The sequence below is a fragment of the Ipomoea nil genome, unplaced genomic scaffold, assembly GCF_001879475.1.
Source record: "Ipomoea nil cultivar Tokyo-kokei standard unplaced genomic scaffold, Asagao_1.1 scaffold1026, whole genome shotgun sequence".
In the NCBI taxonomy this organism is placed as follows: Eukaryota; Viridiplantae; Streptophyta; class Magnoliopsida; order Solanales; family Convolvulaceae; genus Ipomoea; species Ipomoea nil.
The window spans coordinates 1,724,691-1,847,433 of record NW_017617454.1 but is presented as its reverse complement, the minus strand read 5'-3'; the positions used below and the strand labels follow the sequence as shown (position 1 = coordinate 1,847,433).

General features: G+C 35.7%; 13 protein-coding genes and 1 non-coding gene across 20 annotated transcripts; 4 read left to right on the top strand and 10 right to left on the bottom strand.

The window, feature by feature from the left end:
- Positions 1-4,677: 4,677 nt before the first annotated feature.
- LOC109180275 (STS14 protein-like) lies at positions 4,678-5,511 on the top strand. The gene has a single exon (XM_019329766.1). The coding sequence runs from the start codon at positions 4,740-4,742 to the stop codon at positions 5,280-5,282; it is 543 nt and encodes a 180-aa protein (XP_019185311.1). The 5' UTR covers positions 4,678-4,739; the 3' UTR covers positions 5,283-5,511.
- A 4,806-nt stretch (positions 5,512-10,317) lies between these two features.
- On the top strand, positions 10,318-11,179 carry LOC109180441 (STS14 protein-like). The gene has a single exon (XM_019330026.1). It carries the CDS (start codon positions 10,417-10,419, stop codon positions 10,954-10,956), a length of 540 nt encoding a protein of 179 aa, XP_019185571.1. The 5' UTR covers positions 10,318-10,416; the 3' UTR covers positions 10,957-11,179.
- A 129-nt stretch (positions 11,180-11,308) lies between these two features.
- LOC109180440 lies at positions 11,309-15,545 on the bottom strand. 3 transcript variants are annotated; one of them, XM_019330024.1, is made up of 12 exons: positions 15,077-15,545; positions 14,890-14,983; positions 14,594-14,648; positions 14,229-14,312; positions 14,036-14,152; positions 13,539-13,943; positions 12,889-13,292; positions 12,709-12,808; positions 12,543-12,602; positions 12,361-12,447; positions 11,852-11,980; positions 11,309-11,761 (listed from the first exon to the last, which is right to left on the bottom strand). In XM_019330024.1, exons 2-12 carry the CDS (start codon positions 14,964-14,966, stop codon positions 11,459-11,461), a joined length of 1,821 nt encoding a protein of 606 aa, XP_019185569.1. In that variant the 5' UTR covers positions 14,967-14,983; positions 15,077-15,545; the 3' UTR covers positions 11,309-11,458. The 3 variants fall into 3 exon arrangements, with proteins under 3 accessions (XP_019185569.1, XP_019185570.1, XP_019185568.1); XM_019330025.1 differs by having other exon boundaries at positions 14,890-14,984; positions 15,096-15,545; XM_019330023.1 differs by having other exon boundaries at positions 14,890-14,984; positions 15,087-15,544.
- Positions 15,546-25,506: 9,961 nt separating this feature from the next.
- On the top strand, positions 25,507-35,290 carry LOC109180438 (histone-lysine N-methyltransferase SUVR5). Of its 3 annotated transcripts, none has more exons than XM_019330017.1 (12): positions 25,507-25,877; positions 28,424-28,969; positions 29,217-29,519; positions 29,671-29,781; positions 29,913-30,023; positions 30,406-33,210; positions 33,406-33,567; positions 34,212-34,328; positions 34,411-34,514; positions 34,612-34,749; positions 34,843-34,930; positions 35,024-35,290. In XM_019330017.1, the coding sequence occupies exons 2-12, from the start codon at positions 28,484-28,486 to the stop codon at positions 35,129-35,131; spliced, it is 4,533 nt and encodes a 1,510-aa protein (XP_019185562.1). In that variant the 5' UTR covers positions 25,507-25,877; positions 28,424-28,483; the 3' UTR covers positions 35,132-35,290. The 3 variants fall into 3 exon arrangements, with proteins under 3 accessions (XP_019185562.1, XP_019185563.1, XP_019185561.1); XM_019330018.1 differs by having other exon boundaries at positions 28,391-28,969; positions 29,334-29,519; XM_019330016.1 differs by having other exon boundaries at positions 28,391-28,969.
- A 23-nt stretch (positions 35,291-35,313) lies between these two features.
- Positions 35,314-36,352, bottom strand: LOC109180442 (transmembrane protein 220). The gene is made up of 3 exons (XM_019330027.1): positions 35,932-36,352; positions 35,489-35,770; positions 35,314-35,409 (listed from the first exon to the last, which is right to left on the bottom strand). Exons 1-3 carry the CDS (start codon positions 36,020-36,022, stop codon positions 35,330-35,332), a joined length of 453 nt encoding a protein of 150 aa, XP_019185572.1. The 5' UTR covers positions 36,023-36,352; the 3' UTR covers positions 35,314-35,329.
- A 1,927-nt stretch (positions 36,353-38,279) lies between these two features.
- On the bottom strand, positions 38,280-44,497 carry LOC109180439 (BEL1-like homeodomain protein 2). Of its 3 annotated transcripts, XM_019330021.1 has the most exons (7): positions 44,450-44,497; positions 44,261-44,335; positions 43,923-44,111; positions 42,399-43,696; positions 41,202-41,584; positions 40,087-40,147; positions 38,280-39,082 (listed from the first exon to the last, which is right to left on the bottom strand). In XM_019330021.1, exons 4-7 carry the CDS (start codon positions 43,587-43,589, stop codon positions 38,537-38,539), a joined length of 2,181 nt encoding a protein of 726 aa, XP_019185566.1. In that variant the 5' UTR covers positions 43,590-43,696; positions 43,923-44,111; positions 44,261-44,335; positions 44,450-44,497; the 3' UTR covers positions 38,280-38,536. The 3 variants fall into 3 exon arrangements, with proteins under 3 accessions (XP_019185566.1, XP_019185567.1, XP_019185564.1); XM_019330022.1 differs by lacking the exon at positions 44,450-44,497 and having other exon boundaries at positions 44,197-44,263; XM_019330019.1 differs by lacking the exons at positions 44,261-44,335; positions 44,450-44,497 and having other exon boundaries at positions 43,923-44,190.
- A 17,109-nt stretch (positions 44,498-61,606) lies between these two features.
- On the bottom strand, positions 61,607-63,727 carry LOC109180188 (protein LYK5-like). Its single transcript, XM_019329676.1, has one exon. The coding sequence runs from the start codon at positions 63,535-63,537 to the stop codon at positions 61,753-61,755; it is 1,785 nt and encodes a 594-aa protein (XP_019185221.1). The 5' UTR covers positions 63,538-63,727; the 3' UTR covers positions 61,607-61,752.
- An 11,907-nt stretch (positions 63,728-75,634) lies between these two features.
- Positions 75,635-77,524, bottom strand: LOC109180169 (probable galacturonosyltransferase-like 1). Its single transcript, XM_019329652.1, has 2 exons — positions 76,348-77,524; positions 75,635-75,988 (listed from the first exon to the last, which is right to left on the bottom strand). The coding sequence occupies exon 1, from the start codon at positions 77,418-77,420 to the stop codon at positions 76,353-76,355; it is 1,068 nt and encodes a 355-aa protein (XP_019185197.1). The 5' UTR covers positions 77,421-77,524; the 3' UTR covers positions 75,635-75,988; positions 76,348-76,352.
- Positions 77,525-83,378: 5,854 nt separating this feature from the next.
- LOC109180606 (calcium uniporter protein 2, mitochondrial) lies at positions 83,379-102,192 on the bottom strand. The gene is made up of 3 exons (XM_019330281.1): positions 102,185-102,192; positions 84,904-85,504; positions 83,379-84,137 (listed from the first exon to the last, which is right to left on the bottom strand). The coding sequence occupies exons 2-3, from the start codon at positions 85,483-85,485 to the stop codon at positions 83,682-83,684; spliced, it is 1,038 nt and encodes a 345-aa protein (XP_019185826.1). The 5' UTR covers positions 85,486-85,504; positions 102,185-102,192; the 3' UTR covers positions 83,379-83,681.
- On the bottom strand, positions 92,718-94,384 carry LOC109180605 (UPF0496 protein 1-like). The gene has a single exon (XM_019330280.1). It carries the CDS (start codon positions 94,189-94,191, stop codon positions 92,998-93,000), a length of 1,194 nt encoding a protein of 397 aa, XP_019185825.1. The 5' UTR covers positions 94,192-94,384; the 3' UTR covers positions 92,718-92,997.
- Positions 94,466-94,537, top strand: TRNAD-GUC. Its single transcript has one exon. It is a non-coding gene; the product is annotated as a tRNA-Asp (tRNA).
- A 4,151-nt stretch (positions 102,193-106,343) lies between the features above and the next one.
- Positions 106,344-108,453, bottom strand: LOC109180492 (probable transmembrane ascorbate ferrireductase 2). The gene is made up of 4 exons (XM_019330112.1): positions 108,058-108,453; positions 107,735-107,783; positions 106,857-107,056; positions 106,344-106,765 (listed from the first exon to the last, which is right to left on the bottom strand). Exons 1-4 carry the CDS (start codon positions 108,199-108,201, stop codon positions 106,466-106,468), a joined length of 693 nt encoding a protein of 230 aa, XP_019185657.1. The 5' UTR covers positions 108,202-108,453; the 3' UTR covers positions 106,344-106,465.
- Positions 108,454-108,831: 378 nt separating this feature from the next.
- On the bottom strand, positions 108,832-114,259 carry LOC109180489. Its single transcript, XM_019330109.1, has 10 exons — positions 114,087-114,259; positions 111,924-112,368; positions 111,624-111,705; positions 111,377-111,452; positions 111,179-111,256; positions 110,811-110,947; positions 110,366-110,609; positions 110,167-110,230; positions 109,741-109,877; positions 108,832-109,707 (listed from the first exon to the last, which is right to left on the bottom strand). Exons 2-10 carry the CDS (start codon positions 112,315-112,317, stop codon positions 109,117-109,119), a joined length of 1,803 nt encoding a protein of 600 aa, XP_019185654.1. The 5' UTR covers positions 112,318-112,368; positions 114,087-114,259; the 3' UTR covers positions 108,832-109,116.
- A 3,073-nt stretch (positions 114,260-117,332) lies between these two features.
- Positions 117,333-120,666, bottom strand: LOC109180491. The gene is made up of 9 exons (XM_019330111.1): positions 120,374-120,666; positions 119,435-119,540; positions 119,201-119,301; positions 118,646-118,771; positions 118,415-118,535; positions 118,236-118,320; positions 117,974-118,087; positions 117,837-117,876; positions 117,333-117,733 (listed from the first exon to the last, which is right to left on the bottom strand). Exons 1-9 carry the CDS (start codon positions 120,545-120,547, stop codon positions 117,581-117,583), a joined length of 1,020 nt encoding a protein of 339 aa, XP_019185656.1. The 5' UTR covers positions 120,548-120,666; the 3' UTR covers positions 117,333-117,580.
- Positions 120,667-122,743: the final 2,077 nt, after the last annotated feature.

Sequence of the window (122,743 nt, the reverse complement as noted above, 5' to 3'; positions counted from 1 at the left end):
TTCAGTTATTTATATTGAAAAACTATAAAATAATACTAATAATGAATTTAAGATAATATTTTATATAACAAATTTAAATCTAAAATAGTAAATTTTACCTTGACAGTTGACACCACCAAAAAATATAAATGATTTCCACCTTACGATTTTTACGTAAAGAAAAAAAAATTCTCCAATTTATTTTGTGTTTAATACTTCCATATTTATATAGGCCTTCCAACCCCACAAAACCAACAATGTGAGATATTTGAAACTTCATTTTTGTAATTAAAATTTGAATATCATGCGGACCACACAGGTGAATAAAAGTAGCCTTAGAATTAATATTGATGAAAATTATACAAATTTAGCTGATAAATTGATCAAATTTTAGAAGAATTTGATAGTCATTGAGAAAAAAAAAAAAATCTAAGACTAAATTTAAAAATATATATACAATAATTGAGGACCAAATGTATAATATAACCTCGGACTAAAATTATATATATTTTTTAAAAAATAATGATGATGACGAGACTGATAAAATTCCAATCCCTATACCATGGTTAAGTGTTCATCTTGCATTCTGAACTCTGGTGTATGCGTATGTGTCTTATGTTGTGAGTTTTTATATCTTGTGTTACGAAATTATGTATGATGGGGTGCAGATCCAATGGCCTAGAATAGGGCTCAGATAGAAGAGAAGAAGGTTGGGCCCACAAGGGATCAGCCCCAACAAAGAAAAAAAAAAAAAGGAAGCGAGCATCACGGGCCAAAAGGAAGCCCAGAGATAGATACAGCCGAGTCCCAAGGGTCGGCGCGAGCAAGTGGTCGGCACGAGCAGAGGTCGGTCCAACAGATAGCTGTTGTCATTTAAGAGTTACCTTCAATGCTCGGTCAAACAGGCCATTGAGAGGCCCAGTAACAGTAGCCCAACAGCCCCTAGATTCAATAAGCCCCATAATGGCACTTCAATGTATGTATTTAAATTACCAAGAGTGACCAACTATAAAAAGGGGGCCGTTAGAGAGTGTAAAGGGACCCCAAGTGAAGGATTGGCGGAAAAAGTATAAGCAAAATACCAAGATTCATAGTCATTCTTTCTTAGAATTCATAGTCTTGTTTGAAACGTGAATTCACCAACCACGGTTGTGTTGGACTTCCCTGAATCCCTGGGTCCGAAAACCCTAAAACCAACACTGTACTTTAAGAGTATGAATTTTATACCTTAAATAAATTAGTAATTGTGTTTTATGTAATGAATTTCTGTGTCTTGTGTTATGGAATTCTGTGCCTATGAACATAAATTATTGACCTGAATTAGATTTGAAAAATAAGTAAATATATAACATGTGTATATGTCTTGTGTTATAAAATTCTTTACCTTATGAATATAAATTTTGTACTTCGTTGTTTTGATTCAGAGTTCATAATGCTATATGAACCCTGGTCCATGATATAAATTGCCACGAAATTAATAGATATTGGGTCAAAGCTTGGTATTTGTAATATTTTTCGTTTTGGACTGGGCGCAGTAACAGAAGTATAGCCGTTGGTCCAATCTTAAAAATAGCTTAGATCCCACAAAGCAGAAGTTTGTATACCAAAGTCCAAACCCACCAAAAGCAGCGACTATTTTTTTTTTATTTTTTTAACCAAAAGCATCGGAAATTTATATCCTACACCACGGCGCGCGTTGAAATGCAAAACGACGTCGTTTTAAACTTTTTTTTTTTTAAATTCTCCGCCCCAGTGAATGGCAGTAGTTTTTTCTTAAAAAAAAAAACCCGCTGTTCAAGAATGTACATAATGTTATACTAGAATACACATAATTGTATACATGAATGTACATAATTATATAACAAAATATACATACTCTTTTTAAAAGATAATACACATAATCTAACATAATACATAATAAACATAAACTTTTAACATAATACACATCAACTATTAACATAATACACACAAATTTTCCGATTCGGATGTACATAATTGTATAAAAAGAATGTACATAATTGTATAAAAAATGTACATAACTGTATGAACTAATACACATAACTGTATGAACTAATACACATAACTGTGTGAACAAATACACATAATCCCAGCAACTTCCTACCGCGCCTCCCAAAACGACGTCGTTTTGGGAGGCGCGCGGCGCACAGTACTATATGCGCCGTGGTGTAGGGTATAACGATTGAAAAGCATCGACTTTTAGAACCCAAAATTGGACCATAGCCGTCAATCCTTTGGAACTCGAATTTTACTTTGTACACAATACACGTTATAATTAGGGATGACAATGTGCCCCGTCCCCAATTGGGATCTCCGATCTCCGCCCCAACGGAGACGAGGATTTGAAAAATTTTTGGGAAATGGGGATGGGACGAAGAATGTATGTAATTTCCCGTTGGGGACTAGGATACCACTCCCCGCCCCGTCCCCGAATAAATATTATAATAAATAAATAAATAAATAAATTAGTGTGTGTATATATATATATATATATATGTGTGTGTGTGTGTGTGTGTGTGTGTGTGTGTGTGTGTGTAAAAACAATGTAATACACTGTACAGTGAAGGGCAATACGTTACATATATATTAGTCACTGTACAGGATATATATATATATATATATTAAATATTTTTACAATTAAGATGTAGATTTTAAATTTTTAAATTTAAAAGTTACACTAATTTAAGATTTTAACTAAAAATTAATGGGGGACGAGGATTCTCCGTCCCCGCCTAATTCCCCGCGAGGGCGGAGATGGAGATTATTTTCAACTCCCCGCCGGGTATATGGGGATGGGGACGGGGGCGGGATCGGGGTCGGGGACGGGTAGTATACTCCCCCCACCCACCCTGCCCTGTTGCCATCCCTAGTTATACCTGTTACCCAATCCTCATTGCAATGAGTTGATCTATATAAATAATATTTATCATGCACAATCATTATCTACATCTTTTGTGAAAAAACTGAGATAAATTGTTGTCAAAACGGACTTAACTCGATAGGTTAGTGTGTCCTGTCCCGCCATTTTGGCGCGCCAAATTTTAGATTTTATGACCTGTATTTAGGTGAGTTTTTTTAGCCCGCCACGATAAATTGTGGGCTTGGTGGGTCAACGAGGGGTCACTAAGTCCGCCTGGTATGTTATATGTATACATTATTAATATATATATATAATTTATTTATTTATATTGAAAAAATATATTAGTAACTAGTACATTGTATAAATTATTTGTTATTACCTTATAGATTCACATATTATGTATTTGATTCTTATATAGGTGAGTTATTAATATAGTACTTATTACTATATTAGTTATCATTGTGTTCAACAAATTACAAATGCATTAATATATGTTTAAACTATTCAAATTATTTTAGTATACACTTATAAACTTTTTCATATTAATTTTTATTTAAATTTAACATTTTAAATTTGGTGAACCCCCACAAAAGTCTACGGGACTAAGGCGAGCCAACCTATTTTAGGCCCGTATTTTGACAGACTTTTTAGTCCCTCGCACTATATAGCAGGCTTTGGCAGACCAGAACGGCCCTACCCCGGCAACCCTTTTCAACAACCCTATTATTTTTGTTTCTTTTTTAAGAAATTCAACAACCCTATTAAATCTCGAACATGATCAGGCAATCTTATTAACGTAAATGCAAGTTGTATCACCCATGGCATGGCAAAAATTTTCCCAAAAAAAGAAATAGCATGGCAACAAATAAAGTGGATTTCACGCAAAATGTATAGGTAAATAAAGGACAAAACACGTGTTGCATTGAGAAATACATTGAAGTGGAAAGAATTGTGAAGAGCCATGTCTCTTCTCTTTGAGAGAAGTTAGCATGTGATGTGATCTTCAATCATTTTTCTTTCTTCCTCCACCACCTCATCCTTTACATACCCATCTCCATTTCACTAAACCAAAAATATAATCTTGTTTGGTTAAAGGTTATTATATATATAAAATTATATATGATACCGTTATCTTATTTATTTATTTTAATTTTAAATTTATTAATATATAAAAAATTATATTAAGGGTATTAAAGTGTGTGTGTGTCTCTCTCTCTCTCTCTATATATATATATATATATATATATATATATATATATATATATATAAATTAGAATTAAAATGGCAAAATTTATAAATATTTAAGGTAAGGGAATTACATTCTCTTCAAAATCCTATGTGAAGGGTTATGTTCCCTAAAATAACATGAACTAAACATGAGAATGTATGCTTTGGAATTTCATATTTCCTTGGTTATGTTGTATAACTTGAACCAAACACCCCCTAAATGATATCCCGTTAAGGTAATCTGGTCAAGTTGGTCAGGTTGTTAATCTTAAAATTACAAGTATAACTCCCAGCGAGATCAATCTATTAACTTTCTTGGTTTTAGTTGATTAGCTATGGACAACTCATGTTAATTTACCTTTTTGTGGTAATTTGTAGTCCTTTGTTAAGTAAGATTAGAACACAGGATTAATCTAGTGCACACTATAGATCATATCAGAATCTTTTTAAAAATAAGGGAACTGAATTACTTAAATACGAGACTGAGTCACTGAGAGCTCAATGACACCTCGAACTCAGTGGGGACATCGATTATGTGTCCTTCATTAGGTTGCATGTATAAATTCACCTCTATTGTTTTTCCCAAATTCACCTCTACTGTTCATTGGCTACATTGCATAGACAATATAATATTGTTGTTACTTGAGAAGAAGAAATGGCCAAAACATTATCTTTATCAGTGATCATTGCACTAGCCATATGCCACGGTTGTGCGCAAGGAGTGCCACCAGCGCCACCGACGGTGGCCGCGACGGCGGCGGCTCTGCCGGGTTCCGCCCAGGAGTTCTTGGACGTGCACAACCAAGCACGGGCTGACGTGGGCGTCGACCCACTGACCTGGAGCCCGAAGCTGGCCACCGCCGCGGGCCTGAAGGTTCGTTACCAGCGGGACAATCAGAACTGCAGCTACGCCAGCTTAAGCGGCGGCGAGTACGGCAGCAACCAGATGTTGTCGGACGGAACGGCGGTGACGCCGCGGATGGCGGCGGAGAATTGGGTGCAGCAGAAGAGCTTCTACAACTACGCTAACAATATGTGCGTGGCAGGCCACCCCAGGTGCCGCTCGTACACCCAGGTTGTTTGGAAGAAATCGCTGGAACTGGGTTGCTCTCAGGCGACGTGTCCTAAAGGCCAGATTACCTTAACCATATGCTTCTACAATCCTCCCGGAAACACCGTCGGAGAGAAACCGTACTAATGCTTATCTTGTTCTTGTTAACCCAGTCAAGATTCAAGCTGTTCTTCGTATCTAGAGAAATAAGATTTAGGATTATTGATCAAATAATGGTACTAGCCTACTAGGTTGTACTACTGCTCGGTTGTTTGTCGGATTAAGTTTTCCTTTTGAAGGATTTATGCTTTAATTCCAGCTTTCTTGAATTCCTAACGCAGAAATCATTCATATAAACTAAACATCAGATTATGTACAAAACTCAGCGCACAATCTCTGGGTTTTTTTTTTTTTTTTTTTTTTTTTTTTTTTTTGTGTTTTTTTTGTTTTGTTTTTGTTTTGTTTTGCAGAAGTACAAAGAAAGAAAGATGGAGTAAGCTTCCTATGGTAAAAGACTGGAGGTAACCAGACAATCCAACCAAGTTTATGTGTTAATTTGGTAACCACAAAATTTCACTCTAAGCTGAAGTCACCTATTATCATTCTGGGGTTGAATTGGTCAATTCCTAGTCAATGGTTATATCGTACACTGTGACCCTGATTCAATATGCATAATTTGACTTCATAATGTACAGAATTATGTTTATAATACACATACACATAAACATGATATAATGAACATGAATTATGTGCATTATGAATGTGTATTATGTTAAGTGCTTATGTGTCTTCATTATTTTGTGTTTATGTGTATGTGTATTATGGATATAAATTCTGTACATTATAAAGTCAAATTATATGTATTAGACCAAGATTCACAATGCATTGTGGACCCTGATCCATGATATAAATTGTCATTTATAATCCTTTGTCCGCTAGTATCACGAAACAATTCAATCCAATACACAGTACACCACAAATAGTATCATCGAGTTTTCCTTGTCACTAAAAAAAAATAGAAGTAACAAGCGTTCATTATATTGTTAATCTCTAATGTATACTTTTAAGTAGTGACGTCTGGTTTTTATTGATTATTCGTGACTAAAAAAAGAATGGAGGTAAGAGACATTGACAAAACACAAATGGCAACCTATGCTTCATTCCATCGCTGACTTTCTATTCATTTATACATATGGGAAAGAATCAACACTCTTGCCACTGAAGAAACCGGCAAACCAAACTAGAATCAGCTTCACTACATGCCATGAAAGCAGTTACCTCACAAGCTCCTTGAATATAAGATATCGATCGAAAGGCGAAGTTATGAGGAATCCATTCAATGTTCTTGCAACCCTTTTTGTGTATTTATTCACGCGACCGACTGAAACATACATTTTTATAATTAATATAATGTACATTATTTTAAGGCATAATATACATTATTCTAACTCATAAAATATATTATCGTACTTTATAAGTTTCATTATTCTAACACATAATGTACATTATTCTAGCACATAAAATACACTATTCTAACACATAAAGTACATTATTCTAACTCATAAAATTCAACAATGTTGTTTTGTTTAGACTACGGTCCACGCAATAATTTGCCTGCATCAATTCTTATACCATGGACTAGGGTTCACAGTGCATTGTGGACCCTGGTGTATGTGTATGTGTGTTATGTTGTGAGTTTTTGTGTCTTGTGTTATGAAATTATGTACTTTAAGAGTGAATTTTGTACATGATGTAGTAAATATGGGCGATACTACGGAATACGGTGCTAGGGTCGGTTTCGGTTACGGTTCCTCTACTTAGTCTGCTTGTTGGTTTAAATTATGAAGAATACTTGACAGTGGGTCAGAGGTTCCCGAGCGAACAGTTAGCGTGTCAAAATAGCCAAGAAAAATCTCTCATATAGCAATTAATGTGGTATTTATAAGGAAGAAGAGGGAGCATGCTCCGGTCTCACGGCATGTACAACACGTGAAACCCATGTACAGGTTCAGGCCGCGTCCCAAGGTGGCTTGACCACGTGTACTAATATTCCTGAGTTTACTGGGTGTATCGCCCTTGCGTTCTGCCAGTAGAATCAGGTCGGTAGGTTGGGACAAGGTGATTACTACAACGACTATGTATGGCTGCCTATAACTGAGCTAAAGAAAGAAAGATGGTCGGGAAGGTATGCGTATCAAGTCGGTGCAGATTGGACTGAGCTTTATTCATATAGTGGGTCCATTACCGACCACCATGTATGTACGGTCAATAGGGAATAATCCACATCAGTACCTAGAACAAATTAGTAATTGTGTCATGTGTTGTGAAACTCTATGCCTATGAACACAAATTATGTACTTAAATTATATTTGAAAAATAAGTAAATATATAACATGTGTATGTGTCTTGTTTTTTGATTTTTTGTGTCTTGTGTTATAAAATTCTATACCTCGTCGTTTCAATCTAGTGTCCATAATGCTATGTAGACCTTGGTTCATGATATAAATGACCACAAAATTCATAGTGCAATCGTTATATCGTGCACCAGGGTGCACAATGCATTGTGCTCCCCGTCATTTCAAAACGACATTGTTTTGTTAAGTTGTGTGGAGAGTTGATACGGCGGAGTGTATGTGTATTCTATTATACAATTATGTACATTCTATTATACAATTATGTATATTCAAAACATGAGAAATTTTTTTTATTAAAGAAGTTAACATCAGACACGAAAAACAAAAATTTTTTTAAAAAATACAAAATGATATCGTTTAGATTAAGGCACACAATGCATTGTGCGTCCTGATATACGATATAATTTGCCTTCATAGTGATATGGGGTCCAAGCTTGGTATTTGTAATATTTTTCGTATTGGACAGGGCGCACTAACAGAGTATTGCCGTTGGTCCAATCTTTAAAATAGCTTAGAGCCCACAAAGCAGAAGTTTGTATACCAAAGTCCAAACTCACCAAAAGCATCCACTTTTAGAACCCAAAATTGAACCATAACCGGTTAGAATCATTATTGTGTGGATCATATTTTGTATATGATAAAATAATATACATTCAATACAAAAATAATGTATATTGTGTTAGTTTTAAGGTTTTTGGGTCCAAAAAGATCCAACACAACCGTAGTTGGTGGATTCACCGGAAATTAAAATAGATAGCTAAATAGAAAATAATAGCCAAAAAGTCTCACTATATTTGCTTGTAATTTGTACATCTTTGTGTTTGTTGTCGTGTGTCTATTTTGTACATAGAAATATTGTGTAGGGAAAGAGCTATACTTTGTATATAGAGAGGGAGTCTTCCTCTTGATCTTCTTGTTGGGAGAATGGTAGAGTCTTCTCTTGCGGTAAAATGGAGTTTTCTTGAGTGAGAGTGGAAGAATGCTATCTTCTAGTATGAGGAAGAGTGATGGAGTGTTCTTTTGGAAGAGTGAGAGTGGTTGTGGGAGAGTGTCATATCTTGTGAGGAAGTCTTCTAGTATGAAGAACAATCTCCCCGTATGAGGAAGAGTGATGGAGTCTTCTTGTTTGGAAGAGTGGAGAGTTGTCTTCTCTTGTGGTAAAGAAATGTGTCCTCTCATGTAATGATGAATAAGATCCCCATTGAAGTGTGGGGAGCCCTTAGGGTTGGGGTTCAACCTTTTGAAAGAAGAATGAGATCCCCATTGCTCTTCACTTTTCACACTTCAAAGAATCAACATGGATATTACCGTTAGGGAATTTATGGATGTTTTAATTGGGTAGTAAATAGGAGTTTATGTGGGGGTTATGTGTATTAAGTTGGGTGGTAAATAGGAAATTGATTGGTGGTTTAGTGGGCATTTATGCTAGATCTTTATTGATGATAAAGGGGAATTTAATGGGTAATGAAGGGGAATAATTAGGATATTTTGATCGGGTTTGTGTAATTCAATTGGGACTAGGTGGTCTAACCGGGCCCAAATATTGAGTATCAATCATATTGTATTTAGGGGACGTACATTATTTTTGTATTGAGTATACATTATATTGTATAATATAATGTACATTCAGTACAAAAATATTGCGCATTTAGTATATTAAAAATGTACTTTTTATTATGGTCCACATAACACTGTGTGGACCATGGTTCACACAATAATTTGTCAATATTTATCTATCCTATAAATCCTTTGGGACTCGAATTTCACTCAATTCACTTTATACACAACACACGTTATACCCATTACCCATTTCTCATTGCAATGAGTTGATCTATTGAAGTAATATTTATCATGCACAATCATTATCTGTATCTTTCATGAAAAAATTTATATAAATCCTCAAACATGATCAGGCAATCTTCTTCTAAAGGTTGAATCCCCAAGTCAAAAGTCTTTCACTCTCCAACTCGACAGAGCATTTGAGAGGATGTAAATTACGGTGACTCAATGAGTAAGTAGAAAATCTTATTAAAGTAAATGCAAGTTGTATCACCCATGGCATGGCAACAAATGAAGTGGATTTCACGCAAATGTATAGGTAAATAAAGGACAAAACACATGTGATGCATTGAGAAGTGAGAAATGCATTGAAGTGGAAAGAATTGTGAAGAGCCATGTCTCTTCTCTTTGACAGAAGTCAGCATGTGACGTGATCTTCAATCATTTTTCTTTCTTCCTCCACCACCTCATCCTTTACATACCCATCTCCATTTCACTAAACCAAAAATATCTTGTACACCTAGTTGCTCCCATGTAACCACTACACTCTCACGTGGACTATGATTCTAAATGATATCCCGTTAAGACAATTTGATCAAGTTAGTCAAGTTGTTATTTTGGTAATCTTAATATTACAAGTTTAATTTTCAACAAGAGTACTCTATTAGCTTTCTTGATTTTAACTGATTGGTTATTGACAACTTATACTGATTTACCTCTTTGTGGTCGTTTGTAGTCCTTTCTTAAGTAAGATTACAATGTCGGATTTACCTAGTGCACACTCTAGATCATGTCAGAATCAATTAACTATTTAAAGAATAAGGAAACTAGTTGCTTAAATATGAGATGAGAGCTCAATGGTACCTCGAATCCCAGTGGAGACATGGACTATTTGTGTTTCAATAGATCGAGAAAGTATGTATGAACAGATGAGTCCATATCTATAACCATGTTCTTTGGAAGATTGTGATCCATGTGGCATGACATTAGGATCATGTCTTTTGGGTTTCTTATTATAAATTCACCTCTATTGTTCATTGGCTACATTGCATAGACAATCTAGCATTGTTGTTATTTGAGAAGAAGAAATGGTGAAAATATTATCTTTATCAGTGATAATTGCACTAGCCATATGCCACGGTTGTGCGCAAGGAGTGCCAGCAGCACCACCGACGGGGGCCGCGACGCCGGCGCCTCTGCCGCGCTCCGCCCAGGAGTATCTGGATGTGCACAACCAAGCAAGGGCGGAAGTGGGCGTCGCCCCGCTGACCTGGAGCCCGATGCTGGCCACCGCCGCGAGCCTGCAGGTTCGTTACCAGCGGGACAAGCAGAACTGCAGCTTCGCCGACATAAGCAGCGGCAAGTACGGCGGCAACCAGCTGCTGGCGGGCGGAATGGCGGTGACGCCGCGGATGGCGGTGGAGCATTGGGTGGAGGAGAAGAGCTTCTACGACTACGCTAACAATTCTTGCGCCGCCGACCACAAGTGCGGCGTGTACACCCAGGTTGTTTGGAAGAAATCGCTGGAACTGGGTTGCTCTCAGGCGACGTGTCCTAAAGGCCAGATTACCTTAACCATATGCTTCTACAATCCTCCCGGAAACATCATCGGAGAGAGACCGTACTAATGCTTATCTTGTTCTTGTTAACCCAGTCAAGATTCAAGATGTTCTTCGTTTCCAGAGAAATAAGATTTAGGATTATTGGTCAAATAATGGCACTTGTTGTACTAATGCTTGGTTGTTTGTCGGATTAGGTTTTCCTTGTGAAGAATTTGTGCTTTTATCCATTTATAGTCTTTGATCAACTCAACTAGAGTAATGAACACCAGGATTCGATTTGAATTCATGACATTTGGTCTAGCTCTGGCTCTGGCTCTGATATCAAAAGCCTAAACTGATAGTTAGATTGCACATTTATGTTTATGTTATATTATATACTCACACACTCTCATTAAGAAAAGAAAGGAGGTAAGAGACATTGACAAAACACAAATAACAACCTATGCTTCATTCCAACTCCGACATTCTATTCATTTATACAGATGGAAAAGAATCAACACTCTTAATTGCCACTAAAGAAACCGGCAAACCAAACCAGAATCACCTCAAATACATGCCATGAAAACAGTTACCTCACCAGCTCCTTGAATATAAGATACCGGAAGGCGAAGTTATGAGGAATCCATTCAATGTTCTTGCGACCCTTTCCCTGCTGGCACTTCTTGATGCTCTTCCTCAGGGAGTCGGGCAAGGACTGCTGCACCATCTCGGTCACGCTGGCAGGACACATGCCTGAATCCTTGGCGAAGGACTCGACAACCTTTGACAAGAGGATTTTGTGATCCTTTGACACTCCAAAGGTTGCTCTGATATATTCTTCTTTTGCTGATTCCAGCTCCTGAAGTATTCTTTTGGGCGTGTAGAGTCGAACCTGTGAAAAAAATGGTGAAGTGTTCAACCCCATAACTCCATGAGGTACGAAGCATTCGTTGTGCAAAAAGAGAAGGTTGTGAATAAGTACCGCGGGATCTGAATGATTGCCAGAGCAGAGTGCGAAATGCAGGAGAGATTCGGGGTGTTCAATCACAAATGCTTGTCGTTCATCCCCAGTTTTGAATTTTCCCCTCGAGGAAAGTAGTAGGCGAATCCACTGCACATAGAAAGTAGCCTTTATCAGTACTGAATGTATTAACTATCAAGCATTCAAGCCAATAAATCCATCGAGGAAGATGGACAATAGTGAAAACGAGAGTGCAGGAATCTCGAGCCAAAACTGCATAGCAAGAACTCGGTGCAGACAATTGAAGCATGTGCTCCATCTCAACTAAAATAGTTGGATTGCACATTAATGGTTATATGCTCAACACGCCCCTCACGTGTGCGAGCCAATTACCTTTATTCGAACCCATGACCTTTGGTCTGGCTCTAATACCAAACTGAAGCATGTTATTCTTGCCCCATCTCAACTAAAAGCCTAAGCTGATAGTTGGATTGCATATTAATGGTTATATGTTCAACACAGACCATTACCTGCCCAGGTCGAGACATTCTGCATCCCAGAATCGATGTCTGTATTAAATCTGCACTTATGACGTGACCCCCAACGTTATAGGCAGCCTGGATTGGGAGAAATGAAGTGCAGAAGCATAAGCAAAAACAAGCATTGCCAATCGAGAGGAATTTAAGGAAAAAAACTAGTCTTTTTTGCTAACCTTCAAGAGAAGGAATGCTCTCTTCATGCTGTTTTGCGGGATTCCATAAGCCAAAAATGCCTATTGGGAACAAGATATCGTAACCATTAGCAAATGCTGCAAATGGGATTGTTCGAGATGTGCAAAAACGTAAACATGCATATTTTGGCAGAGGGAATTGAATTACATGCATCACCAATGCATTGTGGACGTTAATCCAGAATGCTAGCTTCTCCTCATGAGTCAACTTCCGAGGATCGGTTTCTTCTAATCGAGAAATAAGTGACCTAAAACATAACATCTCAATCAGTACTGCACACTATAAAGTACGATATCAATCATGTCATCAGAAGTTAAACGCCATTACCTGTAATTTTGTAACAAGGGCTCAACATCACCGAGTTTCTGGTTATCTCTATATATACATTGCACTTCAATCATCGTGCTGTAAGGTCCACTGAAATCCTTCAGCCCTTCAACATGGAAAGGATTGTCCAACCGCACATCAAACGACGAATCATTTCTAAACCCTGGGCTCCATATGTCGCCTTGATATTTCGGAGAAAATGCACTTATTGATGAGAACGATGAGGTAGGAGATGAAACTCCGGGATTTGTCAGCGGTGGATCAGCAAGCTTGCAGTATATGGTGCACATGCACTTTATCATTTCCTCGGAGAGCTTGTTTGGTGTCTCTAGAGCATGATCACCAATACGGGTTCCTAGATGCTCCGCCAAACTGATTATGTTTGATGAAGTATTCTGAGCATACTGTAAAGTAGCCACGATTGTTGAGCATATAACCATTAATGTGTAATCCAACTATCAGCTTAGGCTTTTAGTTGAGATGGGACACATGCTTCAATTATGATAAATCAAACTTGCCATTTTTAGTTCATGTTTATGTCACACGCAAATCCCGGGGTTCAAGGGGCTTAGAATTAGTCTGACATAAGCTGGAAACGTAATGTATCGAAACGGAAATTAATAAAAGTTCGCTTATGAGATGAAGCTTACCTCCATCATAGATAAAGGCTGAGAATGACAAGCACGAACTGCTTTGCCCAACGGATCCTCCGGGGGAGAAGTTCTGTTCGACAGAGCTGAACGCTGAGATAGCGAGGAATGGCTTCGTTGAACACCAGAATCAAAACATTTGTCTTCTGCTATGCCATTCGATACCGACTGTCCATTAACTTGAGGTGTTGAGGTTTCCTTCCTCGATGACACATCCGATTTCGAAAAGTCTAGCCTCCTTCTCGGGGTAACTACGGGTGACTTCAATCTATCGTCTTTCGTGGGAGGAGATACGGATGGGAGTTGTTGATCAAAAGCTTGCCTGTACAGCGAAAGGAGATACTGTTCCAAATGCCCAACTTCAAACTCCAGCACCGCTATTTCTCTAATAAGTTCTGTTGCGGGCTGCAATGAATCGAATCGAATCGATTATTTTTTAACATACTAAGGGTATATAAAGATCCAATAACAAGAATCAAAGCAGCAAAAGGAGGTACCTTGGGCATTAAGGTTTCAGCTGTGATCTTGTGCGAGGAAGACCCATAACCCAACGCTTTCTCTAGAGCACATCGAACAGCAACTTGGTCCTGCAATCTTTTCTCGAGCTGCAGTATCTGAGTGTAGGAACAAGATTAGTTTTTTATCAAATGACAACATGAATATAGCCATTAGTCCTATGTTTGAGTGTACCTCTTGCCTCAATGAATTTTGGACCTCATCATTAGACGACGGTTTCTTCTTGCTCTTGACACAATCATCCGAGTGCCCCGTATCCTAGCAGAAAGAACTCATCAAATTATAAACTTTATTGAACCAGAACCTTCAATTTCTTTCATTTTATTCATTTAAAATGTAGAGACAACTCTTCATTACAGCAATGTGTGTTTCATTTGTAAGGAAAAACCGAGTTAAATGACTAGAACATGATCACATAGAGCCTCTCCCCATCTTTAAAAGAACAGCCTTTTTTACTATTCTATGTTTTCAGTCTCACTCAACTAGAAGGCCACAAGAATCTCCTAAATAGAGGAGCAGAAAGAAGGAAGTTTCCTTACCAACTTCAGTCTATTAGAAGCTTCAGGGTCTTCAATTCCTGTTCTAACTGGGAAACTGCCATAGTAAAAGCCAGAAAACAAGATTGGGAAATCAGAATATACAGAAAAGTAGAAACTTGCAATTCCATTTTAGAGCTATGCAAGATAATCTGGGCAGAACACAAAAAAGATGGCTAGATTCACACAATTCACAATCTCTCTTACTATTCTCCTTCCCCATTCTAACCTCTACACTTTTTCAAGATTCCTGCAACCCAAAAGCTAAGAAAAATGGCACAAGAAGTTTCAACAGTTACCTCTTGGAACGCTTGTGTTTGCAGGCTGTCACTCTGTCTCCCAGCATTTCACCACTGCTAACCTCTTCAAAACCCATCTCTGAAACCAGCTTAAGCTATAAAAATGGTTTTTTTTTTTTATTATCAGAAATCACCAAAAGCAACAGGAAACTCAATAATGCAAGGTGAACAAGAAAGTGATTGAAGAAAGAACTCACCACCCCCACCTTAAGCAAACAATGGGCGATCAAGATTGGATTTTTTTCAGAGCTACAACATACCCAGAAACCTCAAACTCCCCAAATGGGTCCTCAAAAACCCATATAGCTCTCTTGCATTGCCGCAGGTTTCCAAGTATTAACCACCGGTTTTACCTTGTACAGTTCTTCTACACACAAAAATAGCTGGGAGCCCTTTTGACCCGGGAAAGATTTTCTTTTCCCTTTCCTCTTTTTCTTTACGGAGATCCTCTTGCTCCAAAATCTGTTACTCGCATAGTCCCAATATACTACACCGTGGTAGCTTTTGGGCAAAGAAGTGGAAGGCGAAGAGAGGGTCTTTCCGTCTTAAAAGTACTCACAAAAGTCCTATACTATAAATAAAAACCGAAAATGTCAAAGGTTGTCTAAAAGTAGATGCTGAACCCAAGACACGACTATAGAGAAGTCTATGACAGATGAGATGATGAAGAAAAGTTGGTCCAAAACTGGGATTAAACTAAGCTAATTACGGTCCAAATATTCCTAAGAAAAGTATTGACAACACAGTTAGCCCACATCCCTTTCATTTGTAGGTGTGTTAGTGGGGTTTGTTGACCGTCACCTCACCCCCCTTTGTCTCTTATCCACACCCCACATCTTCAGATTCATAGATTACTATTCATGTTTAATGTAATTATTGAATATAGAACAGGATTATAGTAAAAATTTGTTCTTTTTGTGAAATTTCCTGAGAGAGCTAGCTGGTTTCCTGGACTGTCAAAAATCACTGTTTTTTTTTTTTCTTTCTTTTTGCCTTTCCGTAAAGGTGAACCAGATGGGTTCATCCAAGTGTGACAAAACGAGGGACATAATCGAAATGGAGCGTGTGTACATGTGTATACAACAATAGTATACGAGATTTAAGGGCGGAGGAAAAGGCCTCACTCGCCTAAAAAGGGATGAAGAAAAGTGAGGGGTTAAAGGGAACATTGGATGCTTGAAAGGAAATGAAGTTTTGTGGGTTCCTCTTTGTCGTCTCCTCTAATCACCTTTTGAAATTGAGGAAAGAGATTAGGAGCCAGCAACCGGTAGATACCCACATTGTCTTTCACTACTTAGCTTACTAACGTTTGTCACAGAATCCTTAACTTTAAAAAATTGTTTTATTGGGAGGGGGGGGGGGGGGTCTGATGCTTGATGACACTTTTCCAAGAAATATACAAAAGCTAAACATATATATATAGAGTAAATACCTAAAATGGTCCCTCGACTATAGCTAAATTCACAAATTGGTCCTCGACTTTTAATTTTAACCAATTAAGTCCTTAACTTTGTAATTTTGACACGATTAAGTCCTTAACTTTGTAATTTTGACACGATTTGGTCCTCCATCTATTTGACCATTTGTTGACCGTGATCGACGATCTCCAGAAGAACCTTCATCTCCGTCGGAGCATGTGGAGGCCTCCAGGATGACGTTGCACCGGTTCGGAAACACGTCGTCTTCTTCGCTCTGGTACGAACTCAACTACATTGAATCCAAAGGGATGATGAAGAAAGGCGATCGGATTTGGTAGATTGCTTTCGGCAGTGGATTCAAATGTAACTGGAAATGCAACCGGAACCTTAAAAACCCGAAGATGGACCATGAAATTACATATATATCCTCAAAAATCAGTCACCAAACGGTCAAATAGACAGAGGACCAAATTGTGTTAAAATTACAAAGTTAAGGACTTAATTGGTTGAAATTGAAAATTGAGGACCAATTTGTGAATTTAGCTATAGTCGAGGGACCATTTTGAGTATTTACTCATTCATATATATATATATATATATATATATATATATATATATATATATATATATATATATATATATATATATATATATATATATATAGGGTCAGGTTCATGTAAGAACAGGTCTTCTCGTGCGGTCAGTGTCGCATACACCATTAGGTATGCATAAATGCACCACAGTGTTCAAAAATACACCATTATGTGGTGATTTTTTTGCATTTCATTCTGGTGTATTCTCGAACACTGTATGGTGCATTTATGCATACCTAATGGTGTATGACGCACTGACTGCACGGGAAGACATGATCTCGTAGGAATTAAAAATATATATATATATATATATATATATATATATATATATATATATATATATATATATATATATATATATATATATATATATATATAGCTTATTGGGTAATTCGGCCAAATTAATTAGATTGTTGATTTGATAACATAAACTTTAACTTTCAACGGGAGCAAATTATTGGTCTTATCGTTTGAGCCTAGGTTAATTAACTTTCTTGTAGTCCATTACTAGCTAAGGCCGACCCAGGGTACCCAAGTTATAATGATTAATCTCCTCGCTAAATTATATGCACCTCTTTTGGGTGGGACACAACTAGCATAGAGATTTAAGGTTGCTCCATATCCAAAATCAAGGATTGAATCCTTAATTTTGATTAAAGATAAATAAGTCTCGTCTACTCAACCATACCCCCAAGTCATATGTATTTAGTTTATGTACATCCATATTGGAGAGGTGATCTCATTGGAACATCACCCAAAACAATGAAACATACAATTTCTTATTGGAAGAGACGAGTTATTTCTGGAATGCATATGGTTAAACTAGCTTAATCTTCGGCGGAAACTAACATACAATCTGGGCAAAAATTTCCCCAGACAAATCATTGCGGTTTTTTACAAATACAAAACCATGTCTCCTGACCCTTACTGAGAATTGCAGAAAAAAACAAAACTTTACAGCAAATTATTTGTACAAGAGCTGAATTAGATGATGGGTGATTTTCTTGAACTCTGGGTGCATGATGCTTGTTTCTTAGCTTTTTTCTTCTTCAATCAATTCTTGATTTGTCTTGCTCATCACTCATCACTTATTGACCTTCTTAGTTTAAATCAGTCAGCTATAAACAAATTTAAGCTAATTTAATTTTGAAACAATGTGATAACGGTCTATATTCTATAAGTAAGAAAATAAGTTAAACCTTCGCTACTAGCTATATAACTTTTGGTGTGAGGGGTAAGCGCTTAATCCTAACCGTTATCTTAGGTGTAAATGGATCAGGAGGTAATCTTTGGCAGGTGATTAGCAGATGAATAAACATCAGTTTTGGACTAATATGATGGCTTAAAGTCCACCCTAATGGTAGTTTATAGTCCATTATCATCAGACAATGGATATCTTGGGGGTCCTTTGACTAAACCAGATAAAAGCTAAGAATACTGAAACTTCTATTTTATCTTATTATCCATTTTATATGAAGTGAATCTGAGAGCATCTTCTGAGTTCTGATGTCTTACCAGAAATAAGTTTCTTTTTTTATCATTTGTTATTCATATAAACAATTTTAAATTATTGGAGTAAGTGAAACATCAATTGTTAATGAGTCTGACAGACATCCTCCATGAGTAATCGAGCTGTGCTCATTTTGAATTATAACAAAAAATTTATCTTACGATTTGCGAGGCACACATAGTTCGAGGCTGCTGAGGTTATTTTTCTTGAAAATTTACTGATATAATAATGGGAATATTTGGTTTGTATAATACAACATTGAAGAACAATAATCTTGATAGTTCCTACTTTGTTTTTTTGTCTTTTCAGTGGTGGAAGTGGTGCGATGAGTTGAACAGCTCTATGAGGGACTGTCTCAATTCAGCTGCAGTGTTGCAGAACTGTATCAGAATCAGAAACTGGGAATCGATCATATGTTCTTGGATTTTTCTGCTTTGATAGGGGATGATGATGATAGCTTTATTTGTGATGGATCGTGATCAAAGTCTGTGCTTTTTGCTGGGACCTGGCAGACATGCATCTACACAACATTGTTTCAGTCCAAAAACAACATATATTGCACTTCTTCATAGGCAAATAAGTGGACAGATCCCTCGTATACACCGACATTTTGTTATGTCTATTGAACCGTGATTTACATCATCCCAAATGTTCTATCAAATTGGAATGTGAGGGGCCCTTAAGGTTGGGAATTCAATCTTTTTGTGAGAAGAAGAAGGTTTATTTATATGAAAAAAAAAAAAAAAAAAAAAAACAAGTTGGTTTGTTTTTTATGTTTTAAACAATTTGTTTGGGAGTGGGATGAGGGTTTTGGGAAAGGTGTTAGAATCCCAACAAATAGACACAAAAAGTAGAAGTCTACAAAGGCATTTGGACAAATAAGTCAATGCCAATCATATATGGCTACTTAAAAGCATCCTTCCCTCGCTTGCATATCACCAACTCCCCACTACTTCACATTTTAAATCCCATTTTCAAATGTTTAATCCATACACCCCATGTAAGCGTGCACGCTATTCACCTAATTGTCACAACTAACATCATGTGAATTCATTAATTAGTTTGTGTTGTGTATATATATTATATGTTGTGTATATATTATATGTTTCTGAAAGATGACATGTGATAGACTATAACGGAACACAGCACAATAAGCGAGAGATGTACCGTAACTTAGAGTTACAAACAAGTCATTGAACTAGTAGCAATAGTACAATTAAATTATTAAACTTAAAAAAAAAAATTAAAATTCTAAGTCAGTGGCTAAACCGGAGTGATTTTAGGCATAAGCGACTTTTAGTTGGTTAGCCGACTAGTCGGTCGATTATGCGCCCTAGGCGCTGAGTTGGGCACCTAACTCCGCCTACTTGGTGCCCAACTAGACTGATTCGACGTCCAACTCACCCAAGTGTATTTTTTGCCTTCTCGATTGCTCACCTTCTATATTCCTCAAACCATGTACTCAATTAACCATTTAACATATATAGTTGATTAGTTTATGAAATTATAATAGTCTAACAACTCACAGCTCTAAATAAAAAAAAAAAAAAAAAAAAGTGGAGACAATATACTCGAATTACTCAACCGGCTAGGAAGCGGTGCAGGGCGCTTTAGGCGCTAGGCACCCCAGGGCGCTCGACTAGCGCCTTCTGCAACATTGGTTGCACTATTACTACTAGTTCGATGATTATTTGGTTTTTTCTTTTCCTTTTCTTTTTAACGTATATGAATCCCATCTCTAACTCTTTAAACGCTATTCTTGTATTCTTAGTCTCTAGTTAACAAATGATCACAATTAAGTAAATTTATTTAGACTGACCTTCAAACGAACCACAAAATGATAAATCAGTCTAAATTATCAAATATTGTGATTATCAATCTAATGGTTTAACTAACTTAATTTGGTTACTCCGAAACTATTATACGTACTCTTGCATCACCATAACACAAGGATAGAAAGTGAAAGAGTAAGATGACTGTAAAAATAAATAAAATAAAGTAAAAACTTTTTATCTGTTAAAATTTAAAAATCATTACATACGCACTTACTTTGTAGTGCTAGAGAATAAAAAATTATAAAGAAAAAAAAAATGGTCATAAACAGAATTTTGTTATGTATACTCATAGCAATATCTGAGATTCAACTCCGTGATTGGTGCGACTTCGAGGGCCCCACTGGGATAGATTTCGACAGCTAAAAGTAGTGCGCCGGACTTTTCACCGCTTATGATTTGTTGATTGAATGTTGCTGGGCTTCATACGAAAACCGCGTACGGGTTTCGGCCCAATTTATTGGGCTTTGTCTAACATGCCATAGTGGGCTTTAGTGACTAGCGAGGAATGTCCAGTTGGGCTTGATAGTAAGATGAAAGCCCAATATAGAAGGGTAACTCTTTTCCTTAAGGGGGCGTTTGGTTCACGGAATCTTGGATTACCCCAAGTAATAGGATTACCTTCTGGAAGGTAATGTGAGATTTTGGGAATTTAAGATTACCATGTGTGTTTAGTTTGGATGGTGTAATATAATATTATCTTGTTTGCTTCAGAGTTTTATTTTAGGTTATATGGATCAATTTATAATAATACCCTCAATAATATATATATATATATATATATATATATATATATATATATATATATATGTGTGTGTGTGTGTGTGTGTGTGTGTGTGTGTGTGTGTGTGTGTGTTTATTTATATATCAAAGCTTAAATATTAAAAAAAAAAACTAAATACATAATACACATATGTATATTTGATTATATAAACATATATTAATTTCATTATTATTATTATTATATAAGGATTAGTTAACACCAATAGAATCAAATGATTAGTTAACAAGGGCAAAGTTGGAATAATTGAAGGTAATCTAAGATTACCTAAAAAATTGGGGGTAATCACATTACCTTGAAACATTACTGCCACATCAGCTTTCAGGTAATATAACATTACCTGGTAATCTCATAACTTGAACCAAACAAGGTAATATAACATTACCAGACTCAGATTACCTAGGTAATCTAAGATGACCTGAACCAAACATCCCCTAAATGAATTAAATCCTGTGCTCGGGAAATGGAGGATTTTTTTTTAAATGTAAAAAAAAAAAAAAAAAAACGAATGAAATTACTTGAAATGCGGATGCCTAAGAGCGTCCTTATCAGTGCATATTTAATAATTTTTTACCAAGTTTTTGCATAGTCAAAATCCAACCTTCAAGTTCTAAGCTAATGTAGCCTCTAGTTTAATCTAAAATTTTCTTCCTGCAAAAAAAATGATTTTGCAGGTTTTGTAGAAGATTAAAAAAAAAAAAAAAAAACGTGATGTGCGCAAGTGGAGCGCACTTCACGCCTCAAACGGGCGCGTCAGAGTGGCCGCCAGCTCGCGGCCACTATGACTAAAAAACCTTTTTTTTTGTTTTTTTTTTTTAATTGTCAGATTGTGTTATTTTCCTTTTTTTCTTCTACATTTTTTTTTTCTCTTTCCTAATCAAATTTACAAAAACTTCTTAAATACCACATTTTATGGATGTTCAAAGAGCATCAATAGTAATAGTTTTTATTTTTTGTTATTTTTTTATTTTGATGTGCCAACTAGGAGAGAGAAGATGGAGAAAACAATGGAAAGAAGAAAAAGTAATCTAAAGAAAATAATTTATTTTAAAAAAACATCACATTACGCGCCCGCGAGTGCATTACTGGGCGCGAATTTTATGCCAGACGCGTCTCTACTTCGATGCTTTTCCCCTTTTCTCTCACAAAGAGGGGCCCACAAAAAAAATCAACTTAACAGGATAAAAAATACATCTAAAAATCAATCACCACATTTGTTAAAAACATGGTTGTAGTAGGCGCTAGGCGCTAGTCGGGCGGCCGGATAGCGCCTAGGCGCTAGTCGGGCACCAAAAAAAAAAAAAAAAAATAGTGACAGACTTGTAGTTTGACAATTGTAATGAGGTTGTTTTCAACATTCAATCAAATAACACATCTAAATAAATGAAATAATGATAATTTATAAGTCATAACGTCATAATAATATTAAAATCAATAATTAATGAAAGACGACATCGGTCAAAATCGAACAAAATCAGACAAAATCGGTCAAAATCAGACGAAATCAGTCAAAAACGGTCAAAATCGAACGAAATCGGTCGACTCGGCCGAGTTTGGCCGCCTTTAGGCCTAAATGGCAAGTCTCGGTGCTGCCTAGCGTCTAAGCGGCCGAGTTTTGCAACCTTGGTTAAAAACCAAACAACTAGTTTTTACTATTCTAAAATCCATATAAAAATCACTATTAGAGATGCCCTAATGGTGTGAAGTTTTAGGGTTAGAATAACAAATTTTTAGTCTTTTAAAAAGTAAGCTCGATTAGTCAATTTGATAAGCCTCACGATCCCAGCATATTTGTTCAATTTACATAATTAGATGCAAATATTAACAATTACATGTCATGGTACTTGACATAGTGTACCATTTTTAGTAACTCATGACATATTAGTTTCTTATTAAAAAATAAAAAGAAAAACAAATACAATGAATATGAACCATAAAACCACATGCCACAACCCATATTGTAATATATTCAGTGTAACTGGCCACTTTTATTGTTATATAAAAGGATTGAGTTGAATTTGATATATTTGATTTTTGATTTGTTTTTATATATAAATGTAAATTCGATACGTTAATTAATAAAGTATTAAAATTATTTGAATTTGATTTTGATAAATTTAATGGTGTAGTTGAGTTTGGTATGCGTTTGAATCATTTTTAGGTACAGATGAAAGGTAAGGCAATTAAAATTGAGACATCACGCACATATAATGCATGAAAGCTCTAAAAGGGTGGTGTTTCTTTGTTTTATAAACATTTTCTTTGAAATTCACGAAATCTCATTTAGAAACTTTTTATGAGATTGTCTAATTTTCAATAAAATTGTTGTCATTTTGTAAGTAATAACAAGTTTGGAAATGTTTTTTCAGGGCTATGACCACTTTTTTTTTTTTTTTTTTTTCAATGTTACTGACTCTATTACATTGTAGTATCTATTCAGATATACTTTCTTAACATAATGACATACTTAAGCACAACTAGTCAACAATCTAATGAAGCACAAAGAATCAACAACACCTCTATTACATTGTAGGCTCGATATCATGACCTCCCACGTGGGAGAGGTCACTACATGCAATCTGAGTACAAGGTGCTTGACGTACCACATATTTTTTTTACCATAAACTTAGATTCTCTACCTCGATCCAGCCATGCAACTTAGTGGCAAGTTATAAATATCACGACACGTGGCGTCACTGCACCGCCACCGAGCTCGTTGACTGCATGCATAACACGTATCAACCATGCCGAGAGCTCGACATGTGTCTTCTCCCATCATTTATAAATAGTGCATTAAATACTTGAAGGGAGGATTTTTTTAGCATTTTCTCTCTAAAACCCTTATAAGCTCAGGACCCTCCGACCATCTATCATAACCACCCAAGTTGCTGTGCTATAATTTATACTCGTATTAGTATACCTGAGAGTATATACTATGTCAAGTGCTATACTTAAAAGAAAAAAAAAACAACAACTAGTAATATATAATTAATATTTATACATATTTTTACAGAAATATTTATTAATGTTACCCTTATATTTTAATATTTCAACACAATATTTGCCTTTTTTTCGAAAGGCCAGGAGCAATGCATGCATTTATTTATTTCGGAATGAACACTTCGGACAATAGTTGACCAGAAAATTAGATGACAGGACCAACTGTGATTCGCGTATAATAGTCATGGGATCAAAAATAAAATTTATTATACCAAAAACAAAGATATACCCTAAATAGTCCATATAATTTATAAAACAATTTGAAATAATATATTGAGTCCAACTTAATTAATGATGATAAAATTAAGGAAAAATTACACTTTTTCCCCCTGTGTTATATGTTTATAGCACTTTTTTCCCCTGAGTTATTCATGCATTCACATTTGCCCCCTCAATTATTATAAAAGTAGCAGTTTTTCCCCCTGATAATATTAAATGGACGTTTCTACCCTTAAAACAAATATTTTATTTATTTCTCTTCTTCCACAAATTATTGCTTATACGTAGGGATGACCACGGTTCGGTTCGAACTGAACCAAACACTATAGCAATCAAATTAAAAAATTTTGGTTATGATTCATAACATAACCCAATATTTGGGTTTCCGTTTATTAAAATCGTGAACTGGAAAAAAATGGATTCTGAACCGTGAATCGGAGGTTCAAATCGGAACAACTACTAGCAATAGCTTAAATTAGAATTATAATATTTGCAAATAGTGTATATTTTTCCCCACATTTATATTGACTCTCACATATAAGTATATATAATCGCGGTTTGAGTTTTATTTTGAACCGTCGGTTCACGATTTTGGATCCAATTTGAACGATTGATTCAAACTTTCTTTTAAAATTTTATTTTTTATTTTTAAAATATTCTAAATTCAATACTTAATGTATTTTATTTTTTCAAATCATGGTTATAATTTGTTGGAGAAGAAAAATAAATAAAATATTTATTTTAAGGGTAAATATGTCCATTTAATATATCAGGGAAAAAACTGCCACTTAAATAATTTAGGGGAAAAAAATTTTATAAGTATATAACAAAGGGAGAAAAAGTGCCATTTTCTCTAAAATTAAAATACAAGATGATTTTTTTATAGAATAAAATAAAATTGAACTACATATTTAATGAGATTTGTCGACTCTTATTTTTATCGACATTATTAATGTTGGTCAATTAGATATTCAAGATTTTTTTAATACCGTTTTCTTTCTAATTCCATATATATGATATGATTATTTGTTTACCAAATTATTAGCCCTTTTTTTTTTTGTGACGTGAAAAATTACGTCTATTATTTGAATGTGTGCATTGCGTAAAATCTAATTACTATAATCAGTTTCAATCAAACCCTTAAAATCTTTGCACTCAAACCCACGTTACGGAATTGCAAAGGGCATATGAAAATTGGGTTCTTTTATTAATATATATATATATATATATATATATTATTTATTTACGATAGTTTAAGGAGGCCACTTTCTTCGTACCCCCTGCCACTCGCCCCGTATTCTTCTCCACCATCTCTCTACCTTTCTTTTTCGTTTGATTTTTATTTAATTTTTGCCCTATTCTATTCTCTATCACTTTGATTTTCCCTTTCGTTTACAGTACACAATAAATTGTTGGTTGCTAGGCAGGGCAGGGGGACGTGCCCACTGACACCTTTCTTCCATAGCCTAAAACCTGGTGGTATTGGTAACTCGCACCCCATTTATATACACACACACATATATATATCACCTCACCTGCAACAATTCCTTTTGGTCAAACCAAATAATTGTGCTCTAATTTGACACAAAATCAACACTCACTGCAAATTTTTTTAAGGCTTTCTCCGATGCTAAGGTACATTACCCTTACCCTACTCTCAACCCTTTCTCCATGGCTGTAATTTCTATTCATTTTTTATTTTTATTTTTTTTGCAATTACGTGTGTGGGTGTATATGCACACACTAGTTATGTTGTGCACAGGGTATATAGATACATGAATGTGTATGTATATGTGTAACATTTTGTGGGCAGCCATGGTCTTGGACCCTATTGCTCTTCATTGCTGCCACTAAAGGACAAAAGGGATGCTGATTAGTGATTAGTGATTGTTCCGTGTATATTTTTTTATTTTTCTAAAGTGTTGGTCTAGAGATTCTTAGGACATGCACGATTGAGGGAAGTTTTGATTTTGGGGGAGTTAAAGTATTCATCTTTTGCATTTTTTCGATTTGGACCCACCTCTGAAATTTGTGTCTAGGCGTGGGTTGTGGGTTGATTTGTGATCTGGGGAATAAAAAACCAGTCTTGATTCAGTTAGGGTTTTTGTCACTGCTACTGCTAAGTGCTAATCAGCGCAATGCAGAGTAAGTAACTAGTCAGTTTACTGGATTTGAGGGGTTTTTCATCAAGCAATTAACGTCCCAAAGTGTGTGTAAGTTGCAGTTTTGATTAGAGACTGTGAACCCATGCGCTTTATGGTCCTTTTGAGCAGTTACTACAATCTCTATAAGATATATGTATGTATCTCTGCATGTTTGATATGTGATGTTAATGTGGGTGTTATCTATATCTAATTATACAGAGTATTTTACAAATGCATAATTGATTCAGAGCTAAAATCTGGGCACATAAGATTATCCAGTTATATTATAATTGCACTTCTGGCTTCTTTACTATAGTGAAAGTTCCACATTTGCTTTCCAACTATCAATTTAACCAAATTTAATGTTTTCTATTAAATAAACTATTTTTAGTCCAAAATGTTCAAAGTAATCCCTCTTATAGAGTTGCAGAAGGGTAGAGTTTGGTGAAGGTGAGAGTATTTCGGAAATGTTAGAGAAAAGAGTGGTCAGTTTGGGAATGTTGAGTTCTAAATTTGGTCAATTTGATAATTGAGGATTACCTGTGAAAATTCTACTTTAGGTGAGCGATTAAGTTAATACTGACTTGGAAACTAATTTCGAGTACTCAAAATTGTACTTTAGGTGGGAGATTATAAGTTAGGTGAGCGATTATAAGTTAATACTGATTTGGAAACTAATTTTGAGCACGTAAGGTTGCATTTAATTTAACGCGTTTTTTATTTATTGTACCTTGGACCTTTTGACTTTAACGCACAGCTGAGCGAATTGTGAGATAAACACTGAATCATTTAATACCACAAACCAGGTATAATATGATGATATTGATTGATTGAATCAGGAGCATAGTTGTTTCTTTGATCGCAATTTAGTTTGAGTTAGCAATATGGTTTTTGTTTTTCCATGAAATTATGCTTAGTTGTAACCCCTTAAGCAAACATGTATTTTAAGAACTTATTTTGATCCCCAGCCATGGAAAGTATATCGAAGTAAGTTTTTGTCCACTCCTCTTTACTCCATTTCCTTCTGTGTTGCCATATTACTACACTTTCTAACCGGAGCTTCCATATACCTACGTCATTTGTCAGTCATGCTTTAACCATCGTAGAGCTTGTTTGGCTAACTTATGTACTTGTACACTGTGGGATCAATTGGTTTGAGGGGTTATTGTTAATAATAACATCATTATTATTATTATTATTGTTATTATTATTATGCGTCCGACTAATAACCCCCCTAGTCCACCGATTGGGTCAACTAGAGAGTTGTGAGATTCAGATTGAAAACAAACATAGATTGAAATAGATTATGAACTTGTTTTGCCTAACTTGAGCTTCTTTTAAAAGAGATTTCAAATAAAAGCCTCGCCTTTGGGGTTTCTTGAAAAAGAGGCGTTTTTCTTACCTTACAAGCCTTTTTATATTTTTAGGGGTCAATTAGTTGAAAGGAGGATTTAATCCCTTTCACTATTGGTGAAGGGACGGGATTAGCATCCCTTACCCTCACTTTCCTTTATCAAAAACGTTTTGTTGGATTAGGTGGGCTGATCTTATTTTTTACGTATTCAATTCTAATATGACCATTTCTGTTCTTTTTCGTTCATCGTAACATTCTCATATGACCAGTTGTTGCATGATGATCAAGAATAAATTTCTTCCTTTTTCACTTTTTAGTATAATATATTCTCCTTTCCTTCATGTCTCTTTTCTTGGCAAAAGATAAGCCTTGTTATGCAGACGAGATTTCTAATGCTTCTAATTTGGAAGTGTAGTGAGTAATTTCAAATACTTTTTTAGTCCAACAGGTCTATTTCCATTTCTTAAGCTGTTTACATTTTCACTTATGCTTAATTTGCCATTGACTTTGGGAAAAAATTTCTTGACTTGCTATACTATAATTTTTGTTTTTGTCAGAATGCATGACTTCATTTTACTTTTGCATAATGTCATGTAGATTACTTTACATTTTTCAACAAGATTTTATTCGTGCTATTGCTCTTTAACCAGTGTCATCATTGGAACATGGATCATATTCTACAGATTGTGCACTTGTAAAAGTGGATAGGTGTTGTGTAGTAGTGAAGATTCTGGTCTGGAACTATGGAAGTGCTTTCCCACTCTGGTGTACATTATGTTGGAGAATCTGATTGCGCTCAAGAGGATGTGGGAGCGAGTCTCGTGCATGGTGAAGAACCAAATTGTGTGAAACTCACAGCAGAAGTTCAAACCGCAGATCTGAAAGTTGATGGCATGGTAATTAATGTGGAAGGGACTCAGAAGGAAACACGAGATGGAGTTCAATGGACCGTTGAGGCCATGCAGACTTCTGAAGAGCAATTTACTGCGAATGCATATCATGAATTTGAGGAGGATGGCCCAAAGTTGTCCTCTGATTCCCATGATTCCGAAGATGAAAACATAGAGATACAGGCTCATGCTGCTGGTCCTGGGCTGGCCGTGGAAAGCTCTAAGCCATTTCTAAATGCAAATGAAAGTGGGAACCCGAATGATAACCAAGAAGGGGAAACCAAGCTATGTGAACCTCCATTGCTAGAAAGAGATGAACCTCTAGCAGTATGGGTAAAGGTACAAATTACTTTTGTTCATTATATTTGTACCTCTTGCAACTTCTGTATAACCTTTATATATGAAAACAGTGTTGAAATTGTACTTTATCGTAAAACTCAAGTTCTTTTTGTGTCTTAAAACCTATTTGAGAGGAAAACATAATTTCCTCAAACTTTAATTGTTCATTCACACACAAAGACACACATATGTATGTTGCCCTCTTAAAGATATTTGTATTAACTCTTCTGCATATAATTTTGCACAGTGGAGGGGTAAGTGGCAAGCAGGAATCAAATGTGCGAGAGCAGACTGGCCATTGTCAACTGTGAGAGCAAAACCAACCCATGACAGGAAAAAGTATCTTGTGATATTCTTTCCTCGGACCCGGAATTTTTCATGGGCAGATGTGCTTCTTGTTTGCCCGATTAATGAATTTCCACAGCCCATTGCATATAAGACACATAAGGTTGGAGTTAAGATGGTTAATGACCTGACTCTTTCTCATCGTTTTATCATGCAAAAGCTTGCTGTAGGCATACTGAATATCTTCGATCAATTACACAGAGAGGTTTGCTTTCAAAGCTTTATTTTTATTTATATATATGGTTTGCTTATATATTCCATACTGCTTTTCTATTCCTATCATTTATAATTATAATTATAATTATATTTTATTTATTTAATTTTTAAACTTGTGATGTTTCTCTCTACTCATTTAGGCTCTAGTGGAGACTGCTCGCAATGTGATGGTCTGGAAGGAATTTGCAATGGAGGCTTCCCGATGTAAAGACTATCCTGATATTGGAAGGATGCTTTTGAAATTTCAAGATGTAAAATCTCCCTCTGTGAATGAAATATATATATATATATATATATATATATATATATATATATATATATAGTCCTGTTTTGCTTCCTTAGAATTTTCTTCTGCCTAGATAATAATTCCCTTCCTCTGCAGATGATACTGCCACATTACAAAACTTCACATTGGCGGGAAAACTCACTGCAGTCTTGGGTTCAACAGTGTCAGAATGCAAACAATGCTGAAGCCGCTGAAATACTGAAGGAAGTAAGTTTCTGGCACGTGACTTTTTTCCTTGCACCTCACCTTGTCAATATATTTTTGTACTTACTATTTGAAAATCTCCATATACTTATTAATGGAAGAATTGCCTATTTATATTTGTATGTGTGCATATCTTAATTCTTATATTATGCATTAAGGCATTGTTTCTCTTTTAGCTGGACCATTTGTATAGATCTTGCTTTTGAGGTGAATACACTTTGTTTTTATCGTGTCTCATGTACACTGGTAGTTTAACTAGTCTTGCTTTATTAGTTTCTCTCAACACAGAAACTGTATGAAATTTGAACAGCTGACTGCAATCATTTGTGAAAAAATGGAGTTTTGATCAAATTGAATGTTATTTACTAACATGATTACCTTCTAGGAATTGGTTGATGCTATTCTTTGGAATGACATAAATTTACTTCCGAGTGATTCTGCACATCTTGAACTTAGCATTGAATGGAAGACTTGCAAACATGAGGTTATGAAATGGTTTTCGGTTTCACATCCTGTATCCACTAGTGGAGACCTGCAAAAATCAACTTCTGATAGCCCATTGTCGGTGGGTCTACAGCAGAGCAAGAAAAGGCCCAAGCTTGAAGTTCGGCGTGCTGATACAAATACTTCACAAGTGGATTCTCAGGGGCATGAAGCTATAACTCTGATTGCTTCTGGTTTCTTTAATGGCCGTGATACTGTGGATAATACTGCATCATTTGATTCTGAGCATACTAAAGGTGATACTTCTCTTGGGGAAGCTCCTCCTACTGGATCTCCTGGTAGTCTTAATGATAGATGGGGTGATATCATTGTTGAACCCGAAAATTCTGAGGTCATTCATACGAAAGATGTTGAATTGACTCCTATTGATGGGATTGTTACTACTAAATCTTTTGATCACAGCAATAAGAATCGCCAATGCATAGCATTCATTGAGGCTAAGGGAAGGCAATGTGTGAGATGGGCAAATGATGGTGATGTTTATTGTTGTGTTCATTTGGCTTCCCGTTTTGCAAGTAACTCTTCAAAGACTGAAGCAACGCCACCTGTTGAAGCAGGAATGTGTGAAGGTACAACTGTACTTGGGACTAAATGCAAGCATCGGTCTCTTCATGGTTCTTCTTTCTGTAAGAAGCATAGGCCCAAGGGTGATACAAATTTGTCCTTTAGTTCACCCGAGAATAAACTTAAGAGAAAACATGATGACAGCATTGATGTGTCACAGACTTCAAATTGCAAAGACATTGTCGTAGCTGGTGGATATGAACTTCCACTTGATGTGGATCCCATCTCAGTTATGGGCGGGGATTCCTTCAAAGGAAACAGCTTAATTCGAATGCCTGAGTATCATCTGAATGAGTATAACGATACTGAATTTCTGTGCATAGGTTCGTGGCCCCAAGATGGTGAACCTTGTTTAGAAAGTGCAAAGCGGCATTCACTATACTGTGACAAACATCTGCCAAGCTGGCTCAAGCGTGCAAGGGATGGTAAGAGTAGGATAATCTCAAAGGAGGTGTTCATAGAGATCCTTAAGAGTTGTCATTCAAGGGAGCAAAAGTTGTACTTACATCAAGCTTGTGAGCTGTTCTATCGGCTATTCAAAAGTGTTCTGTCCAGGAGAAATCCAGTGCCAAAAGAAGTCCAATTTCAGTGGGCCATATCTGAAGCTTCTAAAGACACGAGAGTAAGGGAATTCTTAGTGAAATTGGTTTACAGTGAGAAAGAAAGGCTCAAAAGGCTCTGGGGCTTTGCCTTTAGTGAAAATATGCAAGATTTCTCCTCTAACACAGGATCAGTTCCTATCTCAGTTTCTAATGATAACAATGAGGATGATGAGAATGTCATTAGGTGCAAAATTTGCTCGGGAACATTTTTGAATGACCAAGCACTTGGTAGACACTGGATGGATAATCATACTAAGGAAGCTCAATGGCTATTCAGGGGTTATGTTTGTGCAATATGCCTTGATTCGTTTACTAACAAAAAGGTTTTGGAATCTCATGTGCAGGAGAGGCACCATGTGGAATTTGTTGAGCAGTGCATGCTTTTCCAGTGCATTCCTTGTAGTAGCCATTTTGGTAACCAAGAGCAGTTATGGTCTCATGTGCTTTCTGTACATCCTGCAAACTTCAGGTCGTCAAATGCTCCTCAACATCATAATTTTTCTGGAAGTGAAGATTTCAATGTTGAGCAGGGCAGGTCAGTGCCTGTAGAAAATATCAACTCTGAGGATCAGTCAAGTGTTCGAAAATTCATCTGTAAATTTTGTGGCCTGAAGTTTGATTTGTTACCTGATCTTGGTCGTCATCACCAAGCTGCTCATATGGGCCCAACATCTGTCAGTTCTCGTCTCTCAAAGAGAGGCATCCGTTTTTATGCTTATAAATTGAAATCTGGGAGGCTTACCCGTCCAAAATTTAAGAAAAGTCTAGCTTCTGCAGCATCATATCGAATTAGGAGCAGGAGTGCACAGAATATGAAAAAACGCATCCAGTCATCAAATTTAGTTGGTACTGGGGAACTCGGAGCTCGTTCTAGTGTACTTGAGGCATCTACTCCTGACAAGTTGGTAGATAATCAGTGCTTAGCTATTGCAAAGATATTATTTACCGAGACCAAGAAAACAAAGCCACGCCCGAATAATTCGGATATCTTATCAGTGGCTCGATCAGTTTGCTGCAGAGTAAGCCTCAAAGCTTCATTAGAGGCAAAGTATGGATCCTTGCCAGAACGCATATATCTGAAGGCAGCCAAACTTTGCAGTGAGCAAAATATCCTAGTAAATTGGCACCTAGATGGATTTATTTGCCCGAATGGATGTGGACCATTTGTTGATCCACACATGCCCGCTTTGGTTCCCCTCCCCAATTGCTTGAATAGACCGAGGTATTCAACGCCTAATGCTGTCGTAAGTGAATGGAAATTGGATGAGTCTCACTATGTCATTGACTCCGAACAGATCAGGCATGAGCCCTCAGATAGAACAATCATTTTGTGTGATGACATTAGTTTCGGACAGGAATCAGTTCCAATTACTTGTGTGATGGAGGACAACCTTCTCGGCTCCCTCCATATCCTTCCAGATGATTCTGATGGTCAAATTACAGCAAATTCTCTGCCTTGGGACAGCTTTAGTTACATAACAAAGCCTCTTCTAGATCAATCACTGCAACTTGATATTGATGTAAGTTTATCTGACTTTTTATTATTATTTAATTTTGAAACAAACAAAAATTTATCTGGAAATATGGTGCATTTCATTGTTGCTGGCTTGCTGACATGATATAAACAACAAGCAGTTGAGTTGTTAAGTCCATCGCTCTTTCACTTTCTCACACTTGCTGTCTCTCTCTCTCTCATTTCTTTCGTTCCGAAGCAGAGTTCACAATTAGGGTGTTCTTGTCCCAGTTCTATGTGCTCTTCTCAAACCTGTGATCATGTTTATCTTTTTGACAACGACTACGAGGATGCAAAAGACATTTATGGCCAGCCAATGCATGGAAGGTTCCCCTATGATGAGAGAGGACGAGTCATTTTGGAGGTAAACGTTATATTCTTCTCTATGTAATATCTAATTATTGTTTAATTGTATGTGCTGTTCTAATCGTACTGAACATCAGTAGTAGAAAAGTTAACGTTGCTGACTTGTTTTATTGTTTTATATTTGTGAAGTCTGGATTCTTGGTCTACTATTTTCAATTTTATTTATCTTGATAAGCCTAGATTCTTTGTCTATCTTCATTCATTTTCTGCTCAATAGTCCAGTTAATGAAGAACTTCTTTATAATTGCTTGTGGATCTATATACTATAGGTTCTGCGATTCTTGCTTGAGTAAATAGTTTCCCCCACGTAATGTTTGCATTAAGTGTAATATGGTCATTTTAATTTAAAATTTACAGTTTCATTACTGATGTTAAATTTCAATATTTGGGATTCTATTTCACTGAAGTTGACTGTCAAAGAATAGAAAGGGGAATACAGTTTCATTACCTTGAAAATGGGCGTGACGATTTAAAAACGAAAGAAACATTAACTCTTGAAAATGTTGATGACCATATTGTAACTTAACCCAAACATTGAGTATCAAAACAATTTACCCGGCTTTCCTTGATGGCTATAAAAGCTTCATTCTGTTAGTTATCAATAAATTTGTGCCATAACCTCACTTTTCATCGAATTTGCAGGAGGGATACCTAGTTTATGAGTGCAACCAGTGGTGTTGCTGTGATAAATCTTGTAAGAACAGGGTTTTGCAGAATGGTGTTCAAGTGAAGCTTGAGATATTCAAAACTGATACAAAGGTAACAATTCCCTTTTATCTGAAATTCTGAATGAATTCAAAAATTTAACCTTTTTATTTATTTCAATCACATTGGTTAATAGGGTTGGGCAGTGAGGGCAAGAGAAGCAATCCTGCGTGGTACATTTGTGTGTGAGTTTATTGGTGAGGTAATCGATGAGCAGGAGGCAAATAGGAGACGTAGTAGGTTTGTATGTCGTCCAATCTACTTTCCTTTTTTCTTTACGATAATTTGGTATTATTTGCCTTTTTGCCTTTGATTCTTACTTGCGCTCGACAAATAGGTATGGCAGAGAAGGTTGTGCGTATTTATTGGAGATTGATACACACATTAATGATATGAGCAGACTGGTTGAGGGGCAGTCTCCGTATGTAATTGATGCCACTAATTATGGTAATGTTTCCCGTTACATCAATCACAGGTGAGGAGCCTTTATCTCGACAACTGATTTTGGTTTAGACAGCTTTCATATTCACGTGTACTGAACCTTTTACGTTATCATTGGTGCTTCTAGCTGCTCGCCAAATCTTGTGAATCACCAAGTTCTTGTGGAAAGCATGGATTATCAACTTGCACATATTGGTCTTTATGCTGGTCGAGATGTAAGTGTCGGTCTTTTTCTCTTTTTTGATGGTCTAAATTTGCAAAATCATTTTACCGAGACTATATACTTGGGTTGTCACCCTTGTTTGCAGATACTCGCGGGTGAAGAGCTGACATTTGATTATCGCTACAAACCATTGGCTGGGGAAGGGATTCCGTGCCTCTGTGGATCTTCAAATTGCAGGGGTCGTCTTTACTAAGTTAAATCGTTTTTAACTTAACGAGCTGTACATACCTATCGACTAGAAACGAGATTTTTAGACTAGGATGGAAGATTTCTTGAAACATCTGAAGAGTTGGAACCCTTTTCCATACATGATGATTAGCTTTAATTATGAATGCAAAATTTTACAAAATTTACATGTGATGATGAACACAGGAAAGATCTGCAGGTAGTATCAGAACTTCATCTCCTGCCTGTGGACCACAAAGAAAGCAGAACATAGCCCATAGCTCACCACCACCAAGGTTAGCATTCCTGCAATTCGAAAACCAGACTGTTAGCTTGGCTTAAGTGAAAACCGGGTTTTAAATTTTAATCGAGCAATTGAACATACCATAGTCGAGATGTTTTGGAGTTGAGTTTCTTAGGTGTAAACACATAGAGCTGATAACCAGTCCACTTCCCAGCTTCTCTCTCACAGCCCTCTCCCTCATATCCATTGACCATAGCCCAACTATCCCATTATTCTGATCAAGAATGCTTAGTTTGATGAACAGTATAATCCCCAGCCAAAATGTACATTTTGCTAGTTTTCTGACTGCCATCAGGTTGCTCGCCCCATTGACCGAGTTCACAATGGTTGCACTCGAGTATAGAGGGATCCACAGGTACCGATCTAGTACAGTAGACAGATCATTTATAACATCATAAAAAACATACTAGTAAGGATTGATTCGGGTCTCTACCTGTCCCTGTCCTAGAATCTCGATGAAAGACATCATCGAAAACATAATAGGACGAATAGGATGTAGATGGGTTTGGGTTTGAATAACTTACCAGGATCATTCAACTGGAAAGATGCAGACATTGCAAAAAGGAAAGCCATTAGGATTGAACACACCCTGAAGACTGATAACCCTCCAACCATTTTCTCAAACACACATGTTTGGTTTGGGATTCTTGAAGTTATATAATCCCATATGTTAATTTTTTATTGTCCAATCCAAAACCCAGACAGGAAATTCTGGGTTCAAATCAAGATTCAAACATATGCAGTTTGGAAAGTCAAAGGTTGCATTTTTATTTTTTATTTTTTACTGTGTTCAACCAAGAAGATTAGATGGTAAATGGGTGGATCTACTTGACTGTTCAGTCTGGGTTTGGTCATAGGGCTGTCAAGTGTCAAGTGGTCCTAAGAAATTCAATCTTGGATGCACTATTCACTGTCTGGAGATGAATGCCAACAAGGTGGTCCTCATCACAAAAGTTGTGCCATCAATACCCAAAAAAAAAAAATCGTAAATAAAAAACACAAGTCATGATTACACCTATACGACACCTGTTCGAGATTAAAGTTCAGCTATACATAATTTCCGATCATAGATAACACGCTCAAACCGAGAAATAGCTCTATGTTATAGGTACCCAAGGGCAATCAAGTGAAAAAAAAAATATAGTATGTTATTTTAAGTGAATAAAATTAAAAAATTAAAAAAAAAATAAAAAGGGAAAGAAATTATAAGGGTATTTGTGTGAGAAATTTGGGTTGAAATTATAAAAAGCCCAACAGGACCATCTTTTGGATTCCATAATTGGGGCCCGCAAACAGGGTGCCATTGTTTGATGTTTCCCACTGTCATTCTCAGCGTGCCCAAACAGCACAGGGCCGGATTCAAACCTCGAGGACTTGTCGTCAAAAGATTGATTCAAAGATCATTCTCGTCCATTAAATTCTGGTTTTGGGGTGGAGAGAAATTAGAATGTTGGATACTGGTTAGAGGAAATTAATAAAGCAAGAGATTCCTAATATAATGTTGTCGTAAGAATATTCTCTATCCCATTGTTTAAAGGTGTTGGATATATAGTTTTTCATTAGTGTAGATAGAGCGATTTAACATGAGAAATTATATTGAAATTGATGAAAAAAAGAGAGTTTAATGGGTTAATTAAACAACAAAAATATTTTTGATAGAGACAGAGTAGGTCATAAATTTAATGGGTTGCCTGTACTGCCCTTGGCATCAATTTCTTGTCTAAATTATGGGGCCAAGCAAGACAAAAAAAGTATTACAAGTACTGAGGATAAGCCAATTCATGACACAGGCATATCATATCCTCTGATATTAGGTCCAGTCCCGGTCTTAATCCTTGCCCTTTCACCCAGGGACAACCACATAAAAAATGTTGAACATTAATATTTAATGTGGTAATAACTATTCACCACTTGTAACATAACCTTATACCACGTTTTTCAATATGTAATAGGTTTTTTTTTTTTAAAGATAAAGTTTGTAGTTGCTATTCGAACGTATTGAGTTTGTCTCATATATAAGGATTACGAATATGAGTTTATCCCATATCAGGAATATGAGTGAAACGGGTAGACTAATTGTACATGATTATATTAGATGTCTATAATATATTGGTTGTATTACCACTATCACCATCACTATGAATAAAAGAATAGTTTTACTTCGGTGAAGGTAGGCACATTGTCCTATCCTACCTAAAGAGGTAAACCAACATAGATTGTCCATAGCTGATCGGTTCAAACCAAGAAGGCCATCCAATAGGAATTTCTCATGGGAAGTTGAACTTGGAACTTTATGGTTATCAAGCTAAACATAACACTAGTATAGGCTTGGCAACATCATCAAGTGTGAATATATCGCTGTCGGGAGTTGTGTGAAGTTAGCAGGTATCCATCATGTGGATTCTATGTTTCAAAAACAAGACATTATATTATCTGATCTGATGAGAGTAAACATTGGGAAAGCATCTAGGTAGACATTAGGTGAAGGGTAATTGTTGCTTTGGAGACAATAATTGTTTTGAATTGTATTCCAAGTACTCTAATTATGGCATGTGTTGTCATAATAGGTAACAACAACAAACTCACCATATTCATATTACAAGCAAAAGAGGTTTCATGGGACAACGACCACCTCTTTTCAGTGGTTGTTTTCCTTCGTTTTCAGTACCTTATTCAAACCTTTAATTTAATAATCCGATTTCTCGACTTTGCTATACTATATCTTGAACCCAGTAATGTACTCGAGCCAAAATTCATAAACAAGCTAAGATAAAATAAATGTATACGGTAAAAATAATGAGTAGACGACCAAAAAAATGTACTGCTACTACTACAACTATACAATTACAGTTACAGTAAATGTCATTCATAGTTATATGCTATCCTTTGTTATTAATTATATGTATTTGTCTAGATGAATATATATATGATTGACACAAGAAGCAATAACTACGAAGAATAATATATGCGGGTTTTTCTCTTCGCCCCAAAAAAAAAAAAGAAGAATAATATAATTTAATTGTCCAAATTTTTAAGATTTATGTGGATGGTTTTTTCAATCTGTATAAATTAATCCGCATGCAGCAGCCATGCATGCATGCATGCATGCGCAGAACTACGGCCATGCATCTAGTCGAAAAAATGTGTCTTCTCCGGCAAGTTTCCGTCGTGGCGCAACCCCAGGGTGAGCGACACATCGCCGGCGGCTGCTGCGGCGGCAGCACTAGTCCCGAACCTGATGAGCGTGGAGGGCCCAATGTCAGAAGGGGCGCCAAAACTGGCGCTGAGAACGGCGGGGAAAGACTGGGCGGCCGGAAGCGCGGCCGAGGAGGATTTGGATTGGGTTTGGGAGAAGCAGCGTTGGGTGTTGATTGCGAGGAGTGAAGGGTCGCTTTCACGGTCATTGAATTCGGATCTTTTGCCTGTTGGGGCTGTCGTTGTGGGCGTAATTGACGCGGTTGTGACAGCGGCAGCGGCAGCGGGTGGTGGGAGTGGGGGTGGGGGAGAATTGCTACTATTAGGCGGTGACATTTGTGCAGTATTATTATTTCCACTGTTGGGACTGTCCTGAATTTTCTCCCCATCTTCATCTTCTTCCTGGGCTTCTTGCTGGTACATCTCTTCTACCATGGGTTTCCACAACCGCACCCTGGCATTAATGAACCAGTTCGACACCTGAAATACAATCCAAACTTTATTATAACCTACTTTGTTACACCACATTAATTACTACATGCTACCTTTTAAGGTTTAGGACATTGTAGCACGCACGACCTTAACTCAATGGTTCAGTAGGCAGTATTTGAAAAAAGAGCGACAGCAGGGGATTGTGCCCAAAGTGAACAGTGGGCAGATCCCTTGTGCGCATCAGCATTTGGCTCTGGGTGCGTTGAGCCCTGACGGCGACAGTGTTGGGAATTGGGATTATGTCCATAGTGGACAGATCCCGGACACATGAAAGTAAATTAGTGTAAGGATTACAAGGTGGTAAACCAGCCTAGCTTGCCCTTGACTCAAACTAACTATAGGTTGCTCTGCTGAGAGTTAACTTGTAACTTGTGGTTACTAAGTTAACAACCTGACTAACTTAGTTAGGATTATGAATGTGCATGTATCTTTTTATACTGCACTGATATTAGGTCACGGTAAAAAGTTTCATACACTGATATAATTACAGTGGGTGCATACTCTAGCTAGCTAGCTGCCTGCTGCTCAATAAATAGTACTACTTACATGCAGCAAATGATATATATAATATTTATGGCATTCATATTTATGTTCACGTACAGTCTTAAATGCAGGGTTTGGCAACGTGTGATCAGACACGATTCATGGGGCATTCAAATTCAATTCAATTAAAGCGCTAGCTATAGACTATAGTCATGATGTCTCATCTCAAAAAAAAAAAAGTACTAATTGCTCAGACTCACACTATTCCTAAACAGACTACTGCTGTTCATCTCTCCCAGAATGCATGTTTTATAGGAATCCAAACACATGACATGAAACAAACCCAAACAGTCCCTGAGGTTGCCTTTTTTCTTTCCGGAGGACAAGAAACTGGAGAAGTAAAACACTACAACCTAAGTTTGTACGATGAATAATAATATAACGATATACCCACCGTATTATAGTCCCGTTGTCACACTATTAGTTGAGCCGGAATATATGTAGCATACCTGGTTACGGGAGAGACCGGTCTGTCGAGCCAATAGGTGTTTATCTGCATCGCTTGGGTACCTGGGAAAAAGACCGCCAGGAAATGACATCAGATCCCTACCTAAACAATTTTTTTTTTTTTTTTTTTTTTTTTTTAACTCCAATTACATTGGTCTGACTATTAAGTTGGTAATTACAAAGTTACAAATTCTACTCCCTATTGAACTTCTTGATTTGAACTGTTGTTACGAGTAATTTAGTCTGGTTTACCTCAAGGGTTTTCTAGTTATTTAAAAAAAAAAAATTATTTTGGCTGTGCATGAAGGGGCGTGAGAATCTAAGACCATAAGCAATGTGGTCTCAGGACAGCAGATCAGAGATATAGCAGAAGTAAAGAGGACAGGATGACAACTGATGCATGCCCTCTGATCTCTATTTTTTTTTTTTTTTTTTCATTATTAACAACAACATTATATATAGATTCTCGTACTACTATGTATGAATTAAAACAAATGGTTTTTCATGGGGGCAATCATTTTAATTTTCTGTGAAACCATTTTGAATGTTTGACTTATTCATAGGATTAAGGCTAGCTATATATATGATTATGTATAATAATTAGTGGTTAGGTTAATAGGGCTTCTTTTTTTCCTTTGTTCAAATGCATGCAAAGGTCAGAGTGACTTGTAGTGGGGTATCTGATCCCAAGAGAGAAGGGGAGAAAAAGAATAAAGTGGTGATAAACAAGTGAAAGGCATAAACTTTTTCAGCTTTTTAAATTTAATTTAATTATTTTTGATTATTTTAGTGTGGAGACAACATAAAAACTGCTCGAAATTGCAGCTGCTTTAATCACTGTCCGGTTCTAGAAATGATAAAAAAATGGTGACAAGAAGGAAATTCACAACGACTATTTAAGAATCTGTACTGAATAAATTTTATTTTATGATAAAAGATTAATAGGCTGTTTTTATTGAAAGTCAAAATCGTCTGACCAATTTGACTAGGTTGTCTTTATACTCAATCCTAGCTCATTACTCTAATAATTATGTAATAATTTTCTTCAATTCCTCTACAATTTTACCAATGACCCAGAAACACGTAAAATACTTTTTAACGAAAATATAATACTTACGGGTGGAGAAAGTGCTCGAAGAGCCAAGCCCGTAAGATGTTGACGGAGCGTTCGGGCAGGCCTCGTTGAGGTCGCCAAGCTTCTTGTTCCATCATCCCCATTTGATGGAACGCACGTTGTTGTCTCAGGCTTTGTTCCAGCATCCTAAGCCGAGGAGTCTCGCCTTTAGTGATGCCGGAGGTGCCGGCGTCTTTCTCCCCCAGGAGCTCGCAGCTGTGCTTCAGCTGGGCGGCGATGGCGTCTTTCAGACACCGGAAGTGCCGGGACATCGCCCTCTGAGCCAGCGATGTGTACGGCACCGCCGCCCCGAACCCCATCACCAAATCGAACGAATTCACCACCATTTGCATTTGCTCGCAGTAATGGCTGTACCTTCTGTCCACCTGAACCAATTAAAACCATGATACTAAATTAGTTAAATACTAAATTAATCTAATCCATTAACGTAAGACTATTTTTTTTTAAAAAAAAAATGGGAAACAGATATGGTATCTCATTGATTTGAGGTTTCAACCGCCAAATGTTATATTTAACTAAAAAAAAAACTATGTATAGTAACCAAAAACTTTATTCCTATGAACAGCCAATATAATCTCCCCAGGCCATGTTCTTTGCCTGCCTGTCTGCTGGTGTGTTCCCACTCAATACAGCCAAAAACTCACAGTAAATATACACAAAAAGAAAAAGGAAAAAGTGATAATAAAAAAAGACGTAATTTTGAAGTATAAACACTATGTGACACTGTAATAATTTAGTAGCAAGTTCTTTGATTTACTAAAATATTAATTAATTTGAAAGAAAATAAGAAAATAATATCATCAATTTCTGTGATTGTAAGTACCAATGTGTCCGGTCCTATAATAGTTAATAACTCAATGATTAGTCTCGTGCCTTACCAAATGAACAAAAATTGTAATTAATACTCCACCAATGGGATTATTAATTATAAAATTGAGAGATAATCAGACACGACCAAGACCAACTCAATCCGAAGAAACTAACGTGTGTCACCAGCCGGCCGGCATTCTTGTATTGTCTGGTCTTTAAAATTATTATTATTATTATATATTCTTCAATTCCCGAAACTCGCCGGAATATGTATATGAAGTTAGTAAACAAGAAAGCAATGATTGGGTGGGAATAATAAAGTGGGTATGGTAGATTATTTGCAGAAATTATGAATGATAGCAGGCGTACCTCGTCAAGCATGGATAGGAGTTTGACTTTCCGGCGTTGATGTTCGAGGCGATCTGAGGGGGATAAGGGAGGAGGATCCTTTGAGGAAGAAGGGGAGGTGGAGGTGTTGGGATTGGAATTAGGGTTTTGGGTGGCGGCGGCGTTGATGAGTTTTCCGGTCTTCTGGTTCTTGAGTTGACCTCTACCGACGCTGCAGAATTCTTCTAACAATTCTTGGGCGGGTTTGGCGTACTTGGAGTTTCTCAGTGCATTCACGATTCCTAGAGAAGACCCGAAGTGGACTTGGTGGTTTTGGCCTACTAGGCCGCCGCCGGGGAGATTATGCAGCGTTTGGAGAAATTGGTGTCCTCCGGCGGCGGCGCCACCGCCGCTAGTGAGATTTAGAGTTTTGTTGTATGGGTATTGAGCGGAGGCGGATCCGGGTGCAGCTTGACTGAAGAATAGCATTCCGCCGTCTTCGCCCATCCGGAGCTCCTCGGCTTTAGCGGCTTCCAGGTGTTGTAAGGAAGACGACAGGGATAACGACAGGCCTTGAGCTTCGACAACGTTGACGCCGCCGATTTCCGCGGTGTTTGCGGGTCCTCCGCCGTTGCTGCTATCCGGAATCCACGTGAATTGACCGAAAGGACCTCCCGGTTGGGTGTGAAACCCTTGGAGAGTGGAGGTGGGCGAGGGATTAGGAAGTAACATGTGCAACGTGGACGGCGGCTGGTGGGGGTGAGACGGCGACGGCGACGGCGACCTCGGCTGTGGATTCATGAGGAAAAGCTGCATGTCCGCCACCGCCGCCGCCGCATTAATCCCCGACATATTTTGTTGTTGCTGATGACTAGGATTCTTCCCATACCACTCGCTCCCTATTCCCGGCGGCCGAGGATTCGCGTTCCGATAACTCTGAGATATCTGATTCTCCAGCAACTCCGTCGCCGTCCCCGCCTGAAAATTAAACATCTCAGACAACATTCCAGCGGTCTCGTATACCTGAAGCCCACCGGCCTGTTCTTCCTCTATCCCAACCAAAGGCGGCGGCGGCGGCTCAAACCCTTGCACCCTCATCTTCTCCCTGCGAATATGCTGAGCTACATGTTGCTGCTGCTGCTGCTGTTCCGCCGGCGATCTCTCGAACCCATTCGAGAAACTGAAGATTCCTGTTGGATGAGTATGAGGATGATGATGATAATCTCCAGACATAGAATAACAATCGGAATTTCGCCTTTTCTGGGCAAGAATAACAAGAATTCTCAAGCTTTCTTCTTCATCTTCTTAAGAACGTAACCCTTTTTCCCAGGTCTAATCAGCTGAAGAATTAATTAAGCAAGGATCGGTCACAAAAAAATTATCATAAAAATACAGGAAAGAGATCACAACAAGAGCTTCTAAATGAGAGTGGAGCAAGAAGGGGAAGAGGGGAAGAGAAATCATGAAATTAAATTATAAAAAAAAAAGGGCAATTGTTCTTTTTATTTCAAAAAAATTTCTTATCATTTGCAGAGAAATGAAATTCAGCTTTATTCAAGTACGCACTTAGAGTTGCAGTAAAAGGGTTACAAAGGCTCTCAGGTATCGTTTTCTTCCGCTTCTCCTCAAAACAATTCTTCTTTTCTCTCTCTCTATCTCTGTCGTCGTCTGTCGTTCCTGAGGCTGTCGTTTCGCTCGCTCTATCCCTTTCTCTCTCTCTCTTTGTTGCTCTTTGCCCTCATCACTGCTTTCTTTCTGCAACCCAGAAAGAATATTATAAAAGTAAACAAGAAAATTGCAATTAATTATATTATATATATACACACAAAATAGATAAGACCTTGAGATATAGAGAGAGAGAGGGAGAAAGAGAGAGGGGGGAGTATTTAGAAGAAAATTTGCACCTGAAAGAAAGGAGAGGGCGGAGTAGAGGACTGAGCAGAAATTAAGAAAGAGAGAAGAGATTGAAGAGAAACAACCTTAAAAAAAACAAAATTTTAGTCCAAAGGAGGAAATTAAAATTAAAATTAAAATAAATTAAACCTGGTAATAATTAATTAATTATTAATTAATTAATGGGTGAGATTTTTTACACAATCACCAAAGTAACCTCCGTATTCACACAGCACATTGATGACTGATGACTGTGTTCACCAAACCTCCAATGGCTCCGGATATAAAGAAAAAGACACAACACAGGCTACCAAATGGTCGAGAGTTTTTGTCTTCTAATTAACAATTAATAATGTTTTTTTATGTGAAAAGTAAAATCCGTAAGGCTTAAACCACTATTTGATAAACTTTATTTTTAAGTGATAGTCCGTAAATCACATAGCAGAAGAAAATCGCATGACTTGACCAAGAATTATTGGGGAATTTGGTAAATAGTTGTTAGCTGGTTGAGTTAATGAGTTTAATTAATTGATAATATTAGCTCATTGTAGAAAAATGTTTGGTAAATTAGCTGTTAGCTAATAGCTTATTACGATCCTGTGTGGTAAAACAGTTAGCTTTATCATCAAATTTTGGCTTATTTGAGTACATTGTCTAACTCAGTTAATTAGTTTTTTTGTAACTCCAAAATGGTAAAATTCAAAAAGCTGCTCAAAATAACTTTTTTTCAATTAGTTTTTTGATAAAAGAAATTATATCAAACAACTAACAACTAATTTTCCAAACACCTTTCTACAATCAGCTAATGTTATCAACTAGTTATACCCTCTAATTAATCCAATCAGGTAACAGCTAACAACTATCAGCTATCAACTAATAGGCATTTACCAAACAGGGTACATGCAAATTGCTTTCTCAAAAAGCTGATCGAAAAAACAGCTTTGAGCAGCTTTTTGAATTTCAGCATTTAATTTTAACATTTTGGAGCAATAAATTGTTACAAAAAAAAAAAAAATCAAACACTCATATTGATTAATTAATCAAGTCAAACATTTAATATTGGTCAAATAAACCAAAATTGATTGATAAGCTAATTATGTTACCAAACAAGTTTTATATGCACTAATTTTTATTTTTATTTTGCTAATATTACTTATGAGCTTACTTATGATATCATCAATTTAACTAATGGCATTTAATAATTAGTATGTGCCAATATTTTAATATAAGACAAAACTATATATTTGACAAAGTATTACATTTACTTTAAATATTAATGATTAAATGCTTACCACTGTACTATACCAACCGTGTAACTAATAGGGATTGACAACATAAACTAATATCTACTAATTCACCTGATAAATATTAGAAAAATATTGTTATACTTGATTTAGTCAAGTGAATATGATTTAATGAACCGGATTTGGTGTATATAATATTTTTTTAAAAAATAAAATAAAGTGATGTGTACAATAATATATGAATATATGCTACAGTATTTATTATTATATAAGTATAAATGGGGGTGGGGACCCATAATTCGTGACCAAATGGCATTTGAATTAAGTCCATGTGGTTCACTACGAATCAATAACTCACCCATATTATAAAGATCGAACCATATAAAATCAGCTTAAAAGATGTGATTGAGTAGGTGAAACATGATTCTTATATCATAAGCTTATAAGTTTAGGTTTTGCCAACTTTTTATAATAAAATTGTACCTTAATTACTAGCTAGTTATATATATATATATATATATATATATATATATATATATATATATATATATATATATATATATATATATATAGTTTAATGATAAACGCATAATCTAATTGTTGGTATCATATCACTAGTTATAACTCTTTATTTTATTTTGTATATAGCATCTAGTATCCCATTATTGTGAGAATAATCCAGATTCAAATTGAGTTGTGTTTGTAGAATTTGACTCTTACTCAAACATCGAACCTTGTAATTGCATTAGTAATCTGCTTACTATTTTCTTAAAATTACTAGGTTACTAGTTACTCCGTATAACTCCCGCTTTTGTGTAGTAGCCGACAAATTAAAATACACAAAAGAGTTAAATTACATTAGAAAAATTATATGTGATTGGTTAAATCGAGAGGGTGCATGTTGACAATAATTAAACTTATGACCTTTTAGTACGAGAATCATGTTTCACCACTCAATTACTCTTTTCGAAACATTATTTCATATGACTTTTGATTTTGATCCTTAATTACCATATGTCAATTAATGATTAATCACAAAAAGAACCTTATCGTTAACCAATAATTAATCAACACATTATATTGTAGAACGTACATTGGCTTTCGTCTAGGTAGGATTTTATTTATTAAAAGAAAAAAAGAAACGAGGATGCACAATTTTGAGACGACTTCATCTTAAATCATTTTATAAAGCGTTAATCTATCATTATCATAATTAAGCCAATCAACACGAAATGAAAGTCTCTATCGAAATTAATTAGATTACACTAATAATGGTCCCATCGCTAATGCAAGACATATTGTCAGTTTACGACAAATTCATCTTAATCAATACGAAACTTGGAACAGGAAAAGGATAAGGTGGATTATATATTGTACACCTACATAAGATTCACCTTTGTAACATTAAAAACATGTACCAGAAATTTAGTACTAGGAAAAATCTTCTATTCTCTTCTGATTAGGTGACTACAAGTTTTTATAAAGAAAATTTAAGCCATGAAAAAAAAAATCTATATATGGTGAATTTGATAGTGTGACAACCCATTTGATTCAGGGAATAAAGATAGATATTTCATCGATTGTCATTTGTTCACTCTTAATGGTTAATTGTTTTAGTGCGACTTAACTTACCATATTTCTAGTAGTCGTTTTCTTGTCTTTTCTATTGTGTTTGAAGAAACACCCTTGCGAAATCTCTCCCCTGAATGGAATTTGACTGAGTGTCGATCATACTAGTTTCACTCCATAGAGTGTGAATACTAAATAGCTTGTGACAGTTGGTAATTAAGAAGACTATTAATGTAATTGCAAGGCTTTCTGAGCATACCCCTTTTTCTTTAAGATATATAAATTTTATATACTAATACTAAATTTAATATCTTAAAATTTTAAATTAAAAATAACTTCAGTCAAGCCTTAGGTTGTTAATCGAACAGAAACATAAAATGGGGCGGAGAGAGTTTTTTTTTTTGTTTTTTTGTTTTTTTTTTTTTGTTTTTTTGTTTTTGTTTCCTGGTAAGAGAAACCCTGCAACTATCCAAGAATGTGCATTCGGTAAACTTCACTCTTGTTTAATAGTATATAAATTATACATAAGATGTAAATCGTACTAGAAAGACGTATACAGACTCAACCAATATGAAAAGTTAATAGGTTGTTATTATGTTCACCTGATTAATACGTGAATGGGATATTTTAGTCCATATGTAAAGATGGTATTTCGTCTTTGTTTATTTAGAGTTATTATGATTGTTACTTTTGATCGATTTAGTGCTTAATTAAAAATGTCAATTATATTTTATTTACCTATTAATTAATATAATAATTGAATTTTAGTGTATAGATAGGGATAAAGGCAATGACATAGGGAAAGAACTCATAAAAAATATTACTCAATAATTTGGTTGGTTTAATATGATTCATCACCATCATACTCTCTGTTGCCCTTTTGTTTATTTATTTATTTATACAAAAGGTCAATTAATTAAGCGGTTAAACCCTTTCGATGAAGATTATTACAGGTAATTGACGACTAACAATCGGTCACCGATTTTGTTTGTCGAAACTTTAATAATTGGTTATTACAAATGTATAGTCAGTTCTTAGGTATTGATGCACGAAAATAACTTATTGATGTGTTTAATTGTAACTTTTAAAAGTTTAGGGTCTAATTAACTTTTTGTATAAAGTTCAGGGATGTTTTTGAATATTTTTCCTTTATTTATTAATTAACAATTATTTCAATTTGTGGAGTTACTATAATAGCCAGACTCTGGTGGGCAAAAGAGGAAAGAAAGAGAAAAAGAGGAAAAGACTAAAGTGAAATGCCGAAAGAAGATTAGGAGAGTGCAATAAGTGAAGAGAAGGGTGGCATTGTGGACCTGATGGCCACACTTAACTAATTTACGGTTTGGCTTTGCCAATAAACATACTCCACATATGGCCATTAATTACACAATTGTTTTTGGATCACATATACCTACTACATACGTATAATAAATATATAATTTATTCGACACTAGTTATAATTTTTAGTGTAATAATAAGCGTTTCATCTAAAAATTATATTGTGTAGAGAAAATTTAGTTATCCTAACTTCATTTATATTTGCGTTAGTTTTTCCTATTTTATGCTACTTGCGTAGTACATACCTACTCTGATATCAATTTTCATTGTTCTCAAAAGGTTGAATCCCCAACCCCAAGGCCCGACAGAGCATATTTTCATTGTTCTCAAAAGGTTGGATCTCCTACCCCAAAGCCCGATGTAAATCAGCTGAACAGAGAGGCTGGAGATCTTTAATTTGTTTATTATGCACAAGGAGCTCCCCTCACTTTGAGAGGTTACTCTCACACTGCCGTTAATGAGACTCGATCCCGAGTATTGTTCCCAAACTTCACCAATGTGACCAACTAAGCTGCCCATACGGGCTCTAATATCAATTTTAATTTCAAGATCAAGTGCTTACCACTACGTTCAAAGTTATAGCTAGTAACGAAGACTAAATTTTATTTCTTTATACTTGCATAACAGTCAGTACTATTGTCTCATGGCAGGATGCTGAACTCAGATTTTCGAGCCGCAACCCACAATGTAAAGTACTTTTTGTTGGGAGATTATTAGGTGTTGGGTAGAGGTCGGTAGGCCAAAAATCTGATGTGAATTTGAAAGTGGCGTTGACTGATACGCACCTATAAAGAAATTAATGTACGTGTTATTAGGTATATTAGTAGTTATAGATAAGTTTTAGCGTTGTGATATGAGTGAATTAAGAATATAAAATTGAGAGAATGTTAGTATTGTGCATCTGAAATTGTAATCAGACGACGGCAGGGTTGAAAGGGACACCAAATAGAAAGTTTGTCTTATAACAGGAAATAATATCGACAATCATTTATTTTTACCAAGTGATGAAAATGCCATTTCAAACTTACAGCAAGCTGTCACAATGCCTGACATTTTAATGCTCATCCATACATAAATACTAATGTTTTTTTTTATTTTTAATTTTTGTCCCAATGATCTGTCCCTACAGGGTTCAGAAGTGCAGCCTCCATAGCTTTTACCACGTTGGGCATGCAAATTAAATTCACTGATGAAAATTTTGACTGCTACAGTAATTATGTGTATATATATATATATGGTTAGTACAGAGAAAGGGTATGACCATAATGAGGGCGGCGACACCGTGACACCACCGCATTCCGGTTGGCCATATCTATCTGGGTTTTTGATGATGTTCTAAGTTTACCAATATTGACATAAAGAATTTGGTTTTCAACTGCAAACCAAATTGATGGTTGACAGGCTAACTTAACCTTCCATATCTGTCAAGCTTTCTGTGTGATGTCACGTGAATCTCACCTTCCATTACCCACCCCCCCACCTTACCCTCACCCCCTCCCATCATCCTCATCAGCTCTCTCCAAACCCACACGCTTGAACAGGACCACTTCAAGGTTGTGATGTTCTGCAATGTCTTACCTGCCTCTCACGTGCCCCCACTGTCCTGTCTCCTATTATTAAAAAATTAATTACACCAAAATTCGACCTTCCGTGAAATCACTTTCTGATTTTCTTAATTTGAGCTGATCTATGAGAACGTAACCTATATAGGTTGGTTTACCTCTAACTTCTAGCAGCTGGGTTTTATTGATCTTCTTGGTTTGTCGTCATATACAATATATGGACAACTAACCTAAGTTGATTTAGTTATGGTCAGAACGCGGGATTTATCAGTGCACACTACCACTACAGACGATTTTCCTCATCATCTAAAAAAAATGTTGATTACACCCTAATCTGGTCTCCAACTTGGGTAAATAAGATCAGTTAAATCGTCTCGTCTACTATTCTATAGGCTATGACGGTTAACGGAGTAAAATTAAAAATTTATTTGGATTGATCAACTAGATGAACGGCGCTCTGGGAAGAGCATATGGCATTATTATGATTACAGTTCCATGGATCTATCATAGAGTGATGGTATGGGTTGAGCAGCAAAGAAGCAGCATTTAAGTAGGTCAATTCCAGGCACCATTTATGGGGTGAAAGGTTCACGTTCACCCTGCATGAAACACAGCCGTGTTGCACAAAATAGAAGGCTGCCCCCCCTTTCCATTTCCAGGGATTATGAAAATGGATAAATCCTCGGTTTGCCCTACTTTGGTCGCTTCTCAAAATTAGCCAAACCGCCCAGAAACATGATTCTCCTCGCAACCATTATTTACCGATTAAGAAACCCGGCCCAGGCCACCCCCCATTCATATATCTTCATCACCTCCAACCAGCATTCTAAGTTCTAACTCCCCCCTTGTCTGCATCTCATTAAATTTCGGATGAATTAATGTCAACTGTCTTGATGATGATGATGATAATGAGTGGCTGCCACGATATGATTATATTCAATTCCCACCACTTACTGGAAATATAATTATAAAAAGAATGAAATTAAAGAAGATGGCAGTGCACATATATTATATATCCAATTAATTAAGGAATGATGATATATGATGTTGGATGGGGAATTGAAGATATATAGTTTAAGGTTGAAGATCAGATGATGAGAAGATGCATGAGAGATCAAAATATAAATTGGTACGAGGAATTGAGGTGTCAACGCCAATCCGAAACTGTCTCTTTTTGGTGTAATGGAGAAATGGGGAAAAGGAAATGATATGATGCAAAGCAAAAGCATAAAAGGACGGTTCGGACGACAAACTTTTGAACCCCTGCACCCCTTTTCTACCCCACTCCCTATTCTTCAATTCTTGCATCACTCATCATTCACCTACATACAATATATATATATATATATATATATATATATATATATATATATATATATATATATATATATATATATATATATATATATATATATATTATATTGTAGGTAGAGTTGTCAAAATGGACTTAAATAGTCGAATTGATATGTCTCACCCCCTAATATGGTGTCAAAACGAACTTATTAAAAAATCAGACCAGTCCGTCCTACCCCTAATATGGTGAAGGGTATGTAGGCTGGTGTTATATATGAGAGTAATACTTAACATGTTTTAAGCTAAGTATACCAATTCAATAATAGTGTCATTATTGTAACCTTAGACGATTATTATAAGGTGATATGACAAGACATATTTTTATTGATAATGTGTCCGTCTTAGTTCTAGCATTTTAGGTCAAGGGGGTAACATCAAGCGGCACATATTAGGACGACTGCAATAATGTGCCACGTTTTTTAACAGGATCTGATTTATTTTGGTCAATTTTATATTCAATAATAAAAAATAAAATAAATCAAATAAAATCTAATGAGAATATAGAGTATGAAAAATAAAGAGGTGGGGAGGGGAGAGAGCATTTGCATGAAGAGATATATACACAAACAAAAGTGGGATTGAATGAAACTAATGATCAATATAATGGTTTCTTTAATTTGCTTTTGAATGTAGTGACCACAAATCCACTTGAGCCCATTAAATGATGATATACACATATATGCCCCTATTATATGGGGATTAATTCCTCACATTTTTTTCTACCGCTTATTCACCAAGACGATCACAACATTTCTGAATCTCATTTTACGAGGATTGTGAGATCATTGTCATGTCACTAACCAGAATGTTTTGGTCCTTTGCTTCGGAATCTTTTCCTGTGATTGGTGCCAACAAAAAGGTTATCCAACGGTGTTAATCAAAATCAAGACTTTTCTTTTAAAGATCAATAATAATTGTTGTATATATATCTTGGAATTTTGTCAGGGCCTACCAGGAAAAAAAGATTAATAAATGATAGAGAATTGAATGATTATCAATTGACGACTATCTTAACGCGTTATTTGGATATGCAAGTCAAGTTCAATTATTAGCCAAAACTATGAAAAATTTGATATTAAACCCCCTCCTTCATCCTCCCTCCCCCCCCCCCCCCCCCCCCGAACAAATAGGTGCAAAAACCCTCAAAAACCAAAGAAAATAAATACCAATAGTGATGCTCTAACACCATCATACATATTTTTCTTAGTGCGTTTCACTTATTTGGTGTATAGTAGTTTGTGAATTATTATATAAGAGTGATCTTATCAAGTACGCACCATCAAATGACAGTGCTTATTACAAAAAATAATCTAAGACTTTTTCAACAAAAAAAAAAATCTTTACTAAAATATTTTCTTAGGTCTGATTTATAACTTATCCTAGCTCAATTGAACTCTTGGAGAAATTAAGTTGATAATGTGAAACAAAAAGTCTTATTGTGGTATAACCACTGTCTTAGAGACGAATTCACCGCTATCGGTGCAGGTTAGCTAGCCCACAACAACGGCATCGCCATTGAAGGTTAACACATCAATTCCTGTCTCCGTGTACCGAAGTAGGGATGATTGGAACTTACACACCATACTTAGAGTAATAATGGAACACAAGAAAGAGACTAGACAATCTCCATCTGATCCTATGAACTAATGAAGTTCTCCTTTAAATAATATAGGCCACGTAAATATAAACCACATACCATTGTAATAGATCTAACCACTCACGGTTAGCAGCGGGCTTAGCTCATCAGTAGGCAGTATTTGGGACCCAAAAGACCAAGGTTCGAACCTCAACGACATTAGTGTGAGGATTATACTCAAAATAGACGGATCCCTTGTGTGCATTGACAGGAGTCACTATGATTGACATCCTCCCAAATGTTCTGTCAGGTCGAGTCAGAATGTGGAGACCATTGAAATTGGAGATTCAATCTTTTGAAAAAAAAAAATTTAACCACTCACCAACTTATAATGAATACTAAATCAAAGATAAATAATTAATAAATGAGAGCCACAAATCTTTTCATAGCTTGCATTTTCCTAACATGGACCACCGTCGAATTCTGATTTGAGAATTGAAAGGCCAATCATGGTGTCATGATTAAGTTTTGGCAAAAATAATAAAATATTATAATTAATAAAACATTATTAATTAGACCAAATCACCCACGTTAATGGCCACCTTTGTCTACGTTTAATTTAAGGCTACTACTTATGTCACAATTAATCGACTTATGATCGACATTAATGGTTTGTTGGCTGTTGCTTTCTCTTTATCCTTCTGTGTTTTTAAAATTTTTTAATGTTATCTATTTTTGGCTAATTGCTGTGCTTAATCATAGTCTTTGTAGTTTATAGCGAACAAATAAGCAGATTGGACCAAATTTAGCTAATAGTTAAAAGCAGTTATAGAGCTTGATTACCAAAATTAACTGAGTCGTTGAAACTTGAAGGCACCCGTAAAAACAAAAAGGGAAAATGACACTTTTTCCCCCTGAGTTATATACTTATAGCACTTTTTCCTCCTGAATTATTTAAGTGGCTCTTTTCCCCCCCTAAAATGTTAAATGGACATATTTACCCTTAAAATAAATATTTAAAATAAATATTTCATTTATTTTTCTTCTCCAACAAATTATTACTATAATTTGGTTCAAACCAAACAGATACTATAGCAACCAAACCAAAATATTCCAATTACAATTTAGAATCAATACGCGATATTTAGAGTTTATTAAAATCGCAAATCGAAATGGCCGGTTCATGTTCCGAACTGAAAAAATAAAATAATTTATTGTTGAATTTAGACTATTTTAAAATAAAAAATAAAATAAAAACGGTTCAAAATCGCAAACCGGATCCGGAACCGCCGGTTCACGGTTCATGATCCAGTTTTTTTGGTCCATAAATTTAATAAATTGAAATCTAAATATTGGATTCTAGATCTGAATCATAACCGAAAACTTTTAATTCGATTGCTATAGTGTCCGGTTCAGTTCGAACCGAACCGTGATCATTGCTACATATACACAATAATTTGTTGGAGAAGTAAAATAAATAAAATATTTACTTTAAGGGTAGAAATGTCAATTTAATATATCAGGGGGATAAACCACCACTTTTAAAATAATTGAGGGGGCTAATGTGCTTACATAAATAATTGAGGGGAAAAAAGTGCTATAAGTATATAAATTAGGGGGAAAAAGTGCCATTTTCCCAAACAAAAATTATTGATCATGAACCGCAAATAGGTAGTCGAGTGGGTGAAACAATATACTAATGTTGTTTTATGGGCATGTTTTAACAATGAAAATGTTATTTTTTCTCGTAATTTTATTTCATAATTTTTAAACCGAATATGAAAAATTGGGCTGTAAATTGAATAGCAGAGCCCAACATCCTATAATCGGACCATGACACTGAGTGCAAATATAAAGAAATAAAGTTGCATCTTCACTACTAGTTATAATTTTTGGTGTAGTGATATTAAAACACGACTGAAAAAGTGTTGGTTAGAATCAAACTCATTATCTTAGTATGAGTATCATACTCCGCTATCCAGCCACTCCTTTCAGAATTAAAAATAAACATGTCAAAGACCTTAGCTTCTATGTTGTTGTAGTATTTTAAATTTTCTCATATCACATAACCATTATATATATAAAAAAATTTATAAAATTATAGAAATAAATCACATTTGTCCTATATATACACAAACAAAAATTTATTGTTGTGTGAAGTATGTTTTGTTGGATTCATCATCCGGGAAATTTACGTTAGTGATATATATATTCCAAGCAGCTAGTTGTTTGTTTTTAAGAAGGACGACAAAATATAATTATGATACTAATTAAACAACATTAATTAAGGAAAGAACCTTCTACCTAATGATGTAAAACCCTAACCAACCCGGTTTTCATTTCCAACAATTGAATTGAAGTGGGATCTCTATCTATCAATCTAAATACTTTACAAATGATGTCTAAGCAACCGGAAGCTTCATATATTTTACTTAGTAATAAAGCCTCGTGACCTCACCCCCCACCAAACATAGAGATATAATGGTCCTGTACACGTCTTTGGTAAAATAATTAGCTTATCAGTCAATTTTGACTTATTTAATCATTATTAGCTGTTTAACTTGGTTAAAAAAATCAATATAAGTGTTTGGTTAATTAACTTTTTGTAACTCCAAAATTCTAAAATTCAAAAAACTGCTCAAAACAATTTTTTCAATTAGCTTTTTGAGAAAAGAAATTATACCAAACATTTATCAGCTAACAACTAATTTACCAAACACTTTCTACAATCAGTTAATGTTATCAGCTAGTTATACCCTCTAACCCAAATAGCTATCAGCTAACATCTATTTACCAAACAGGACCAATATTTGTATCAAAATTAAGTATTTGTCACTGCGTCCACCCCTTTCTGGATACAAAAGAATCGAAGTTATGATTTTTTGACTTTTATTCTGAGAATTATGCTCCACTTAATTGGCCACTCCTTTCTGGATACAATTTTTTTTTTTTTTTTTAATACGGAGTATTTGTTTTATGAAACTCGGTTTCTTCTCGTATTGGCCTAAAAAGTTGAAATCTTGCCATGTTGCGAACATTATTATATGAAACCACCTACGAATAATAAACAACATTATATTATTGTCCATTTCTAAGGTGCCCATTCACGTCACGCACGGGTGCATCAAGATTCCCGTTATTTTAATCAAAATTAAAAGGCTAATTGTAGTTAATTAATTAATTATTGATGGACCCGCAGGGTTTCCTCTTAATCACCAGGCTAAATATAGGACAAAAAGGATAATTACAGCAGATTCTTTGTGCTGATGTATATGGTAGATGACTAGGTAAAAATATATAATTATTGTTGCAAGCATGCATATAATACCAATTCAAATGGCAATCTACTTGCATATAAATTAGCTATTATGTATAGTATATATGGGTAGTTATTGCATAGACTCAGTAAATGAACAAAGTCAAGGACTTAAGTAAATGTTAAAATCTTCATATAAGGGATATGATGTTGGTGAATGATATTATCCATATTCATATATACTGTATAATGTATTTCCAATATATATATATATATATATATATATATATATATATATATATAATGGTGTTGAAGAATTGAACAAGGTTTAGATTCTCTCATGATAGCATATGTAGCCCCATAATTGCTAGTGCTAGAAGCTAATGCCTATTGGAGTGTCAATGTGGGTGTGAATGTCCTATGACTAGTATCATGATTCCTAAAGGGTGAGGGTCAACAATTGCATAATTATAAGGGTGTGTTTGGTTTGCACATGAAAATCGAAATCAGAATGAGAATCAAATACTTAATGATAATGGATTTTGGTGAAAGTATTTTGCATGCATATTTAGAAGTAATAAAGTATAATTGGAATGATTACCAATATTGATGTTTGATTGTGTATGATCACCCTATAATGGGAATAAATATTTTAAAAATATAAAAACAAAAAATCAAGGCAATTGATCCTAATATAATGACATCCAAAGCATCAATATGAACAAAAAAAAAAATCAAAACAAAAATTTAAAAGTACTAATCCAAACTTAAAAATTATATTACCAATAAGATGAAATAATTAATGACACCCCTAGCTTTTTAATTACGAGTATGATATTTTTAATTGAAGGGGTAATCACATTTCATAGTTGTGTTTTAAAAAGTTGTCAACCGAATACTGACTATGATTTTGATTCTCATTCCTAATATGTAAACTCATGAACCAAACACACCTTAAATATGATTTATTTATAATTTCATTCTATCATGATAGTAAAGAGCAAAGTTTCTATGTCAGGACCAAACGTTTACATTATGTAATTACACTATAAAAGTTATACTATAGCGCAATCATAACTTTATTTCCTTATATTTGAATAACAAGTAACGTCATGATTCGATAATAGGATGTTAGACTCAGCCCTCCCGTCTTCGCCTAACACTCCAAAAAAATTTAAAGTATTTAAAAATAATCTTATTATTAAAGGTTTATATCGGACCAAAATTGAAATAGGACCATTAAACTCATAGAACACATTGAAAATAATAGGTAATAATTTCGTGACTAACATATAAACGCAAGCAAAAACTCTATGCATTTAATCACTGCGTTAGGTCTGGATAGTAATATAATAATTCCAATACTAGTTTGGATAATATATTCTATTTGTCATTCATTGTTGTTCCTAAAAGGTTAATCCCAACCCTCGACCTGACAGAGCATCTGAGAAGATGTAAATCATGGTAACTCAGTTAACACAGAGGTTGTCCCCCCCTCACTTTGAGAGGTTACTCTCACACACACTGGTAAGAATCGATTTCAGGTCATTGTTCCTAATAAATTTTATCCTGTGACCAACTGAACTGTCCATGCGGACTATTTCTCATTCATTTGTGAAGGGAAAATGGGTAATCCTTATTCCTTAATAATATATTCATTTTCTTGGCTTCCTATGTTGAGCAAGAGTCGCATGGTCCAACTTGGCTCTCACCATGTCATTACTCCAACATTCAAGAAACCTATTAAAAACAAAATTTATAATTAACCTGAAAACCTCAAGTTGCACGGCATTCAGATTGTTACTACATTGTGTGTCTGTGTGTGTGTATATATATGTATAGATACAGCTACTGAATATAACAAGTGACAGCAGATTGGTGACTTGAATGCATGCAGAAACTATATGAATTGAATATACAGACATTAGATCAGAGAGCAGAGAAATGGTGACCTAGCAGCAGGAAGAAGATGGGCAGGCCACATAATCTGAAAATTTTAAATGGAGGGACTGTTTGGGAGTTGAGTGTGGCAATTTATATATTTGTGTCCTTCTCAATTGGGTCACTTTCCCCTCTGATGATTACATTAAGTAAAAAGGCCAACATTCTCATGGTAGTATGGCTCCACTGTTTTCAAGATAAATGTTCTTCTCCTTAATTCATCATCCCCCACATCTATTAATAATACCTCCATTATTGATAAACATTCATATATATATATATATATATATATATATATATATATATATATATATATATAACCTGAAAATAATCAATTTCACAAAGGATATACACAGTATATCAATCATCAATAAAATATATATATGTCATTATTTGGTTCAATTGCTTTGAAACCAATCAATTTATTAACAATTAATGAATTTTGATAATCGAAATTCAAAGAAGTGTCTTGTCTTAACTAAAAGCTTAGGTAGACAATTACTACTTTTGATAGGTCCAGTAATACGTGAACACATAATTTTTTTTTTTTATCAGGTAGCATGAAGATTCATGGGTATGTGCTCAAGAATACATATACACGCACTAGAGAAAAATTGGATCTACCCACTAGAAAAAAAATGGATCTTGCATCAGTTTCATCAATCAACGCTAGATAGGAGTTGTTGGGTTGCAATTCGGAGAGTCGAATTCAGCATTCTGTTATCGTAAAGTGACACTAATTGTAACGTAAGTATAAATAATTTAAATAAAATTATACTCTCACAACTAGTTATAACTTTTGACCAACCTATGAAATCATGTAGTGATTAAACTGGCCGGAGCTGAATGCAAGTGTGAACTAGGTAAACCACATTCCTGTGCAGTAGCCCGCAAATTACTAAACTGCATTAGGAAAATTTTGTGCAACAGCTCAATCTAAAAATATTGACAATAATCAACCTCAGCTCGTGACATTTAAATATAAAAATCATGTTCTACCCACTCGGACACCCCTCTCGGGACACAGTAACATTTCTATTTTAAATGCATGGTTTGGGTATGTAAGGATAGATGCGGAGATGATCTGAAGAGGGGTGAGTTAATAAATAATAATGCATAATTAATGCAGGAAGGAAAAGAAAGGGTTTGGCTGGTATAGAATGCACAGACAGACAAGTAAAGGTGATGGACCCCATTTCAGACAATGACATGAGATCGATAATTCATAATTGAATTGAAAGGCCAAAAAAAAAATAAAAAATCACCTCACTCCATTACAAATATCTCTCTTTTCAAATAATAATATGTAAATAATTTCAGATAGCTAGGGTTTTTAATTATCAACTTAAATATTGAATAATTTAATGGTAAAAGTTTACATAGTAGTTGTATAAGACTGCAAGTAATAACAGTGTATAATATATACATATATGGATTGCTAGCTACTACTGTATATATTATATATATAGAAAGGTGGTCCCCTAGGGGTGAGGTGGGGGTCCAGGTGGCACGGTCGGCAGGGTGTGGCCCTAGCCACGTGGGAGCTGTGGTCCAGGTAGGACAACCCATCCTTGAGCAATGACACATGTACCTAAAAGTAAAGGTGGTGACAGGCTGGTTGGGATGCATAGAGAGATTAAAGTTGTCTTCACTCTTCATCACAACTTCAGTAGGGAAGATGGATGGGAAACAGTGTTTTCTACTATTCTATCCTCCCTTTCTTTTTCTTGAAAAATTATTACACTTAATCAAAAAATAAAATCGATAAATCGTGAGATATAACTCAATTGTTTGTAGAGTTTTAAAACAATTTGTGTACTAGTGTTCACAGTATGGTCAATTCTATACTTCCGTTTGATAGGAAGTGAACCCTGACCCCTGAACGTTACTATTGACAGATAATTCTAGACTTTTCTTGGATAGGAATTGAATCCTGAACCTTACGCCTTATTATATTCGGTTGGCGGAACTAAGCTGCTAACTCTTTTGAATTTATTGTTGAGGGTAAAAGGGAGGGTTGGAGGATGATATATGCATGGGGATTGAATTTATTGGAGTCAAAAAAAGGGGTTACAAAAATGGGGTCATATCAGATCATATCATATCTTCTTTATTGAGTTCACTTTGGGTGGTCCTAACTCCTAATTAACTCATTTGGTCTTCCCACTTCTATATCATAGTTTCATCTATTGCTGTCATTGGGCCTGACCTTGACTCCAATACAAGTCCACTATTACCTAAGCCCAACTACAAATGGGCCTCTTGAGGCCCAACACCTATGAAAAAAACTCAAAGCAGACAAATACCTAAGCCCAACTACATATGTTGTTCCAAACATGGCTATTTTAGTACACAGTTTCCTGCAAATGGAAGAAAGGGCTCAACCTGAATATTCAGCATATCTTGCACACAAAAAGCAAAATTCTCTTACCCAAGACCCTCATATCTCGAAGTGACAGAATAATAAATGGGTAAATTATGTTAATTTAGCAATCCATTAGGTGGAAGGACCAGTGTTTGGTGCCCGCAAGTAGAGGTGGGAATAGGCCAGGCCCCTTGTAGGGGCCTATATCCTGGCCTAATTAAAGCCTAGTTAGGCTTAGCTCGTTTAGTAAAAAGGTCAGGCTTGAGCCAATTTTAAAGCCTATTAAACTAAACAGGCCAGACCTATATATACCAGGCTCGGCCTTCAGGCCTACAGGCCTGGCATATATATATATATATATATATATATATATATATATATATATATATATATATATATATATATATATATATATATATATATATATATATATATATTCTATTTTATACCTAATATTTTTATATTTACAATATAACCTCAAGTATATATAATTACCAAACCCTAATCCTTCACCTCCAAAATCTCATTCTAAATTATGATTCAACTATAAACATTGCTGTTAATCCTGCTATAAGTGATTTTATTGTGTAATTTTTTTATTAACTGTTCTTACTATAATAATATTTAATGAAATATCGCAACTTAATTATGTGAGTTGATTATTAATTATTTATAATATTATATAGGATAACAAACAATAATACAATTGAATTTATTTCTAAAAAAGTTAACGAGCATGCTGAAGTCGTAACTTATTTTATTTTATATTTTAATGCTATTATGTTTGCATTGTAGTGATATACTTATGTAATTATGTATTAGTTTTGTATTAGGTACATTTCTTATATTATTTAGATATAATAAAGGTTTTAAAAAGTCTTAACATGTAGGCTTTAATTGGCTCAAGGTAGGACATACATGAAGCATTTTTAATGACCTAAATATTAAACGGGCTTTTAAAAAGGCTTCAAACCAGGCCAGGCTAATTGCAGGAGCCTAACAAAAAGCCTACATACAGGCTCAGGCCCAGGCCTAGGCTTTAAATTTTCGTAACAGGCCCAGACCTAATTTTTCAAAGCTCGGCTCGGTTTGGCTTATTTCCACCCCTACCCGCAAGGAGCCCACTACATTAACTGAAACTCTCACACTGTAAATTCTGTATTCTTGCCCATAATCTATTATCCAAGAATCAACTGAGTTGCCTGTGCGGACACAGTTTACTATTTATCTACAACAAGTGAAGGGGATAACACCATTAAAAAGTAAAAACAGAACAATATATACCTGAGTGTTAACCTATTACATAGACCAAGTTTCCAGATTTTGCACATCTGATTGAATATTCATTAAAGAGGAAACAACTTCTGATGCAGTTGGCCTGTTTGCAGGTTCATCTGCCATGCAAGCTGCACTAAGTTTTATCAACCTCATGGCAAGTTCTGTTTGGTCAATTATGAACCCTAGGGGGTGCTTAACTTGCAGCCTGGGATCCAACACACATTGAATCTCACTTTCTTCTCCATTTCTTCCCTCCATGATCTGAACCACTCTCTTCACTTCTTCTCTCCCTGTAATCAGCTCCAACAGGACAACCCCAAATGCATAAACATCTGTTTTGGGGCACAGGTTTCCAGTTCCATTATTCTGTGCTGATGATCTTGCCAGCCTGAAATCTGCAATCTTGGCCCTGAGATGTTCATTCAGTAATATACTGCCACTGTTAATGTTGTTATGGACAAATGGTGGATCTGTGAAGTTGTGGATGTAGTTGAGACCATCTGCAACGTCTAGTGCGATACGAATTCTATTGTTCCAGGTATGAACTTCGGGGCCATCGTTCTGCAACAGCCATTCTTTCAGAGATCCATTCGCCATGAACTCGAAGACATGATAGGATACTCCAAGGTGCAAACAAATGCCACGAAGGCGAATTACGTTGCAGTGGTTGATCTTTGAGAGAACTTTGACTTCACTTGATGATGAATCTTCCTTTACTGCCTTTATAGCTGACAGTTTTCCACCCAGAATTCCTGCATAAACTGAGCTGCTCAGCCTCTTCTCCAGGCTGAAATTCTCAGTAGCTTCTTCCAGTTCTTCATACTCATAAACAGCAGGAAACTGATCCCTTACATGCTCAGGTAATTCCCACTTTTCTTTCCCATTTTCTGCTTTTCCCAAGGCTTGATCATCGGTTTTACCTCGAATTAAAATGAATACTGTAAAACATAAAATTGCCAGAGAAATGCCAGCCCCAATTCCAATCCAGATACTTTTATAAGACCTTTTGTGCTTCTCTTTGGGACTGTCTTCTGCTCCTACTGCCTTGTAAATCTTTGTCTGGGATTCTGAAGGCTCTATTTGCAGAGGGATCAAAAGAGTTGTAAATGGGAAAAGAGTGTCCTCTGAAGAAATCCCATTTGCATTAGCTACACTGCTTTTGCTAACACCAAACTGATTACTTATCCTAGAAACATCATCTCCCCAAATGACTAAATATGATACCAGAAACTTCACACCATTTTCTGTCTGGTTTCTTGTAGGGCAGGCACATCTAAGGGGGACACTCAAGTTCATCCCAGGAACCAAGTCTTGTGGACGATATACGTTTTCGCGCAAGAGGGCACTGCAAGAAGAAAGCCCCTGGAAGGTGTTGTTTGCCGCGGTGAAGTAAGTAGTGCCGCCACTTGGAATTGCATAAGAGGTGTTGGCCTGATAGTACAGACCCGAACACGAACACGAACAGTTTACTGGGACGATTAGTTCCTTGTTCAGAGGCAAGATGGCCTCCCTGGAGATCTTGTTGATGCTGGAGACCTCTCCAGGGTCTGCAGATAAGAGAGATGAAATGGAAGAGACTGAATTGTATGGTGGGGGCTGTGATCTGAAGATGAGGAAAGCTTTGCAGGTTGACAGATGATGATGATGAGCAGTACAAGTGTAGAGAACAGCAGAAGATGGCACAGTTTCATTGAATCTCTCACAACCTAAAACTGCATTTCCTAAATACTTCTGCTGTGCTGCGGTATATGGAGAAAATATGATTGCATGAAGAATGAAAATCACCAGAAATTGAAAACCCCCCATGGCTGTTCTCCCACAAATTTGAAGCAACCACTCATTAGAATATGGGTTTTATTGATTTATTCTTCCATAGTTCAAGAAACAAACAACATATTGTTGGTTGGCATTGACAAAAGGAAGCCACCAAACACGTCTTTGTCAGATCAAACACTTACAATTAGGCCACTACGTCTTATAACTAAGTAGCACCAATGTGTAACTTTATGTCTCTATATTTACTTATCAGTCTTGATGGCAGGATGCTGAACTAGGCTTTCAGTTTTCTCAGGATCAAAAGCTTACCACTAGGCCAAAAAATAACATAAACATCTGCTCGCAGGGGTAACTCAACTGGTCATAAAAGTAAAAGTTTAGAAGAATGACCAAGGATCGAGTCTCACCGACGGTAGTGTGGGAGCAACTTCTCAAAGTGAGAGGAACTGGGTCTTTGAGCCGCCCAACATTCTTGAAATCTTGTTGTTGAAGCAAGCTAATCATTCAACAAATCTTTGGTCGGGTGACGTTTAACAAACGCAGAAACAATTAACAAATGTTTCCAGGCGGCTTCTAGTGCAGAGCTTTGTCAACGAAGACAAGAGAAAGATGATAATTATACAGAGATTAGTTAATAATTAAGAACATCGTTTTCTATACGTATTATGAAAGAGATTTCAAATCCCTCTTCATGGCGGCTGGCGGTTTTACCACACCCACCCTTCATCTCCCTCAATCAGCGCATGCAGACTACCAGAGCCCATATACATATGTGCAACATAACCCATTACAAAAACTGTGGGCTCAGCTCCCATGATTATTGCAGGACCCAAGCCAACAACATTAGTAGGACACACCATCATTTTCTGGGCTGCCTATGTTTTCCCATCTCCATATCTGTCCCTGCTGTACAGCCCAACATCATCGCTGATGGATACCAAAGATGCCGTCGGTCAATCGTTATATCGTGCATCAGGACGCACAATGCACACTGCCCCAAAAGTCCAAATCGACATCGTTTTTATAAGTTGTGTAGAGAGTTGCCGCGACGGAAATTATTTCGTCCGTCCAATCCTGTTACAATTTTTTTTAACATTTGTATTTGTGTGTATTCTGTTAAGAGTTCGTTGTGTTTTTAAGAGTTTATGTATATCACGTTAAGAGTTTGTGTATTATGTTAAGAGTTTATGTGTATTATGTATTATATATGTTACATTATGTGTATTATGTTATGAGTTTATGTGTATTCTACTATATAATTTTGTACATCCGAAATAGAGAATTTTTTTTTAAAAGTTAACGGCAGAAACATGAAATGACGTCGTTGTGCGCCCTGATACACGATATAATTTTCCGCAATCAGTACTACCTAACAAGTAGTCGGGCCTCAAACTCGACAATCAATACACGAGATATATGACATATGGACTCCAACCTATTTATCCTTCCATATATAACCTCCAAATAATTACCCATAAATATTCCAATTATTACCTATTATTTCTCATTTATCACCCATTAAATCCCATTATTTCCTATTTATTACCCATAAAGTCTCATTATTATCCCTTATTACCCATCTCTTCTACTTAAAAGGGAAGTCACGAACAAGTTGAAGGGGACTCCATTTTCTCAAGAGAAGACAGCCAAACAATATGTACAAAAATGTTTATAAAATAGTAAATTTCAGCTCGACACCATCTAAAAAGGTCCATGATTTTTACCCTTTTGATTTTCACGTTAAAATTGTTGTGTCTCTTCTTTTTTTCTTCTCAAAGTATTTATATATTTTATTGATTCAATCGGTTATATTAGCCTGCCAAGTAACTATCCCAGATCACAAAACTAACAATCACCTTCATACTGCAGTTCAGATTTCATAAATAGTTAATTAGCATATACTAGATTGCTTCATGCCTAAGATTGTTTTTCTGGTGATGAAAGAAATCCACACTCATTATTTTATACCATATAAATTACACACACAAAAAAAAATTATCTCAAAAGAATTCGTGTAATAATAAACTTATCGGGATAGTAACTTGTTATTTTCTTTTTCAGATATGAGAATCATGTATAGGATTGATAAAAGTGTTGTTTGATTGTATATTGCGAGATGGATTGGGACAGGCGACAGTTTATTGAAGAAGCGTCCCACATCGTTGACTAATCCACCTTATTTATTGCTGAGGTATATATATCATTGTTTGGACTCGACGGGAGTGACACGGCTGCGTGTTAATTAAAACGTTTGAATAGGAACCAGAAAGCGAGTATTTTTCTTCTCCAATAATATTGAATTTTAAGTAATTAAATTAAATTAAATGATTTTCGTTTTAATTAAAAAGATATTTTAGTGAGTATTATTTATAATAATATTTAGATTCGAGATTTTAGTTAATTAAAAAGTTAGACTTCTTTTGTTTAAATTATTATAAGCCTTTGGTACATCAAATCTAATGTTTGGCATCTCACACAGTCACACGTCTTCTGTGCTTTTTCCAGTTACATATATCTTTAATTCTCACCGACAGTTTATAAATTCATATTCCTTTTTTTTTTTTAATACTCCAAATTTTCTGGTTACGCCATATTATATCTTGGATCAATGAACCTGCTTACAAATTTATAAAGAGGTAATCCAGCCAATCTAGTTTTAAGATTCAACATTAAACTATATACTTTTGTGCACTGAGGGAAAGATTGTAAGGGAAATATAAAAAAGGTTTGTAACATTACGTACTTTTTCATGTTTTAGTTCTTTTGGGGTGGTTGGTAAATAGCTCTTAGCTAGTTTAGGTTGGGTTAGTAGATTTGACTAGTTGATAATATTAATTGATTGTAGAAAGACGTTTGATAAATTACTTATTAGTTAATTGATAGCTAATTACATCTAAAATGACTTTTTCAAAAAGCTTATCGAATATTTTAACGTTTTGGAGTAATAAGTTGTTACAAAAAGATAATTAATCAAACACTTATATTAGCTGTTTAACTAAATCAAACAACTAATAGTGGTTAAAAAATTTAAAATTAATTAATAAGCTAATTATGTTACCAAACCGAGACCAGGACTATGTGGTCCAATGGTACCCGGGTTGGACTTCCATTAGGAAGGTTGTGAGTTCAAGCCTCAGTGGAGGTGTTATTAGCTCTTTGTGTTTCAGTAACTTGAGAAAGTATATGAACAGATACTACAATGTAATAGGGCTAGTAGCATCCAAAAAAAATGTTACCAAACCGAGCCTTTATTTGCTTTCACACTAAATTTGTGTGTTGGTACTACTAGGCAAGAATATTTTAATTTATACTATGTTAATTTCTTTAAGATGTAGCATCAGTTGAAAATTGCGCCAAGGCTGTCCATAGAATTTCAAACATGAGTTGAAAATTAAAGGTGAACTTTACAAGCAATATAATATGATACATTCAGTCCCTGGTGTTACATTACTTTTCGAAACACCTACTAGTACAGAATTTAGAATGGACACCCACTTTTCGAAACACCTACACAATGAAGGTTTTGTAAAATAAAATTGTACAACTTTCTGCGTCAGCAATCAAGTAAATTGTACAATAATGGATAATCTCTTTTGGGCAAATTAAACCCAAAAAGATTACTTCAAATGCAAGCAAGAGGTGAAATAGTTAAATTAACAATATGTAGTTTTGGTTACATTCCTGAATTATAAGGTAAATGTAATAGCGGGCCAGTCTTGTGTTATAGCCATTACTATGCATTTTTAATTCTTAAATTGTTGGCAAAGTAGCATTTTAGGTTCCTCCAATAACGGTTCTAAAATAAGTTTTTATATAAGATATTGTAATTATTATTTTAAATTGTACTAGAGTTTAAAATTTGTTAATTATAATATTACTAGTATTTTTTATGCGCGATGCGCAAAAAATAGGTGCCCAATATTAGTACTTTATATTAAAATTTTAAATTTATTTAGATTTTAAATATTTAAATTATTATAAATAATAATAATAATAATAATAATATAAAATATTTTTATAAATTTGATATTTATATTTTAGAAAATAACTAGCATATAACTTCAATATATAATGTGTATATTTTTTTTTTGAAAGGGTATAATGTGTAATAATATTATTATTATTATTATTATTATTATTATTATTATTATTATTATTATTATTGAAGAATATAAGAAAATATATGGTAGATGCATGTGCATGGTAACAATAGTGGAAAAAATAACGGAAGTTATAACAGTAGGGGTATGTTTGTACAAAATATTATAAAGTATAACTTTTATAACATAATGTATAAAAAAACTTAACGGAAGAAACGGACATAAATGAAGGGTATAACCATCATTCACACATATTATGTTTTTTTTAGATAATATAATATATTTATTATATAGGTTGTTTTATATTGTATTATTTCATCTTTTTGAGGAAAATTAGTATAGGTAGGCATACGTGTTATGTAATGAAAAATCACAGCCGTTATTATTATTATTATTGTAAAAATCGGTTAGGCAGCGCCCCTAGGTCGTTCCACTTTCACTATTAGGCGCTCAAAATTGGTCAAAATTGACTAAAATCAGTCAAAATCGGCCTAGTCGGTCGATTTCGTTCGATGTCGTCTGGTCCAACCGTCCATAGACTAGTTTGATACTTTGAATTTTTGGATGGGTGAAGTGATAACACTCATTCTTGACTTCTTTTAACCCCATGTTTTAAGTCCATTTTGTACATAAAGTGCCCTTAACTAAGTGTTAATTGAGACTCATTTGTGTGATTTATTTTCTTAGGTACAATTATTCACAATGAGTAAAGAATGGAGCACTTTGGAGCATTTCAAGTCTATTTTGGAGTCAAGGAAGCAGTGCAAGAAAGAATGGAGAATTGGAGCAACATTTAAAAAATGGATTCAGGACAACTGACATGGCCACTGATATAGCCGTGTACATGGCCGTGTCAGCACATGGCCATGTCTGAAGAAATTTGGCACGGCCGTGCCAATCTGAGGCAGAATGCCTCAGATTTTGGCTGAAAATTGGACACGGCCGGGGACACGGCCGTGTGCCTGGCCATGTCGCTGCGCGGAAATTTGACAGCTTTTTAATACCTTTTGTTCTGTTTTTTTTTTAGAGAAGTTAGAACCCTAGAGAGCAAAAACTCATTCCATTTCACTTCCTTTCATTTTCCTTAGCCTAGATTAGTCTAGTATTTCATCTCTAACTCTTCTACAAAGCTTGTAATCATGGATTGGAGTGGGATTCTACCACAAAATCTTCATCTTCAATAGAGAAGCTTCTTACTCTTCTTCTTAAGCTTTTGTGCAATGTTTATGATATTTTCTTGTGCTTTGTTGTTATTTATGCTTATGAAATGTGAGTAGTCCGTTTTTGGGCTCGGATTAGGGAGATATTGCCAATCTAGATGCTAAATAGGTGATTATTGCATAAGGGGGAAAGAACCCTAACCTAGAGTTCATTTGTTTGAGTTGGATTTATGTTGAAATCTTGCTAATAGTTGGTACGTAACTTTTATTAGCTTGCTTTTGGATAGTTCTTCTCCACAATGAAAGTTGGGTGAAGAACTTAAACCTCTCCTTTCTCAAACCCCATTTTCTTTCTATGAAAATAGGGAAGAATTGGGGGCCTAAATACTTATGTGCTTTAAGAGCTAGGAATTGATACACCACGAAAGTGGGGCAACCCTTGCTCTAATCCTTGTTGTTTAGCTCATGAAAATGGCTTTAAGCTAGGATTTTCTTGTGCATTGCCTTAATGTTCATTTGGTTGATGTTCTTCCCCTAATCCCTAAGTTGTTGAAGCATCTAGAAGGCAACATCCCCTAATTTGAGCCCATCTTTAATCATTGTGTTTACTTGTGTTTAAATTACTTTGTCTCAACTAGATTTTTAGCCTTTAATTGTTGACATTACCCAACCATGAATTTGAATTTGCTTGGATTCTTGTGGGTTCCAATACTTTGGTGCCTAGAATTTTAGTTGTCACTCAAGTACGTGACATAGTCCCAATCCCTTGCGGAACGACAAATTTACATCCGTTACTCACCATCTCTTTCCCATACACCAACTTTTTGGCGAGAAGAAGATGAGAGCAAAAGTTGGTCTTCCTTGCAGATTTTCCACGCAACAGAGAGGAGAAAAAAAAAAGATCGCTATGGCTATGTACTGCTCTCCAAGAAGAGTGTGTTCATGTTGCGTGGAAGGGAGAAATAAAGAAGGGGTGAATTGATGTTTTGGGAAAGGAGAAGATTCTAGGAATAAAAAGAGATTTTGTAAGGAATATGGCAGGGAAATGGGGTCACGGGAAAGGGAAGAAGAAACGTGGAAAAGGAAAGAAAAAAAAAATTGCAGAACAGACATGGCCAGAGACACGGCCATGTCTCTGGCCGTGTACAGTTTACAGCACACACTGCCGGCAAGACATGGCCAGAGACACGGCCATGTCTCTGGCCGTGTACAGTTTACAGCACACACTGCCGGCGAGACATGGCCGTGTCTCATATTTCATGGCATTTATTTTATTTTATTTTATTTTTCCTTTGCTTCTGAATGTTTGAAAGGATCCTCTTGACTCTCTTATGCATTGCGTGTGAATATTTGCCCTCTTCTCACACCATTTTGTGCATAAGCCCTCAATCTCTCATCTCACTTCTTTGTACTTCCTTTGTTCCAATCTTAATTGTTGCATCTTATTAATTGGAGAACAAGTTTGCTGTATTTCTAGATGCCAAAGAAGAAGACAGTGGCCAAAAAGAGCACCCCACAAATTCCTACCCGTCACGGAAGTGGAAATTTAACTTCTCAATCCAATGATGTGAAGGCTCGCTATGAATGCTTTGCCAACAAAAAGATTTTCAAGCCTTACGTCATCAACATGGAGGTGCTCAAGGGCTATGGCATACATGATGAGGTTGAGGCATTAATGGAGTCACCAGAATGGAGATTCTTACTTGTGGATTTTAGGGAAGATATCCATGAGGATTTGCTCCATGAAGTGATGGCAACTCTCCAAGTACCGGCAAGTTATGCTCATTCATCTACCAAATGCATCCATTTCTCGGTGGGCAAAACTACATTCCATTATAGTTTTGATGACTTAAGTGAGGCCATGGGGTTTGATGAAATACAAGACCTTTCTCAAGAAGATAAGAGCAACAGATTGATGGATGTCCCAGATCCTGAAGCTTTTTGGAGGGAATTGACCAGTGGAAAGACATCTTTCACAAACTCAAAGAGCAATTCCACTGAGTTCACCAAGAGGGAGCATAAATTTCTGCAATACGTCCTTGCTCGTTCTATTTGTGGGAGAAAAGCGTCTAGTGGAAAGGTTACCAATACGGACCTATTGTGCTTGTTTGGGATTATAAAGAGAAAGAGCATTCACATGGGGTATGTTCTAAGTTGTTTATTCCAAAATCAATACCCCGAGAAAGGAAACTCAATTTTTCTAGGTCCGTATGTCACCCGCCTCATCAAGAATTCCAACAAGGTGCAAATTGTGGAGCCGGTCTTTGGAAAAGTAACTGTTATCACGGATGGTATTTTAAAGAAGGTGTTTCCATCCTCGTCATCCAAGAAGAAAGGGAAGAGGCCTCGACTTAGTGAAGTTGAGGATGAGGAAGAGGAAGAGAGTGAATCAGAAGGAGAACCCGTGGTAGTTGGTGAGGGAGCATCCTCTGCTAGCATGACACCATTCGAAACTCAAGTTCTTGCCCGTCTGGATGCTATGCAACTTGAACAACGGGAACAACGGGTGCATTTTGACAACCGTTTTGATGCATTGTACAACCATGTCACCAATCGTCATGCATACTATCACCCACCTGGGGGCCCTGACCAACCCTATGATCCTCGATACCATGGATTCTGATGATGCTTTTGTGAAGCTGGTTCTTTGTTTGGTTGTGGTTTTGGTTATGGGATCGTGTTCAAAACTTTTGCTGCTTTAACTTTCAAACTTTAATTTTCAGCCTTTATTTACCTTTAATTCTTAGCATGCTTATTAGTCTAGATATTTTGCCTTAGTAGTCTTCTAGTATGCTTCTTTTATACCCCAAGCTTGAGCCTTACCCCTTTGTGCATATTATTCTTGATTCTTATTCTCGTTTTGATTCTACATCGGGGACGTTGCAGTCTTTAAGTGTGGGGGAGCGAATAGTTTGGGTGTTTTCTAAAAAAATTGAAAAAAAAAATTGAAATTTTTGAAACTTTTGCTTGAATGACTCATTGAGTTTTGTGTGATTAAATTGCCTATCTATGCTTGAAATTGTGATCACTCCCTACTTGTTGGTTTGTGGTTTGATTTGGGGGTGCTTGTTGCAATGCAATTTGTGATTGATGATTTGAGGTTTACTACATGATTGGTCTATTCTCTTGCCAATTGTCTTGTTAACCACTTAATAAATGAATAAATTTTTGATCTTGTGTGTTATGCTGTGCTAGTGAAGGCTTATGTGAGATTCCGGTCATGGTTGTTTTGCTAGAACTTGCCTAATTACTCCCCGAGTGAAGCTTAAGATTTGCATGTTTTGAAATGATTTAGGCCATTTTTGTTTAGCTCAAGCCTTTAAGCCTACCCATTAAATGTGTGTTTATCCCTAGTTGTCCCCTTTGAGCCTTTTGTTTGTTTAATAAGTGCTAAGCACTTGTCCCATCTTTATGATTGTTTTTCCTTGTGTTAACCCTCATCTTTTAACCTTCAACCCTTAGCCAAAAATTATTTTCCTCCACCCTTGAGAGAATTGAGCATTTGTTCTTTTTCATAGAAGAGACTTTTATTGGAGTTTGTTTGCTAGCAATCCTCTAGATGATTTTGTCTTAGTGTGGGGGTCTTGGTTCATTGAATAAGTTGTTTGTGGATTTGAAAAGAAAAAAAAAATGAAGGGATGAATGAAAAAAAAAAATGAAAAGAAAAGGAAGAAGAATAAAAGCTTAAAGTTTGATTCTATTTTGTGTTGAAAGTTGTACTCAACCCCACCTCTTTAGAATGTTGTTTTGTATCAATTGTAAATTGCTCCTTTGTTCTTAGTTGTCATGTCTCTTCTAGCTCCAATTGTGAATAAATGTGAAATTCTCTCCTTTGTTTTATTCCTATACCCCTTCTTTGTTAGCCATGCACCCTTAGCCCCATTACAAGCCTAATAAAAGACCTATTTGATCTTAGCATGCATCCTTAGAGTTGAGCTAGTGGGAGTATGAAGGGCAAGCCTATGGAATCTCATTCAAAGCCAAGTTTTGCATAATCTTAACTTAGTATAGTGCACACTTGATCTTCGCACACTTAAATAATTTTGGTGCTTGGTTATTGGCTTGAGAATGGAACTTGTGTGGGATGCTAAAATGATTCTTGAAACAAGTTGTGTTGTAGCAAGTAGGTTTGTGGATTGATAAGTTGTGCAAGTTGGGAGTGTGATCAATTTCATTGCTTGGATGGTGATTTGTCTTTGCTTGAGGACAAGCAAAAATTCTAGTGTGGGGGAGTTGATAACACTCATTCTTGACTTCTTTTAACCCCATGTTTTAAGTCCATTTTGTACATAAAGTGCCCTTAACTAAGTGTTAATTGAGACTCATTTGTGTGATTTATTTTCTTAGGTACAATTATTCACAATGAGTAAAGAATGGAGCACTTTGGAGCATTTCAAGTCTATTTTGGAGTCAAGGAAGCAGTGCAAGAAAGAATGGAGAATTGGAGCAACATTTAAAAAATGGATTCAGGACAACTGACATGGCCACTGACATGGCTGTGTACATGGCCGTGTCAGCACATGGCCATGTCTGAAGAAATTTGGCACGGCCGTGCCAATCTGAGGCAGAATGCCTCAGATTTTGGCTGAAAATTGGACACGGCCGGGGACACGGCCGTGTGCCTGGCCATGTCGTTGCGCGGAAATTTGACAGCTTTTTAATACCTTTTGTTCTGTTTTTTTTTTAGAGAAGTTAGAACCCTAGAGAGCAAAAACTCATTCCATTTCACTTCCTTTCATTTTCCTTAGCCTAGATTAGTCTAGTATTTCATCTCTAACTCTTCTACAAAGCTTGTAATCATGGATTGGAGTGGGATTCTACCACAAAATCTTCATCTTCAATAGAGAAGCTTCTTACTCTTCTTCTTAAGCTTTTGTGCAATGTTTATGATATTTTCTTGTGCTTTGTTGTTATTTATGCTTATGAAATGTGAGTAGTCCGTTTTTGGGCTCGGATTAGGGAGATATTGCCAATCTAGATGCTAAATAGGTGATTATTGCATAAGGGGGAAAGAACCCTAACCTAGAGTTCATTTGTTTGAGTTGGATTTATGTTGAAATCTTGCTAATAGTTGGTACGTAACTCTTATTAGCTTGCTTTTGGATAGTTCTTCTCCACAATGAAAGTTGGGTGAAGAACTTAAGCCTCTCCTTTCTCAAACCCCATTTTCTTTCTATGAAAATAGGGAAGAATTGGGGGCCTAAATGCTTATGTGCTTTAAGAGCTAGGAATTGATACACCACGAAAGTGGGGCAACCCTTGCTCTAATCCTTGTTGTTTAGCTCATGAAAATGGCTTTAAGCTAGGATTTTCTTGTGCATTGCCTTAATGTTCATTTGGTTGATGTTCTTCCCCTAATCCCTAAGTTGTTGAAGCATCTAGAAGGCAACATCCCCTAATTTGAGCCCATCTTTAATCATTGTGTTTACTTGTGTTTAAATTACTTTGTCTCAACTAGATTTTTAGCCTTTAATTGTTGACATTACCCAACCATGAATTTGAATTTGTTTGGATTCTTGTGGGTTCCAATACTTTGGTGCCTAGAATTTTAGTTGTCACTCAAGTACGTGTCATAGTCCCAATCCCTTGCGGAACGACAAATTTACACCCGTTACTCACCATCTCTTTCCCATACACCATGAAGTATTTGAGTATTTTTATTTTTTAATATTATTTTGATGTTATGACTTATGAATTATCATTATTTCATTTATTTGGATATGTTATTTAATTGAATGTTAAAAAATTCTCGATCATTAAAATTGTCAAATGACAAGTCTATAACTTTTTTTTTGGCGCCCGCCTAGCGCTGTCTAGATTCCGCCTAGGCGCTAGGCGTTGCCCGGGAGCCCGACTAGCGCCTAGCGTCTACTGCAACCATGCACATAGGTGATATAAACTACATTACGTACAAAAACTCTATGCATAAACTTAATCAAGAGGATGTTGGCCAGAACCAAACTCATAACTTTCTAATACAAGAATTCTATTCCATCCATACGGTCACCCCTTTTGAGGCTATGTGTTATTTATCTTAGGGTGTTTATTTAGCATACTTAATTTTGTAACATGAGATATAACATTAACGAAACTGCCATAGTGTACTGTCCGTCCATGGCCTAACAAAATCTAAATGGATATAAATCGAGTCAATTTACTTTCAAGACTCAACATTGAATTGTACACTTCTGTTCACAAGAGGATAAATATGTTAGTTACCATAATTAACCCCACTTTGCCGCTAAAAGTAAACCTTAAAAAGAAAGAATCTCAGATGAAAGGTCAAAGATTACGTAGAGATTCTCATCAATTAAGTAGCACCAAAGTTAAAGCCGCTTTTGTGTTGCTTGAATTGGCCTCATTTTCTGCCGCAAATCAAGCTAGCTAATTTAAGTAGTCAAGACAACACACTAAACTCTTACTCTTAAACTTGCAAATTAAAATTAAGATTCCCCATCACTTTACCTTAGTGGAACTACACAATTTTTTAAAATTACAATACAACATAGTACCATCAATAAGTTAATCTTGGACCAATAGGCATTTCTTTGACGACTAACTCGTCTAGAGTTGCTCGTATCTAAATATGTAGTTTTTATACACCTTCATATAGATAGAATGAATATGTATACTTTAATTTATGGAAAAGTCTAGCGTTTTGGGCCTGGTTACCCTAGCCAGGTAAATCAACGAAGGTTAATAGATAACTCTTACGAGGAATTAAACATAGAACTATGTGCTACCAAATTAACCGTCTAACCAATTAGACCAATGAACATCTTCCACGCGAACTTGCCTAGCTATATGTATTCTTTTCCCAAAATTTCCCCTCAAGAACAAAAAATAAATAAGAGAAGCAAAGCTGGATATAGTAAGAAACATATATATGATTATATGCCTAATTTTCTCCTTTCTTGGATAGTGTATAATTGACTGTATGTTGTCACCACTAGCACATAGTACATTCTGCAGAAACTAATACTACTAGTACGTGCTAGTAATAGTACAAGATCTTGCTTATATATAGGTCATAATAATTATATTATAATTTACAAGTAATTATAAGTTAATTAAAACCTCTTACCTTTAGCTGCTAGCTTGCATCATATCATATCGCTTCTATAATGCCATGTACATATAACACAATTGAGGAGGATCTGTATATATATAACCCCAGATCTCTACTCTCTCTCGTGCTTCAAACTTGAAAACTTCATCAATCTATAACAATGAAGATTCAAAGAAAACATTATAAATGATGATTAATTTATGTTAAACTAATCGAAATTTTATGACTTTTTTTGTTGTGTAAGGAGAAAATCCACAACCACTATTCAATCTGTTGAGTATTGTGCAATCCAACTATCAGCTTAGGCTGAGGCTGGAACATGCTTCAATTTAGTATCAGAACTAGGTCAAAGGTTATGGGTTCGAAAAAAAAAAAAAAAGACTATAGTCGATATCATACTTCAAACCAGTCTGACTGACCCAAACTAATAAGGCCAATAGCCTCGATTCCAACCAAAATTTATGTATTATTAAAGTTAATGCATGCATATATATATGGAGATGATGTATACCGGAATCAAGATTCAAGAAGATATGGTGTTTGTAGGAGATCATATGGTGCCCAGAGAAGGTCCAGCGGACATGGCCGATTAGCGTCGAGTCGAACCCAGGGTTTACCCTTGCCGCTCCAATGCAGAAGGCTGACCGGACCGGGGTGTAAATCCCGGCAAAGACCTCGGAAGTTGTCGCCGCCGAGACCGTGCTGGTTCCATCTGTGATCCACCGGAGCAATGTTTCCGGCGAAGACTAGCAAGAATGGCGGTAAAGAACCCAGCTCGTAAATCCGAATCCTCTTCTGAAGCTCCATCCATTCTACGATCTTGGTGGTGTAGTCTCCGGCTCTCCACCGGTGGAGATCGATCAGCATGACGCCGGTGTTGAAGTAGCAGGCCTTCCGGTTCGCGAAGGTTAAGGAAAGGGAAGGGTTGGACCAGAATGTCGGCGTGAAGTACGCCGAGAAATTCGCGTTGCAGTACTCCGGCGCCGCGAGCACCGCGTCGTCGTGTAACGGCGTGGCGGCGAGCTTGGCGACGTCGTCGACGAGGACGAGGTCGGAGTCGAGGTAAACCACCTGCCGGACGCACCCCGGGAGGAGATCGGCGAGGTAGTTGCGCGCGTAGTTGAGGGGGCAATCCAACGCCGCCCTAATGGAAGTGGAAATCAGCCCGGCCACCGCGGAGTCGTCAAACGGGTAGATTCCGAACCGGAGATAGGGAAACGACTTGGCAATGGTGAGGTTGAGTGAAGCGGCCGACGCCGCAAAATGGAACACTATATTTTCCGGGCAAGAAGAGTGCTGAAGAACGGAGAGAATGGCCGCCATTGACCCCCGGAGATAAGCCGAATCAATCGTCATCGCAACATGCACCGCATTCTCGAAGCAAAGCTGACCAGAAAGAGAGTCGCCGGCGGGGAGAACCCAAAGAGAAGGACAAATTGGGGAGTTATAGAACTTAGGAGCTTCTCTGAACTGCAGCTTTGCCGTACTTTCAGAACCACCATTTTCTGCTGCCATAATAACCGGCCATATGCATATGAGAAGAAGAGAAAGAAGAGCGGTGGCCCTGCCGGAATTCGGCATCATGGCCGGCAAAGAAGCAAAAGTGACTTCTGAGTTCTGTATCTACGACAGAATTTTCATAAATATGAGGAGAGAAAATGGCCTCTCTGTCCCACATCGGATGTGTTGGTCAAGTTTAGAGAGTCTGAATTGTCGGTAATTTAGAATATTTTTTTCCAATAAAATATTATTCCTTCATATATTTAAGATAATTACCTTAGCTGTAAGTCCAAATGAGAAGTCATAATAAATTCAATTTCAGTTTCCAATACCTTATTTGGAAAATAAAATCATTTGAGAGAAAACAAAATATATATATATATATATATATATATATATATATATATATATATATATATACATTCTCTAAGTTTCAATCTCAGACGTGAAATTATTTACTATTTATAAAAGGGCTACTCTTTATTTTTATTAATTAGTTAAAATTGGATGACTCACCCCAAAAAAAAAAAATGTCAATACAATAATCAAATATTATTAAAACATTAAAGAGTGAATTTTGTAATGAATGTAGTAGCATGATTCTATTCTAAAACTTATTATTTATGTAAATTATGTGTGGTGAAATTAATAATATATGTATATTTTCAACATTTGGAAAAAAAAAATTAAGACATTTAGGTACGTTTGTGTATGTCGAGGTCGTGCCCTAAAATACTTGTTCAATGAGAACCGAATATGCTCCAGAAACTAGTGCCCAAATTGCTCAGATATAGCCAAAGACGATTGGGGTGTTGCATATAAATTTCACACATTATATATTTGTCTAGATGTTGGACGCGTTCTTTTTTTTTTTTTTTTTAATTCTATTACAAACACTTAATCATTGTAATACACAAACAATTAATATCAAGAATTCATCAATACTTCATTGTCATTTAAAATATATTGTTTTACTCCTTCATTTTAGATCAGTTAATTCATATTTTGTTTTAATTAGTACCATCCGTCTTATATAAAAGACAATGGTCCTCTTTAGTAATATAGTTAGTTTATCGGTCAATTTTGACTTATTTGACCACTATTAATTGTTTGACTTGGTTAAACAATCAATATGAGTTTTTTGATTAATTAGCTTTTTGTAACAACTTATTATTTCAAAATGCTAAAAATATTTTTTTTAAAAAAATCATTTTAATGTAACCAACTATCAGTTAATTTATCGATCAAACATTACTTTTTAAAAATTAACTATAGCTATCAACTAATCAAACTCATTAACTCAATCAGCTAATAGCTAACATTATATATATATATATATATATATATATATATATATATATATATATATATATATATATTATTTATTTTGTTGTTAAACTACCAGGATCTCACACATCCAAACTAATTAATAATGTTTATGTTAGATAAAAATAGAAAGTGATTCACGCTATCCCATATCAGTGGCATCGACGAAAAGAGAGTGTAGGTTTTAGAACAAAAGATTATTCCAAGATGATTGACAAAAGTAGGGAGACCAGATTTTGACTTTATTTACGGAGTTACGGAAGAGGTGGGCCAGGGTAGTAGGCCCCAAAACATTTGTATTCTAGCGCCAGCAATGTCGTGCCAGCAATCAGCAATCCCAGTATATATGCATGCTTTTTCCTTCTCTATGGGTCCTCACTCCTTACTGTAGGTAAAATGTACTTGTCAATTTTTATTTTTTATTTTTTTAAAAATCATTATTTCCTTCCCATTTAAGATAAGTAAATAATTGGGTTTTCTATCTGCAAATGCATAATTCGAGTTTGCCAAATGAGAATTAGAGATTTTAGTTATTGAGGTTAAGAAATTTTTTGACCACATGTTATTTATGGTCGGAATTTCTAACCACCCACCAAAGTTCGTTGAAAAAGGTAAGTGGTCGTAAATTATAACCACCACTACCAGTGATGAAAAAGTTATAAATATTTTAAATTTTGTGAAATTTACAACTACTATTTGATGGTGTGTATTTAGTAAATTATACTCCTGTGTATAACCTGAAAACAACACTAAAAAAGTTATGTGGGACAAGCTCAATTATAAAAATATTAATAAAAATCAAACTTGTAATCTTCTAACACAATAATTATATTTCACCACCCGATCACCCTTCTAAGTCACATTGTTACTTAAGGGTCTAGAGAGGTAAATTAAAGCAGTTGGCACATGATCCATGGTGTATTAATTCCAGGGCCAGACTAGTCAAATTCAAAATTTAAAAAATGTCGGCAAAAATGACGCTACGAACTACAATATAATGAAGCCCTGAAGGTATCATAAAAAGGCAAATCAACGCCTGAATATATATATATATATATATATATATATATATATATATCCCTTTTTCAGCCTTGTGCTGGCCCGTCACTTTTATTTTAATTTATAATAACCATAACATTAAAGAAAGGACTCTTTAATATCTACATAGGGTGCCAATCAATCTGGACATGTGTCTTTGAACCCCTCATGTATGAAAACTGAAAAAAGTGAGTTTAATAAATGATTGACTTGTCCATATGACCAAACTTCATTTGAATATGTTATAGCATGTGTTATAAGATTACTTTGGATTCGATCTAGATCACCATTTATAGAGATTTTTAACGTAATATGATATATATTTACACGAATTAAGATCGTTGTCCACAAAATTCTTTAACATGGTGCACTCTTATAATAATCGATCATATGAAATTTGGAGGAAACTTGAGTCAAGTTGGTCAGATAGTTAGCTTGATAACTTTAATGTTTCAAGTTACACTATTCATATGAGTTGCTTATTGGCTATCTTGATTTAAGCCGGTCAACTATGGACAACATAGGCTGCTTTACTTCCTTATGATCATTTGTCAACTAATATCTAGTTAGGGTTACAAAATGAGTTCCATCTAAAAATGCACATTTGGATAATGACTGACTGTTTTAAGATACTGGGATGAACCACACAAACTTAGCTCAATGTCAGTATGCAGTATTTGAAAGATCGAAGAGATCAAGGATCGAACCTCAATAGAAGCAACGTGAGGATTATATTTAAAGTGAACAAATTCCTTATAAGTATTTGTCTGTTGAGTCATTGCGTTACTGTGATTTACATGCTTTGAATTGCTCTATGGGGCCGAAGATATTGGGATGGAGGTTTAATAAGTTGGAAGGGTTATATGGTTGAGGGAGAATGTGCATATATAAGAAATGAATTGGAATTAAATGAGCATGTGCAGTCCACATGGTCTGCTTCCAATTTCCAAGTGTTAAAGTCTGAAAGGAATAGAAGACGAAGAAGCCGCCAACAGTGGCAGAGATTCATCGATCAATCATTCAATTCTCTGATTGGAAGTGTCTTCTTCACACCGCCCTACTTAACACTTGCATGTTCTCCACATGATCCCACCCAATCGCCTTATAATTCAAGCCTCACCTCCTAATTTAAAAAGTCACTTCTTGTTGAAATGAGCAAATTGAATTCATAAATTTAATATATTGGGTTCTCATTAGTGTTGAAAAACTATTTTTTTTTTTTTTGTTTTACATTATCAACCTTAAATTTAATGTTTGCTAAATAAATACTCCTATTAAATTGGATGATTAAGTTTAAAACAAAATCAATAGTTAAGAGATCATTTACGGTAAAATTGAAAGTCAATGATAAAAATTGGTAAATGTCAATAGTGAAGGGACTATATATGATCAAATTAAAAATCAGAGGTAAAAATTGATAAATGTCAATAGTCAAAAGACCATTTATGAAATTAACTAATTTTATTTAATTTATATTTTTAGGGAATAAGGGTCAAATAGGCCATCGAACTGCACCTGATAATACAATTAGGCCACTAAACCCAAAAAACCAACAATTGAGTCCCTAAACTAACAAATTCCTAACAATTCATCCAATTTGAAGATTTCTAACAGGTCAACAACCAAATTAATTATTTTTTAAAAAATAAAATATGAAAATTAATTATTTAAGTAATTAAAAAAAAAAAAACAGAAACGGCCGGAGACGAAGAAGTTTCTTCGTCTCCGACCGTTTCTGTTTTTTTTTTAATTACTTAAATAATTAATTTTTATATTTTATTTTTTAAAAAATAATTAATTTAGGAGGATGACCTGTTAACCTGTTGGAAACCTACAAATTGGAAGATTTGTTTGAAATTGGTTAGTTTAGGGACCCGATTGTTGATTTTTTAGGTTCAGTGGCCTAATTGCATTATCTTGTGTAGTTCGATGGCCTATTTGACCCTTATTCTTATTTTTTAGTGCAAAATTGTCTGATCAATCGTTTATCACTACTTAAGAGTTAAGTGTTACATTTTGATAGTAGAATACTAAATACACCCTCCAAAATGTCGCTTAACAATGTGCTATTTATTAAATATTTTTATTTGCATAATAACAAAAACAACAACAACTACTATATGTGAAATATGGGCTATGTTGCATGATAGTATGTAAGAGTTTATGAGTATTAAATGGGTGGTATACTAACAATGAGCCCTGCAGAAAGACTATGGGCTCCAAAGTCCAAACTTTATAGCTTATACTACATATAAATATGGCGAGCAAATTAAAGAGCCCATTTCAAAGCAGTTGACTCTTAAAAATCATTTTTCAGATGACATTGTTTTGTAGTGTTGTGTGATGTGCAAATGTAACGCCTACATTGTTAACTTTTACTTGACCAACAACTCAAACATCATACAATCATTGTTGACCAAATTGATTAGTCATGTCAGGAGAGTTATACTATGGACCAGGATCCAGGATCCACCATGCAAGGTGGATCCAGGTCCAAAATACACAATTTACATATTGATGTTTACAATTTACATATTTAATGTTCACAATTTACATACTAAATGTTCACAGTTACCTTTTATAAAATTGTAAACATTCAATATGTAAATTGTGAATATTCTGTATTTTAATTGTGTATTTTAGACTCGAATCAACCTTACACTGTAGACTCGAGTCCACATAATAATTTGCCTGTCATGTCACAGGTGTATCGCTACTTGAACGGGAAATTATATTGTGCACTGCGGTGCTTAATTGATTATGCACTGCGCTTCAAAACGATGTCGTTTTGTTTAATTAAAAGAAATGACACCCGGGGCGTTAAGCCCAAAATAGCACGTACAAAGTCTGAGGTACAGGCCCTAAAACGGCGGCCCAAATACAGAGAATACGACCCACGGGGTGGGCGCGCTATAGCTAGATATGCTACTGATAGGAATCGAACCCAGGTAGCTGGCAATCCGCATGGCGTTTGGTGGTTGGCGCATTTGGGTTATCGCAACCCACATGCGCGGACTTGGCAATCCACATGGCGTTTGGTGGCTGCGGCATGTGGGTTATCGCAACCCACATGCGCGGACTTGGCAATCCGAATGGCTTTTGGTAGCTGGGGCATGTGGGTTATCGCAACCCACATGTGCGGACTTGCCGAACTTGGCAATCCGCATGGCGTTTGGTGGTTGGGGCATGTGGGTTATCGCAACTCACATGCGCTGACTTACCGGACTTGACAATCCGCATGGCGTTTGGTGGCTGGGGCATGTGGGTTATCGCAACCCATATGCAAGGACTTGCCGGACTTGGCAATCCGCATAGCGTCTGGTGGCTGGGGCATGTGGGTTATCGCAACCCACATGCGCGAATTTGCCGGACTTGGCAATTCGCATGGAGTTTGGTGGCTTGGACTTGTGTTGTTATGCTTGAGGTCGTGGGTTCGATACCCCTTAGTAATAATTCTAATAATATTTAGCTCCAAGCTTCCTTCTTTCCTTAGCCAAATAGAATTCAATTATTCTTGTTGAGCCAACACTTCACCCATAAAGATGACATCCCGCTTAGACAATTGGGCTAACTTCCCAATAAAATGACCCTCAGGTCCCATATCGCTATCAAACCAAAAAAAATCATTTTTTTCTACATGAACTAAAGCACCAGTATAATTACACACCATTTACCATCTATGTCATTGAAATTTAATGTCATTGAAAAATCTCTCCAATATTATACAGAGCCGACTAAAAAAAAAAAAAAAGGAAACAAAATCACCTAGCTAATAACTAATAAGAAAACCAAAATAATGGTGAAATTAAAAAAAAAAAAAAGTAATAATACAATTAATCTTTTTTTTCAAAACAAAACTTTTGGTACGATAATTATCTTGTGTCTCTTCTTACCTTTACGGCCTCAGCTCTACCTAACAATTCTTTGTAAGTTCTCCCACCATATCCATACAACTATGAAGCAGAAGACATATATATACAACTATGAAGCAGAAGACATGGGATTCTCCGAAACACTCATGAGGGAGTAAGGATTACAACTCTTTTTGAGCTGATTATACCTCTCAACATCGAAACTGTGAACCCTAATCAACCCTCTCTTCTTGGCGTCAACCCTGGTTTGAAAGAACCCTTCAAAAGACGGCTCTTTCGATGTTCTTAAGAAGAACCCATAGGCAGCCATGGCGTAGATTGATGTAATGTAGAAACAAATGGGCTCCATCACGTCCCACGTTAGCTCCCAGAATGTCAACCTCATCAACACCGCTGTCTGAGCCACCAGGTACCCCAGCCCGACCCATAGCTCTCTCCTCGCCATGGATTCTGCTCTCTTCTCTATTGCTGCCATTTGGGTCTCCATGTCCTCCAACTCCTTCATTCTTGATTCATCGGGCTGGGCTTTGGGCCTTGGTATTAGACCTTCAATGGCTCTTATAACCTGTATATACACACACAAAAAAACCAAGCGTTTGGATATATAAAAACAAGTGTTTATATTGACTTAGTTACGAAAATGTTAAAAGTTCGACTCTTAACAAGAACAACCTATTAACATTCTTAATTTAAGCTGGTAAGCTATAAACAACTTAAACTTGTATGGAATTTATCCAATACAGACCAAACTTGTATGGAATTTATCCAATACAGACCATAGTGACTGTATGGTTCTTTACTTTTATAAAGATTTTGAGTCAAATTAAAAATCATTAAATTTTTTTTCTCCATTAGTGTAGCCAAAATTCTAAGCCACATCAAGTAGGTGGATGTACCATTTTGGGTGCAGAGAATTAATGAGGTGGCAAAATTTAATTTTGGAATATATGTGTTTATAATTAATATAATTTAGAGATGGCCGGAGAGGGTATTTGAAAGAAAGGTTTGGAAAACAATAATCCAAGTGATATGAATATGATCCACTCCCAAATAAATAGCCATCTCGTTTATAGATCTGACGGTTCACTTTCCTGTCCAAGAAAACATCCAAAAAAAAACACACAATACATGAAAACTATCAGTTCTCGGTAGTCTCAGGATTCTGGAAAACGAAATGGCTAAGAAACATCATCGTATCATATCAAATCTAGTATGAATTGAAGTACGGATCATCAATAATGTCGTACGGTCTTAGCTTGTTGGGTTAATTAACTCTATGAATGGTGGCGGAAATTAAATAACAAAAAATATAATCAAAATTGGTAACCAACCTGTTGAGGTTTGAGGAAAACCACGTTCCCCAGGACGATGACGGCGCCGGAATCGTCCAACGTTTTCGCGAATTCCCGGCCTTGATCGGAGTCGGAACAGCCATCGCCGCAAATCCCGATGAACTCCGAGTAGGAAATGTGATTCTTTTCGATTCCCCGGAGCGTCATTTTCACCCTTTCAAGCTGCGACAACCGGAGGAGCTTCCTCGCCTGAACCGCCGTCATGTTACACTCCGGCTCCGTTTCCGGCCGTTTCACCGGCGGAGGGATGAGACCCTCCAGCCTGATCCTATCCCGTGAAACATCCCTCCCCCGCAGTTTCTCCAGAAGCTTCTCTCCGGCGGGGAACGACGCCGCCGCCGCCGGTAACCCCACGGATCCATACGACGCCGGGGGGCGGTGCATGAAGCGGCGGAAGACGCCGTCATCTAACGCCGCATCATGGGAGATTCTCTCCGGCCCCGGTGGGATCCGGGTCTTCACGGCCACCCGGGACGTAGAAATCCGGCAATCCCTCAAAGAAGGGTTAGCAATTCTGCATCCCCTTAGAAACCTCCGAGCCAAATTCTTCTTGAACTCCATTAATGGAAGAAACAAAAAGCTCACGCCTTTGACGACTATCTTCAATAATGGCGAATAATATCAATGGTGTAAAACAATCTGCACCGCCGTGTATATATATATAGCCCGGCTGCGTCCGAATACTTCCACGTATACGGGCTCCATTTCATGACCAATCATCCACCGTTGATCGCTTAGAATGGACGGCTACAATTCCAAATTTGAACACTTGGTTGGTACATGGGGGGTAGAGGAGAGCCAAGTTTAGTAAAAGTGCGCAGCGTAGAAGATAAAATTTCATGACGTATGATATTACTAGAATTGGAAGTGGAATTGAGGATAGGCATTAAATGTGGAATGTTCATAGCCTAAACGCAAACGTGTCGCCACATATTTCATACTCGCATATACGAGGCCGAGAGGGACGAGGAAACTCGACTGCGCGTTCATTGAATAGTGGGGCAGGGGTTTTTCGTCATTTCACTTGTTTCGGGTATTGGCTAGGGAAGCCAATAACATTATTTTTTTAGATATCATATCATATTACTACAATACTATATTTGGCTTTAAAAATAAAAATTAAAACTATATTTTAAAAATTTAAGGATTACAAAATGGCTAGCCGTAGTTGCGTGCAAGCATTACATGCTATAATGGTAATAATTATAATCAAATTGTAATAATGTCGATCAAACGTTAGAGGGTATTGGTAAAAATTAGATTCGTGATCTTTAAGTAGGTGAATTATATTTCACCAACTTGATTACCTATTTATATTATTTATGCAAATAATGTTTCGATTGAAGTAATTAATATTATATATTTATATATACTAATTATGATTCAGATATTATTTTCATTTGAAGCGGTGAGTATACAGATCAGATTATAGGTATTGTATTATAGATTTAAATAATCAATGAGAATTTGAAAATATTATATTAAAATATTGATATTAATATAATTATAATTAAACATAGAATTAATTAATGCAATAATTATTATCATAAACAGTACGATTGGGATTAAATTTTACGCAAAAAGATAGCAATACATCTAATGCTTTTGTCTAAGATAATCTTAATTTTAAAAAATAGAAATATTTAAGTGTTAAACAAATTAAAATTTCTTTTTAATCCGGCCAATATGATGTGAATATTATATATGAGCCCGAGATCGATGACTATGGACTAGATTTGGAGCAGGAGTATATAGTTGATTATATTATTTGATTGGAGAAGTCATTATATATAAATCCGGTCCACGATAAAGATGACGTAAAATTTCAATTTGTGTTGAGTTTGTGACAAATAAAAGCAAGCATATTAAATTATTATTGGGCATATATAAATTCAGGCATATTGGCACAAAATTATAACTAGTATAATTGAGATGGAAGATTCGTGAAGAATATAATCAGCACGCCGTAGAAGGAATGGATAGAAAGTAAGCGTGCAATGTACACAATATGAAGATGATATATATTTTCACCCCCCCCCCCCCTCCCCCCAACACCCCCCCCCCCCCCCCCCCAAAAAAAAAGAAAAAAAAGATGGAAGATATATATGGATCGGATGAGCATTATTGAGCAACATCTTCATCCTTTTGCTTAATTATTATATTATTTAAGAGCGGATCATCAGAGGGCAGGTCGGATTGGATTCTCATTCTTGGAATTGAAGTCAGAGCCACATATAATTTTGACCTTTCATACGTTTCAAATATTGCCATATATATTGCCAGCCAACTTGCCACTATATATATAAAATATTTCATAACCCCTATATATTCTCTACCGTCATATCATATACATACGGAGTATATATACATATATACATACATACACACACACATATATGTGTGTGTTAACGCTGGATAATGTATCTGTAGGTAAGCGACAATACATTTAGAGTCTATAATAGTGCATGCACTTATGCATGTGCACTATTTATTGTTTACATATACACTATCAAATGTTTTCAAATGCACCGTCGTAATTACAGAAATGTAACTGTATTTTTTTTTCATTTTTCATTAATTTCTAATTAACTTAATTTGACCCTTCTATATGAGTGGATTAGATTACTCCACACGTTATTATGTAACTATTAGTTCTCATTTGATCTGATTATATATATATATATATATATATATATATATATATTAATTAGAGAGATCTAAGTAGATAGAGAAAATAAAAAGTAGAATACAATGTTATAATGTGCATGTCAATCAAATTAAATTAAGAATGTATATATACATACGCACAGCCACATATATAGATCTGATGATATAATTCCCACCTAGTAGCTACAAGATGATATATATGCTTCATGATATGTATGATAAGGATTTAGAATATATTTTGTACCTGTTCAATTGCGTACGTTCAATAGAAAGTTTAAATCCACACCAAAAAAAAAAAAAAAAAAAAAAAAAAAAAAAAAAAAAAAAACACACACACACACACGTCCCTAAAATATCGATCAACAAAAAATATTGTGGCCCTGTTTGGTAAAATAATTAGCCTTAATAGCCTATAGGTCAATTTTGACTTATTTGATCATTATTAATTTTTTGATTTGGTTAAAAAATCATATAAGTGTTTGGTTAATTAGTTTTTTGTAACTCCAAAATGCTAAAATTCAAAAAACTGCTTAAAGTAACTTTTTCAATTAGCTTTTTGAGAAAGAAAATTATACCAAATAGCTATCAGCTAACAGCTAATTTACCAAACACCTTTCTACAATCAGCTAATGTTATCAACTAGTTATACCTTCTAATTAACCAAATTAGCTAACTGCTAAAAATTATCAGCTAACAGCCATTTACCAAACAGGGCATGTACCTATTGTACTTAGTACAAAAATATATTAGGGGTTGTTTGGTAAATAGTTGTCGGCCGATAGTTGTTAGTAGATTAAGTTAGTGTGTTTGATTAGTCGGTAGTATTGGCTAATTGTAGAAAGATATTTGGTAAATTAGCTATTAGTTGATTGCTGATTATTATATGCAAAATGAATTTTTCAAAAAGCTAACTGAAAAAGTTGTTTTGAGCATCTTTTTGAATTTTAGCATTTTAGAGCAATAAATCTTTACAAAAATCTAATTAACCAAACACTTATATTGGTTGTTTAACCAAGTCCAACAACTAATAATGGTCAAACAAACCAAATTTAACGGATAGACTAACTATTTTACCAAACAGATCAAAGCCATATATAGTCCATTATATGTTAAGTACAGTCAATACGTACTAGTGATGCCAATACCTAGTACAAGGTTGCTTGTTCACCATAGTGAACTATTATAATCGAGTACTATTGACACTAGTAATGTTATTACTTAGTACAACGCTGCAACCAATTCAATTATTAGACTTACATGTTCGCTACCATAATTTCTTAAAATACACATCTATCATTTTATATTAAATTTCAACCAATCGTAATCCATCTACCTCACATAGTGTTGTTGGGAACAAAGAGCATCTAAAGAAGCGATACGGGGGTGACGAGCGCCATTAGTTACAAATCTAGGACGATAGCCGCCATAGCCAATCCAGATAGATAGAAGAAGATGGGAAGCAATCAAACAGATATATAAGAGAATTGTAGCCAGTAATGTCTAGTACTAGTGTTGTACGTTTTATGAAAAATCTGAATCATTAATTTTCTAGGCATATATTCTTGTTAGGAAGACGTTTGCGGATCATATTTACGTAAAGTTTATATTATGGTCCTTGCATAGTTGCATGCATGCATGCATGCATTTATTCATAAAAAAGTTGGGAATGGAAGTTGAATGGTGGTGATTTGATGATGATAAAGCTTAGTTCCAACTTCTGGATTTATTCTAGAGCATTCTGGAAATGCGTGCAGGAATGAGATGATATGTATGTTCATTTTCATCCAAAGTTCGACGTGAAAGCAATGGAATATAATATATGCATATATAATAATCCAACGTCGTGTATTAATTTTTTGGAGTACAGTACAATATCATGTTAAAATTAGCCCAATATCGCAGAGCATTTTCCAGAGATTTGTTTTAGCCTTTTTGTTTTGTTTTCTTTGGGCTAGTTTGCTGGGCCCAAATGGCAGGCAAGTAGCTAGGGGTATCAATGCGCAAATTATGGTGTATCATGTATGGTACACACGGTTGCAAAACAACACCGTTTATCATGATATAGTAATGGTGTCATTAATGATACCGTTTAACTCTACCAATCAAATAATTTTTTATTTTTTATTTTTTTACAAAAAAACTCAAATCAATGTGTAATTATGAATACATAGTTATGCAAGTCTGAATATATAGTTATGAAGTTATGGATATATAGTTATGAAGTTATGGATATATAGTTTTGAAATTATGAATGTGTAGTTATGCAATTATGGATATGGTTCTCTGTGAACAAACACTTTAAAAATTCTGAATATGGAGTTATGTAATTATGAATGTCTAGTTGTGAAATTATGAATATATGGATATGAAATTATCAATGTGTAGTTATTATTTCTGAATGTACTATTGTCATAGTTATGTAATTCTGGACATATAATTATGTAATTCTGGATATATAGTTATGAAATTGTGGATATATAGTTATGAAATTATGAATATATTCTACTGTTTGAATACGAAAGGAAACCGCCTAACGCCGTTAACGACAATCCGAATGAATTATTTTTATTATAAATGAAATGACGTCGTTTTGCAACCGTGTGCACCATGTATGGTGCACACAGTTACATAGCATAACGATTGGTATCCGCAAATTATGTTGTGCATCCGTATGCACCATGCATGGTGCATACGGATGCAAAAACGACGTCGTTTTGGTTAAAAAACGCGCGTCCCACTTAAAAAAGAAATCAGGTTCGATTCTCGGCAATAGCATTTTTATATATCCATAAATTCATAACTATATATCTATAAATTCATAACTATATATCCACAGTGAATGAATGTAGTAAAAATCCACAATGAATGAACTAAATATCTACAAATTCATAACTATATATCCAGAAATTCATAACTATATATTCATAAATTCATAACTATATATCCACAGTGAATGAACTAAATATCCATAAATTCATAACTATATATCCAGAAATTCATAACTATATATTCATAAATTCATAACTATATATCCACAGTGAATGAATGAAGTAAATATCTACAATGAATGAACTAAATATCCACAATGATTGAACTAAATATCCACAATGAATGAACTAAATATCTAGAAATTCATAATCCACAATCATGGTTGCAAAAATCGCGCCTAGGCGCCTGGCAACCGCCGCAAAGAAGGCCAGAATCGGACTCCTCCGCGGCCGGCCGGCTAGGCGCTCGCCTAGCCGGCTGAACCGGCGGTTTAATATATATATATATATATATATATATATATATATATATATATATATATATATATATATATATATATATATATATTGCGTTTTAAATTGTGAAAAGTTCGAGAAAGCATAACTTTTGACTCGGTTGTCCGTTTTGGACAATTTTTTTTTTCAAATCGCGTATTTTTTCGAGATTTATCCACCGCAAACAGCCGAAGGCGGTTTGGTCCACTAATTTCTCAAAAAAAAATTGCTTCTTTAGCTCTTAATTTTAGTTTTTTTATGTATTTAGATGGTTTAAACAATCTTTTGAACACTTTTACAACCACTTTCGTAAATAGTTTCTAAGAAATAACTATGGAAACCTTATGTTTTATTACTAAATTTTAAAAATTTTTAATTTTTAATTTTATTTTTAATTATTTAAAAAAAAAAAAATCAGCGCCTAGGCGCTAGGCGACCCATTGCCGCCTAGGGGGCGCCTAACGTTTTTTGCAACATTGTCCACAATAATGCTATTGTCGAGAATCGAACTTGAATTTTTTTTTAAGTGGGATGCGCGTTTTTAGTCAAAACGACGTCGTTTTGTATCGTATACACTATACATGATACATTCGGTTGCACAGAATAACTATTGATTGGTATCAATGCGGGCTGATCTATCCCATTGCGAATATTTTTTATAGGCCTTTGAGGGTTGGCCCGCGAAGCCCGTGGAATCGGATTATAAAACCTTAATCCATCTCATGTGGACTCACATGCCTCATAGATTAGCCCGCAGGCCTAACTTTAAATAAACAAGTGTTATATATATATATATATATATATATATATATATATATATATATTTATATATTTATTTATTTTTTAAAACAAAAAAAAAGTGTTATATTATTATTCTATATTAAAATAATTTAACCATTTAATTTTTTTTTTTTGTGTTTAAAATTTAAAAATTTACATTTTTTGAGACTTTAATGTTATATATATATATATATATATATATAATATGAAAATCCCGTGGGCTAGCCTTCCAATCCATGCGGGTCAAGTCTTCCAACCCACGCGGATCAAGCCCGCGAGGCTTGTATTTTCGTTGGTGAAAAATTGCACCCTCCTAATCAGGTCAGGTGGAGGGTCCTTGGGGTTCAGGATTCAACTTCTTTTAAAGGGGCGATAAGAGTTCTAAATTTGTTATCAAATTTAATATGTTGAGGTCAACTCTTTGGTCACTTCTTGTTCTAGAAAATTTAAGTGTGCAGTCTAAAATCCTTCTATTTTAAAGAGTTTATTGTTAAGCATTTAGTTGATATGAAATAAGTGTTAGAGCCAACAACTCAAATGTGGTTTCTTTATAAGTATATGCAAATTTTGGTGATGCATGCTTACTTGAATCCCAAGCCAAATATAATATTGCTGTTTGAATTCAAACATGCAACTGCCCTGTACTATTTATATAATACACCATTCTTTATTGACAAATGCCATCAAAGACTTACCAAACCTTATACCAATTGTCTGTGGAGAAGGAAGCCATCTTTTCCCACAATTATGATGAACATATACTCCACAGAGTAGGAGGAAGAAAGGCAAGCCCGAATTGATCCCAATATGAGCATCAGTGTACAAACATCTTGAAAATAAAAAAGTTAAGATATATTTCGCAATTTACTTTCTAGTTCCTTGCAGTGGAAATCTGCAATTATTGAGCTCTCGATCAAAGCTCACATTTCATACATGGAGAAACAAAGTCCTTCTAGGTGCTATTGAATATTCATACATCTACATTATATTATGCATCCTTCATCCATGGCATTTGACATCTCAATCTGTTCCAAGTAACTACACTACTTCAAATGCTATTGAACAATTGCATAAACATGAAACCACCAGAAATGAGCATAACAGTATAGTTTATTGAGAGTAATATCTATATATATCAAGGAGTCCATATAAAATTATAGACCCAATCATGGCTAATCTTTACAAAGAACAAAAAGAATCAACAACACTATTGGCACCACAAATGGCAAATTCAGTGGCGGCAATCCAACCAAGTTGGTCTAACTGTTCGCAGGGTAACCAAAAAGTAACAAGTTCAACTGTTCTTTTAACTTTCTTGGTTTGAACCGAACAGGCGGAACAGCTATGAATAACTTAGGCTGATTCAGTCGAAGAGAATACCATTCCCTGAACTACTTGAGCTAGCTTGATTATTGATCTTTCTCAATATAACAGTCCTTGCCATTCTTATATGCTGCCTGCAATTATCTGCATGCACATTCAAGATCTCAACTGTTTCCATGAAGGAATTCACATTCTTCTTGATGTCCTCCATTGCAATCTCCACTGCTTCACTTTGCAGCATGGCAAAATCTGCAGTGCTCAACAATCCCTCAATCAAAATCTTGAATTTATCCACCAAAGCTTGAATATCATCCAAGTCTTTGATCATAAATGTAGTCCAAGCCCCCACTGTGTTCAGTATATCCCTCTCCTTCTTAAGCTCATTCTCGTACTTCCTCCACAAATTGTTGATCCATTTGCCCACCGTCCCGAGCGGCACTGCCGCGGCCGCCGCCAACGCCGTCACAACCGGCGGCGCCGTCACGGCGGCGGCGACAATGGAGCAAACGATGGCCGAGACAAAGACAGTAGCGAAAATCGCGCTCGAGATTCTCCGCCATGACTTCCTTCTCCGCAGTTTCTTATCAAGCTTCCTCTTTTTCTCTCGCAGTTTGTTCAACATGGATTCTTGCTTCGTATACATTACATGGAACAAAGAAAAGAATTTCTCGGTGAAAGGGTCACCGGCGTCCTTGAACATCTGGAGCTGCTGGAGCGTCTGGGAGTAGAGATGGGTCGGGTCGGAGCCTTGGATCTGGGCGGTTTCTTCCTCGAATTTCTGCAAGGCGAACTTGAGAATGGACTGGCTGGTTTGGACGCGGTGGAGGCAGCCCTCGAGGGCGGTGCAGAAGCTCATGGTGTGGCGGCTGTTGTCGAGAAACTCCTTGACCAGATCGAACAGGTCCGGGTCTTTCCAGATATCCCGTTTGCTTTCCAGTATGAAGTTGACGACTTCATGGTTCATATCGAGAAAGCAGACGGTGACATCCCGGAGGGATTCGACGGAGAGCGCCCGGTGGTCGAGGTTGCCGGCGACGGAGTTTATGGCTCTGGTGGCGCGGTCTTGGAGCGTGGAATCGAAGGCTCGGAAGCCCGGATCTTTCTGGCAGGCCATCAGGTAGGAACTCAACTCGGTGGAGATGTCGAAACCGGAGGAGATGGTTGCCGATGACGGCGTAGAAGTCGCCGGAAAATGAGTGTTTTGGTCTCTTGGTTTGCAGAAGTGGTTGCCCATTTCTTCAAGAATCTGAGTACGATGAATCTGGGGATTTAGAGATCAAGTAAAACTGGAAATTCTGAATAGATCAGTGCTGATGACTATGCTCTATCCTCCAGAAGGTTGAGATTGGAGGGAGCTAAGACGAGTGGAGGTGAAAGACGAAGTCAACGAGGGAGTTTCCACGATGGGCAAACGAACAGTTACAGGCCTACAGCCGCCGTGATCGTTGACATTTCAACGAGGAAAATCCCGCTGATTAGCTTAGTGAAAAAAAAAAAAAGAACAAGAAGTCGTTGTAGTATAGTGGTGAGTATTCCCGCCTGTCACGCGGGTGACCCGGGTTCGATCCCCGGCAACGGCGATTTTTGGTCTTTTTTTAAATTCTCATCTCGATATCTAATTTCTAGACCATTAGTGGGTATAACCCAAAACAAATAGAGTCGGCCCATTACACTGGACGGCCCAGCAGTGCAGGCTTCAACTTTTTTCAGTCCAATCACCTAAGACTGGCAAATTATGTCGGCAATTTATATCCTACACCACGGCGCGCGTTGCACTATGCACCCAGATGCAAAACGACGTCGTTTTAATTATTATTTTTTTTGAAATTTCCCGCCCCAGTGAATGACAGTAGTTTTTTCTTAAAAAAAAAAACTCGTTGTTCAAGAATGTACATAATGTTATACTAGAATACACATAATGTTATACATGAATGTACATAATTATATAACAAAATATACATACTCTTTTTAAAAGATAATACACATAATCTAACATAATACATAATAAACATAAACTTTTAACATAATACACATCAACTCTTAACATAATACACACAAATTTTCTGATTCGGATGTACATAATTGTATAAAAAGAATGTACATAATTGTATAAAAAATACACATAACTGTATGAACCAATACGCATAACGTTGTGAACAAATACACATAACGTTGTGAACAAATACACATAATCTCAGCAACTTCCTACCGTGCCTCCCAACACTACCCCAAAACGACGTCGTTTTGGGAGGCGCGCGGCGCACAGTGCTATGTGCGCCGTGGTGTAGGATATAACGATTGAGTTATGTCCTGGAAACGTGTTCACCGAGAATGGTGAACACAAGGCCAAACGACGTCGTTTTTTAGGCCAAAAAAAAAATTCGCGGATGTGGAGTTAATGGCGAGAATGGTGAACACAAGGCCAAACGACGTCGTTTTTAGGCCAAAAAAAATATTCGCGGATGTGGAGTTAATGGCGCGCGTTGATCAAATTATGAATTTTCTGTTATGAGATTATGAATTTTCATAAAATTCATAATCTCATAACAGAAAATTCATAATCGCATAACAGAAAATTCATAATCTCATAACAGGAAATTCATAATCTCATGGTTCCAAAGTGAATGTGTAGGCATGGTTCCAAAGTGAATATGCAGGCATGGATTCATAATTTATGAATGTCCGTGATTTCGGACGGGAATGTGTAGGCATGGTTCCAAAGCGAATGTGCAGGCATGAATTCATAATTTATGAATGTCCGAAATCATTGTTCACCTCAAATTAAAGTGAAACCGCAAAATGTGAAAATGAAGAAGAAAAGTCACGCAATTAATTAAGAAAAAAAAAAAAAGATAATGGTGTACTAACACCATTGGAACCGTGTTCACCATGAATGGTGAACACGGTTCCATGGCATAACGCTCCCCTAAGACTTGTGATTTCTTCGTCATCCGGCAATGCTGGTCATCTTGAACAATTTATAGCGTGGACCAGGCTCCACATAGCATTATGAATCCTGAATTAAAATAACGTCGTTTTGATATTTAAGTTTTAATATATTTTGTATTTTTCATTTTTCATGTTTCAACACAAATTTTAATTTATTCTAGGTATAGAATCAATGCTCTAAGGTACAGAATTTCATAACACGAGATACAAAAACTCAAAACATAAGACACATACACATGTTATATATTTACTTATTCTCAAATTTGATTTATGTAGATAGTATATATCTTATAGATACATAATTTCATAATACAAAACATAAATTCGTAAAATAAGACACACAATATATTGTGTGTTACACAACTATTAGTTTATTTCAGGTACATAATCTATAAGCTTAAGGTACAGAATTACATAACATGAGACATATGCACACAAGACATATAAATATGTTTTATATTTACTTTAGTTCAAGTACAAAATCAATATTCTTAAGGTACAAAATTGCATAACATAAGATACAAAAACGCATAACACAAGACACAAAATGCATAGCAGATCAGAAGACACAAAAGCGCATGTTATATTTACTTTGTTTCAGGTGCAGAATACATACGCTTAAGGTACAGAACTGCATAACATGAGACACGAAAACGCATAACGCAAGACACATACACATGGTTTATAATAATAAAATAAAATAAAATTTGTAACATGAATTAAACAACAAATAGTCACCGTCAAAAATAAAATTTTAAACTACATTGTTTAGGACTAGGATCTAAAGTGCAGTGTAGACCCTCCACGGTATAACGATTGGTAATCTTGGGAACAAAGGGATGAGAGCATAATACTTGTGCTCCAATCAGCAGTTAGTTAGTTAAAAATAAACTTTGTTATAATTTGTGGAAAGAAACCCAAAGTCCTCCTCTGTGATAAACATGTCTTTTCTAATAGGTTGACATTTGGAGTCTCTATAGCCAAGTAATGAAAATGGAAATGACAAGTGAGAATAATGATGGGTGTCGACTATCAAATTAATGTTATTGCTAGTTGCTACAATGCTTTTATTGTACTAGACTAGACCCATTATAAAATTGGTATTAATTGTGATTTTGATAACAAACAAATAATATAATTGAAATAAATTAAATAGTACAACGGACAATTGGACAGTAAATGATCATTTTTGGGTTACAAATAAATAACTAATTTGGACTAAACTAAGCCCAAGATATTAGCCTGGTTGAATTGACTAATCCAAGGTACTACCCAAACATCTTCATCTTTCCAGAGTAGCTTGTCTTTAGACATGGGAAATACGGATGAGAAGACACAAGAATTGAAGCTCTATTAAAAGAAAATGTTGATGCATGTCTAAATGAGAAGCTCTATTAAAAGAAAATGTTGATGTCTAAATGAGTATAACCCTATTATTTATAGGTGTAAAAATTTTATATTTCATAAAAAATAAATGGACAACTTACCACCACAAATTAATTATTAGACATGTTTTATTGTACAAATTAAAAGTTTGTTAAAGCTCGAGGAAGTCAAAGAATTGCTTACGCCGTCACACTCCTGCCAACCATGCCCTAATCGGCACAACGTTTTGCAAATTAACCCCAATTCCCCAACACTCGTCCCAATTATCCCTTGTAAACCTTGGGGGATGTCTTTCATGCCCTATCACACTCCTACCGCTTCTACCATACTGAATCTATACTTTTTGTAAGAGTTGCTCATCTGCTCTTTGAAGTTAAAACCTAAATGTTCCTAATTTACGTTAAAAGTCCAGTAAACTCAATTCGTAAATATATAATTATCTACACTTAAGACTTATAATCATAAAAGTATGAAACGTACAAGAACTAACCCAACTAATTAATTTAATAATAAACCCACATGAGAGTTTGTCAAGAAGCTTTCATTAATGAACACTTCGTTCAAAAGTGTTACATTGGTCATAAATGTCAAATGTATGATTAGATAGAATCTTCAATCTTGTATTCACAAATTATTATTATTATAAATTATCATCATGCTAACCACAATAATAGCAATGATCTCTTAATGGTGACGAATCAAATCAACGACTAATCCTTAGATGAATTGAACTTGAGGCACTTCGTTATCTACTCCAAGGCAGACTTAATGTAGCAACCACCATTCCAGATAACCCTACACCTAAACCTCATTCGTCAACACTCTCAAACTCGCAGATTCATTGGATTGTGCATTTCGGAGCGACCCGGAGTTTGGAATCCCTAGTTTGAATCCAAACAAAGATTTGGTGTCTCCTATTTGATTCTTACTATGAAGATTTTACGTTTTGGAATGGAAGACTTATCATATCAATTCAATGAGAAGTTTCCTCAGACAGCTGGTCTTATCAACACCCAATGTTATCATCCTCGTCACATGACTCACGTGCTACCCGGTCCTTCTTGTACCGTCGAACCGTGCCTTTCAGTCTTGCTTCATCTTCCCACAACCACTTTTAATAAGGTCATCTTCCAATTAATATCCAAATGTCACACGTTATTAGTTATGGATGCCCCTTTTTTTTTTTTTTTTTTCAAATACTACTAGCTCTGTTACAATGTAGTATATGTTCATAAGTACTTTCTCAACTTACGAAAATATAAAGAGTTGCCCACACTGAAGCTCGAATACATAACATTCTATTTGGGAGAGTCACTTCATGACATTGGACCACAAAGTCTTAGCAATGCTGTTCATTAGTAAGCGAATTGCAAATGTAGCTATAAAATTATAGGTTAATCAGAGTTGAATTCAAATTAAAAATATTAACAAGTATGAACATAAATTAATTTTTAAAAAAGTTGGATATTTTCTTTCAATTGCACAAAACATTGGCCTCCATCCTCAAAATTCCCCATGCAGAATTAGAGCAAATAATATAATTATTGAATGGATCTCTGCGGGCAATGGCGGCCCCAAGGCTCTCTAGGCTCTTATATTTTCTCCTTTCTCTTTCATGAATTATATACTTCGTCCGTACTAATTATGAAAACCGGGACCCACATAACATTATCTTTAATTAAATCCTAATAAACACTCCCATTACTGCCATCAAAGCCAAAATATCAATTCCACATTTCCATTGCTCATATCTCAGTTGCCTGCCAGCCTGGCACCCCCACACTCTCACAATTCAATGCCTGCCTCTGCTGTAATTAATGGGACTCACCTGTTTTAATTGGACGTATTAGAGTTTCTCATACTTGACTCGACAGAACATTTAAAAGGATGTTAAGATTAAAAGTAGTATAATTTTATCAAGAATTTGTGATTTAAGTTAAAAATATTTGATTCCAGTGAATAAGATTTTATGTTCAGAGCATCGTGAATGAAGTAATAATAAGTATTGAAAGAATCTATGGTTTAATTAAGTTGAAAAAGTTAGGTCTCAAAGTAAGGCATATATGGTTGAAAGATTAGGAATTTTCAACTACGATAGACTTTCTAATACCCATCAAAATTGGCTGCAAATACTACATCTTTAGGCTGAGATTTTCAATAGCCAATGAACGTTCTATCTATCCATCAAAGTTTGCTAAAAATAATGCATCTTTGATACATGGTTGAAAATTTTGAGTACTTTTCATTTGTAGGGTAAATCTGTCGAAAAGTTGATGGGTTTGGAACTGGGACCCCTCGCCCAGTCTTCAGAGTCAATCCTTTTCGATCTCAAAGTTACGAATCCATTTTAATTTGACGGATGGCTTCATTCCCGCCTACATTGTTCAATTGGCTAGAGGTTGTGCATGGTGTCCTCTCATATAGTCATGCAATTTGCAGGCAAGCAAGATTTACCTAGTGTACAGTCTAAGTAGTGTTTGTGATCGATTTTCCTATATAAAAAAAAAAAAAAGAATAATCAATGGTATTGAAAAAAATGGTGTAGCTTTAAGTTTCTTCCAATTTGAATTGGTTTGAGTGGCATAAAAAGGGCCGGGGGTCCATTTTGTGCCTGCCATTACCAAACAGATTTTCAATCCATGAATGGTAAAGCTGTGGAGTTTAGGTTTCTTGGTAAAGAAAGGCGGCAACTTTGAGAGTGACAGTGGCAGTAAAATAATCCTGCATGAGGAAACAAACAACGCCAATTCCTACGACCCAAAAGTGAGACAAAAGGCACCCAACACTAAATTAAGGAGTGGAGTGGAGGCCGGGGAAAACACGAGACACAAACATGTTGATAAGTGCCATAATGTTTTGGTTTTGGTTAAACATATACGTCCAGATTAAATTATAGTCCTGTGTTGGGATTAAGGCTGTCATACTTTATTTATTTACACTTTATACGAGCTTCAAGCTTCTTATTTTAATGGCGTCCAGATTGTGGTGTCTGTTGCTGGTCTCCTCCCTCCACTCTCCCTCAGATTCGCATTAATTATCTGCATTTTTTCTTGACTTCTTCAACCTTAAATTAAAGCTTAATTTCATCGGCATTAACACTAACATTTTATCTGGTTTTTTAACGTTAATATAATGTAATCTTAATCTTTGTCTGTTTGGTACTGTACTGTGGTGTACTGTTAGAGATAGATTGAAAAAAGTAAGAATATAATGATCGAATATATGATGAGATTGGGCAGGCGACTGAAAAGACCGGACGTTCGTACTTTCCCTGGAAACTGGGCGGTTCATGCTCCCTATCTCCAATGGCCGACAACTCGTCGCCGATGATGATTCCCACCGCGTCGGCCCCCAAGGGGGTGGTGACGTGGCACGTGTGGATAAGCCGGGAGGTGTGGACAGCCGGAACTATTGACACTCACCCAAGATTCTAAAAAAATTGTAACGATAAACAAGTTCAAATTAAGAAAATTTATATATTTAACTATTTGAGACAAAAGGTGAAATATGTTTACGGCAAGCACAAAAAGTCTCCATCATTTTGAGAGATCGATCACTGGTATCTTGTAACAAATTTTACTTTTATGGTCAGTATAATTGACAAAATAGCTAATCGGCGCACTAAGCGGTCTAGTCGGTGTCTAAGACAGGTCGACACCTAAGAAGCCTATGTTGTCAGCACCTAAGCGGCCCAGGCGACGCTTAAGAGGTCTAATCGACCGGCCACCTAAAATACTGATTATAGTGATACATTAGGCAATCGATCGAAGACGTATGCGCTGATTAATCGGCGCATAAGTAGAATTTTTACAACATAATGACCAGTTGAGCTATTCATACTACTGACAAAAAAATCAATAGTCTCGATTGTCCGATAGTATGTATTTATGTGTAAGTGTGAGTGGCAGGCGGGGCCCACACTGAGAGAAATATCGTCATTTCAGTGGGCCCACCCCTGCAGCAGTGATTCCTCTGCTCTATAAGAAGGAGAGCCCACCTCTCCCGTTCAAACGCAGCACCTCCACTAAATCTTTCTTCATTCCACATACACATTCTCTCTCTCTCTAGAGGTTTCTGAATTCTTGTAGCTTGACAGAAATGGAGATGAAGATGAAGAGTAACAGACGGCTGGGAAGGTTTGTGAAGGAGCAAAGGGGGAGACTTTACATCATGAGAAGATGTGTGGTCATGCTTCTCTGCTGGCGCGACTGATACATCATCTCTCTCTCCCATCATCATCTTCAAATCCATGCATAAATCTTACCTATATATATACATCTGGATTTGATATATGCACTCCGGGCCATGATCAATCTTGGCTGGGAACCAGTGCATTTATCAATTCCTACAGATCAGATCCATATATATATACGGAGTATATGGTAATGTTTTGTGTAAGATCAGAGTTCATGGAACTGCTCTATATCAGACACACTCCATTGGAGACTGCTTTCAAGCTCTCATACTGCCTGCACCAGCAGCTGTATGTTGCATAGTGGTGTATGCAGTTCTCAATCTCATCAGCTCTTTGTCATCATATCCCACCAATATAATGTTGAATGTATATATAGTGATCACATGTATTAGTCTTTTTTTTTTTTTTTTTTTTTTTTGGATTAGGATATGTAGCTGGTATGAATGCATACTTTGAGAAAATTATATTCAAGAATCTATTGGAAGATTTATCCTAATGTTTTTTAAAAAATTTTATTTATGGGTTTCTCATCTTTATTTCATGGCGGCCTCCTAATGGTCTTATTAATTAAACCCTAAAGTTGAGGACTCTTACCTCCAAGGAAGTAATTAAACCGCGGATATGTTTCAATAAGATCGTCTCTATTGAAAATTTGAATCGAGATATTTGTTAGGTCACTAGCTATCTCACATTTAACCTTTCAACCTTTAATGGTCTTATTCTTGATTTCATGAGAATGGAAGATATATTAATTAATTCATTGTACCTATGGGATAGAAGAAGGGGGGAAACCGAAGATTTCACATAGTACTTTTAGTACTTTTATGATTTTTTTCGTACCTTTTGTTCAATGAGAAAATGCCTCTCTAAATTTTACTTCAATTATCTCATTTATTGTTTTTATCATCAAATATAATTATTTTTTTACTTAGCTTGTGATATTTTTAAATTTGGAACTTCCAAAAATATAAATTAAAATCATTAGAAACTAATAAATTATTTAAAAAAAAAAAAAAACATTTAAGTGTCAATCAATATCGGAGCCTCTTGCACCTAACATACATTACCTTAACGTGAATAGGAAAATTTTTGAATTTGTACCAGGTATTGTGGAGACAATATACTCACAGTACTTTATATAAACTTAAAGTGTTTTTTAAAATATTTGATTTGTACCTAGTACAAGTGACGTCGGTGTTAATCAGTAGCATAAACTTTCTCGTTAATTATGTATTGAGTATTACTTGTATATAAAAAATCACAACTTTAAATTAAAAAAAAAAAAAAAAAAAAAAAAAAGATATTCCCAAATGAGAACCAAAATGAGATTATTGTGTTTACCTTATAAAAGGAAACTATATAACTTTTTGAAGCTTTGATTGAGCAATAATTACTGTACTATATAAAAGTCAAGGTTTGGTCAAGGTGTTATTATTATTGCATAAATTGTTAAAAAGTAATTAGACTATACTTTAAAGTAATAATTTATCCAATATGGTGTAATAGAATTTGACCACTATTGGATATACGGAGTATATATCTTTTAACGCATATCATATAAAAGATTTGTATGGTGCAAAGTTTTATCAATAATATATATAGTTTGTATTGATATTGAGTTTTAGTGCTTCAGTAGATTGAAAAAATATAATAGTTATTAATAGATATATTACATTGTAACTAAGGTTGCAAAACTCGGCCGCCTAGCCGCCTAGGCGCTAGGCGGCACCGAGCCTTAGAGTTTTGGCCTAAAGGCGGCCAAAACTCGGCCGGCCACCTAGGCGGCCTGGGCGGCCAAACTCGGCCAGCTCGGCCGAGTCAACCGATTTTGTCCAATTCTGACCCTTTTTGACTGATTTTGACTGATGTCGTCTTTCATTAATTATTGATTTTAATATTATTATGACATTATGACTTATAAATTATCATTATTTCATTTATTTAGATGTGTTATTTGAGTGAACGTTGAAAACAACCTTATTAAAATTGTCGAACTACAAGTCTGTTACTATTTTTTTTAATTTTTTTGGTGTCCGCCTAGCGCCTAGGCGGCGCTAGGCACTACCCGGCCGCCCGACTAGCGCCTAGCTCCTAGCGCATACTGCAACCATGATTGTAACAGAGTCGGTAGTACTCAAAAAAAATAAGAAGACACACAAGATTAAATGGTGTTGAGTGAAATAATCTTTTTTACCATGATTTTCTTTTAGTTGAATTATACCACATTTCGAATTATTTAAAGTTAAATTAGTATGAAGAGATATGTATATTTTTAAAATTCTTGTTACTTTATTAACATAATTCATATTAAAAATAAATTTAAAAAAAAAAAACTAAATTACTTCCACTAAGGACTTGTTCATATATGGTCGATTTACAATATTTAACTGAATTGATATATATTACACATAACTCTTAGTTTTTACTTCATATTTTATTCCTTACTAATAACGTAGCACTTATTTATTTATTTATTTATTTTTGTAGGGCCCTAGTTGGTAAATGGCTGTTAGCTGATTAGGTTAATTAGATGGTATAACTAGTTGATAACATTAGCTGATTGTTTGGTAAATTAGTTGTTAGTTGATAGCCATTTGGTATAATTTTTTTTTCTCAAAAAGCTAATTGAAAAAGTTGTTTTTGAGTAGCTTTTTGAATTTTAGCACTTTGGAGTACAAAAAACTATTTAATCAAACACTTATATTGATTTTTAAACCAAGTCAAACAACTAATAGTGGTCAAATAAACCATAATTGACCTATAAACTAAATATTTTACCAAACAGGGCCTATATCCCGAAACCCCAAAACTACATAACTCTACGCCTAATAGCACCTATGGCATGTATCAAACTTGTGACACCCTCCGGGAGATTCAAATTAAAGATACAAGTTTGAACCTCAAACTTGAGAGCCCATCACCGCTCATGCTCTGAAAACGGATGAATGAGATAAATGGTACGGTATTCCTTCTGTCTCATTTTACATGTCATATTTATTATTTACGGGTCAAATCAACTATTTCTATTTGACTTATTTTCTTTATTATTTTTAAATTTGATTTTTTTTTGGGGGGGGGGGGGGGTGTTAAGAGTATTTTAATTTAGTTTCTATATATATAAATTTTATATACTAATACTAGTACTTTAATTTAGTTTAATGAAAAATTAAACTAAAAATAACTTTAGACGAGCGTCTTAATTGAACCAGACACATAAAATGAGACAAAATAAGTAAATTGCAGGATATATACCTCCTACTACTTAACAAAACAAAACTTCTCATCTTATTTTGAATTGATTAACCAGTTAAATTGTACTGCAGAACAAGATTCAAGGATATAGGAACCAAGTTAAGTCGGTCATCATATATTAACTAACAAAGATATAGGAGCAAGATTCAATCAACTTACAACGTGCACTTAGCTAACATGTCACACTTTGATTCATTATCTAAACAAAAGTGGGTCATAGTTCATATTCTTTTTTTCAATAAAATCAAGGCATGCTTATCCTTTTCCATTTACCTGCAAGCCAAAGGCATTGAAGAAGCCAGGCTAGCTGCATTAATTGGTGTTGTGAAGATGATGAATGAATGATAAGATGATGATGATGGATGGGGATTGAATTAAGGTGATAAAAATGGCGATGAATAAGGGCGTGTTTGTCTATTCTAAGCTACACTGTAGTAGTTGTGAAAAGAGGGCTTGAAAGTATTGGAGACGACATGTGGGTTTGTTCCCAGTGAAAGGACACCAGACTAACATCATATCACCCACACTCCACTCCGTCCCCTCCTTTTTCCATTTATTATCCAATTAAGCCTCCATCGATACCAACAATTATTAATCATTATTTTTCTGTGCCTCACAAAATTCAATTTTTTTTTCCCAAGATTTTTAGAAGGGTTTGTAGTGAGTGACGAGAGATTTCTGTGCCATGACGCCCTTTGAATCGCATGCAATGAAAGGATGGGTGGTGGGTGGGGGTTACTGTGACTACTCGATCTGATCTGCAATTATGCATGGGATCCCAACACGTACCGCCCCGGCGTTCTGCACGTGGAATATATGCGATCAGGGACCAGTCAAAATCCCACAGTATTAACGTGGTTTGCTTTTGAATCTCCATGCTAGAACAGTACGAGGTTCAATCCCGTTTTCTTAGCTACTGTTAATTGTACTGTAACAAAGGTTGTTTGTATCGAATGCTCCCATTTCTTGGTGTCATAACTTCTGTAACTATAGAGTTTTGGTTTATGGAAGTCGGTGGGATAGTGACAGTTTTTTTTGAGTGACAAGAAAAACTCACAGTAATTAATTGTCTGCGTGTATTTTCGTCTTGGGACAATTTATACTCTAGCCTTGTGACCTATCTGGCAAATTTAAGAAATATAAAGAGATAAATCAATTATTGTGTATTTTTACCTTGTGACCTAACTGGCAAAGAAGTTATCAAATCAATAACCTGATTAAATTGGTTGAAATTGCTAAGGTTTAGTGGTTGAATACTTGATTTTTGTTTTAGATATTTGTTTTTGGTGACAGCTAATTCCAGGATAGTTTTTCTTGAAATCTTGGAATTATGGTGGTAAAGGAGTGGCGGTATAATGGGACAATGACACGTAGTGTGGGTGGGGCCAAGAAAATGGATTTTGAGCACAGTCAAACAGCAGTGTTACAGAATCCACGTGAGCTAGACCCACCACCAATCTACGCTCTGCCACTGCCACACGTGTTGTGACTCCTTTTCCCATTCGGTGGGCCGACGGAGGCATACTCCTGCATGGTTTCCGGCTGAAAACCCCACCATCTTCCCCCTCTCAGTCATGCTCACATGAATGCTCAAACATCATAGATAAGGTGGACAAAAGTTTATTTTACTTGGCTCATGTTACTACAGTATTAAAAGAGTTTATCAATTTAATGCTTGAATACATTTAAGTCAGGTATACATCTAGGGCCTCAGTGCCTCTGTTCTCTAATGTTCTCGGAGGATGTCACCGTGTCCATTCACCGGAGAAGCAACAGCGAGAATGACCAATCCGCCCAACGCAACAATCAGCATACCCAGAGAGTTCACTAGCAATGCCTCGGTGGAATAGCGCGATATTATGTGATTGGTTTGAAGAAATGTAACTTTCTCCAGAAGCCCGGTAGTGCAGGTTGCAACAGCTAGGGCGTATATATAAATGCCAAAGAAGACATGCCATGGCAGTAGACCAGCTCTGCTGTTCCTTGACCCGCCCGGATACCAGAAGGTTGAAAACCCGACGGCCCACTGTAGATGTGATTTGGACAAAACTAAATATAAGTTTACGGAAGGCAACATCAGGAAGAAAGGAAAGAATCTAGATATTTAAGTAGAGCACCTGGATACCAAATAGGACGAGGCAAGCTAGACCCAGCCATGAGTGCAGGCTGTAAAAGTTGTCAATGCCCTTATCGTTGTGAAACTTCAAAGCAGCCCACACGCCAATTACACCCAAGAAAAAAGCAAGGAATTGCACAACAAGGTGTACTAATTTTCTGAAGTTCTTCGTTCCAGGTAATGTCTTGTAAGCCATCATAGCTGTAACAATCAATACCAAGTATTAGAATAAGACAGTAAACAGTTAAACAAACTTCATAAGTGCACATCCTACCAAAAAATCCAACAAAATGAGTGTAAGGTCACTCCAATACACATTGTTCTAAAGGAAAGTTTCTTAATAATTGAAGCGTGTCAACTATTTTTGAATGATTGAAACATCAATAAGGAATTAATTTAAAAAAAAAAAAAAACAGTTAATCTAACATGTATCTCATAGCACTGATTATAAACATAAATTGCTCCTTTCCAAATCCTACTAGTGAAAATTTTCCACGAGTAGAAACAATGAAATGAGATTCATTTAGGAGCCTCTTCAAGGTATCTGTGTGCCTAATCCATCACACAAGGAGTTCTAAGTGAGCATGTAATTCCCCTTACTGGGAAAGAAAGGACAAATGTTATTAAAATTCAGAATCCAAAAACAAGTTAGTCCGACCCATTTATGTTTTTCAGTAGCAATCATTTAGAATCAAGAAGGATCCAAAGATTCTAATAAAATCTTAAATGAAATCAGAGATTTGTGATATTTGTAGTTCTGCACACACTTACTATATATAGAGTAATTAGTAATATATGCTTAGCAGATAGAGAAAGAAGAATTTAATGAATCATCTAGTTTATAAAACATTAGTAAATAACCCCAGTTGTAGATATTACCTTCACCATTTAAAATTACAAGGCTAATAACCATTAAAACAGGATGAACCTGCAGAAGAAACAGACACAAACAGACATAAGCATGGCCCTACCAATCCTTTATCCTGATAATCAATGTTCACAATCACAATACAAAAATGATTCTACAGAAGTTTCATTCTAGTACCATAAAGGCATAAACAGATTAGAAGTATCGCATAAACATAAGAAGCTATCAATTTCACCCTAGGCCAAATGCATATGCAGCTAAGAGGGCAATGCTACGTGATGATATAAACGAGTTTTGAAAAGAAAACGCAGATTCAAAGGTAAATGGAAATTACGTTGAAAATGAGATCTTTGTTATCGGAGATGAGGGCCAATCCTCCCCTGTAACGCACCGTCCACGTTACAACCAGCGTCGCCACAACGATTCCTATAATCCTCACCAGCAAGAAGATCGGAAACTTCACCGTCGGCACTGCCATTGTCGACTGAGCTCTTCAATGACGAATTCACGACTTCTTCACTAAACTCTTCCAGAAATGAGTCTATTAGGGTTTGGCAATTCCCGGAGGCAGGTTGGTACTTGGTACTGAATTGGGCGAGAGGCACTACTCTCCCTTTCTTCCCCATCTTTACCATGACGTGTGCGTCCCCACGTTGTCCACGTCAGACAAAGGGAGGAATCCAAAGCTGTTTTAACCCTTCGTTTTCCATTTATTTACATAAATATGTATATATAGTACATGTTTAAGTATAAGTATAATATGTTTGATAAACTCATAAAAGCATGATTTATCAAACAGGACTATATATGAGATAAGTTGCCGACTGCTCCCACTATAGATCCGTCCCTGCATAAAGAGTTCAGTATAAAGTGTTCGTGCAAGAAATTGAAACACTACTCCTATTTTGAAAATTGATAGAAAAAGATAAATTACATTTTAATTATATTCGAATCCTAACTATCAGCCGCTAAAAAAGTAACCTCAATTGATTCGAACCTTGGCAAACAGAGCCTAAATTGGATTTAAATATGAACTAGCCAGCGTTAACAAAGTAAAACTTATTAGTTGAGTTGTGCATCAAGAAACCATTTGAAGAAACTTAATAAATGAAAGGAAAAATGTGAAAGAAGTCAAACATTATATTAGGCATCAACACAAGGAAAATGTTACAACATACACCTCATTACTAAGGAAATCTTCAACAACAATGCTACAATAATGAATCTTACAGGTACATATAATAGCTTAATTTAAGCACACCCTTAAATCCTCTGTTTTATTCACCTGTGGCAATGAATGAGGTATAACATCCTTGGTGTCTGCCACTGTGTTAAAGAATACTTTGTATGTATCCATAAAGATCCTTTCACCATCTCTGCAAAGAAATGGTTGTCAATATCTTGGGTACCAAGTGTCGTAGAAAGTATGGTTGTCTACTAGTGGGCTTCTTCTAAATCTGTCTGACAATGATCTTCTGAAACCATCCATTGGACCGCTAATGGAGTCATAATCCCGGTATCTGTAAGACAATGGGATGAACGCAGGGTCAAGTTCGTAGCCTGCTGGAGGTCTTTCATTGTTGAACTCAAATTGTGAGCGTGGGGCGCATTTGCCTTCAAAATCCCTAAACCGCCAATGTGGAAGACCTTCACCTTCAATACCACTAAAATGCCGGTGTGGAGGACCTTCACCTTCAATACCACTAAAATGCCGGTGTGGAGGACCTTCACCTTCAATACCACTAAAATGCCAGTGTGGAGGACCTTCACCTTCAATACCACTAAAATGCCGGTGTGGGCCTTCACCTTCAATACCCCTAAACCGCTGCCTTGTAGGACCCTCGAATTCAAAACTAGTATCCCTAGACCTGTGCTGCTCAAGATAATGGCCTCTATATACAGTATCTGACATATGGTTATTTGACTTATTTCTGCTGCTGGAAGAATGAGTTCTTGAAGCTGTAATACTTGAGGGCCCTGCTGCCTTATCTGCTGTAATACTTGAGGGCCCTGCTGCCTTATCTGGAAATTCAATGCTTATTGCCTTAGGTGGCTCTGCAGAGTTCTCAAGAATTTCCCCTCCCTCAGTTTCTTCCTTAATTTCATCATCACCATATATCGTGATTCCTGAGGGCAAATCCTCATCTTCTGGACCTAAGAAAGGAAGAGCATTTTATCACGACAAAAGTTATTAAGACAAATCAGAAAGTTGAAGGTTATATGCGAGGAATGAAATATTTCTTAAGCAATCACGGCAAGTTCTGAGATACGTAGAAAATTTGTGGGCCCAAAATGAGGGAAATGGACACAATGATATGGAGAAAAGTGGTAGGCTGGTGGTGGCGACAGATGTTCACAGTAGCCTCCAATGCAAAACATGTTGCAAAATATAGAGAAAGGAGGACAGAGGTATGGATAAAGCATCTAAGAAATGAACCATTACCTAGATAGCTTGGTGGATATCCTATTTTCCACATTCTGTGAAGCCATGGAGGTTGATCAAGCTCCTGAATCGAAGAAAAGAATTGCAATGATAAAGTACTAAAAGATAGGGCTGATAATGGCAGAAATTCCAAACATGCATAGTTGATAACCAAAGGAAAACAAGCAATATCTTTAATTTTGAGAATTCTAGATCTTACCCCAAGGCCCAAAAGTTTTCGTGTTTCAGGATCAAGAACACCAGGCTTTAAACCATCATACTTTCCCTTCTGAGAACTTTGATAATACCGACTAGGATTAGCTGCATTTTTATTTCGTTTCAATTTGTGCTGATTCCTTGCAATATTGACAGCAGCATTGTCACGGGGCTTTGGGCAATCCTTCAGCGAGTGGCTATAGGAACCACAATTGAAGCAACGAGAAGCATTAACTACTTGCAATCCTCTGCAATACAAAAGACAAAATAAGTAATTAATAAGGTTAGGCACAAAGTGATTAAGTGAGGCACATCATGATAAAAGCACCATAACAGTAGCAGAAGATGCTGATCTATGATGAACCAGGAGCAAATCAGTTGATCAAGCAGCTTAACAATCATCAATTCTAGACACAGTTCATCAAGATATAATAAAGTACAATAATTACCCTTCCAAATTACTTGAACCATCTGTTGAACTCAAAGTAAATGAGAATCCACGGTCATAAAGAGGGACAGAGTTTGCATCAAATGGGGTGAAGTCCTTATTCTTTTTCTTCCTTTGTAGGTCATCCATCCAAAAAGACTAACATAAAAAAGGAGAAGAAGAAATGGTTTGAAATCATTTTGTTGAAGAGTAATCATTTGTTTGGTTCATTAAGGCCCGGACCATGCACTGTGCAACTAACATTATCTATTGTCATAACAGATCTACAAAAAGTTCACACTAGTGCTGTCATAATCCAGGTAAGAACTGACAAGTCTTAATATAAGTACTGCAAATAAAACTTATGGCATGCAGAGATAGAAAACATACCACAGCAAAAGGCTTATCCAGGCCAATACGAAGAGCAGGAAAGTAAGTCTCCTCACCAGATTCTAACACTTCTTCATCCTAAGTATAAATGAATATAGGCCATTATTAAATTTTATTACTCTTAGTCTTTTTCCACCTTAGCTGAAAAATGAAAATAGACACAAATAACAGTAGCTATTAAAGATGAATTAAACTCACAAGTAATGAAGGACTCTGTTCAGCACTCCATTGTGACCATTGCTGCAATAGCTCCTCAAGCTTATATTTACTCTCTCTAAGAAGAAATTATCAACTCATCAGAGTTTGAGAAATGAAAACTTCAAAGAGTACCTCTCCACCTTATAGAGGTATCAAACTAAACTAGGTTGATAGAAAGAGAATGTTTTTTCCCCCAAAAATTCCCCCCTGCAGAAAAATAAGAGAATCTGACCATTTTTCTTCTTACCTGGTTAGATTATTATAAATAACGCAAACTGATGGTTGCTCCTCTCCGACAGTTGTTCTTCGTCTTTTGACACCAGATAGTGCTGCTAGGTTACATGCAAAAAAAGAGAAATATAAGCAGATTCCAAAGAGCATAAGCAAGCAGGAAAACTAGAGCGACATTAAAAGGATATGTGTGAGTATGCACATGTATTAGCATAGTGGCAAAGCTGCTCTTGAAAAAGTAAAGGAGCTATTGATTAAGAAAGTTCACATGTTGTAAACAAGGTATTTAGAAAACAAAGTGAAAAAAAGAATATACCACTTGGATCAATCTTTGAGCTCCTGTCATGCTGTTGATAACCCTTGGGGTGATCAATATTGCTTGCATCCTGAACAGTTAGACAGCCATTCTCACCACACACATCAGAGCTGAAGGAAGTCACTTTCTCTGCTAGAACAACAGTTTCAGTCAATTTAACACTATCTTGAAAGGTAGAATGACTATTGTCCAAATCCATGCCATCATTTGTAGCCATACATAGTTGGTCTCCTTCACTTCCATCATTTTCAGGAATTTCTCCATTTGCACCCTCATCCATAGAATTGGCTTCTCCAGGCAGAGGAGTCAAATTTGGTTTGCAATTATAATCTTCATTGTCTTCAATTTCAGAAACACTAGAAGTAGATAGGTTGATTATATCCTCAGTTTCCATGTCTAGGAATTCGTTTGAGCAGTCACAGCACAATTTGGAGGAGGGAAGAACCTGCTAGATTCATTATTCCTTAGTGAGAATTGACAAAATCTTTAATTAAGACATACACTAATTTGACATACATTGAAAACTTAGGCGTATGGTAGCAAACAGTCAAACACATTATGATTAGACTAGATCAGTTAATTCATTTTATTTTGTCACCACTGGGAACCTTTAGCACAAAAATAGGCTACATGTTTACATGTACTGTGAACCTATCAAGCCACAATCTTAAATGCAAACATATATACCTACCCTGGAAAATAAAGAGCAATTAAAAAACAGAAAACTTGCAAATCCACCTAATAGAACATCCAGAAGCTCAAAAGCTTTGACATAGGATATGCATGTTATGGAAAATTCCGAACTTAAGGGGGGTGTATTCAATCCAGACTTTTAAAGAGTTTTAAAGACTTTTAATTACTTTCAAAGTTTGGGGGTATTCAATTTAGACTTTTAAAGACTCTTTAAAAGTCTACCGGTATTCGATTCAGACTTTTCAAAAGTCTTTAAAAGTATACTGGTATTCGTTTCAGACTTTTATAGAGTCTGCAAAAGTCTACTGGTATTCAAATATTTATCAACTTTCATAGACTCTATGATAATAGGATTTCTATGGACTTTTTCTTCATTAATATAAATAGATGAAATCCGACCCTAGATAAATTTTTCTATCAATTTCTACCAAAATTTACGGTACGTTTCAAACTTTTCATTAAACTATACTTTATAATTTATTTATTTTATATAATTTTGTTTTGCTGCTGCGAAGATACTGCGAACTGCAAGCTAGCTGCTGTTCGCAACAGATTTTTTAAACTGCTTAAATCTGCTGCAAACAGCAGCAGCTGCAGCTTGCTGCTGTTCGCAGCAGATTTTTAATATGCTTAAATTTTGTTGATGTTTTCATCAGAAATTTTTTATAAATTTTTGTTACAACCAATAGAATTAATATACTCAAATTTTTACAAATTCGTTTTATATAATTAATATAATTTTATGTTATTGTATGTTCATTAATTATTAATATATGTATTTGTGTTAAGTTGAATTTTTTGAGAGATTCATATTTATTTTATACTAATGGGGGATCAAGAAAGGACTAAAGGTAAAAATAAAGTTAATGGAAATTATGCATTGTGGGCACCTGAGGAGAGTAATGAGCTGTTACAACTTATGGTCGATGCAATAAAAAATGTTTGTAAGGGTGTATTCAATTTAGAATTTTAATGACTTTTGTAGACTTTTTAATATGAAAAAGTTTTTAAAAGTCTATAAATGTTTGTTCTATGGATTTTTAAAGACTCTTACAAAGTTGATGAAAGTTTAAAAGATTCTATAAAAGTTTACAAAATTCATTTAAAATCCATCACTTTAAAAGTCTTTTGAAACTCTTTAAAATTCTTGATTGAATACACCCCCTTAAATTTTAAAAAATTAAAACTTTCAATAAAACACCGGCAAAATTAAGGTCTCAATCAAAAGAGTAGAGCATTCAAGCAGCAAATTTAATTGTAATCTGCATAGATTTGTGGGTTCTAAGCCGAAATTTTTTTTAGCGACTCTACTGGATTTATAAATAAAATTAAAAAAAAAATTACTTCTAAGAAAGCTTAAAGTTATTATTTAATTCATTAGCAACCAGGAAAAAGAACAGTGTTTAAGATTTAGCAGATGAAAATCTAAATTAGGGTTAGGAATAACCTAAGAAGGAGGAGGCTGCAGACCTGCAGTGGTGGGAGAGAGAGGAGCAGCCGGAAGTTGAATGAGTTAAGGTGAGTTGGGAATGGAGAAGATCTTTGTGGCAAGAGGCTGGGATTCGCGAAGGCAATGATTAGGGTACGGCCTGCAGAGATACTGGCTCCGCCGCCTGGGTAGTCAACGAACTCAATATCGTCGGGGCGTATGATTTTTTCTCCTTTTCTGCGTTAATAACGGTGGGTGATAGTGATATAGTGATATACAACTCAGAAATATAACGTAACGGGAGAGTATTCCTGGAAAAAAAAACACTGGAAAATACTGCACTTATCAAAGTCGTGGAGGGAAAGTTCTTTCCTTAAATGAGAAAATTTCAATTTTGGTCACATGACTATAGGGACTTTGTTAATTTCATCACTTAATTTTTAAAAGTGTCAATTTAGTATTTTGAGTATTTAATTTTTGTCAATTTTTGTCACTCCGGTCAAATTACCGACCAAATTTGGCCGAAAAATTTAATCCGACATTTAGCCTATAATCTGAGGGGTAAAATGGTCTTTTGAAACATTCTCCTAATTGTTGTTGACCCGGTTCCGTTGTTTTACTGACATGTGCCACTTGTTTAATGAAGATTAGATAGTTGAATCTTTCGTATTATGATTGCTAAATTCGGTGTTAACAAATTTTTGTTATATTTTGGTTGGCAGCCAATCAGAAATCAGTGAAATGCAACTTGGATAAGGAGGGTAGTTCTTCGGATTTATCAGATCAGACCACAAATAGGGTTGTCTTCTTTCTTAGGAATCTATTCAGTTACTCATATTCAATACTCTCAAATTCTAGTTTTCAGTAACTTCAATGTGAGCTGCTAAGAGTTTAGATTTTTATTTCATTCTTCAAGACTGAAATAGGTTTTTCTGCGAACCGGGTCAACAACAATAATTAGGAGAAAGGATCAAAAGACCATTTTGCCCCTAAGATTATAGACTAAATGTTGCATTAAATTTTTCCGACTAAATTTGACCAGCAATTTAGCCGGAGTGACCAAAATTGAAAAAAATTAAATACTCAAGGTACTAAACTGACACTTTTGAAAGTTAGATGTTGAAATTAACAAAGCCCCTATAATCATGTGACCAAAATTGAAATTTTCTCTTCCTTAAATTTTAGAAGTAGCCATTCTTAAGGAATTTGCTGGTCACAAAAATAAATTAATTAATTTATATTTCGATAATTATATTTAAATTTAAACTTTAAAATTTTTGAACTATCTGTATTTACAAATAATCTGCCAAAAAAAGCTTGTATGCGCTACTCAAAAATACTAGGGCTGACCCATCAGATTAGTTAACATGGACGGGCTCAAAAAAATAATGGGATAAAGAAGTCCAAGAAAAATACTCAATACAGAGCAACTTAAGAGTTTAGTAAGAAATGAATGGTTTTGTGAATTTCTATTCTTTATAGAGCTCTAGTTCAAAATATGTATAAATAAATCACATAGGGAAAGGGGAAGCAATATTTACAGCCAATATTGGCGCAAAAAACTTACTTAGACTGTGAGAACACACACACGCGCACACACACTAAAGTAAAACAATCAAGCATTCATAATTGATCAGTTCAAACCAAAAGAATTACTCCGTAATAAATTTCTAATTATAATTGATAGTTACCAAACCAACTATCTAAACAATTTGCTTAGGGTTGCCTTGTATATAATTATACTAGTTACCACACGCATATTGCACAAATAGTGTGATGTCCAATGTGTATTTTTAAATTAGTGTTTCAGAATTTATCAAAGTATCATTCGGTATTCTGGCGTATATACAAGAAATAGATCCTCCATAAGGCAAGAAGGGAGAAAAATAACTAAACGAGCTTTGGAATCTACCATATTTAGTGTGGTAACTGTCTAAACGGAGAAAAAAGAAACTACTTGCTGGACAAGGAAAGAATCTCCGCAGAATTCGCCTCTGAAGCGCGCACTCGGTCGGGGACACGCCAACTACCTGGGTTGGTGGCCCGGCTGGGATACCCAGACAGGGACACCCCGACTACCGAGCCCGTTATGGAGCTCGATCAAGGACACACCGAATACTGAGCTTGGTCGCCCATCTGAACCAGCCAGAAGCCCTGACCGGGGACTCGCCTACTAGGCGGCCTAGTCCCCCGGGTGCTCACGCTGTTGTTGCTGACAAGAAAGGGGCTTCCTTTCATATTGCTAAGTATTTTTCTTCAGTCGAGCCTGACCACTCTTCACGCTCCTAGACTTGGTGCCTGATTAAGAGTATCTATCAAGAATATTTTTAAAATGCATAACTATGACCTGTGGCAAAAATGGTTAGATTAACTGATCCAATAACAATTTTAGAAGGAAGCACCATCATTGGATAATACCCTAACAATAGTTTTTGCAACACAAAACTATATTAATTAGAGTGATCCATGCTTTCTCTTGTTGCCACTTCCACCATAAATGAATTATTGATTTGATCTAGTTCCCTGGTGTGCTTCATTGCAATTTGTAGTGCCTTGGCGCAATGCACATTCAAAAACAGAACCAAATCCTCCTTCTCCAAAAAGACAATGATAATAGACATAGTTTCTCATCTATGTTAAATATATACTGTAAATTAGTACCATTTCATCAATGTCTAATACGTGATTCTAATTAATTGGTCAATGATCATGCTAAATTTTATATTGTATTTTTTTAATACACTCTAACATATTCATAATATATGTTTAACAATTATGTCAATTTTGATTGGAATGAAGTTCGAATCTAAGACCTTCATAATGAAAGTCAATGAGCAAATTAAAAATAATACGAAGTAAATAGTTAACGAAATATTCCGTTATTAAAGTTTACATGACTAAATACAAGAGTATTTAAGAGAAGTAAATAATATAATAAAAAAGAAATAATTATAAATACTAAAATCAAAATAATATAAATCATTCATTTCAACAAACAATTACACCAACAGTTTTTTTTAATTCACGCTAAAGACTCCCCACCTTTATTGGCTCTTATTTTTGTAGATATCAAATTATGCACACAAAAAATATATGATAATATCTATCAGCTCTATGTTGATCCCCTGAATGTCTTACATACAAAATTAAATAAATAAAAAAGAAAGGAAAAGAAATTGAAGAACAAAACATAAAAAGCATAAGCCATAAAGATGGTAAAATGAACTCTTCCAAACGTTCTTACAACACAGCCGGACTGACGCAGTAATAACTCCACATTCAAAATCTTTACTCAAAAAGGAAATTATTAATAAAGGGCATAACAAGTAACAACATCATTCTAGTTCCCTTCATTTAAAAAAAAAAAAAAAAAAAAAAAAAAAAAAAAACACATCCTTCTAGTTAGCAGGACAGCTTAAGCATGTATCTTAAACAGTTAAACCTCCTCTGTTTTTGTAAAATCAAGAATACAAATTTCAGAAAGTATTTGCTGATCTAATTGTTACAAGTCATGTCTATTATCCTCAAGAACCTTTCACCTGAACCACCACCTCTGTATAGCAGAAATAGGACCATTCAAGAACGGGGCATAGCGTTGTATATGTGGGTTGACAAGCCTTCCAATATTAGTCCACGCACTTTTGTGGTAACTGGCAGTTGCGGGTGCATGATACATGAGCTTCAATAACTGTTAAAACGGTTTTAAATCCCATAAGAAATATTCCTTGCTAACTCGTTTTTTGAAATATTAATGGAACCGGAAATTTTTTAATCACAACCATTACACGCACCTGCCAATACATGAATGCCTGGAGTATGCTACGTTGCCACCTGCATTTTGACAAAAGAACGAAATGAAATTAGAAATCTACTCTGTAAATGGACACAATCACGGGATAAAATGAGCAAATAGGCTGAAGGAACTAACGAGAAAAGAGAGATAATCAAAAGGAACCCAAGTCCAATCTGGGCTTGTGAAGACAGTATGCTAAGTGTAGTTGTATTTGATTCCACCCATACACACGCCTCTTCCAAATATCTCCTGTAGACAATTCCCAAGAGGATAAGTCAAAATACCAATTTATTGCTTGGCAGGAAAACTAATCACACAAATCATCGAGGCATGTTGTAATAGAAGAGAAACAAATTTATGATGGTTTCATGCAAAGGAGGACTCCCTTGTGTCTTACCTATATAAAGAGGATCTGCTAAAGTTTTGCCTAAGGAACTTCGCAACATGTTCAACAGATCGACATATAATTGGAATCATAGCAACTGCAACAGAATTCAGTATATTATTTTTGTGAAATGAAGATGTGCTACAAATTTAAGCAAAATAGAAAAAATAGGCAAAAGAAGTGACCCTCACATTTCAGATGAAGATTAGAAGAGACAAAAGTGAGGGAGTAAATGAAGTATATAAAATCTTTCGTCACAATGACAGACTGTAACCAGACTTGCACTGCCTGCAAATTCCATGCCCTGGGTTTCTGCAGACAATTTAAGAGTTACTTGGTAGCTTATATTTGGACAGAACAGCTTTTAAAGGATTCACTGAACTCTAGAACGAAATCAGAATGAAACTAAATGTAAAATTTACCCCATAGAGTGTATATAAAGAATAAAAGGAAGAGCATGCTGTTCCCATGAATGAAAGTCGATATGCCCTGTTTGACAGATTTGTGTACATGAAGGGAAATATTGCAAGAACTGCCACAACAAAGACCTGCAGAATTAAGGGTAGATAGAAATATACCATTAATAGCAAATAAACAACGAACATGTGTCTTTGAGCTAGCTAAAAGCATACAAATCCAATGCACAGAAAAAGGTCGCAATGGTTTTAAACAATGCCACAGAAGTACAAACAAATATTTCATCACACATGCATGTAACCAATGTTTTAGGCAACAACATTTTATTCTGTGATATCAAACTTCCAAACAAACATGCAAGGTTTCTTATATATAGAACGCTAGATATTGAAATAAACAATAGACCAATATAACATCTTTATGAACTAATAGTTATAGCATCAAATAAAATGACTGATACCAAAGAAAACAATATATGACCTGCCAATTGGATCTCAGTACTAAAGCAGAATTTACGTACAGTCTTTACATGTTTATTTATCTGGGAAGAATTTACATACCCAAGCATTGACAGAAAACAGTATAGTCTGTCGATCCCAACGCAAAGAAGTAGGATTCGAAGTTGGGGTTGTTGACGTCCCGGATGTCCTAGCAGTAGACCCTAAATAAACATTACTTACAAGTATTAAATACATATTTAATAAGTCAAGAGAACGGAATTCCCTATCTACCCTTTTTCAGAACCAGAATCTATTTGAATATTTCAAAGTTAACTTGAGAAACCAAATCAATACCTGGATTACGTGGTCGTGACTGACCCGTTGAGTTCGACGAGGAAGATGGTTGTGCTTGCTGGGAGGAACTGCCAGTATTCATAGGTTCGATAACCAAATCAGGGTCCTGCAGAACACAATGTATCCAGGTAAATGACGGAGCAATCACTCAAGTGACATAAAACGGAGTCACATTGACAACAAAAAATATTAGATCTCGAATTGTGCCCCTCTAAATAAATTGCTTCAATTTGCTTCTCAGTCTCGTCACTAATACAAACAAATATCAGGAGTAATATTGTCAATAGTAACCAATCAAGTATCATTAGGTAGTGCAGCTGCAGTCCATATATGAATACAAAGAATTAATCATAGATGAAGATAGGCAAAATGTAAATCATTAATAAACAACAAATAATTATTTATATCCCTGAAAACCAGTTCTATATATTCATAAGATATTCATAAGATATAATGTAAAAGCAATAGATAAACCCAGTTGTAACAATTCAGTCTTTAAGAAAAGAGATGATCAAATTGGCATCAACAAGTCAGGCGGTCCAAGCCCAAACCAATGATTTACTCCAACACAGTAGATGTTCTGGAAACAGTTGGCTCAAAAAAAGTTTGAACTATGAATACTATAAACATTTATTACTTCTAGGAGCACTGATCACAATAACAGAAACGCAAATCTCCAAGAGCAGCTTATCTAATTCGATATAAGCAAGTCATTAAACTCGGATTATTACAATAAATACGGGCACAATACTTCAATAATACGGAGTAACAAACAAATTATACGCATTAGCACTGAAGCTCATATCCACACAGACCTAAATCGGTGGTTAATTCAATAATTCACAGCATATGGATTTTCAGTGTTGCAGCAGGCAAAAAGTAAGAGCTTAAAAGGAAAAAAACAAAAAGAAAGATATTATTCGGTTTACGATTACGAACGATGTAGCGTTTGTAAAACTTGCGCTTGAAGTGGTCGACAACGTCGGAGCGGGAGGCCATGTGAGGAGGGATGAAAACGTTGGACCAATAGTCGGCCCATCTAGGATCGTTCTCGTAGTCGTACGCCGCCGCCGCTACTTTCTTAGACCTCTGCGGATCCTCTCCTCCTCCCATCTCTCTGTGCTAGGTCTTACCTTTCTCCTTCTTCTGTTTGACCTTTATGTTCTCTGTATAAAGCGCACACTGGAGGCGAAGATGGAGTGAACCAGGATGAAGTGAGGAGAAGAAAGAGGCATCCTCTAGAATAAATCTAGAATAGGTCCTCGTAATTTATCAGTATTGCAAATAAGCCCGCATAGTTTGCTCACTATTTAAATTTTGTCCTCATTATTTTAGGAAAACACGCCATACAAAATAGAGTAATACTTTATGGACTCTTATTTCCTATTTCATTTTTATACTTCATTCTATATGTCATGTTTAGATTGTCTTAAAAAAATAATTATAGACCATGGTTCACTATGTACTGTGGACAGTTTTGTTGAATTTACAACGTCGTTTTTAAACTGTAATTTTGACAACAATAGTTTGGTTGTCCAATTTAAGTTACATTTTTTTTTTACTATAAACTTGTGTTATAAAAGAAATCTAGATCCCAAGTTTATCAAGCGTTTTTTCCATGAGAAGCATGATGACGATTAGGTTAGAGGGGTGGACAAGTATGAAGTTATGAGTCTTACTTAAATCAGAGTGGCTGATCAAAATTACAATAAGATTCCTATATTGTCGAGGGATATGATCCTAGTACTAATTTAGAACTAGATTAGATTGGTTGTTGAATGTATTTGCGTTCACTGTGCAAGATGTTTCTAGTCTAACTCCAAGAAAGAAGTAACCATTTGTTAGCGTAAAAATTTTGGAAGACATTTTCTAAAAGGTTAGTGAAGATTTTTGGACACGAATAGTTCATTTGTAGTTCTACCATCTATTTTTGAATACCTCTTTATCGATTTTGTGTTTGCATACTTTATAGTGCTTTTGAGCCAATTTAATATATGAACCTCATATTGTAGGACATCTAAATTTTGTAAAGTAAATTAGGTCATTTGAATGGGTATAAATTGCAATAAAATTAATCCTCTATTTTATTTTATATGTTCAGATATTATCTAGAACAATTAATATACCCTATTATAAGTTGTGATCTAGAGAAAAGATGTGTTAATGAAGTTCCATGCTTTCTATTAAAACTTGGATTGCTTAGAATTCTAGAATGTTTACAAATGAGCCATTGAAGGGTATTTATAGCCATTTCACCTCCTCAATAGACAATGAAGATTTACTTGATCCTATGGCTATTAATCTAGCTCTAGAATCCTTTCCAAATCTCTATACAAATCTATGGGTTCTATAAGACTATAGAATGTTATAAGGATCTCTACTACCTCTAGTGTTATATACACCTCTAGAAAATTCTACAAGTTATGTGATGTTATGTACAAGGGCAAAAGCTCTAGAGTGATGTAGCAAACCTCGAAATTAAAACTCATAGCAAACCAATTCTTTCTTATTTGCTTTGATTTTTTTTTGTTTAATAGTACTTTTAACATAGTTTCTAACCAATTCTTTCTTATTTGCTTTGATTTTTTGTGTTTAATAGTACTTTTAATATAGTTTTTAGAGTAAATTTCAATTTTGGTCCATTAACTATTGAACTTATGTTAATTGCATCCCTTAACTTTCAAAAATGTTAATTTAGTACCTTGACTATGTAATTTTTATCAATTTTGGTCACGCCGGCCAAATTACCGGTCAAAAGTGACCGAAAAAATAAAAGTCAACATTTAAATTGAATTGGAAGGGATAAAATCGTCCTTTCATGTTGAGTCCAATTTTGGAAAGCGCTTGTTGACCAAAATAACACCCTTTGTTTCTACCTTTTCGCAGACCAAGAATACAGAGAAGCCATGCCTTCTCCTCGGAGAGAATTCAAGTTTACCTTTGAGAAAGAGACCTCGAGGGGATGAGAGACGGAGTTCCATGAAATGGGGATGTTGAAGTTTTTCGTTTAAAGAGATGTATTAGACGACGACGCCTCTGCGCTCCGGCGATTCGGTCCAGACTTTGGTTCACTCAGGGCTGATGTCTTTATCTCGCCACTTCTTCGCCATATGGAGCACCATCCCCCTCTCCGGCAGCCTCGACGTCCCCGCCGCTGCCATTGTTGTTGTTCCCAAACCTGAAACCTTTATTTTGGTCAACAAGCGCTTTCCAAAATCGTACTCAACATGAAAGGACGATTTTATCCCTTCCAATTCAGTTTAAATGTTGACTTTTATTTTTGCGGTCATTTTTGGCCGGCGTGACGAA

What these genes read in the sequence shown, in the direction of transcription:
- LOC109180438 (XM_019330017.1), top strand. Translation starts at nt 28,484, where the DNA reads ATGGAAGTGCTTTCCCACTCTGGTGTACATTATGTTGGAGAATCTGAT. An exon ending in GAGGACGAGTCATTTTGGAG is followed by an intron (nt 33,568 to 34,211) that starts GTAAACGTTATA and finishes TCGAATTTGCAG; the next exon opens with GAGGGATACCTAGTTTATGA. An exon ending in GTCTTTATGCTGGTCGAGAT is followed by an intron (nt 34,931 to 35,023) that starts GTAAGTGTCGGT and finishes CCTTGTTTGCAG; the next exon opens with ATACTCGCGGGTGAAGAGCT.
- LOC109180441 (XM_019330026.1), top strand. Translation starts at nt 10,417, where the DNA reads ATGGTGAAAATATTATCTTTATCAGTGATAATTGCACTAGCCATATGC.
- LOC109180491 (XM_019330111.1), bottom strand. Translation starts at nt 120,547, where the DNA reads ATGGGAGGAGGAGAGGATCCGCAGAGGTCTAAGAAAGTAGCGGCGGCG. An exon ending in CTTTATATACACTCTATGGG is followed by an intron (nt 118,536 to 118,645) that starts GTAAATTTTACA and finishes AATTGTCTGCAG; the next exon opens with AAACCCAGGGCATGGAATTT. An exon ending in TTGATTATCTCTCTTTTCTC is followed by an intron (nt 117,877 to 117,973) that starts GTTAGTTCCTTC and finishes GTCAAAATGCAG; the next exon opens with GTGGCAACGTAGCATACTCC.
- LOC109180169 (XM_019329652.1), bottom strand. Translation starts at nt 77,420, where the DNA reads ATGATGCCGAATTCCGGCAGGGCCACCGCTCTTCTTTCTCTTCTTCTC.
- LOC109180440 (XM_019330024.1), bottom strand. Translation starts at nt 14,966, where the DNA reads ATGGGTTTTGAAGAGGTTAGCAGTGGTGAAATGCTGGGAGACAGAGTG. An exon ending in CTTCTAATAGACTGAAGTTG is followed by an intron (nt 14,313 to 14,593) that starts GTAAGGAAACTT and finishes TCTTTCTGCTAG; the next exon opens with GATACGGGGCACTCGGATGA. An exon ending in GAATGTCTCGACCTGGGCAG is followed by an intron (nt 11,981 to 12,360) that starts GTAATGGTCTGT and finishes TTCTATGTGCAG; the next exon opens with TGGATTCGCCTACTACTTTC.
- LOC109180605 (XM_019330280.1), bottom strand. Translation starts at nt 94,191, where the DNA reads ATGGGCAACCACTTCTGCAAACCAAGAGACCAAAACACTCATTTTCCG.
- LOC109180442 (XM_019330027.1), bottom strand. Translation starts at nt 36,022, where the DNA reads ATGGTTGGAGGGTTATCAGTCTTCAGGGTGTGTTCAATCCTAATGGCT. An exon ending in TTTCCAGTTGAATGATCCTG is followed by an intron (nt 35,771 to 35,931) that starts GTAAGTTATTCA and finishes CTACTGTACTAG; the next exon opens with ATCGGTACCTGTGGATCCCT. An exon ending in TCCAAAACATCTCGACTATG is followed by an intron (nt 35,410 to 35,488) that starts GTATGTTCAATT and finishes TTCGAATTGCAG; the next exon opens with GAATGCTAACCTTGGTGGTG.
- LOC109180606 (XM_019330281.1), bottom strand. Translation starts at nt 85,485, where the DNA reads ATGGAGTTCAAGAAGAATTTGGCTCGGAGGTTTCTAAGGGGATGCAGA. An exon ending in TTTTCCTCAAACCTCAACAG is followed by an intron (nt 84,138 to 84,903) that starts GTTGGTTACCAA and finishes GTGTATATACAG; the next exon opens with GTTATAAGAGCCATTGAAGG.
- LOC109180275 (XM_019329766.1), top strand. Translation starts at nt 4,740, where the DNA reads ATGGCCAAAACATTATCTTTATCAGTGATCATTGCACTAGCCATATGC.
- LOC109180489 (XM_019330109.1), bottom strand. Translation starts at nt 112,317, where the DNA reads ATGGAAACTGAGGATATAATCAACCTATCTACTTCTAGTGTTTCTGAA. An exon ending in ATTTATAATAATCTAACCAG is followed by an intron (nt 111,453 to 111,623) that starts GTAAGAAGAAAA and finishes ATTTCTTCTTAG; the next exon opens with AGAGAGTAAATATAAGCTTG. An exon ending in ATATCCACCAAGCTATCTAG is followed by an intron (nt 109,878 to 110,166) that starts GTAATGGTTCAT and finishes TTCCTTTCTTAG; the next exon opens with GTCCAGAAGATGAGGATTTG.
- LOC109180439 (XM_019330021.1), bottom strand. Translation starts at nt 43,589, where the DNA reads ATGTCTGGAGATTATCATCATCATCCTCATACTCATCCAACAGGAATC. An exon ending in TCCTATCCATGCTTGACGAG is followed by an intron (nt 41,585 to 42,398) that starts GTACGCCTGCTA and finishes TAATTGGTTCAG; the next exon opens with GTGGACAGAAGGTACAGCCA. An exon ending in CCGGTCTCTCCCGTAACCAG is followed by an intron (nt 39,083 to 40,086) that starts GTATGCTACATA and finishes ATTGTATTTCAG; the next exon opens with GTGTCGAACTGGTTCATTAA.
- LOC109180188 (XM_019329676.1), bottom strand. Translation starts at nt 63,537, where the DNA reads ATGGGGGGTTTTCAATTTCTGGTGATTTTCATTCTTCATGCAATCATA.
- LOC109180492 (XM_019330112.1), bottom strand. Translation starts at nt 108,201, where the DNA reads ATGGCAGTGCCGACGGTGAAGTTTCCGATCTTCTTGCTGGTGAGGATT. An exon ending in ACAAAGATCTCATTTTCAAC is followed by an intron (nt 107,784 to 108,057) that starts GTAATTTCCATT and finishes TTTCTTCTGCAG; the next exon opens with GTTCATCCTGTTTTAATGGT. An exon ending in TGTAATTTTAAATGGTGAAG is followed by an intron (nt 107,057 to 107,734) that starts GTAATATCTACA and finishes TGATTGTTACAG; the next exon opens with CTATGATGGCTTACAAGACA.